Source organism: Anser cygnoides, chromosome 1 (assembly GCF_040182565.1).
Source record: "Anser cygnoides isolate HZ-2024a breed goose chromosome 1, Taihu_goose_T2T_genome, whole genome shotgun sequence".
NCBI lineage: Eukaryota > Metazoa > Chordata > Aves > Anseriformes > Anatidae > Anser > Anser cygnoides.
This window is the reverse complement of record NC_089873.1, coordinates 49,167,345-49,311,523: the sequence shown is the minus strand read 5'-3', so window position 1 is coordinate 49,311,523 and position 144,179 is coordinate 49,167,345. Positions and strand designations below refer to the sequence as shown.

Genomic DNA, 144,179 nt, shown 5'->3' with positions numbered 1-144,179 from the left:
AAGCATTTTCTGACCCTCTGTTGTGCAGAGTACCACAGCTGAAGTCACTTTTTTCTTCTTATTTATTTTGAACTCTCACCAGTGGCCTAGAATAGGGACTTTCAGCCTTGAACCTCCAGCCACTGTAAGCTGGTTGCCAGATCATTGCAACCTACGTGTCAAAACAGCCAAGCCGGCAGCTTGCCAGCAAAGGTCAAAGTGGTGACACTTTTTGTGGGATAGGGTTCCTCTAGGGAGGAGGCGGCACACACCTGTGACTATTCTGTGGCCATGACAAAGGGCTCTGCACAAGCTCTAGGAGTCTGGTTGCTGGGATTCTCATAACTCGAATACTGGAACCCACATCCATTAGGAGCAAGAGGTCTTTAGCAGCTAAGGTCTACAGTGGCACGGCACAGCTAAGGCAAGAAGGGATTATTCAGGCAGCAGCGGGCTACTGGACAGGGAAACATCTCTGAGTCATTGGAAGAATAAGGTACCTGCCAAAAGGACCTGACATTTTCCATACTTTCCTCTGTGGCTGAAGCCTGACTGCCCTCAGCAGAAGGTAATAGGTTTCTGGGTTGGCCACAGGAACTGGCAGAGAGGAGGAGAAGGCCAGAAAATGTGACCAGAGACAGGATAGAGGGCAAAAGGCAAATTGAGATGTTGGAGAATCTGGTACAATGAGGAAGGGAGTGTCCTGGCAGGCGATGAAGTAGAAAGTGAAAAATGGAAGAAGAAATACAATGGTCTAACAGCCTGCTGCTGCCAAGGGAGTGGTTCCTCTTCCCAGACCTCATCTCCTGGTAGTGTTTCTTCTTTTTCCCCCTTTCTACCTGCTCTGGCACTTGGGACTGTCTCAGTGAGGCAGTTCAGCTCACTAAACCATAGAAGGCAGTTCAGCTCATAAAACCCCCAGCTAAGTCTGTTTTCTGCTGGACCACCAGGCTCAGACGGGGCAAGATGACTTTATGAGAGCTGGGAGTCAGGGCTGAGGCAGTACTGACATTTTCTTGAGCATTCAGATTGACTCAGTCCCCTCCTGAAGCTTCACTCTGTGCAGGGACATCCTCAGACAGAAGCAGGCACATCTGCTGTGATGGCACATTGGATCTGTAATGAATTCCCGTCCAAGCTGAGGGAGGAATGATAGGTGCTTGCTGGCCTGAAGTATAAGAGAAGCTCTTAGGGAGGCAATATTGCATTTAATGGATCATTCTTTATTAAATCTCATGATTCAGAGGGTCTGAATCATTCTATTTGTTTGATGCTGCCATTGCTGTGACTTACCGTGCCTAAAGAAAATGCAATTACAGATTCTGAGAATTTATTTAATCCTTTCAATCAGATCATGCTTGAGCACAAAGTTATTTAACAAAAGAAAGCTGTTTAGTAAAAAGTGCTATTGCTACATTATTTGTGAATACATCCCTCATGTGCTGCTATTACAAGATTCTCCTCAGGTTCTGCCCCACAAACATTTATCTTAATCTCATCCGTGGAGCATTAACCAGCTTTTGTAAATATAGGGCAATGTCGTTACGGCAGAGTGACATACACAGGCATGTTCCAGCTGATACTATGTTACAAACTGTTCCGGCTGATATCAGGTTACAACCACTTCTAGCATTGCAAGGATTCACACACCCAAATCACACACACAAATAATAATAATGATAATAGTAATAGTAAAAGTAATAGTAATATAGTAGTACTAATAGTGATAGCAATAGTAATAATATAACTTTAATTGCTCAATCCTTTAGATACTGTTAATATGTTAAGTTCAGAAGAGAGCTGCAAAAACAGCTTCTCCAGAAAAATCTGTCTTACAGACAGGCTGGTAAGCAAAATGGATTGAACCTCTCTAAGGAAAAGGTCGGAGGGGATCTTGCCATGATAACTGAGTAACTGTAGGGGGAAGAGATTTCTGACAGACTGTCCTTTATGCCTGCAATGTCAGTGCACAATTCACTGGCTGTAAGCAAAAGCTAGAGAATGGCTATCACTCCCTCCTTCTGCCACATTTTCCCAGCAACTCCCACAAGCATCAATTTTTGGGGTGCATTTTCAATAATCCTCCCTGTACCATACCCAGAGTACCAAAGGGTGGCTACAGACAGGGAAGGAAAATGTCAGGAACTCCTGGTTCATGCAGTGCTACCAACAGCCCCTAAAGCCTGGATGCTGCCAGCCTTGCGATACTGCTTCTAGAGCACTCGAGGGCCCCCACATCTCCAGGAAACCATGGCATGGGTGTTCTCTTGTATTTTCATGTCATATTTTCATGTCATACCTCACAAAAATGATGTGCTCTTACACCTCACAATATGCTATTGTACCTGTTACCCTGCTTCTCTGGTCTCATAGCTCTGTAACTCTCATCTTCCCCCTTACCCCTTGTCTTTTCATACACTGCCCTGTGGTATTACCTTCCTCTGACTTACGCCTCTGGGAGAGAGGCATCTGTGCACATCTGTGTATGAGGCTGGTAGCACTTTACAGGAGGTGGGAGAAGAATTGCAATGGTAAAGTATGATTTTTCCCTCCACTGGTGACAGGAAACCAGGAAAACTTGTTTGCTTGTTTTCATGTAAAGGGCTCTTTATAGCATAGTAAGTCAGGGCCCTCTGTCATAGGCTGACTATCTGCTAACGACTGTAATGGCAAAGTAGGGAAGAGGCTGTCTCACAAGAGGAAGAGGGTTTAAGGAGGAGAGAAAGAAGTTATCTAAAAGGTGGGGAAACTAAAAAGGGGAGGGATGAGACAGGAGCTAAGAATTTCAAGGTGAAGCAGAGGCATTGTTGCTAAAAGCAGTAACACCTGCTGGGCCTTCCCCTTCGCCTTTCATGACCACTTGATGGATAAGGAATTGGCTGGATGGTTGCACTCAAAGAGTTGCAGTCAAACAGGTGGAGACCAGTGACAATTCCTCAGGCGTCAGTATTGGGACTGGTACTATTTAACACCTTTGCCGGTGACACTGACAGGGGGATGGAGTCCACCCTCAGCAAGTCTGTGGATGACACCAAACTGCATATTGTGGTTGCCACTCGGGCGGGAAGGGATGTCATCCAAAGGGACGTTGAGAGGTGGGACTGTGTGAACAATATGCTGCTCAACAAAGCCAAATCCAAGGCTCTGCAGCTGGGTTAGGGCAATCCTAAACATAAATACAGGCTGGTGTATCCTAGGGGTCAATACTGGGTCCAATCATCTCTTCATTTAAAAGATACTTTTTAATTCAGGGCCATGAATCCTAATTCACTAAAATACACCACAGTACACAGCTTCACTGTAGCTTGTCGATTTGTAATATGAACTTATTACAAAAAATATTTTGTAAATGCTGCTAAAAGTCTCCCACAACTTCCCAAGGAATAAAAGAAATTTTTCATAAAAATATGCATCAATCTAGCCGATCTACCTGTACCATATTCCATTAATAATATCCATCATAAAATGATTTCCTACTCAGCTCAACGGTGCTATCCTTGTGGTTTAATGCATGCAGCAGCAAGATAGACATTTGCATTTTATTTACATTTTAACATGAAAGCCTGATTCAAGGACTGTACTGCTTCCACTGTTTCGTCAGTATTGCATATTGCTCACTTGTCTTATCAGAAAACAAGAAGCACTTGAGCTGATAGCATGAAGTGCCTCATGTAACAGAGCATTTTTAAAACACTTTCTTTCATGTGCTTCTCTGCAGTACTTTTTATGCAAAGAACAAAAGCTGACCCTCTGTACTGTTGTTGCAGGAAGGAAAGGATGTTCTCACTTTCAGAGGTTTTAAGTTCTCACTGAAGATGTGATCATCTTTTCCTGGTACCTTCATACATCTAACATAACAGAAGGACGTTTTTAGACAAACACCTTCAGCAGTGATACAACATGATCATTTTTTTGGAGTGTGAGGTAGGCCTGCCAAAGTTAAGTCATTTACATTAGTTCATCCTCCTGTGAGTCTACAGAGAATTGGATCTCTAAGGGCTTCTGTTGATTGAAAGCACATTTTATTTTCTCCTCAACATAATTAATCAATCAGTAAACAAATAAATAAATAAATAAAAACATCCTACCAATATACCAGTAGATCCTACCTTCATTTTGTAAATTCATCTATGAGGGATGGATGCCTGATTCAGAGAATTAACCTCATTAATGCAAAGTATTAGACTGCAATAATAAATAATAAAGTAATAATAAAGTATTAGACTGCAATAATAAATAATGAGTTGGACTCGAAGATCCTTATGGGTCCCTTCCAACTTGGGATGTTCTATGATTCTATGATTCTATTCTATGCAATTTTCTTCCAAGTTCTGTTATTGACCTAGAACTTAATTCAGGAGATATCTCTGTAACTGTTACACTCCAGCTAAGGCAAGCATGTGCTTTTTTCTTCTTTCCTTGGTTAAGGGCAGGTACCAGCTCAATGCTATGGAGACACAGCAGCCATTAGGCCATCACTCTGGGACCTGCAGACAGCCAGCGCTCAGCTTGACCAGCACCCAGACGGTCAGAAGGGCTGACAGGGTTGACTGACACCCAGGAAGCCAAGCTAAAACCCCTGTGCCTATACAGTCAATTCAGATGTACAAGCTAGTTAATAGAACAGCTAGTGTTTAGACAGTGGGTCTCCACGGTGAATCTGGGACCCACAGTTCATTCTTCAGGTCCCCATTATAATATAGGGATAGCATTGGAGATCACAGACCCAGAAGCTCCCCTTCTGTGTAGTGAAATATGTAGAGGTAGGTAACTGGGAATGGCAGGTACTGGGGTCCCTCTGAACTCACACCCCTTATAATTTTGAAACTTGTACTTTAAAACTGGCACAGATACATTTTCTTTGTTTGTTTTTAACCTATCAGATGTGATAAATCAGTATTTTTAACTCATTACCCAGCAGGATGATTTCCCCAGGGAAGGCTTTTAACATCGCTTCCAGCCAAGAAAAAAGTGAACTTTTGAACCAGGGCTTCAAACTATTCAAAGTACTGACAACAAAACTACACATTCACAGAGCTCAATGAAGCCTACTACAGACCAGTTTTGTTGCAGTGACCCATCTAGAGCAATCACAAGGCCTCACATGGAGTTTCTGTGGTCTCTCTAGCGCCAATAATAACTGCAAAATTCTGTGTGCTACCACTACTGAAGTTTTAATAAGATCAAAAATCTCTGAAGCTTAAAGCTTCTGCTTTGGCCAGCTTTTTAATGTTTTTTGTTTATGTTTTTTTAACACTATTAACAAGCCAGAATTAAAGGTAAAGTTCTGGGGCACTGCTACCAGGGGAGACAAGAAATCCATACTGCTCTGTTCTCTAGCATGGACCTAACAACCACGAGTTTCTTGAAAACTTAACAGGTTGAGTGGGTGGATTGTTACAGGAGGCCTTAGTTCTTTCTCCCTGTTTTCTTGGTTTATTTAAACCCAAGACTTTCAACTTGTGGGCATGGTCTTCATGTAAAGCCAATAAAAACTCTTTAACAATAGTGTGATACAACAGAACAAACTTCGTGACCTCTTCCTACTAGAAAAATATAGATGAAAAATTGAATGGAGTAGACGATACATGGGCAGAAAACAAATTAATGACAGTCATTAATTCCTGGAGAAACAGCCAAATGTGGAAAAAGCTTACCTGAACATGTAATGAGCTGCTTAATGAACCAGAACATAGACTGATTTGTTCTGTGAGAACAGGGATTTTAGTCCTAGATTTGGGCATCTCATTAGAGCTCCATGTAAAATATCAATGGCAACCTCAGTCAAATCTAGCATTAATTTTCCTCCCCTGCCACAAATAAACTTTTATTCTTCTGTACCTGATTCTCTGCCAAAGAGTAAAAGGCAGGAAAAGCTGAGAAAATATAATCTCTTTACCTAGAGTCTCAAACCAAATCCCCAGTTTCTTCTGCCCTCCATGTCAAGCAAACTTTTTGATCTTTCAAGTAATGCAGGTGAAATCAAATATGAAGTTTCATTTTCTTGGCCTCAGGCAAACAAACATACTTTTTTTTTTTTTTTCTCAGAGCTCAGTAACATTTTCTTGCTTTCCTGTTTTTCAAAATAGAGATACTGAAGGCAGAACTATGCCTATGATCCAGACAAAAAAAAAAAAATTTACCTTGACATGAAGGAAAATGCCCTAGTCATTAGTCTTGTCATTCACATATTCTCTTCTCTCTCCTTTGCTTCTCACTCTTAGAGATCTATCTCTTAGGAATTCAGTAACACAGAAGTGACAGGGATAGGAGTCCATGTCCCCAGAGCAGTTTTGGAGTCTGATCCTTCCCTCAGAAGATTCAGCCTGGGCTTGCAAGTAGGTACCTAAATCTGTTAGCAAGACTAAGCATGCCAGTATCTCTAACTTCAACATTTCCTATGGTTACTTCAAGTATTTTCCTTTTCTCTCCTTTACTTCCTATGCTCATTCTAAATCCACTTGGAAATACCTAAAACATTTTATTTATTTATTTATTTATTTATTTCTGTATAGCAATTATAGGTTTCTAATCTAGAGGTGTCCTTGCCAGTCCAGGGACCAAGCAAGGGACAGAGATGCTGGAAATGCCACCATTGCATAAAGAAGCCTCATTAAGGAATCTTGCAAACCCGTTTTGTGGATTGAAATGGGTATTTGCCAGGTGGTGTTATCTACATATTCCTAGAAGAATATTTATGTAGTTAAGAATAAAAACAAATGTTTCATAGGGTAAAATACTGGATCTGAAATGCTTTCTCAACAAGTCTCCTTAAAATAGTTTACTCTAACAAACAAAGAAACAGGAATCTACTTCTATTACTTTTCAGCCAGAGCCACTGACAAGATATCACTGACAAGATGGAAATGGCACTCAGTGTGGGTCTAAGATTTTTCTCCTGTGAAATCAGAAGAAATCTATGTCTTAGTCTTGTCTGTTCTCAAACTGCAGAGGATGAACACTGCATAGAAAATGAGGAGTCCAGCTCTCAAGGATGAGAAATGAGCTTCAGAGCAACCTATCGTTTAAGAGGAGCATGCATTTCATAGCATGCTACATTTTTACAATTCAACTTCAAAGTCCCTTTTGTTATCCTGGGATAACAAACTCCAGGATCTGCATTGGTACAAAGTCCATGTCTTTCTCCACTTGTTTGAGGTTTATTTGGCTTCATGACCTACTGTAAGAACAAAAACTCATCACAATTCCTCCAGCTTTCAGTTAAGAAATACTTAGAATTATAATGTCTTCCTGCGCATGAAGGCATGGAGAACTTGTAAGTAAAACTTGAACCTGTAACTCAAGAGTACAGCTTTATAAAACAGAGTAGTGACTGCTTGCAAGAAGTGCCATCCCACTATTCAGCTGCTTGTTGGCCACAACCCTGACTTCCAAAAGAAAAGCCCCACCTCTGTGCAGGAGGTGAATGCCATGATAAGCATAACATGTTACAATAGTCCATACTTCATGCCACACCAAGATACAGACTTATAATTAGTTACTTAATTGGATACTCAGAAAAGAAAGAGGTATAATTGTTACTGGGTTCCAGAAATTGTTGGTGTTTAAGCCAGAAATCTTTTCAGACTGGTTTGCCTTAAGCTGCACAGCTACTCTTAATAACATGCTCAAGTCTGAACTCAGCTGTAACTAATGGTTGTAGTACCAGCTTTAATAAGTGTGGGAAAAGAGCTAGAAAATCATGAGTTCGCATGAAAATAGAAGTAACTGCGTGAATTAGAAACAGAAAGCAAGAAATGCTTCAGAACTAATAAACTGAATTTGTTTATGTAGACAAGTTATCTTGCTTTCATATTCCTCGAAGTATCTTTAACCATCATGTTATCCTGCTTCTCAGTGGAAATCACGTTGTCTGTATATCATGTGTGTACAAAACATGGCTTATTCTAGAAAATTGCTCACTGTGTGGAGAAACTTAAGAACAGGAAGCTGTGTGCTGTGCATGTGAAGACCACAAGCAAGTCTGCAAGAGGCATGGTACATCCATTCCAACAGAGCCTATCTTGACAGCTTGTCCTTGCTTTCTTATTAAAAAAAAAAAAAATCAAGAAAAAGAACCTTTTTGATGGATATCCACACCCATGAACAGATGTACAAGTGGAAAGCCAATAGAGCAGTTGGCCATGATAAAGCCTCAAGAGAGATTTTGTAACCCACAATTGGCCACGATTGTCCCAGCCACGTAGTTCGTCTCCCATGAAGACCATTTGACCTCCAATTTCTTTCTTGGAGCACGCAGCTGTTTTTGTTGTTGTTTTTTTTTTTTTTTCATGTCTCCCCTTGGGCATTCAGTGGAATAGCACTGTTTACTAGTGTTTCAGCCATTCCAACTATAATGTAAGAGTGTACAAAAATGTAATGTTATTTTAGGTTTACAAGCTTCAACAAATGGCTTGTTAAGTGGCACTATTAAAATAAAGACAAAGTAAAAACTTCAAAGGAATGTCAGCAGATGCTAGAATGGGAGACCTCACTATTTGCTGGAGATTTTCAGAGAAGGTTCCTTTATAGAAGAGCTCACATTTTACATTTCACAGTTCAATCTACTAATCACTTTTCAGTCTCAAATTTGTTGGAGTTCCATCCAAGACAACTGCAGACATATATCACAGCAGAAACCCTGATTCGCTGTGAATAATTATCACGTAGTAGCAAAATAATGTAGCATTTATCATCTTTATTTCTATAAAAAGGAGACATCTAGCTTGTTAGTTCAGCACCTCATGTTCTAATAATAACAATACTTAACATTTTACTGATTTTATGATGCACTCAGAATCATGAAACTGATTTTATGGTGCACTCAGAATCATGAAACTGACACAAAACATTTAGGACAACATTGTTCTTGGACAATAGCTAAAACCTAAGAAGATTTCCGGAAGAGTCCTTCTGAGCCATAATTGTATTATTATCTCAAGGAAGCATGCATATTTGATCGAGCTGATGAGTTTTACTGTATGCCCTTTTGTTACTTCACAGCATATGCTCGTACATGAATTACACATTAAGAACAATGTGAATACCAGTTTAAAAGTGTTTTGCAAGGACTATTATTTATGGTGGAAGTTAATATAAATTCATGATCATATAGTTGAGAATTTCCTTTCTGAAAACTATTATTTCAAAAGCCATTAATTCATCTCACAGTGGCAAGTATTCAGAGAGAAGTATAACAGGTAAGTAAAGGAAGAGGTAGGTCTACATTGTCGTCTAGCAGTCTTTTAACAACAGAAAACTACTATATCTTTGAAAGATTCTAAGGGATACTCATTCTAAGTTGTGTGTATGACTAATATGCACAGGAGCTCACGGTATCAATAGTGGCAATGTATTTTAGAAGCTATAAGTAAATCATTCTGAAGGAAAACAAAATAATAAGATTTCTGCCAACCAGTTCTTGGAAAATAAACCACATGTGTACAACTTGTGAAACAAGGAGGCAGAGTTTCCGTTAAATCAACTCATCTGAAACATCTATAATTTTTGTTTGGCTCTCAACAAGTATGTGAGTGTATAGAGAGGCTACAGAAAAACCAAGTGGCCACTGGGAGGTTACGGTCATCCTGCTGAAGCTCTATTTTAGGTGAACAGCCAGCCAAAATCAAGATGTATAAATGCTTTGTGGTATGCTTGTATGCTGGGAGTGAGATGGACCTAAAACACAATAAACCATCCCACAAGGATGAATTTTAATCACATTAACATGTTTGGTAATTCAGCCATGCTTTGAATCTACTTTGGGCTTGCCAGAATTATGAATATGAATACAAATAAAAGCAACAGCAGCTACATTTGCAACTCACTGGTGTGCACTTGAGATTGTTACCATATGATCTATATCTGCCCAGAACAAGAAAGATCCCTCTCCTAATAGCACTTCTCTCCTCATTCCTCCCTCCCCCTGCTTTTCAAAGGGAGTTCATCAGTGTAGTTACTATTCAATGCAGGGACACTGAGGGGTTTCTAGACAACAAAGAACTGAGGTAGAAAGCTTTCTCCTTTTCAAAATGCAGAATCTCAACAAATATTAGGAATATTGCTACATTAAAACTTTAAACCTGGTAAATTTCCCCCTTTGCCCTGAGAAGCCTTTATTTAATATGCAAATACAAAGGAAACAATAACAGGAAAAAACAGAGAGAAATACAGCATTTTGTGATACTGTCCACAATGTTATACAATGTGGCTTGCTATAATGTAATAAATTGTTTTGGATGCTAACTGGGATGTTTTCTTCATCTATGCATCTTTTCAAAATGTCTTATTACAAACTCTTTCGCTTTCAAAGTTCATTCATCAGGAGAGCTTTTGTTATCTGACTGCTAAGTAAACAGGAGGGAAAACATCAAGAAGCCCAAGCTATTGTATGTCACTGGGCAATGTCTTACTGCCACCTTGTGTTGAGCAAAAATATGAATAGCTCATATTTCATAGACTTCTCAACAAAACAAAACAGAAAAGATATTCAGAAAATAAGCACGAAGGAAAACCTCCAGAAAGGTATGCATGTCTATAAGAATACATATATAATACTGTAAAACTGGTTTTGAGATCATAAAAAGAGGAAAATGCTTGATTTTCATTTCAAATTTGTCTTCACAAACATGTGACAGATGTTCACTAATGAATGTCCACTGCTAAAGAGCCTTTTGGCTCTTATAAGCTGAAAAAGGGCAATTATTTTTTCCTGGGAAAATTAATGGACATTTATTATTTTGTTCCCTGTGCAGATTTTTTTTTACAGTTACATCATGAATAATGGGATTTCTTACAAGCTAGAGAGACTTTATGCTACTCTAAGGCTATTTTTCAAATATTGCAAACAAGTTTTCACACATCGGTACATCCAAGTAATGAAAAATTCCTACAGTGCTGCAGCTTTTTACAATTTGGAATAAATCCTTGGGCTGCAGACAACTTTCCCACCTACCAGATAAATCATACACAATGACAGGATTGGTCCTTGTACTTTAACAACTTTCAAAATCATCACTCAAAGAAAACCTCTCTTCTGGTAGCTCCACAGAGATCAGTTTTCATTGTGAAGCAATCACTACACAGCAACATGTATGTACACTCACACACGCATAGACATGTATAAAGCCAAGAGATGGCAAGCTCTTGTGCATCAAACATTTTACCTTGCAGAATTATGATCAAAGAACACTGTTAATCAAATATGTATTAAAGATGCTAGCATTACTACAGTTCTGTTCTCTGTCCACCACTAATAAACACTTCTGTCCCTGCTGATGGCTCACTGGACACTCTCCTTTATGCTTTAAATTAGTTGTTTGCAACTTGTCATTTACAGATCCACAAAGCCTGGGCTATTTCTAAGATGCCTACAAAATAAGAATTTTATGAAGGGCCTGTTATTATATTTTTTATAATTAACTATATATATACAGTTTTCAGAAATTTCTACATCTACATTCACTATTCACAAAGATCTACAAACTGGAAGGGGTTGGAAAGCACAGTATTAAAACCCTGACTTGACCTCAAAACATTGGGATCCACTCAAAAGCATAACATATTCTTTAGGATGCCACCTACTTTTATCTCCAAAATTTCTGAAACCACTAAAAATCCAATATCAGCTTTACTGCTTAGAATCACATCAGGCACCAGCTATAGACTGCTTGATTCTTTTCAAGGTGGCCATGCCACCATGGCCAGACTTTATTAGTACAGTGAATAGTGGTTATTAGACAAGTCTCCAGTAAATCAGAAAGTATCTTGGGGTGGTAATACTATTTAGTGAGAAGTGGTTCAACTACTTCCATCATCATCAAACAGTTCACATGTGTATCACCTCCTAGAAAGGCAATGCTATTGATGCCATGAATCCCAGCACAAAAGAACAGAAATTCTATGCCTTCATGTGGTATGACAAATGAATGAACTAGTTACTTAATTTTGTGTGGATGGTAAAGAACTTTTCAGATATTTATGACCAATGTTAACCCTAAGTCATAAAAACAGGGTTGTTTAATGTTTTTGACTCAGGCACAATGTTGCCTGTTGAGGGTTCACTGACTTCAGTCACTGCAATGTCTGTCCTCAAGGCATTATTTGAAGGGCTGATGAAAGTGCTTCTACAGCAATAAAAAATAAATAAATAAATAAAATAAAACTATAATAAATTAAGTGTGTATAGTATAAATTACCACTCATGTTTTGATGTCTGTGACTAGAGTGTCTCCTCACTTTCATATTGACTCCTCATAATAATAAATTTTTATCTGCAATTATTATTTCTAACTAGCAAAAGCTGTGCTTTAGGCAATCATGAGAACATATTAGCAAGATCTAGGTATAGTGAAGTACAGAAAATATTCTGGCACAGCTACAGAGGTCCAAATCAAGGGGTTGCTTTATATCAAAGTGAGCAACCTAAGTCACACTGCCTGTGATAGCTGAACAGAAAAGACTGAAAAAAAAAATAGAAAAAATAAATAGCTCAGAGACAGGAATATAGATAAGAGAATCAGAAAAAGGGAAAAAAAAATGTTATTTTTGCCACAGATCATCCTTCTTGCTAATAGCTATGCTAAGAGAGAAATTTTCAAATCAGACTCATAGTCTTGGGTGACTTCTTACAGGACCCATGCTGGGTTTCCATTAAGTTCCACAACAGCACTTCCACTGCCACAAACCCTCTTTTCTTCCTAGCCATCTCTGTTTTCTCAGGAGTCTTTCAAGATTTAGGGACAGAGACACATCCTCTTGTCTCACTTCTGTCGGTCAAGGAGACATTAGAAGGCTGCGCTCCTATTACCAGTGCTTTGTTACTATCCTTGCCATCATTTCATTTCCTTTTCTCATCTTCATCCTCTGCACTTTACCTCCTGTTTTTGATACAAAGGAAAAAGCAAGACACACTCCTTTTTTAGCCCCAAAAGGGCTCAAGATAGGTTAAATCAGAGACCCCTCCTGGCCACAGGCCATAAAGAGGGTAGTAATGGGCCAGTTTCTCAGACTTCATTATCGATGACAACTTCCATTCTGTTATTCTTTAAGTCTCAGCCATTTGCTGGGCTCCTAAATAGGTACTATGGCTACATATGTCTATGAGTCTCTCTCAGTTAGTGTGCCTTAGTCCCTGTATACATCAGCAGAAATGTCTCATGGTCTCATTCTAGATCCTGCAAAAAGTACATTTTTAGTTAGTGTGCCAGACTATAAACACAAATACCTCTGAGGCCAAATACAAGCAAAATATTGGAGGTTCATGTGTTGAAATCTCTTTAAGACCAAAAGAAAAGTAATTGCACCGGCCTCTTCTATCACAGTATTGTCAAGTTAACAGTGCTCATCTAGCTGCCATGATTTCCTCTGGTAAGATGTGGGTACAAATAAAACCTAGTGAAAAAATGGTGGCTTGAACCTGAAAATGTTCCTTCCTTCCACAGTACAGGAAGAAAAGTCATCCATGCCAGGGGTTAAATGTCCATCAATACCAAGGTTCTGTAGCATGTATTGGGATTACAAATCCACAGGAAATCTTACTGTTTGTGTCTGATCTCAGCAAACTTGACTGCCTTGAAAACGGTCCGTTAATTCCTCCTGCTGCTGCTCCCAGAAAAGTCTGGCTGCAAGCCCTAGCACATGAACTATGCTTTTGGAAGTCAGCCTTGTTTTATGGTAGCCATTGGTAACTTTTAACGGGCTAGTATTTTCTCCCAGTTCAGTCTGCACAACCAAAAGGTTAGAAGTCATTCATTTCATTATGAAAATGAGTTTCAGCTGCTTTTTCTTACAAGAGTTTGAAGGAATTCTTTGTTAAATTCTTATTCCTTGCCCAGGGTTTGTGGCTGAAATGGCTCTATATTGTTTTTAATTGCCCATGCTAAAGAAAACACAAAATGTATGCTCACACAGCAGCCCATTGTGCTGTGTAGATTTACCCACACTATCCTGGACAATGGCTGCTCAGCTGCCAGTATTTTACAATAAACAAACATCAACAAATGAGATTTTTTGACAATAAATGTAGTTGCTGTTGGGGGAGTTGGTTTGCTTTCTGCCTTATATAACACCAGGGAAGAACTTGTTCAGGAAGGACAGTTGGTACTTCAAGCAGAGGAACAGTGCAAAGTAAATCATCAGTGGAAGGAGAGCCCCCCCATCTGGGACAGAGGATAAAGGGGAGCCAAGCAGCCAGCAGGATGCAAAATGACAGCTGATTAAACCACATTTCTAACTGCTGTGGCCAAGGGTTTGATATCTCCAAGGAACAAGCAGTCAGCCACAGGAGGGTAGGACACAAAAAGACAGAAAAGATCAGCATATTATTATTTTATTGTGACCAGACTGCCACTTCCTGTCCAACTTCTATAATAACTTATTAGCAATTGCCCCATCCAAACATCTGGCTACCCAGGCTTTGCTTTCCTCTCTCAAGATCTAATGAATTTTAACATGTTTGAATAAGCATTTCCCTCTGGCTTACTGAGATAAAACAAGAGAGAAACAGTCCCTTTGGGCCTAGCACATCCTCTGCTCAGTAGTGTTCCTGAAATGGCTTATTCCCCTTTCCTCCCAGGCAATCTATTTGCCCATCAATTGCATAGCTCCTGACTTGTTGGTAAAAGCATCTGGTGAACGACATAAAAGTTCATTCATCCTCAGCCCTATGCCTAGGGGGGAATATAGATAGATTGCCATATAGCTCCTCTATCAATAGATCTTCTAAAGTTAATAGGAGGATGGACCATTCTCCCAGTCTGTCCAGGAGCAAGAACAAATCTGCTGAAGATGGTACTTCTTACTATCAAACTCTGTGGTGATGCTTTAGAGCAATGGAGGATCATATGTCCTGGCTCTGACACTTCTGCTCGCTACCTCCATACACGGCAGAGCACACCTCTCATTTGCAGAAGCTGGTCTATGAATGCCTCCAGCCTTTGAAGCTATTTTTATATTGCTTGCATAAACTAGACCTCCACTGTTATTTTTAGTAAGAGTCTTAATACACATGACTTGCCTTCTCTAAAACAAAGAGATGAGGATTTCATGTAAAATCTGCCTGTCTAACAGAAGGATGGTGGAAATACAGCTGACAGTCCAAGTAACTATTATCAGAACCAACCTTCTAGGAAAACATCAATGTTAAATGTTCAAAGTGGATGAAAATGACCTGCCTCTCCAGTAATTCCTGAAATTACTCCAAACAGGCTTCACAAGTGTCTAATTGAACCAGACACCTGTGCGCCTTCACATGATACATCAGTCCTTTTGTTCAACCAACTTCTTATTCCAAGCACCCAGAATACCTCGCAGGTAGGCAGACTGTGTATACACTGGTAATATTATACTGTCAGCAGCTGGAAGACAGGAAGAATTGTGCCAGTGAAAGCTTCCACCCAAATTTCAGTAAGGTACTTCTACACTGCTCTGGGAAGTCTTGCCCAGCTGTTCATTCACATTAGCTTACACTGAAATCAGTTGGATGAAGGAAAAGTCTGGCTGTGGTACCATATGCAGGGAATGATGGTAAACGATATATTATGTTTGACAAAGTGTCTGGTGAGAAGTCACAGGGTAATGGATTAAGCTGTGCATTTTTTTGTTGTTTGCACAGAACTACCACATCGGAGGAAGAGAAAGGTGATAGTCTTTCTTTACATACCCCTGTAAGACTGCTACTCTATCTATTGAATTCTCTCTATCAAAGACAGTCTGAAAATAAGGAAATTCAGAAAAGAAGAGAGAATGACTACAAGGCTGAAGGGTGGATTTTTCTGCAACCACATGCTTCAGGGCATGGATGATGACCACAGATACTGCTCCTACCAGTCCCTGGTAGGGACTTTTCACAGGAAAACTGTGACTTACACCAGTATGCATTAGGGGAGCTCCTTCCCTGTTCCAGATTTCACAACTAGAACTTCTCATTCTGGTCAGGTGAAAGTAGAAAGGATTTTCAGGAAGTTGCAGGTGAGAGATTCAGCTCAGTGAACCTTCTGCAGCCTGCCAAAATCAAACTGGCATAGAGGGAAGTAGCTTTGACTGATGCAAGAACAGATACAGAGACCTGTGTCAAGTGTGAACATCATGCGGAAATCTCATGTGTGGTCTCAGCTGGAGGCCACCTCCGAAGCCTCAGCTGCTGGTCTCTGAGGCAAGATCTCATTGTTGCGTGTCAGGTTAACTTCTGACTTCGATTTTCTAGGAAAAGCAACACATTAACTTGCAATCTGCAGAGACCTTTTCATACTCCTTCATGTTAATTTTAAGATTATATCCCAGATTTCACCTAGAAATCGCCTTACAGGCGAGGTGACAGAGTTTTAACTTTTATTTTATTGGACTTTGATTACTCTTAGTCATCATTTGAATACCTTCCTATCCTCTTATTTCACATTCACCAATTTGCCACTGGTTACTGACAAATCTATAATGAACACAGAACATATGCATAGGTTTGTATCTGTATGGGGCCATTCTATCTGATAGATTCTGTCTGAGGGACTTCAGACATCCATGTAATCAGCCTGTGAGTTAATGCACACAAAGCAGCAGTAGCAGCACAAATTACACAGCCAGACCAAACTGTGGCATTTCATGACGTTTAGTGGTTAACTCTGTAAACGTACTCTTGAGTTAATGTCAACTTTTGTATTTGATTCCACTTGGATTTGTTGTTTGTTTGTACTTTTCCTTTGAGGATAACATTTCAAAAGGCTAATCCCTACTGCTTAGAAGCTATGCTATTTAGACAATAATTACAGAGCAACCATGCAAAAGTCATTGGTGTTTGACTAGATGCTAGTCCAATCCTATCATTTTATTCCACTTCATGGAACCAAGCTGCCTTAAAAGTAACATATAATTGAATTTTGAATACTATCTTTCATTACTGTGGACTCCCATAATTTTTTTTTTAAATTATGTCCTATCTAGTTTGTAATTGTTTTAGAGTTCAGGGAGTTTGGTTTATACTATGCAAGCGCACGATACTTCTTTCAAAATAGCAACTAATTTTTTTCTAATAGCATGCTTTCCAAATGTTCATATTTTAGTCAATTAAAACCTGATTTTCTTTGCAAAAGCATAATGTCCTGCAGTCCAAGGGGGACAATTACCATACCAGTTCCAATATAAATTTTTAGATTTTGTTCTGCTTAAAAATAATATACCTTTTCAGTTGTAAATATGTGGGTTGGTTTGGGTTTTTTTTTGGTTGGTTGGTTGTTTTTTTTACTCCATCCAATATCACTAGCTGAGGCAATATTTCTAAACCTTTCAGAAGCAACTGCTTTTTCACAAAAAAAACTCCAGTGGGTATTAGATGGTAGAAAGTTTAGCTCTGTGCTCAGGTCTCTAAAAGTGAGAGGGTATTGATTTAAAAAAAAAAAAAAAAAAAAAAAGAAACTTATAAATGCATAAATCTCATGCTGGTTTGCATTTTTATATCGCTGACTGACAGAATAATGCCGGCTTTTTTCTTGCACACACCTAAATTCCTCAAGGATAAATACACCCATGAGCCAAGGTAAAAATAAGACACTGTCTTTCTTTACACGTGGATGATTTATAACATACTGAACATTGCTTCTTTCTAATATCTCAGAATTTGGGTCCTGGTGCAAATTGCCCTCTTTTTCCCATATGTTGGTTTCCTGCTCTAAAAACTGTACACTAACAAAACAAGTACAGATAAACAGGACTTGGGAACATTTCCAGAAGTCCTGGAAAATGCATGGGAATGGGGAAAAAGGACTGTGAATGTCATTACCCCCGAAACATCAGTGATTTAGCTATGGAATATATATATATACATATATACGTCCACTAGGCTGTTTACTATAACGGAACTTGGGTTTGGGTGCAGGGTTTTCTCATGTTTTTATTATTATGATAGCTTGGGGAGCTAAATACGCTTTGGACCCCTTCCTGGCTATTCAATGATCTCTAGCCATTGGTTTTGCTTGGGCAAGAATTAATACCACTGTCCATTCAGGCTACGAATGAAGTCTAAAATTCATGGTCATCATCCTAAAAAGCCTCAGTTTAAGCCAAAGCATGACAACTTTCTGTTTCCTGGCAATGCAAGCTGAGTTAATGAGTGAGCAAGAAGTTAGCTCAAAGCGTAGTCTTATTTGTTTAGGATAAATGCATCAAAGAAAAAAGATATCGTAAAACTGTAAACTCTGTATGAAAGCCAAGTTAGCAAAATAAAAGTAATGTCTACATACCAAGACAGCTACATGGCTCAGAAAACTTCTTCCTGCTGTAGGGTAGACTTTTAGGGATTATTCCCCAAACAAACTGTAGTCTTTCTGTAATCAATGGAGAGAGAGGGACATCCTCAAGGCACATCACTATGACATAAGTAGTATATGCAACAGACTTGGAAAAATAAATTTATTAAAATAAAAATTTTAACTCTTCTTTAACTGTGGAGATATAGCTAGCTTCTTCATTACTTATATTGCATAATATTCAGTTTTATGAGACACTGCTGATAAATTTTAAACATGAAGTCAGTGGAAACAGTGAGCCATAACTTGAAAAGTATATAGTGACAGAGCTAATTAGGACCACTGAATACAGGTTGATTACTGAAAGTGACACTCATATTACAATGTTAACGACATATTTCTGGCCAGAAAATTTCCCAAGTTTTCACAGTATGTATCCTTAGATACACAAAAATATACATACAGAGAAAACTTGTACAGTCATGTATGTGGGTATTGCTAGGTTGGGTTTTACCTCCAGAGCACTGACAAATCTTCAGTGTCATGCATATATGAAAGAGTTACATCCTGTAGACTAGTGCCTCTTGTGATTATTTGGCTCCGATGTTAATTCACCTGCATGCTTTATAAACTCACTGCTGTAATTACCTATATAGTCAAGCAATAGGAAATGAAGAAAAGGCTTGAGAGCCAATAAATACAAGTAAGAAGGAAAGAAAAAAAAAAAAAAGATTTTAACTGGACAGTAATACCTTCATCCACTGTAGTCAAAGCTACCATTTTCAGTAGACTGAATTTCACTGTGACGTTTTTGAAAAGAAGGTTTCAGACAGCATATCTACATATTACTCCATGATATATTTTATTCTAAAGTGCAGTTATTTTGATTGTGTGCTTTAGCCACTCCTTTCTCACAAGGAGTTGTCTCCCTCTGCTTTCTTCATGAGAAGAGAAAGAATTGTTCTTTTTTTGGGCCTCATGCTTTTTCCCCTTGAGTAGCTTTTCCATTATTTTTTTCATTAACATATATTTTTCGTATATTCACCAACACATGCATAGTCTCTGCACAGATTCTTTGAGTGAGTCAAGATATTTACCAGGTGTCATGGGAACAGTTGAATTGTCCATATCACAAGGCAGAATGAGTAATATGCATATGAGGAATGAAAAATATGTAATATTCCTTGATCAAAGTCAATTATTTCAATATTTAGTGAGGGCTTGAACCAGATGACTTCCAAGTGTTTCATTTAACTTAAATTATTCTTTGACTCTAAAAGTTTACAACGTTCCATCATTCCTCAAACAGAGTAATAGTTTTGGTACAAGAAAATTCATTTGTTTACAAAAGAAGCTACTCTCTTAGTGATAACTTCTTCCAGCCCTCTTAAAAGTTGACGGATGTTATGTGGAGGAGGACTGATGTCTGTACAGGGATGTACAGATCATGAGGCTCATCCAGATTATGAAGACGGCTCAGTGCAGACTCAAGCAGTCAGACCAAGAAAATTCCAATCTAAACTACTGACTACACCATGCATTAGAAGTTCTACTACTGCTCTGAGAAATGCTCTAAACCAGGAGAGAGGACTGACATGTGAGATGTTCCAACACTGTGTCCACATCAAAGCTATGACCCACAATCAACATAACCTAAATAGTAATACATGAGTGCTGCTATGGACTACTCATCCTGAGATCTGGCTGTGCTTCAGGTGCCACTATGGAACAGTGGGATCTCTGGAAGTGTGATGTTTTCTCCCATTTGTGATCTAATTCTATATATGATCTTTCCCATATATGATCATGTCTTTTTTCTTTCTGGCATACATGTCTTCTGGCTTGTTGTACCTGTATAGGTTCATAAAGCTGAATGTATTCCTCTGGTTTTAATCCTAAATAAACAGAACTTAATATTATTCTCCTCTTTAGGTTAAAAACAGTTTTTCTTTGATTTCATTGGCTTTCAAAAATTCCATCTGGCTTACAAGCATAATATCTTTTCACTGATTTTAAATAAATATAATGGTTTTAATGCAGTGGACTATCTAAATGACTTAATGTAAAATGTACTTAGACTAGTAGTTAGGCATTTTAATAATACGGCATTTTATTTATTATCATTTCCTATCAGTTCATATCAGTTGTTATTACAACTGATTGTTTTGGCAGTTTAAATAGATTTGTTTTTTTCTTTTACAGAGATGAACATGGTGCTGGCATGCTGCAGATGGCATCATCTGCCGACTGGAAAATTTATTCATGAGATGATCTAGAACTGAACTGTGCTTCAAACAGCTTTCAGATACAATTAGATAATTATTGAGTCTATTTTATGGAGATAATTTTGAGAGCTACTTAGGTAATACTTAAAGAAAGCTAAAGGGCTACTTAAAAAAAAATATCCTATTTAAGAAAATGTAAATAAAATATAGATTAAGTTATTAAAGACTTGCCACATTTTTTAATTGAAACACTTCTTAGTTTCTGCAAAAGAAAGGTTTTCTATGGAAGGAAAATTTCACAATAATCATTTTCAGCTATTATTCAGATTTCTTCAGAAAATTCTTCAGGGATTTCTTCAGAAATGACACACTCGTGAGATATTTCTGTTTCCTATATTGAAGTGTTCCTCATAACAGAGAAATAAAGAGTTATACAGGAAGAACTGTTTAACAAGACAGACTGTTTAACAATGCAGAAATATTTTGTGAAAATAATACTCATGTATCCCGTGGTTTTTTTAGTGACTGCTTCTGGTTTCTGAAAACTTAAGGCACTTAAAGATATTTCACAGAATTTGAAATTTCAGTCCTAAACATTAAAAAAAAACAACTTTTACCCAAAATTTTTATCAGCTCACTTTATGTGTTAAAAGCTAACATAATGAAAGAGCAAAGTATGAAATAAATATGGTAGAACCATATAGAACACGTTTGAACTAAATATGGTAGAACCAAAAGCTAAAGGACGCAGTGATCTGAAGACACAGCCATAGGAAATTCTAGTGACTGATATGTTCACAGTAATTCGAGCTAGGGAGCCTCCAGCCTGGCAGCTCCACAGACCCAGGATCATTCTCCCACAGAAACAGAGCAAAAGGTCTGTACTCTTTCAGATCATACAAATCCAACCAATGTGTGGTGCTGCATCTCAGGAAAAGCAGACAATACCAGACGTGAGTCATAAATAATCTCCCATTAGCTCCAGATTCAGTTTTCCAGCCCTGAAACAAAGCAAGGTGCCTTTCAGAGGCAAGGACTGATGGGGTCCCAGGAGGTCTTATTTAGCAAATGGGTGGAGTGAACACCAACTGGAACATATAGAAGTTATGTTACACTGGAAAGTTTCATTCTAGGCATTATTTTCAACCGAAAATGTCAGGGCTTACTGATTTTAATGGTGACACAACCGCCACCATCACTGAAATAAGGATTACAGCCCTTTCATATAGTGGAAAGCAATCACTTTTTTATGCAAGGGATGTGAAACTAGCCTATGAAACCACTGGTGACTTGACAGTATTCCAATGAAATAACTCAGTAACCACCCTATTAATTTATCTGAATATTTCAAATTTTCAAATTGAAAAATCTTATTCTTTTTTTTTTCAATAAAAAATCTATATACAGCAAGCTTGCCACTTTACACTTACCAATAAATAGTTCTGCTTTTTCTCTGTTTTGAACTTATATACAAAACTCCAACTCAAAATAAAGATAACCTTTCTTAGTATTACAGTTTTCTGCTTGAGGTATTATTCTTCTGAAAAATAACAACTTACATATTAAGGGTAAATATTTTGTAAGTATGGTTATCAACTGAGTTCTATTTACTTTTTTGATAATTAATTGTAAGCTTGTTTATTGACAGCGCTCATTATTTTTTATAAAACATTTTGTCTTCAGCACTGCCCAATATCTACCATCAGGGAACATACCCATCTGTATCTGCATTGTTTTTTTGCTGATCTCTTTGGACTTTTTCACCAAGTAGTTTTTTCTCAACCTGAGTCCACCTGGCAAACTCTGACTTTCACTAAAGGGTTGTGGAATACATTTTGTAACCATCACAGCTTTTGAAGAAAAGAAAATCCAGGGCAAAAGTAAACTCACTTGATGCACTTACTCTGTTCTTTTCCCATTTAGGAAATTATACTCTGAAATATTTCATTCTTTCAGCAAGGGAAGAGAATAGAATTGCAGCTGTACTAATCTTTACATTGTGACTATATTAATCCATCTGTTAGATTAACATGTGTGTGAGGGGGTGGGTGCAATTCTGGTCTAAGCAATACTGCTAAAATTCCACATCTTATTCCTAAAACGGATGTATAAGTCACTTAAATGTGTTGATTACCAAAACAGCTGACATCAAGTCCATGGAAATTGCTATTCATAGTAGTCTGTAGCTGTACCTATATGTTATCATAGTGTGCTATCAGTAATCTAAAATACAGAAATGCATATGAATATCCTATTGAAACAATGAATCTGTGTCTTTTTCCATTATAGTGGAAAATCAATAACTGTTTCTAACATATCAAAAACACAGCAACAAGGAAAAGACTTCCAGCTCTAGGGAAATTGTTGCCTTTTTCTGATTCTCTCAGATGGTCAGTAGAACCTCTGGATTTGTTCTGGAGGACACGTGGATGCAGATCAGAGATTTTTAGAGGTGGTCACACAATAATATTTTTATGTTGTATATGAACAAGGCTCTTTTAATAGGTTAGTCAAAGGGTGTTTTGCTTTATGTTGAGGATGAATGTAACAAAAAGCTGCCTTCTTTCGCCTGTCTTTGATCTTGCAGTCACTGGAGAACTAATAGCTGCCTACTGACTGTCAACTCCAAAATAACTCTAAAGTCGGTTGTACCGTAATAAATTCCAAGGTGCTTTTAGGTGGCTAAAGAGGATGGTAAGAAAATTGCCAGGTGGCAGAAAGACAAAATATCACAACTATTCTACATTTACCTATGTTTTCATTATAACAAATACCATCCCAATTCTATTCCATTATCTTGTCTCCTTAAATTAAACCTAAAAGAAATAGGCCATATGACTGGATGTAGTCTTGGTAATTCACAGGTGAAATATCTTATGAATTTTATGAGTTTATAGTGGAGATGAATTTTCTCTCATCTCCATGAACATCCATCAGGAGCAGTGATCTACACTTCCATCATTGAAAAAAAAAATGCCAATAACAAATTAAATTCATTTAAAATTCAAAGCAATGGTTCACAGTTTTGGGGATGGTAAGCCAAAATTGTACTTAGATAACACCACATATGGTTGAGTCAGACAAATAAACATGACAAATTCTCAGCCAGGATAGCACAAGATAATCACAGTGATTTTGCTGAACCGAACTGACTACATCACTTGAAAAACTTACAAGAGTTCAATGCTCAGTGCTGGTTTTGTACCTTATACTTTCTAACATAAAATCACATTCCACATTCATTTCTTTGATAACATGTGAACATCACCTTTTAATGTTTCAAATGCCACTATTAAAAAAGAATAATCCATCATCTGTATGTCCAAACAGCAGACTGATATGTCCTACAGAATCAAAAAGTTGTGAAGAGGATGAATTAACATTGTGTCCAACTAATAGCAGAGCAACATCTGGCAACCACCTAGGGAAGTGCAGCCAAAGTCCTCTTTACCTTGCCCTTCCATTGTGCTGGTACATTCTTCTGACAGAAAATAGGTGTATATATTGAATTTCTATAATAAATTTGAATTAGCTTCATGAGAATAGATACGAGTTTTTAGCTTTACAGAATGTGTTTTTTTATTGTTGTTGTTCTACAGTAATCTCCCCTCACAGCACATTAGGTCCTAAAAAGCATACAAAGAATGGGAAAATATCTGTAGATATTTGATTGGAATCCTGTCATTTTCATTACTATGATTATCATGTGGAAAGCCACTGATGAGTGAACAGAAACAGATGTCACTCTTTACAGTATGTCTCGTCTTGGCAGGACTACTGTATCCAGAAAAGCCAGCTATCTGGATAAACCGTTGCCAAAGTATAACAGTGCTGTGGGTTGGAGGTGGGGGGTGTTTCAAAACTTTTCTCTACAGTATTACATTTCCTGGTGGTATGCCGAAGACGGCTGCCCAGCAAAATAAAAATAAAAATCCATAAGGCTAGAATAAAAGCCAGTTAATGGATTGTTAATGGAAAGTTATGATTTTCACCTACAAATTTATCCTGTGATTTATCCCATAGCTGGCCAATCAATACCTGTTACAATAAGAGCCTTGTATAGAGCTTGTGGTGATAAGAGCGCTGGGTTCTTCTGATTCAGTGTTACTCTTCTGCCTATAGCTTTTACATTAAGATGCAGAAAAGATAGCTATGAGAGTCACTGGGAGAAAATGTCTGCAACTTTCAATTTTATGACAGCTGTCCTGGGAACCACATTAAAGCAAAAGAATCAGTCTCATTTATCAACACTCAAGCATACAGATTTCAGCTCTGTACTCCTGACTGATGATTTGCCAAGCGACTCCTTTCTCCGTTTCGATGCTGCTTTGCCTTCAGCCAGAAAACTACAGCTCTATTCATTCCAACTTTATTCCTGCAACAACGTGAACCTGTTCAACTCACAGCTGGCCAATTTGTCCAGAAGTTTACTCCAAGGGATGGTATCAAAGGCCTTACAAAAATCCAGAAAGGTTGCATTCACCACTGCCTTCTTTTCATCCACTTGGTGGGTGACCTTATTGTAGAAAGAGATCAAATTACTAAGACAGGACTTTCTCTTCACAGGAACCCATGTTGACTACGCCTGATAATAGCTTTGTTCCTTAAGTGCCTTTCAATAGCACTCAGAATAATCTTTTACATAACTTTTCCTGATACTGAGATTAGACTAGCAGGTCTGTGGTCTCCTGGATCTTCTTTCATGCCCTTCTTTTAGATCAGTATAACACTGGCTAGCTTCCAGTCAGCAGGGACCTCCCCACACTCGCAAGACCTTCAGTAAATTGTTGAGTGTTATCCAGCTATAACATCTGCTAACTCCTTCAGCAATCTGGGGCGAATCTAATCAGGTCCCGTGCACTTCACAGAATCACACAATGGTTAAGGTTGGTAGGGACCTCTGGAGGTCATCGGGTCCAGCCCCAAGGGACACCTAGAGCAGGTTGTTCAGGACCATGTCCAGACAGCTTTTGAAGATCTCCAAGGAAGAAGACTTCACAGCCTCTCTGGGCAGCCTGTTCCAGCGTTCTGTCACTCTCACAATAAATAAGTTTTTCCTGATGTTCAGACAGAATCTCCTGCGTTCCAGTTTGTGCCCACTGCCTCTTGTCCTGTCACTGGGCACTGAAAGAACCATGGCTGCATCCTCTTTTCACCCTCCCTTCAGGTATTTATAGACACTGATGAGATCCCCCCAAGCCTTCTTTTCTCCAGTCTGAACACCCCCAGCTCTCAGCCTCTCCTCATAGGAGAGAGGTGCTCCAGTCCCTTGGTCATCTTAGTGGTCCTCTATTGGACTCTCTCCAGTACATCCATGTCTCTCTTGTACTTGGGGGTGGGGGGGGGGGTTGGAGAGCAGAACTGGACACAGTAGACTCCAGGTGCAGCCTCACCTGAGTAGAGGGGGGAAGGATCACCTCTCTTGACCTGCTGGTGATACTTTGCCTAATGCAGCCACGAATACCATTGACCTTCTTAGTAGCAAAGGCACATTGCTGACTCCTATTCAATTTGGTGTCCACCAGGACTCCTAGGTCCTTTTCTGCAGACCTGCTTTCCAGCTGGGTGACCCCAGCATGTACTGGTACCTGGAATTATTCCTCCCCAGGGGCAGGACGCTGCACTTCTCCTTGTTGAACTTCATGAGTTTCTTGTCAGCCTACTTCTCGAGCCTCTCAAGTTCCCTTTGGATGGCTGCATGACCCTCTGGTGAGTAAACCACTCCTCCCAGTTCCTTCTCTTAATGCAACATTTCAGAGCTTATGAACATTCAACAGATAGAGCTGGCCCCTTAAAACTTCGGTGGCCACAAGTGGAAAGTCACTGCTCCACCAGTCACGGTCCACCAAATCAGAGGACTGGGCAGCCCAAGGTCTACCAATAATATTAAAAACTAATAACCACGTAAAAAATAAAATAATAGTATCATCTTCTTGGGACCCTAGAACAGATGCCTAACACAGGTCAGATGAATTATCCCATAAAGCACATTGTGTATATAATAGGCATTACCACTGCCACGAGAATGGCTGCTTTAGATGCTTGCCTGTCTAAACATAGATGAGATTAATTACTCTTCCAAATAACTTGGTGTGAAATCAAAGAAAGCAGGCCAAAAGCTCTCTGATCTGCCAGGTGAGATTCAGACCTGATCCTTTGGCCATTGTCTTCTACCTCTGTTTCGGTATTCTAATTTGCATGATATGATGAGTTTTTAGATTAGGTGCTGAGAGATGAAAACCAGGCAGAGTATCTGACAGGAAAGGCAATTACTTAGATTGCTAAGAGCTATTAATGCTGTGATTGAACAACTAAAGTTCAAGCTGATGCCCAAGGCGTTCATAAAGAAAATCTCAGGAGAGAAAAGGAAACATAAAAGGGAGTATAAATAAAGCTGGCTAAAGACTTCTTAAAAACAGTAGATTTGTTGAATTATATGGTTTGGAAGTAACTCATATTATGTGTAATTGTATTCAATAAATGCTTTCTTCTAAATATACTCTTAAGAAGAAACTCTTCAAATGGAAAGACTCTTTTGACTCTTGAAGTGACCTGTCTCTAAGGTCAAAAGCCTTACCCACCTGAAACAATGCTTCACTAGGCCCAGATCAAAATTAGGTAGAGTGAAATTTTGCTAAGACAGTCAAGTCATTTCTGTTTTACTTCAGCCCAAAACAAAGCTGTTCCTTCATTATTTGTTTACATATCATTAGCCTAATACAAATTTCTAGAGATGATTTCAAATCAAATAGAATGTTTCCTACAGAAAAGTGTTTAAGAAATTAACTATTCTGTGTCTCCCTCTGACTTTTATCCCTTTGGGCTATTAGTTATATTGTGGGTGTTGCTTATTTCTGAATTTCTATTTCAGAAGACAAAGAAGCTTTACTCCATTCGCTATTGGATACGCAGAAAAATTACCATTTAAGTTCCATATGGGTTCATTCTAAGAACAGAAAAGGCCTCTGCTTTTCATGGTATTTTAGAGAGCTTTTTTATGAATAATGTTTTTTATCTTTTGCTTCGTTTATTTTTTTATATGAATCGTATTTTCTTTTACTCCAAAGAAAGGTAAATAATAAATGCTTTATACAGAAATCATTGTGTATCAGTAGGAAGGTGTTGCCTCTCTTGTTAACTTCTCTAGAAGTATTACTGTCCACTGTCAGTATTTGTATTATAAAGGCAGAACTGGCAATGCATGTTAAATTGGTCCAGTACTTGCTCTCATGATTAAGTTCCCATTTGCTCTGTCAAATTTTAACCATTTGGCAGAGATTTCATATAATGGGTGTTTGCCATTAACTAAAGATTTTGAAACTTCTCAGGCATCATATTTTTTATTTTTTTTAGAGAAAATCTAGAGAAACAAAATGTTTATACCATAACAAAGTGGAAATTTCTTCTTTTATAAGTTTGGTTTTGGTTTAACCATTTGGAATTTTGCTGGAAAACAGGTTTCTTTGGTTTGTTTGTTTGTTTTTATGGATTTCATACTGGTCCAATGAAAGTCTGTCAAATTCTGGCTAAGGTAAAGCCTTGGAAAAATGGTGAACCCTGCACCTCTTGCTAAATTTCTAAAGGATTCTGTCCACACTTACGGAGATGTTCATCTAAATTTTCTTGTTCTGTACCTGCAGCTCAGAGAAAAGCCACAACTTTCCTCTCTAACTGAGAAAAGTAAGTTTCTTTTCTTTTGTCTTTAATAGAGATGGGAGAACGCTGTAGGAATTTAGAAGACCAATATTTTTATTGCAAACCTAAGTGCCAAGAAATGAGAAAGTACCAGAGCATAAATCCCCTTTAGTAGCCTTTTAGGCCTCCTTGGGGAAGAAATGGGAGGGGGTTCCAGTTCAGATGACAAAGTGTTGGTTACACCAGCTGCACAGTACCTGCATGCAGTACATTGGATGGGACCCTTCTTCAGGGTACAGGATGTCCTAGCTCTGGGAATGAATCAGCACTAAGGCACGTAGGAGACTGCTGTCTTTGGACCACTGTTCTTTATTTGTTCAAAAACTGAGAAGTGAAGGTGCTGGATGCTGGTGCTCATAGGGAGAGAAATGGGAGTTCTCATGTGAACATTTACCTAGAGAAGTGAATTCTGTCTTTCCATCTATTTCATGGTTTCTTGGTGGTACTGCCTAAACTGAACTTTTCACAAGGGGTCACTAAATGCAGTTTCCTTATTATCTGGGTCCTTGACTTCAGACCTGAAGTCTCAAGGAGTCCCAAGGGAGCTGAGTACTTACAGCTGCAGCTGAGGTCAATAGCATCTGTGCTCTGAGCCTGTTATGAGTTATTCAGAACTAAATATATTGAAAGTCGGATCTCAGATGTTTTGAGTTGGACAGCAAGAATGAGTTATTTTTTCCCAGTGACTTTCAATCAGCGCGACTACATCTACACTGCGTTCTGCTGAAACCACAACTGCTTTCTCCTCACAGAAACGTTCTCAGAAGAGTCTCACTGACAGACCAGAGGATAAGACTCCAAGTGTGTTCTAAAGTTTTAACCCCTCATTAGGATGTCCACACACACAGCATAGACTATGTGACCTTAGGACCAACTCTACTTGGCTTGCACTACAGCTCCCAGCGCTGACTTGAATTCTCACTGAATTGGTAATCTATCGTGCTTGGTCTGTTCCTTCAAGAGTGCAACAGACCACGGAGAACACACAGCCTGATTTTTAAGACCAGGTCTTACTGCAAAGCTGCCACAGCCCACAGGGCTACTGCTAGAATCACAAAAACATGCAATTTGCTTCTCTCACTTTGGAAGGGCTTTGAAGCACCTATAAACATGTCTTATGAATTCAGAAACATGCATCTATTCAAGGGACTAAAAGCAAAGCTGGGAGCAGTGCTCAGAGAGTATAATGGCTAGGTGAGTATGTTCAGCATACACCAAATTCTGGAAGTCATTTGAAAGAAAATATAGGAAGAAGAGTGGGGCACAGAAAGCTTTTTATCTTCATGTAGAGAACATGCAGGTTTTTGAGGACAAATGGCCAAAGGTTCTGCCCTTTTTACCATAGCGATCTTATGACAAAGCCATCATACCACATTTCATACATTTCTGTGGACTAAAGTCCATCTCTAACTCAAACCCAAATTCTAGCCTCTGCTTTGGCCCTCTCACTATGCAGTCCATCAGCCAGCACAGTGTTTCCTAAGCAATTCAAACGAATACTCCTCCGTTTAGCTCTGTCTTAATTCTGTCCCTGACAGTAGCAAAATACATATATATATATATATATCTGTAAAAACTCTTTGATGTTCTGTGAACTATTAGAAAGCAAGAGGTTAACCCTCTTCTACCAAGGAAGATGTTGAGAGGTGAGAAAACTAAACATGATGTTGAAAAAGGAACATTTGCAATACTTACTTTTCATTGTATCCCTTTCCAGCACCAGTCCATAATTTAGGCTTGTCATTTTCCTGAAACAGGCACAGTTTCCTAGGTACCAAATTGACTACTCAGTCCCACCAACAGCCTTCTTTCACACCTAACCATTTCTGTCATCCTCTGAATTGCATGTAGGCAAAATGAAAAGTAATATTTGAATGTTTAGGCATTTGGAACCTGGGGCTAGATTTAGATTTAGGAAGAGGTTTCCATGAGAAGGACTAAGGTCTGGTCTGGTAGACCATGTACTGATCTGGGGACTGGTGCTTGCAAAGGGCTACCTAAATACCTTCACATAAGAATGCATGGAAGTAAAATCATAGTATCAGCTTTAAAGTACATTCTGAAGATTCCAGTTAGGCAGTGGATGAGTCTGCTTATGCACTACACACAACTGTAAAGAGTGCCAGGCACAGGGGATATATGAATTATAGATGTTAAGATGAGTTCCTAAGTACTCCAATGCTAAAATGTCTCTGTGTTCAGAATTACTCAGACAGCACACTTGCTAAAATAAAAATCTGATTGTAAGTAATGTAACCGAGGGATTTATCACCACTATTCCTCCATGAAGGATGAACAATGCATAGTTAGATCCAGCTGAATGAATCAAGACAAGCAAAAAATGTGTCATTGGAGCGGTGGAGGCATTTCATCTGCCCTTTCTGTTTATTATGTACTTGACTGATATCTCTCTTGCCAAACTTATCAATATGAAAAGTAAAATAAGACTTATATAGGGAATTAAGTTTAATAAAATGTATGGATCATGTTACCATTTGTAAATGGGCATTGATCCTGAAGCCACTTCCGTCTGACCTGATAAACAAATCCCCTAGAAACAAATCTACAAGAAGAAAAACTAGTTCCCTATAACTGCATTCAGTAAGGAGGCTTTAAAAAAGAAAACACTGTCTCTGCTCCTAAGCCTAATATGCAGTTAATCAAGCACTCGTTGGAAATTTGACTTAATTGCACATGAAAAGGACATGACATTCTGGAAGCTGGTAAACCTTCACCTGGCTAGCTTGGTAAGTTTAATCATATACACTGATTTTTCTGCATGTGTGGGGGATATTTCTGCATTATTTACACTGTATTTTCTTTACAAATATTTTGCTGCTGAGACATTTAAGAACAATTCCTTGAGTTTCTACTTTAAAATTAATTTTTTTTTTACCTTTGGGATTTTTTTTTGTTTTTGTTTTTTTGTTAAGTTTAATATGAAACTTCCATGAAAATATGTCTTTAATCTTTTCTATTTCTACAACAGAGTTCTACATAAGTATCTGGAAACTCCATATCTGTCTATAAAATTGTGCAATCTTCTTTCCTTATTATATCTAGATGTAATTGCACTTCACAAAAAAGAAGTCTTAAAAGATCACATAGCAGTAATGTGTTCACAGCAATGGTATGAGATTGTATCTTTACTAAAAATTGGAATATAGTAATCATTACTCGTTACTGTAACTCATGATATATATTGAATGTGATTTTATGTCCATTTTAATGAGCATTATCATTAATTAACCTCTGTTTATTAAAGGAGAATGAGCAGATGCTAATGTATTTGTGACTATTCACTACACTTGTGAATGAAGCCATTTCCATCATAAATATATGCTTTTGCTTCCTGTAAGCATTTGAATGACTGTCTTCTACTGGCTGAAGAGTTTGTAGATAACAGTATTTTGAACTGGCAAACTTGATGAAAGCATTTTTTTCTTATCATTTGACAAATCAATCTTAGAGGTCTACAAAGTCACTTAAAATTAATATTCAACATTTGATACTCAATAGCTCAAGGAAAAAGCCAACGTATGTGTGAATAAACTCATTCTAATAAATTAATAAATAACAGTGCCCAACCAAGCCAGCAATCATGAACAGCTTTAAGATTCCTCCTAGCAAAAGAAGCAGATGAATTAAAGAAGCTGAAGAGGTTTAATAATCATCAGTTATAATTTGAAATGTCAGTCCAGTTTTAGAGAGACTAGTCATCAAAATACCTTAAAATAGCTTCATGAGTCATAGAACATATTTACTCATCAATCAAAAGATAATTTTCTTTGATAAATTGTTTTCTTCATTAGTTGATTACATATACACAATGTTTACTACAAAATACTTTTCCTGATGAAAAGAAAAGAATAATTGGACTCACCTTACATAAATGATAAATTGTATTTGCTTAATCTTTCAGCAAGTAATTAGTATTTGTATGTAAACCGTTTAGCAACCAGTAGGAGTCCTGAGAGTTAGCAACTTCATTTTTATCCCGTGTACAGCAGTGTTACAGCCTCATTTAGGGGGAGTAGCAACAGGAAATTAGGTGGCTGCAGCACCAGATGAGCACAGTTCCTAAATACACAGCTAGTCTTTACAATTTAATTAGTTCTGCTGACTGATGCTGACACTGCTTGCACACTCACAGTTCACTGAAATACAGTCCTGAAGCTGTTGAAACCTGCATTTAAGCAGGACTCAAATTGCAGGCAATAGTTTCTGTACTTGTCCACATATCTATGTTATTTTGTTTAGACTTGTTCAATTTATATATTCTCTCATTAAAAAAAAAAAATACAGCAAGTTTCTAAAAACCTTTTCTGATCATTTTTCCTTGGTGCACACAGCTATAAATCCTCACGCTACAAATAAAGATGCAACAACAAAGTTCCGATTATTCTCCAGACTTAGTTAAAGGAACCTGCATCAATATGGAACTTCTAAAAAGTGAAAAGGATCTTCGTAAAGAAAATACTGTTTTGTGTAGCAGCAGTCCAGAAGATGTCTTCAGTCCCTGTGAAACACAACCAGTATCAGCTTGTATGGACACCACTATGCCTACAGGTGACTACACTCGAAGACGTGGGTATACTGAGTCTTCACTTCTCCTGAAGCTTCCCACAGAGGAGTGCACTGGGAGCCATCATACACCTTTCCAGTTTGACCGGCATGCTCTGGCCAGAATTTCCACTTCTCCAACTTTAAGGCGTCTACGGATGGCCTCTGCCTCACAAGCATCAACATTTCAGGACTCCTCTAACACAGCTCAGCTAGGGAATCAAAAGGAATACACTAGCTCTCTCCACCACATTTGTAAAAGTCCACCCCGGTGCATTAAATCTTCCCCACTGTCTTTGCCTTCTTGTGTCCATGCAAAATTATTGTCTTCCAAAGCAAAGTCTGAAACAACCGTAGTAGATCCAGAGTCTGCCAGCCCCAGATTAAAGCTGTCAAGCCAAAAAGATCCTCTCAGTGATGGCAGTCCCAATGAGATGCTCCAAAACTCTTGGCAAGTCAACTCTGTCACGCTGCCTAGGAGACTTCCCCGCCCCAGCCATATGCCACAGGAGGCTATCCAGGTAAGAGGAATGGGATGATGCGACCTCCTTTGCAGTCTTGCATATTCAGTGTTGAGCCACTATGGCCTAATTCTTAACCTGAACTGCCACCCAGCCCATATTCCATTACTATAACAGACCAACTTCTACACTCATCAGTAAGGGAGATTTTTCTTTCCAAATCAAAAAGAGAGCACGGTTCCAGCCATTAGTGACCACGTTGGCCTAGTCTACTGCTAGTGGCACGGCCACTCCTTCCTACCTCTGTCCATTCACCCTGATGGGCCAGTATAACTGCTTGTGGGGCTAGGAAAGAACAAAACTAAGCAACTTATCCAGGACAGGCCTGAGTTTCAGAAGGTTATATTCTTTCCAGAGTCCTTCAGCAGGGTTCTCCATAAGCCCGGGCAGCTCTGTATTCTGTTTTACTAAATAGCATTATTTACCCTAGCACAACCGAGAATTAAGTCACTCAATACAGTTGAGCCTAATTTGAGGTTTTCTACTACTGAAGCAAACCTTAAGGTTTAAGAAAGGTCCCATTCCCTTTCTTTGCATCCTCTTACCTAGTTCTGCCATTCATTGCCCCCCTCCATTTGTATGCAGCCAAATGTGCAATCTTTTCTGAAAAAAAAGAAACTCTGGTGTAGTGAGTACCAGAGTCAGTAAACAAAAAGAAGCAAAAGAGGAGCTAGCCCTCCTCCTTTCCTTGTCAGCTTTTTCTGTTCAGCTTTACCCTATAACAGACCCTGAGGAGAAAAGAAGAGGCACTACACAAGCCAGCTTTGCTGCCAGATTCACTGTCAAAGACCTTGCAACAATTGCACAAGAAGTTATATTGAGACACATCTTGACTCCTTCCTCATGCAAAGCACAGACAGGTTTCACTGAACAAGGATGGTGTCAAATAGGTACTTGTCTCTTTAATAACTGGTCAGTGTTGTTCCACAAACCAAAGGTACTTTCTCCCCATCAAATATTGAAAACATTTTGGATATCAAATGAGTTCTGCTCCTTTCTCCACCATAATGGAAATTATTAGCCAGTGTCTCGGTGTATGTGGTATATTTTTCTTAACGAATCAGTACTTCTTTTTTTCACAACATTAGATTACTTGCTTGCTTTCTGACCAAGTAACAAGGATATCTTACTTTTTTTTTCAGAAGAGTGGACTGCCTCTACAAAGGTATGCATATATTTGTTTTACCTCATTCTAAGCTTCACTTCTGTATATTTTAATGAATCAACTTCACTAAGACAATCTGAACAATGAGGCATGTATGTGGAATTCTGTTTTAATTTGTAGATTTACTTTGTGATGTGCCTGTCACCAGCTTGTTATACTAAACTTTTTAATGAGATTTTCTTTTGAAGGTGGCCCTCTCCCTGACATATTTAGCTATATTTCACGCAGTATTTCAGCTGGATTGTCAGAGAGCTCTGCACTAGGAACTAACTGCCAAAAGGTCTGGCTGTTTGGATTAGTAGGGTCAAATTTCTGCCTGAAGAATGTGAAACATCTCATAATCTTGAGTGGCATTCTTCAAAACTTTGTGGGAGGGAAAAAAGAGCAAAGAAGCTAGCACAACAGCTGAATATTGTTCTCAGATGTAAGCAAAGCAGATCTAGGACTGCTGCTGATTGTTAATCCTACAAAACACCTCTTCCACTGATGGTGCAGTGTTCACTTTATTGCATGATTCCCTCTCAGATTTTAGGGGGGGCATGCAGGTGAGTTAGGTACGTTAAAAGCATTGATGAGCAAGGCTTGGAGAAGACAGAAGGAGCCTCACAACGAACAGCAGTACATTGGTTTTGTGACTCTACCTCTCTCCTGTGTTTCACTTCTTAAGGCAGCATATATCATTATTTGAGCTGTATCTCCTCTTCTTCCCCATATTTACACATTTTTGAGGTACGAGCTCTTTTATTACTAGCAGTTTGCCAACAGGTTTATGTATCAAGTATGTTTATGTTTGGGACTGGGGGGTGGAGAAGGCTGGAACAGTCCATGAATCAACATGCAACACAGTTCCCTAGACAACGCTTAACAAATATGTGCATGCACCTGAAATAACACGTTCACTGTAGAAGAGGCTTCCTAGATTTTCTGGATTGTTGCAATTTCCAATCCACTCTTTAACCTTTTGAATTTACAGTAGAAAAGGGGAGAAGGAGATGGGTGGCAGGGAGGGGTGAGAGATTTTTGTGTCTACTTGTTAAAAAAAAGTTTATCTGCAACTATTATGGGAACAGCCTGCTCTGATCCCATGCAGAACTATAAAGCATTAACATGGCTCACTGATAGGGTGAAGATTTGCGTGACTAGTAGCAAATCAGGTGAAAATTTGAAGAATACCACTTTCAAATGGCTAAAAACAGGAAAATATGAAACATTTAGTGCACACACCTTCTCTTGATGCCATTTGCCTGGCAGCTTCAGAGGGAATCCAATGTATACCAGCATGTCAGCTAGGATATTGCCTCCGGGCTTCCATCCAGACATTCAAAGAAAAAAATCAAGAAATCACACAGGGAACATTGCAAGCTTTATTCCTTGTATACCAGCAGGAAAGAAAGAGGGGAAAAAAAAAAAAAAAAAAAATAAAGGTTTAGATGATGGACTACAACTTTTATTTCTTGTTCTGACCAATGTTTGAATGTGCAGAAATGTAAAACAATAATCCCCATTTTCTGCTTTTAACTTTTTTGTCAAGTTGAATTTGATCCGTGGTCTGGGCAAGGACTCTATGCAGCTCCTCCCTTACCCAAACCATTAGTCTAACTTCTTAACAGCTAATCCCTTATTATCATAGCCAGAGAAAACTGCTGAAGTGTCAGATTATTCCCTCTGTCTAGAAGAACTTTGGGACAGCTGGCAACCCTCCTCCAACACTGCCTCATATGTTATCCAGGGTAAAAACATGCTGCTGTCTCTCAGTTTTAATGAACATCTCCCCACCCTCAGGTTGTACTTTCAAAAGCCTTTCTTTAAGCAGCAGCACTCATTTTAAGCAGCCTTCCCTCACGCAGCTCTCAGTAATGGCAGTACATTTCTGTTAACATGGCAACATGCTGAACTGATGTTGATTAAAAACAATCAACCAAAACAAACAAAGAGAAGAACCAGAGGTGCAGCAGAGGGAGAGGTGTATGTGGTGGAGACAGGGTAAGAAACTAAAGTGGAAGGAAATGTTGATTTTAAAAGTCTTAAATTTACTCTGAGCTCATTTTCTCTTTACCCTGTTCAGTATATCAGGGACTGGGTGCAAAACTGGATCGATTTCCTACAGACATACTGCTAGAGAAGAGTCTTTTCAGTACCTGCTAAGGCAGCTCATTTTCTGTGAGTTGAGACAGCTGGGCTCAGCCATCTTGAAGTACTCCTCTTCCTCTTTCAGTGTCTCATATACCCATAAGGTGTCTTGCAAACTCTTTAAAGCAGGGAGTCCAAATACCCCTCCTGAGCCATTTGGGTAATAGTGTCATCAACTGACAACTGCTTCAATACCGTGGCCACCCAAAAATGCTTCTATGTGGTATTCATTTAAATCACAGGCATGTGATTTAAGTATGGGCATTTATATAGATGTCTGTTCTCTGGGACATTTAAAGGTCTTTTTAGGCTAAGATTATGAACATATCGGGACACACACTCTAAAAAGCAGTCATCTGAAACTCTCCATGCCCTAGAAACAACTATACCCAGGGTGTTTATTTTTCCAGACCATGAGCTGCTTCAGCATCTTTAATAATTTTCCATATCTTTGTAACATGAACCCATGACATTATCTTGTTTCACAAAACAAGTAGATTTAAAGGAGGAATTATTGCACAGATGATATCTCCTCTTGTGATCAAATTCATCCCTAAAGTACAAGCATTCCTTCCACTCAAGCACTTCAGCACCCTGCCCTTAGTAAGAAAATCAAACACAAGCGAATGAAAAAAGGCAAAGCTACGGGGTCAGCAGGCAAGAAAAGATGGTAAAACATTGCATACTGACCCTAACACTGATAAATTGCATCACGCAGCACTTTAGTAGTTTCATTTCTCCAGTAAAAATCAACAAAAGCATTTAATATACCTAATATATCTACAGGCATCAGGCCAGATGATCACAGATACCTGTATCTCTACCTTAACCCATGAAGGATGAGTACATAATTTAGGCATGTAAGTCATTAATCACACCAGACATGTCAGAATGCAAGGGTATATTGTAGATACACATCCAAGTGACCTTAGCATGCTCCCACACACCACAGGCTTGCATTCCTACATTAAGAGCTTGTTTAGACTTATGTGTCTCTGAAGTTGAAGGCCTTTTTTATCTAGGGAAATAACAAGATTTAACTCTGTTACAATGAAACTGTGCCTCTCATTATTCATCTACATAAGTGGTCAACCTCCAAAATATATTATGAAATTGAAGTAGGCAAGATACTTTAAAGATCAGTAATACACTGAATTCACAATAAAATTTTGCCAAGTTGAAATAAATCTCCTGAATTATGCAGTACAGCAGTGACAACTTTTAGGATTATCCTTGTATTACATTGCAGCATCCAGTTTATATAATAATCCAGCTGACCAAGAGATTACATAGTGGAATCACAAGTGGTTTCAGAAGTATCTTAATACAACTGTTTCCAAAACATAAAATTGCACTGGGTAGTACTCAGAGCACCTCATCAGGAAGCAGTCTCCATTGCACTGCTGCAGGCTTGCAGACAACCAAGAAACAGACCCTATCCATAAAAGCTCTCAAACCATGGCTATGTTTAATTTCATGGGGAAACTCAGAGTTTCACTGCAAATCCCTCAAGATAAATAAAAAGATGTTATGTTCCCCATTCAGAAGGACTATCAGAAAACGAAAAGCTTTTAGAGAAGTCATACACTGCACATTCTAAACTCCTCAGCTCTTAGTTTTCAAGCCCTAATATACTTGTTTCAAGTGCTAAAGTCCCAGACCTGGCCCTCCTGACAGCCTGCAGCTGTCAGTTATTGGGAGTAGACCTTTCCTCTACAATGTACAATTTAGTTGGTTTATCTAAGGCAATTGCAAGCAGTGTCACCATCAAATGATAACAAAAAACGTAATCTCCCTTTCCTAGTATGCAAATAAAATACCAGTTCTCTACCTCAGAAATCACGTGCCAGATGATAAAGTGTTAAGTAGCTATTTGTGCACTTAAGGGGAAGAGGGGAAAAAAAGAGGGGAAAAAGAAAGGAGAAGGAAAGGAGAAGGAAAGGAGAGGGAAAGGATAGGAGAAAAAAAAAAAAAAAAACACGCATGCAAGGTTTCACATCAACTGTTGGAAAAGGGCTAAATATTCCCAGTAAGGTATCTGCCTAGGCAAAGAATACAAAGGAATGATACCTAAATAACTAAAATTACTACATACAATAAATGGAGACTAAAAAAAGATCATTTTTCTATGTGCACACACACTTCGCATCTCCTTCCTCAGCTACTTTGTTACCGACCCTTTGAAATCAGATGCAGTCTGCTTGCATCAGGCAATGGTAGACAGCTGAATAGCAGCTGCAGGCACCAGTCATTCAGCAACCATATGCTAACACCATCAATTAGGTATGGGTGTGAATTATTAGAAAAATTCAAGAAAGTATTTAATATGCACCAATAATTTCTGTATTTGAATGCAAGCAGCCTCTGGCACAAACACACCGTTGGATACAAAATGCCTGTGTCATTTCACTTGATGGATCTACATCCCTGACAATGCCCTCCATTAATAACAACAATAGTTGGAAAGAGTTGTTTGCTTCAGATCAGCAGGGCTGCTAATTCACATTATATTCAAAATACAACATATCTGAATTAGCAAAAAGAATCTTTAAAGATTTAGAAAGAGAATGACACAAACTAGCTACAAGGTTAAATATAATAAAACAACAACAACAAACACTAAACTGTAAGACTCTACTGTCTTTTCCTGATATCTCCTGAGTTGTACGAAGGTCAAAAGTACTGGCACATGTCAGCTAGAAGCATAGTATGTAACTACTCCTTTGAACTCCAATGCCAAAAATATCCTCAAATCTCACCTTGTTTTTTGTTTAATCTTAGAAGAACACAGGAATTTCTCATATTTAAATTCTCTGAGTACCCCTCTTCTGAGGCAGGCCGTGACTACAAACACCTTAATCTCAGCAGCACTGTGCACTTGGAAAGATAACGGGATATCTGCTGTTGATCACTGAAGTTTTCTTCTCATTTTTCCTATAATACCTTATGTCATAGCCACAGTGATTTAGATTTTAGCTCATTTCCTCCCACATCAGCAAGGAGCACTTCAGGAATTTCCTCTGCAGCCATGAGAGGAGGGAGATGACACGTGTTGTTGCCTCTTGCAGATCAGCCGAGCGCAGGCGTAGCTCTGTGGTAGTGAGTCTGCCGGGACTCGAGGTGTTCCCTGGAGACCTCCTGGTGTCAGACAGTGCCTTGGACTACCTGCCCCACGCAGCCCTGCTGCTAAATGCAGGTCAGATACAGGGTGGGGTTTGCTCGTCTGAGCCCTGAAAAAGCTGTGACAGGCATGTGTGTACGTGTGGGCTGGGAAGGGAGGGAGGATCGGTGCAGTGATGACACGCGAGACAGCAGAGCCAAAATGGGGGATTCTGTTAAGCAAAACCAAAGCGCCTACAGTGCTCATAAAAATTTCTCTTGATTTATTTTTTTTCTGCATTTTATTGTTGAATGCAAAATGTAAGAGGCAGTTGAGGGAGGCGGGACATATTACGTCCCTCCTCCACAGGAGAATCCAGTGCCCAAGTCAGGATTTCCATCTGCAAGCAGTTGAGTTACAAATGCTTATCTCATAGAATCATTAAGGTTGGAAAAGACCTCCAAGAACATCTGGTCAGACCATCCCCCTACTACCAGTGTCACCCACTAAACCATGTCCCTAAGCACCACGTCCAACCGTTCCTTGAACACCCCCAGGGACGGTGACGCCACCATCTCCCTGGGCAACCCGTCCCAATGCCTGACTGCTCTTTCTGAGAAGAAATGTCTCCTCATTTCCAACCTAAACCTCCCCTGGTGCAACTTAAGGCCATTCCCTCTAGCCCTATCACTGGTTATCTGCGAGAAGAGGCTGACCCCCAGCTCCCCACACCTTTCTTTCAGGTAGTTGCAGAGAGCAATAAGGTCTCCCCTGAGCCTCCTCTTCTCCAGACTAAACAACCCCAGTTCCCTCAGCTGCTCCTCACAGGACTTGTGTTCCAGGGCTTTCACCAGCTTCGTAACCCTTCTCTGGACACATTCCAGGGCCTTGATGTTTGAGCAGAGGAAAGAGAGAGCCCCATGTTACCCTTTCAATTAGTGCTCTAATCACAAAGGTAGCAAACCCAACTCATTGCTACATGTTGTTCATTAGACCTTCCAACACAGAAGTGTAGACCTGTGAGCAGTTTCTACAAATCTCTCTTGTGGAATACAGTATAGTGCACAGGTGATTGCCAAAGACTAGAATATGCTGGTGACCAGAGATCAAAATTTTCCACAAAAAAAATAAATAAATGAGGTTTATGAATATAAACTTATATTTATTTATTTGTATAAATATTTATTTATAAAAATAAATAACCAGCAGTTTCACAAAAGCAAATAATCCAGCCATATCCAGAAACAATGGCCAAGGCCTTCAAAATTCAAAAGGAGAAGGTTCCAACTGCAATTCCCAGTGACACACAGGCCTGAAGGTAGGTAACATAAATTTAGAAAATCCTTCCATATTTCTTGCTGTACAACCATAGCCATCTCTAGCCTCCCACCAGGGCATTCCTACATCTGGATTCCCCGCCTTCCCTGGGCCTCTCTGAGGACCATGAGTTACAGCCTGCACCACTGTGCTAGCCCCATGACAGCTCTGAGGCTTGGGGATTTTAGGACTGCTTATACATGGGCGCTTTACAGCTGTGACCCCATGGACACTACTTTCCACAAAGATATTCATTCCTACTGCTGTAGAGAGTACTCTGTACAGACAACGATACTTTTACAGTATAGCAAATTTAAAAGATTCGTACAAAGTACCATAAGTACCTGCATAATTCCAAGACACCACTAATGAGAAGATGTAGGCTAATTCTTCTTTCAAAACAATGGATATCTTTAAGAACTGGCCTGAGTTATGATGCATTTCCCCATGTCAAAAATTATCAGTCACAAACTGATCATCTGCAGCAAGCAGGAAAGTTCAGCATCAGCCAAGATCCCATCAAAGACAGACATCATCCCAACAGCCTTAATGGCTTTTAAGTCTGGTGCACGAACTGACAAAAAAAAAGTACTAAATTTGAGCCAAGTAAAGTATGGTATATTGGTCTTCATTAAGGGGAAAAAACATAAATAACAGTTTTATTTTTAGCTATTTGTTTCTTTACTGATAATACATTTGTTTTACCCATTAGAGTCCAAAAAGCCAAGGTGGCCGTTTGCCAAAAGAGGAGTTGTGAGTATTTCACCATGTTTTTCCCTTGCACTGACCTTGCTTTCTCACACAACTAACCTGAACCTGGGTAAAAAGAGTTTCTTCACTGTACTTCCCTTGAAGAAAGGCAGCCAGCAGGTGAGCTGAGCATGGCATTCTCAGCTACGTCTGGGACTGAGCACCTGCTTGGTCGTTCATCTGCAATGAAGGTAGGCTGACTCCAGCACAGCCCCCAGTGACACTGCACGTAACGTGTGAGAAGACAGCCAGCACCCTCATCCCCCAACCCCAACAGGGTGAGGTAGCACATGGTGGCTGTGGCAGGCTCTGCCATGGGTAATGTCACTAGGGTCATGGCCCTGCATCTTGCATCTCATCCTGCATCTCATCCACCTGAGCCGCACCCCTGAGAGGCTGCCCCAGGCAAAAGCCTTGGTAATTCTGGTAATTCAGTCACATTCTTGCTTCAGACTCATTGTGTCATGCATTTTCTGCATGCCAGCCCAAACTTTACTTGGCTGATATGGAAGGTATTTAAGCTTCACCTTTCCAGCTGGCTTTTTAGATGCATTCTTATGCCTTTCCTGTCCTCATGGGTGCTCTGATGCTCTCCAATGAAAGCACACACCAACACCCTTCAGTTAATTTCCTTTTCTAACACATTCCCTTGTCTTCTGTTATGAAAATTTTCATTTGCAATGGTATCTAAATTTCTTTTCAAAATCATTTGCAAGTGTCTTGATAACTTTCTAGCCCTGAAGATGTAATCATGAATCTTCCCTACCCATTTTTTTTTATATTTTATTTTCTAAATCTCTACTGTCAAAGAAAAGTTTATGCAAGTAAACCAAATACTTGGATTAGCACATATGAGTTCCGACTTCGTTTGACGGCATTTATATAGAATTTCAAGGAGCACAGCCTAAACCACAGTTTTGACTTTGAAATATTTGAAATTTGCAATAAAATACAGTTAATATTTAGTCAAGTGATTTCTGATATTATTACACAGCATAAAATTTAATATATATAAATGCATTTTCAGTGCATTGGTTAAGCGTGGTGCATCGCTTTTCAAGATATCTTGCAGAACTAAGAGTTCAGCTTAAATTGTGAATTTCAAATATTATGTAGCTAAATACATATTTCAAAGTTGGTTTAAGCTCAGTGCCTAAAATTCAGACAATAGAAATCCATAAAGTATGAATACATAGTTCCAGAGAGCAGATAAAACTTAGTGATATTCCTTATAAATCTAAGTTCACAGAACTAAATTTGGATTCTTAAACGTTGCTTAAACATTTTACATGGCACTGCTGGCCTGAAAAATAAAGCCAAACCAAAAGCAGTTGTTTTTCCTTCATGATCCCTTACATGGACAGAATCCGGTTGCTCTTTAAGTTTTCTAAAAGCTCATTTTACAGACACTGCTATGCAGCTGACCAAAGAAGTTATTTTTAATGCAAAACTCAAATTAAAATAAATAAATAAATAATCTCCCGAGACTTATATACCTAAGATGGCAGGAAGAAGATTTCAGATATGAGTTTGCTGTCCCATAATTCTGGCTGTGCTGGAGGAAAAAAAATATTTTATTTGTTTCATATTGTGGTGGTAGCCCATTGTCTGTTGCCATACCAATGATCTGCCCTGCCAAAGATCGTTGTGTTACATAAATAAGATCTTACACACCCACACCTCAAAGCCACTTACACATACCACCCATAAGTACAAATAAACCTGCCATCGCTGTCTCATCTCTGAGTAGGAGAGCATGGAAATATAAGAAAATCACGTGGTTAAGGGCAAGCTCCTTACAGATCAAAGCAAGGTTATTGAGCTGCGTAAACTCCTTATTGGTCTTCAAAACACTGTATGAATCAGGGGTGGTTTTTTGTTGTTGTTAAACAGGGTAAAGACAAACAGAAGCAAGATCTGGAAAACTGTCTTTCAACTCTTAAGATCATAGATTGCGGCACATATGATTTCTGCTGTTTCAAGGTATCAAAATACTCAGTATACTGTACCATGAAAGCTATCTGTTAAGCTCTAAAAGATGGAGATAAAACTTTTGTCTTACTTTCAAGTTACCATATTTTATTACGTTAATCTGGATATGAAATGCATTTTGAAAGTCCTTTGGTACCTTGATTTTACTATCTGAAAAACAGGAGGCTATCTTCCATCTCTGCTTTCCAGCAGCACCAGTACAACATATTACATTCATTAGCCTTTGCAAGCTGCCCACTATTTTTTGGTACAGCATCCTACAAACATAAGTTATCATTCTGTGCTACTTTCAAATTCGCTGTGTTTATGTTATGAACATTTTGGAGGAAAATGTCAGGTTTTTTAATATTTTTAATGAAAACTTCAAGCTTTCAGCAGAAGAATTGCTAATACTGTCAGCCAGACTATGTACATGGGTAAATAGATCATAGATTCTTTTCATACAGTCTGAAGGAGTTGATGTGACAGTCAATCATTTTTTCTTCTTCCTCAATCAATAGAGTAAATCTTGGCACGAGTTTATAAAGGCTCAACAGACTGAGCAGAAAGATGTCAACAGCCGGTTGGAAGTGAAAAAAGAAGAAGCGGTGTGGGAACTTTTCACAAGTGAATGCACTTACTTTCTGGATCATTTGCTGGTTCTCAAGATGGTAACTTAAGATTTCATTTCTCAAGAATGACGAAACATTATTTGCCCTGTTGCAGCACAGCAGACATAAAGCCATCTGTAACCTCTCATTTGGCATCTACAGGGGAATGATAGGCTCTTGCTTCCCAGCCCCTCCTTCACTTTCCACCCCCCCCCCCAAAAAAAAAAAAAAATCTCAGTTTTATTATTAGTTCAAGGAAAAACAGAGAAAATGTTTCACTAATCTTATCTGTTGCTGAGTAAGCAATCTAGACAGTACAATAAGTACTACAAAGTAAAGGGGATAAATAGGGAGTGGGTTGAATTCCTCCTTGGTGGAGCAGCACAGAAAGGGATGGGAAAGGGAGAAAGGGAACAACAGGTCCAAGGTAGGATGGAAGTGTCCTTACTTATAGACTTTTTGGTTAGCGATCTGAGAAGGTAAAAAAGGTGAATCCTGGGAAGGATGAGAATAACAGGAGACATGCAGCCCCCCTTCTGAGTCTTATACAGCACCTCAAAGACAAACCTTAGCCAGCCCCACATGACCTGTGTTCAGTCCACACCAGCTTCCCAAACTCTGCTGCCAAAGAAATACACTGAATTTAGGTGTCCAGTTTAGAGATACTTGCTATTCTAAGTATTTCCCAGCATTCAAGTATTTCACCGACTTCAGTGACTACCCATAGGGAACTTTATCGCCATAAGTCCCCTTTAAGTTCTCAGGTCAACCGTTTGTGGCAGCTAAAGAATTATGCAAGGCTAAGCAAACACTCTCGCTAGTTCTTCAGTCTTAGCACATAGGTGATGGGTTTTCTTACGTTAATGTTTTTCACAAGCATACTAAAAATTCCACTTAATAATCTACATTTCTTAAGCCTTTTTCAGCTTCAGGCCAGATTCAGCACAGCTCCAAGATCACTGTCAGAGCTTAGGTAATATAACATCTTAGCAGCCAATAAATACAAATGCAGTTTTCACTCAACACAGATTAATAGAACAATCCAAAGAGATGAAAGCCTTCACAAGTCCTTTGCTTATGCTATTCCAACATTTTTTTTCTTTTCCATAGTAACTCCAACTTGTGTAGCATGGGTTAAGAAGGAAAGCATTTAGAAAAGTCACAGAACTCTGTAATTCTACAATTCTGATGCTATTAACTCCTACACACTACAACTCTGATGCTATTAATTTCTTCACACAGACCTGCAGGGAGATCAGCAGCCCCTGTCAGACAGAGAACATGGCAGGGACGTTGCTACTTAAGTGGTAGCTGCAGAAGACCTCAGAGCCAACACTCATACCCTGCTCCTTACACAAAGCCCTGTTTAGCCTTCAGGCATGGCAGAAAAATTTTCTCACAGCATCATCTTCTGCTCTCTCCAAAATCAAAAGATCTTTTCAAAAGAGTTACATGTTCTTTTCATTAAAATAATTATATATATATACACATATATAAAATTACATATATATAATGGGCAAAACTGCTAAATAACATGCATTTGTTTTGTTTTTAAAGATATTTATGAACACTCTAAAATACCTCCAGAGTAAAGAATTTCTCTTGGATGTGGATTTATGGAAACTATTTGCAAACTTGGAGGAGTTAAACAAGGTGAGTGAAAAAAAAAAAAAAAAGAGTGGGGAATCTTACTGAGATTAGAAACCAATCAGTCCAATAAAAGGAGATGAGGATCCATCAGTAAGGTCTTTATTCAGATTCAATGCCCGTGATAGGAAATGAGTTCAAATAATTAGTCTTTCCATCATTTCTGTTTGGTATTTCTATGGGGGTCATTAGTACAAATTTCCACATGCCTCCAGCAAAAGATAAACAGGCATGGAGGAGAGTTCATTCAACAGTTGTTTCTGAAGTAAACAGGAGTTTGAGACAAGTTCTCAAAAGTAAAGTCCTTTTAAAAGGATTTGTGAAAGTAAACATCAACTACACAGTTCTTACTGCAAAACTAAGAATGATAAAATAACTCCAATAAAAAGTTTCCTTTCTCAAACATGTGGGCACAAAGATCTTGTTATCTACTAAGCCACTCTTGTAGAGCAAGGAAATAGAAAATGATGACCATCCCTCTCCAGCCAGGGTTTCCTCCGGCGTGGCTATCCCCAACACCGAGCTGATGCTCTGCATCCACGTACTACTCACCCTCCAGCTTCCAGGAGGAAGGAAGGGGAAGACAAGGCTTGGCTGTGATGTGCTCTCACTCTTTGCCACTTGTGGCCAGATGCTTGGAGATCATTTTCAGCTCCTGAAAGTTAAAGCAGCCGATAAGTCCAGAATTGCTTTTACAGAGCTTTATTAGCAATGTGGAAGTTTTTCTTGTCTTTAGAGCTCTTTTATGGGACAAAAATAAACCCAACAAACACCTCAACCATAGCAGCAAAGTGATTTTTGGAAGGGGCTCTTCAGCTGCAAAAGTTTAATGTCTGTTCATAATCATATCACATGTCTTAAACAAATTGGCTATTTCAAGTTCTTTCCCTTACTGTTACACCCTTGCCTTAACCACTAACATCTCACTTTTTAGGCAAAACAAAAAGAGCAGGAAAGCTCTTCAGAGCAGGGACAATTAACTAGAGATCAAATACATGAGTAAGTCACCTTTGCTCAGTAGCTGCCCACTCACCAGCTGAACATATTCAGAAGTAGAATGAAAGAGATTTTAGCTGATGTGTTTCACCTTGTGCTTGTCGTGGACAAAAATCGTACAAGCAGCCATCTACTAGAGTTCAGCTGATGTGTAGTTTCTGATCTATTTCATTCTTACTTAAAGGCGTGCCATTCTGGGAACACAAATGCTTTGAGCTTGGCTGGAGCTTGATCATGACTTGGGAGAATTATCTTCAATACATTTTCCGTTTTGTTTTTTCATTTTGTTGCCCATATTAATGAGGATGAGAAAGGATCATTTATTGTGCATAGTTATACGTAAAAGAGTGGTCTAATGTAGGAAAAAGTAGCTTCTCTCAATGCCTTTTATGCCTTTTTCATGCACTTTACAGCATGCATTTCTTCTTGAGAGCAGGCTGAATCCATGAAAAAAATGCATGCTGTAAAAGGTGCAAAATGAACCCTTGTTAAAATGAAAGAAGAACCCTTGTCCTATAAGCAACCTTGCCCCCATAAGTACACTAAACAAAGCAATGCATCTAGCTAAAACAACAACTCATAACAGTATCACAAAGGGTGTTGTTACCTTCCTGTCACAGGGAAATACCAGGTAATGCAACAAGGTAACATAAGAAAATTTTTCAGAACTATGCCTGAAGAAGATGACAAGGTTGATAAACACCTGGAAAATCCTTCAAACACATCTGAAGCCCCTTGTACATCCGAGGCTGCTATATGCTCTAACCATGGGCAGTGTAGAGTTTGGGTTCCTGCCAATGTGCTGAACGTATACAGCTCTGTCTTTGAGACTGACCAAAACTTTGGCCTAAAGCTCAGTCTGGTCATGAACATGAGTGCAAACAGTCTGGGAGGCAAGCAGGGGTTTAGTAGCAGGCTTTCACCCACTTCTGACTGACAGTGTGGGCACACAGAACGTTTGAATTTAACTTACAGGGAATATGGGGGTTTCATTTTATATCATTTTATAGAAATTTCCCACACCTCCCAGAGCATGAAACAAATTCAAAGTATGAAAGATGGCGTCCTCTTCAAAAGAATGTGGTCTCCTTCAGTTGTCACAGCTCTGTCACACACAATGTTTTCCAGTAGATACCATTCATCCATTGTAATTTACGATGTTGACTCCTATCAAATACACCTGCTACCGAAATAACCACAATCCTGTTTCAAAGCTTTTGTCATGTGCTATTATCATGACATAACTGGGTATTTGTATAGATTTACTTTATCTTCAGACTGATTAAAAAGCTCTGGGTGTAATTCTGATGCTAATTCTGGCAACATCAGGGAGACAAGCATAGGTGCCTCATGAGGTCTGAAGCCTTTGAAGAGACCAGGAATGAGAAATAAAGTTGTCTTAAACTTAGGCAGATCAGTCATACTAATTTCTCTTTTTTCCCCGTTGCTTAGATAAGTCTCAGTTTTGTGGAAAGGTTTTTTGAAATTGTGAAGGAACATGTCAGCGAGTCAGGGTCGCCTACGGATTTCATCTCCATACTCAGAAAGGTAACATAATCAGAAGCATTCTTGTTTAATCTCAGCAGATCCTTGCAATGGACCATTTGTCATAGCATGTAGGTTGCCTTAAAGCAGTCAAGTCAGTCAAGGACATGCCATCTGTCACAGGCAGTTTGGTCTTAGCCTCAAGCACCTCCTGTCAGTAGGACATTTTTATTTTTATTCATTGACATGTCTGAGGTGGTCAAGGAAAGCTGCCCTGTACGTGGAACAGAGCATGGAAAGATTTTCCTTTCCTGGGGAACCACAGCCCAGACCTTGTGGAGACATTGCCATCAACAGAGCCAAGCTTTTCACCCTGTGGGAGAGGTTTCCCTGAGGCCAGACCCTGGTCCTGTCTCCAGAAGTACCCTGCTTCCTTCCAATCATCGTGTGAATCCTTCCTTTACTTCATGGACCAGATCCACAGATGTATTTAAGTGATTAATTAAGATCTCAATGGGATATGCATTTTGGCCTGTGTCTGCTAAGTGAGAGGCGGGCACAGACCCTTTCCCTAGGTACAAGGAAATCTAAGGTAAAACCATGTTACAAAACCAAAAGGGTTGTTCCTGCCTTTGTCATGACGTTTTTCTTTCTTGACAAGATTCCAAGCCTCTTTTGCAGTTTTTCCAGGGTGAGCTCTGCCAGACGCACCAGATTTATTGCCTCAATTATACATCCGCTGTCTTCTACTTGGAAAACCTGAGACAGAGAGAAGATTTTGGCATCTACCTGAAAGTAAAGTGATGGTTTTGTTGTAGTTGTTGTTGTTGTTATCTTTAGGCTTTCTGCCTTATGAAAGGGTTTTAACAGCAGGCTAGAAAAGTTCACTGGAAGCAAAACTGTTTAAGTAGCATTTTACACAGATAATTAAACTGCAGGGAATAATCACGCATATGAAGTCCTTCAGAGTGTATGTTCTGCTGTGCATGTGAAAGTCCATATTTGTAATTTAAAACAGGCAAGAGTGGAAAGCTAGAAGGGAAAATCTGGCTGCATTTCTGCAGGCAGAGAATACATACTGCCAGCATCGAGCATGTGATGTTTTGCACATAATCCATTGACACAGTGACCTACACTTTAACAAAGTGAAACGGATACAAGAAAAAAAGTGAAAGGGATACAAGAAAAAAAAAAGCCACATTGTAATACAGTTCTAATGTATTTTCTTTTGATACATGTTCAGCGTATCAGATTGTTTTAAATGTTGAATGGGATCACAGTGTATAGGGTATTACGTGCTCTAGAAGATGACCGGGCTCAAGGGTATTCGCTAATCCACATCCCCTCATACGAAGCAGCATCCTGGACAGCACAGCAAGCAACCACTCTGCAATGGCAGTGATTTAGCTCTATGGTTTGGCTTGACTACAGATAAAACAAATGTAGAACTTGGTATCAAACCACTACCAGTAGATGAATGTTTATTTCCCTCATGTAAGGCTGAAAAGATCTATCAGGCAAGTCTTTGTAAAGTTAAAACAATAGCGCAGGCTCTGTCTCAGCTGACACTGTGTCTGCCTGAAAGCACTAACTGCATCCAGGGTAGCTGCAGGGCTCGTGGGGAGGAGGCTCTGCTATTTCTGACTTATCATAAGCAGACCAGTGTAAAAGCTTAAGACTGATCTTCAACGTTACAAGCTTAGCAAGAGAAACCTAAAGAAGAGGGCTTTTCTTTTCATAAAAGCCTCAAACGCTGCAGCTTCCAGGGACATCGCTCCCTCTGACAAGGGTTTCAGACGCTCATGCCTAGGAGAAAGGTCATCAGTGGAAAGTAGCAGTTGAACGTAAAAATTGGCCCTCAAGTGAGACTGAGGTTTTCCTGATGAAATTAAAATGGCAAACAAATAAGAACACAGCTTCATCCACCAGCGTGGCCACAGCATCTGAAATGGGAAGGTGCAGCGTGTTTCCCCCTGTAAAGAGGCGGAGCCTTTACACTGCCCTTGCTCTCACTGTGAAAGAAGTTGGTCTTTAATTAGCCCTTGTCTCATTACAGCTGATGATGCATAAAGCTGTTTGCTACCTACCTGCCAGAGAGCAAAAGGAGGCCTAAGAGCAGTGTTCTTTGTCTTCAGCAGTGGTGTGAACAAAACGAACAGTGCAAGAGACTGCACCTGCCGGAGCTGCTGGTCGCTCCTTTGCATCGACTGACCCGCTATCCCCTCCTCCTAAACAATATCTGGAAGAGGAGCACTGATGAAACGGAGAAAGGCTCTATCTGGTCAGTTAAAGAGAAGGTGGAAAAGTCCATACGTAAGTAGCTAAGGTTAAAAGTCAAGTATGCAATTAACAATTAGCAAGCTGTGTGTCTTTGTGTGCATGTGCTTTGAGTGTAAACGGGTCCGGTCTCCCTGCAGTAATGCAATGAGGACACGCATGCCTTTCTACAATCCTGAGTCCTTCCTCATTCTGTAGGAAATGATTGGTGCCGCCCCTGTGCTCTCTGAGCAAGGTCACAGGACTCCCAAATCAGTGAGTCACTTGTATTTGCTCAGAATCATCTGCAGTGACATGGAAACAATTAAAAGCAGATCACAAATTGGAACAAATAAAGAAAAATCTCAAACAAAGAATTCTTTGACTTGGATTTATGTCTAGGGAGGATTTGTTGGGACTAACCCTTAATAGGATGAAATACCACTCACAAGGGGGATATTATGCCAGTGACCTTTTGCTAAATGACAGGGTCCTACCACGTAAAGTAGCAGAAGAGCTATCGCAGCTGCAGATTTTTCCTACTTATTGTAGAAAAAGGAGGGATTGGTCCAGGCAGATTTTTCTTTCCTGGATTCTGTTTTAAGTAATTAAATTATTAATTCAGTCTTGTTCAGGAAGCCATAAACACAGCTGTAAGTGCCTTATGGTCTCCTATCAGGAGACAGGTTTATTCTCTAAAGTCATATCGCAGCCCACGCAAATCAAAGACAAGACAAGCATTTGGGAAAATGCCCATCCTGCCAATCTTGGCAGGAAGAGGCGCCTGGCAGACCGCATCCCCACCTGCAGAGCAGGGTGCTGCACGCCCCAAGGGACAGGGAGGTGCACAGCAAGGGGCCACTGTTGCCCAGTCTGGACCTCTCAGCTCCTCAGCATGACCTCCAAGTGCTGACCTTTGGGCGAGAGAAGGACCCTTTTTCCTGCTCTTGCTGAGTTTTGTGGAGGAAAAAGGGCAGGGGCTCTTTCCAGGTGTTTCCCCAGTACCCACCAGATTTAAGTGTGACATTGGAGCACGGATTAAAGCTCTGGTCCTCCTTGCAAATCAGGGTCCAGTCCAAAAAACAATGACAGCTCATGGAGCAGTGACCCTGTGAAGGACTGAATGCTGCTGTTCTTCTCCCCATCCTGGAGGCTGAAGGTTTAAACACCTCTTCGGGAGATGAGACAAAGCACGTGTCTTCCAGACATAGATAAACACAGAGCTCCTGCTTCCTGGATAAATACTCCAATGACAGAATGACCACCTACAAGAGAGACTTGAATCCTTTCTCTTATCGACAGATTTTGTGAGGAGCCTGGCCTTACAGCCACACAACAAACAGACCCAGCACAGAACAGGTCTCAGAAAAATAAAGCGTTTTTTCTCACTATATGGTGTGGCTCTTCTGGGAAACTCTGCTGACCGACGAAGAGTTTAGTCATTGTCTTCAGTGAGGCAAGGACTTCATCCAGGGTTTCATACATGAGGATCTTTGGCTTCCACTGAAGAAAATCAGTATTCAACATCTTCTAGAAACAGGCCTATTTTTGCCAGTACTGGCAGTAACTGATGCTTTACATATTTCAGGGGATCTGGAAGGCAAAGTCAAGTGGCTGGACAACTTTCAGAAGTTCCGGCAGCTGCATGAGGTCATAATTTGGCCTCAAATCTGGGATCGTGACAAGAGATTCTTTGTCCCAGAGGTAAGCAATTTAAGGGCATTTTTTCTTGTGGAAGGAAGGCATAGTTTCCTATCTTTACAGTGTTACCTAAAGACTTCTGGATGTCTATACTCTAGCTGTTGTGGGTGTCTCTGCTCTAGCAGGAGCAGCCTGAGCACTGCAAATGCTGAAGCTGAAGGTGCAGGCTGCGCACAGTCCCCTGGATGGCAGCATGGGTTGCTCTCTGCTAGCATCAGAGAGAGTACGACCAGGAGGACCTGCCAGGGTTTACTTTTAGAGGGCAGAATGAAATAGGATAAATATAACTATTAATACATTTTTATAAGCAACACAGCAAACAGAAATTATTTTCCTCTTCCACTCCTCAAGCTGACCCAAAGAAATTCCTACTTGAATACCATTACAAAAAATTACAGTGTCCCTGGGAACAGATGCACCTTTCTGCTGTGGTTGCTCCCTTACCCAGACAGACAGACAGACTTTAACCAGCATTATGGTAGCGTCATCAAGTGAGCCTCGCCTCAAGGATTACATCTATTCGTGTGCAGAGCTGCAAAACACATTAAACTCACTCCAGAAAAGAAAAATCCAGCTTAACATTTCAAAACCTTAAACATTTAAAAAGAAGCACTGCTGAAGAAACACGATCAGTTATTAGCTGTGCGGTGAGTTTAGTCTGATATAACAGTACATGTCGTCTCTGCTCAACTGCTGGGTGCCTCCCGGTTCATAATCAGATATGCAAGATTCCTCATTTTCTCTATCTCACTTTCTCTTTTTGTGGTCAAGTGCTTGAAACAAAACTTGAGAGAAAACAGCAGTGAAAACCTTTTGTCTTCAGCGAGCAGACTTCTCCTCCATGAAGGGAGGCTAACACTAGCAGGTAATGTCCCTAAATGTCTCTGTAGTGGGCACTGGCTTAACAGAATTATGCTTTGTTATGGCAGGGCCAGAATGAACCTCTATGATAGTATTTGGGCAGGTGCAGGGAAGAAAAAGCAAACATACAACTTGTCAGAGAGAGGCCAAGAATTAACCAAACTGTGAAAAGGATGAGTAATTTGCATGACTGTTTCTTGTCACATCTGGATATTCTATCTGCCAGATGCAGAGGAAATCAGACTGACTTGCCTATATCTGTCACTCAGAGGGAGAGTTTTACTCTCAAGCTCAAGAATGTGGCAAAAGGACGTCAGGAAGTTTAGACTGTCCCATACAAACTGCCCCATATACCGGGGACTGATGTCAACAAACCCCAGCTCTCTGGCACCGCATCTGTTACATGTTTTATTTAAAATTACTGGAAAGTCCAGACAGTTTTCCTTTTTTTATTTTGTATTTATCTCTGCTCAGACTGCTGTTGTGGCGGACAGCTTGGAATAAGAAGGTAATGTGTAAAGAAGATGATCAGCTTCCCTTTCATTACCAGCAGGCTCCCACGATGTGCCCCTAACTCCACGTGTAGCGCAGAGGTCCCGCTTGGGGGTGTTGATTCCTACAGCTGTTCTTGCAGCTATCTGTCACCCTGTTAGAGCCAGGGCTCACATCTCTGGACACACAGGCACCATTTTGTGGCAGGTCACAGGCCGCTCGCTGGGGAGCTGCTGCAGAATCACTAGAGAGGAGCCTTTCCTCCTTGCCTGAGCAGGAAGCAGAGCCCAGGCAGTTTGATTGCTTTCCCTGTTTGGAGAAGACCAGCGTCTGAAACGGCACTGGAAGCAGCAGGGCTGTAGCAGGGGCTTGGCAGAAACGAGCCCAGCTGCTGCCTTACAGTTCCTCCACTACCTCGACAGGAGCAGAGGTGAAGGGAGTGAGCACCCAATATTTTCCGCCCCCCACCATCACTGGCATAGAGGGAGCAGCCAAGGGGCACAGCCCATGCATCAGTGGATTTGGTTTTCTTCCCACGTGAGGAGAATTATAGTGGCAGAGGAGAAGATGCAACATCGGGCACATGGAAAGCAGAAGATAAGGTTGCTAGTGATGTTTAGGGGATGGTGGGCAGAGGAGGAAGAAAGCCACTGAGTCCTCTTCTGCCAGTGCTCCCCTCTGCACTCATTGCCCTTCTGATGAGACACCAGCACACGATGCAGTGAGGTAAGGGTAGCCTTCAGGGGGCTACATTTCTTCCTGCAGTCCATAATTAGAAAATGGAGAAGCAGGTATAAGCATAAATCTTACCCAACAAGACAGCCAGATGCCTGCAATCTGCAATATAAAAGTGCCTGACATTTGGCCGCTTGTCCAGATGAAATATCTTTCAAGACAAAAATGAAATCACGATTCAAACACAGTGCTGCGCAACAAAAAGAACTGTGCCCTAATGTCACACCTCTGAACAGATTCAGACAAATTTGTCTTTGAGGTGAACCATGTTTCTTCAAATGAAACTGCAATCTCTGAGACCACAATTGCATGGTTTTTCGGTAATCTTAGCATCAAGAAGATAACATAGGAAATGCTAGAAATCTTCTGTTTGAAGAAACACCGGTGCGTTGTCAGAATTTTCAGGGAGCAAGTGTTTCTGCTGTCAACTTATATTTAAAAATAGTGCAACCAAAAATTGATGTTTAGTGGTATTGGGAGTCAGAGAAGACAATCAGAAAGCTCCAGATCAGCATTCCACCAGATCAAGCTGTCATGTCACTCTGTGAAAAACAGGGAAAGTTTTTGAAAGTTTATAGAGTTGCTCAGTGAAAGGATGAGAAGTAACAATACAAGCTGCAGCATGGGGTATTCATGTTAGATATTTGGATAACCTTACTAAAATTAGGGTGGTCAAATATTGGTGCAGGGGACCAGAGTGGTTGCATAGTCTCCATCCTTGAACATATTCAGAACTTGACTGGATAAAACACTGAACGACCTGCTCTTGGAGCACTGGGTTCAATCAGGGACCTCCAGAAGTCTCTTTTGACTGCTGCCATTCATTGGTTTTCTGAGTACAGCATAGATCAAAGAAACAGAAAATTCGGTCTGCAGCAGTAGAGAGAGTTTGCAACAAATAATTCTTTCATGTGTAATGCCCACAAAAGCCTACTGCTGTACAATAGATGCTGTGGAAAACACCCTACCAAGTTTTTGACTTCACAGAAACTTACAGATGGGTATTTTTCAAAAGACTTCTAATACATGATAACTGGTCTTCTGAATCTCAATTAGCATGTAAGTACTTCAAGGTAGCTCCTTTTCATAGAAAATGTTTTAAACAACCTTAGTGAGATGAGTTTTCAAGCCAAAGCCTTTCAGAATCAAGCATGCAAGAAAACATTTTATCATCCTGCAGATTACCTGGAAGCAATAGCTCTGAGCATCCCTATTTGCAGTGAACAGTAGCTAGGCTTTTCATGCCCAGATGTGCTCTATCAGTACAGAGCAGTCAGAGGAGATATTACAAAGGATAAAGCCTGCAGCAGAGAGAGGAAGTGAATCTGGAAGTTACATAGCGCAGTAAGCTGAGACCAAACAGGGAGATGAAACATAGGTTCATGGAAAGGAGGAACTGTAAACAGGGAAGAGATCAAAGGACCAAATTCTGCAAATCCAGTTCAGGAGAGAACTTCCTCGTAACCCTAAAAGCCAGATTCCCTGCAGTAAGTTGCTTTAAAAAATTACTCTTTCTTCTGTTAAATTATTCCCTCTTATTTATACAATAACAATACCTGAATTTTCATCAAGGCATGGAAATCAACCTTAAAGACTTAGAAGCATTCTCACAGACATCTGTTGTTATATTCCTTGCATCCTCGTGACCTCCAAACTAGGAAGAAAAGATAAGCCAACTCTATTTTGTATAGTTTCTGGAAGGCCTTTGTGATATCATCAGTTAACATTTCATCAATGTGAAAGTCTGTGCAGAGGGCTGCAAACAAATGTCTGTAGGTACCAGTACTTCACTATTTCTTTCTCTCTGACATTTTCAGAAGTTTCACTGTTTACTGGTTAGGATTTGCTGATTTGTAGCATGCCAGCTGTTGTATTCATAGGTACTGCAGGTGATTCAGATCCCTTTTACTGGCAGGCAAGTAGTTATTTTTGCATAATGAAGTGGTAGCTGCTACAAAGTACAAATATTAAGAGCCAAATTCATCAAAAGGCATATATGACTTTCAAGCATTGTATTTGAGAGTGGATGGGGGGATGAGTAGTTGTGTACTATGCTGGAAGTCATGCTTCTTTTTTAAAAGACTATTGTAAGATGATTCATAGATGTGCCTCAATTTAGAAATTCCTTAGCATTCCTTAAAATAATCATACCATCAAACTGACTTTTTTGTCTTCCTCCTTAGAAAGCACAAGACTCCTTGATGTCTACCTCTTCCTATTTGACGATTTCCTATTAATTACCAAAATTAAACGTAACAAAAAGGTAATAATGGATAGAGATGCATGTGGTTGCAGACGTTATTATATTTTCCAGCTTGGTAAATATTTTGAATGTACTTTGGAAGACTGATCTTCAGCAAGAAAAATACAAGATGACTAATAGGCATGAAAGACAGGTGGTATTTCCTTATGCTAATAGCAAAATAACTTCCAAGAAAGGGAGAAGAGCTCTTGATATTGAAAGAATGGGGCTGGGGGGACCTTTGAACACCTTTGACTGTTTCCTGCCTGTGTACCTATACTGTGTTTCTATTGTGTTGTTTTAATACAGGCGATGACCTTGACAAAAGAGTTCCAGATACTGATAAGTTTTTCAGAGAAAAGATTTCTGGGGTTGCTTAGGCAAATAAGCTCTCTGAACACCTTTGATAAGACAAAGCATATAATTTAGGGCTGTTTATTGCCTATACTTCATGAGCAGATGGCAGACAACCCGCTAATCAAGTTCATTTTCTATTCCCAGAAATACGGGGGCTCAGATACAGGCTTAATCCCTGTCTGTCCTTCCCTCGCTCCCGAGCTGCAGTCACTCATAAGAGAAGGTGGGTTTTGCTCAGTCCTCGACCAGCCCATCCCACTGGACAGATTGATATTGAAAAACGTTGACCCTATCCACATAACAGGTACGTGACTGGGTGCTTCTGAATGTTTTCATAAATACCATCTTCACCCATTTGTGTATGTAGCGGTGAAAGGATTAGACACTGCTTGCCCACAAACCACCCCCAGAAGCATGGAGTGCCAATGTCTCTGCACTGGTTGGCTTCACAGATCGAATTGTACTGCAATTTCTGTAACAGTGACTTTCACGTGCATACTGGCCATTTTCAGATATGTACATTCACCACATATAAGGTATGAAGACTCCAATGACTTCTATCTCATGAGCCAAGTATTTTCTTACCCTAACCACCCTAACATGCTATATCAATCCCAGGAGCTATTTCCAAAGGACACCGTCAATCCCAAAGTAGTTATGAAACATTTTTCAGTTATCCCAATTCCCAACACTACAGTGCACTACTCTCCTTGGTGTCCTTATGTGTGCAGCAGCAAAATATGAGGAGGCTGGAGAGATGATTTACCTCCTGCTGCTGCACTGACTTACCTCCCTGCTGGCCCTTGAGAGGATGGAAATCACACACCCTAAGTCAACGCTTCCCTGCTCGTAGACTTCCAAACACATTGACATGGAAAACCACCTCTGGTAACATCTGGTGTGCCCTTGGGTGAGGTGGGAATGAGGACCAGCCTCCACAGAGTGTCCAGCTTTGCCCTGCCTAAGGAGCATCCGTGCTGTCACCAAATAAGAGGTTGGGTCAGGCCTCCAAGTCTGATCCGCTGGGACAAGCTCTCACACACCTCAGTGACACTGACCTGATACAGCCAAGACCCCAGGAGCCTCCTCCATCAGAGAGAAATAGAAATACAAAACTCTGGGCTCCAGGGCCTGCCAGCCATCCTAACCCCAAGGACAGGGAGGAAAAGCTCAAGAAGCTAGAGCACTCTGTAGGAAATCAATAGATGTGGAAAAGGAACCTAGAGCCCATAAAATTTATGATAACCTTGAGACATATTCACTCAGGGTAATTAGCATTCAGCAACAACGCTGACAGGAAATAAAGATAGGCAGTAAAAGGAAACTGAAGAAAGATGAGAAGTGGATGAACACAGAGGAGAATAACCTCGTTTTAAACGTCCTCCAGATGCCGTCTGCCTGCTTGAGGTGCCCCCTTGCCAGCTCAGCATGAATCCAGTGGCCGCACCTCACCTGCAGTGTGGTGGCCAGGGCAACCCCGGCAGCCCCACAGCTCTGCACAAGCCCAGGCCCAATGCAGGATCGGCAGCTTCTGGTTGCTGGGGGGCCAGGGCAGCAGCCCTCTGGCTTGCACGTACAACACTGGGCATAAAAGCCACACTGGATATTAGAATAAGATCTGAGGAATTTTTCCTAGCCGCCATTTGCTATATTCAGAGATTTCTAAACAGGTTCCCTGTGACCTAGCCACAACCAGCAGAACAGACAAAATCACCTGCTGCATCCCAGCCAGGCTCTAAACACTGGTTATGGCCTTCCCTGCACCTCATTGCTGGTTTTCTTCCCCATATGTTCCTACCAATTTTATTACAGGTTGTAGCCACACAAGTCTCCATTATTTACTTGTAGTCTTGTTACACCTTGGAAATCCCATCCTAATACAGCACATGTTGGAGTGGAATATAGTAAAAATATTGATAAAAATAACTACAGGGAGGCTGCAGTTCACATTTTCACCATTTTGTGTAAAGCAACAAGCAAAACTGCTAGCCCAAAGCCTTCCACATTTCAGTGAAGGGGTAAGAGGTAAAATGCTGTGCTCCTACTTACTATCTGTGAATGGCAGGACCTTGCACCAGAGATGCAACTTTACATGTAATAGCGAGGATCTATCTCTGAAGGCAGTAAACATACTTTCTGACTTGGAAATTATTTTTGTTTTGACATTCTGGTCTGGATTTAATCTTTGCAATTCATTATTATGGCTCCACTAAGAATGCTTTACTTTAAGTGTTACAGCACCAGACCCACCAGTCTGTCACTGTATATAAGACCAGTAATCATTACAGCCACAGAATCTCTTTTGACAAACATTGCTGAGTCTGATGATGAGCACTACCCAGAAAACTCATTTTTAGGACTTGTCCTAAACAAAATGTATTTTCATCTGTCCACAGGCTGACATAAGGCATGAGTTCTGAAACGTACCCCCTCTGCTGCTGCAAATTTCTGCTGCTAACTGATTTGCCGCAGTAATTTAAGCAGTCTATGGTTAAACATGGTCTATGTTCCACCTTTCTTTTTCTATAATACCTGGATTAGAGGACACTATATCCTCCAGAAATGTTTTGAGGTCTGAGATCTGCACTGTCTCCTGGCTGTGCGGGTTCAGGGCCGCCACTTGCAAGGGGGCAGTCCCTCACCTCGCTAACTGTTGTTTCATTTACAGCAGTGCATACTGGCCACAAAAAGCAAGGCCAAATCAATCTGCTGCACTGCAACAGGTAACCACACCCTGCACACACTCCAGGGAGAGACCAAGGCCAGCACCAGTGCGAGCACAACCACTTCCCTACAAAGAAGCTTTCAAATGGATATGTTTGAAAACAGATAAAATTTGTTGATACCTGTTCTTCTCTAGCTTCAGTTATGCTTTAGTCCACTCTGAATGGAAGCTTCTTTTAACAATCCTCAGCAAGACTTAAAAGCAGCTGAGCCACACAATGGTTGAGTAAAAATTGTATTAAAAATAAAACAAGTACAAGCAGAATTAATTTTTTGAAATAACAAAGCTTCCTACATAACAAAAAATTAACCCCAAAAGGGTGCCTTGCCCTATTAAGAATCAGGAAAGATGACCACACATATCATGCCTTCGGTCATTACTAGACTGTGATATGAAATTGGAGTGGCAGCTGCATGAGGAAATTTATACCATTTCTTCACATTTTTTCCAGTCTTCAGCCTGAGAAATGCTTTCCTAATACAGCATGAAAATAGGTATCGGCAGTGCATAGCAGTCTTCTTGCTACAAGCACAAACAGACACTGCCAAGGTAAGTAATACATCTTTTTTCTTCTGTAATTACACAGCTACGCTTGCCCTAGAGGAGGATCTCAGCCTGAAAGTGGCCATGCTGTGCTAAGAATCTATTAAAGTTGTGATATTTGACCAAAAACAAAACAAACATACCAAAAAAAAAAAAAGTGTGCTTGTTCACATATTTTATTTGCTACAGAATTTTTACTGTTGAACTTGTACCAACTTTCTATCAGGGTTGATAGCATGTCATATCTTTTTGAAAAACAACATGATTTCTGTTTGCTAAAAAAAAAAAAAAAAAAGACACTTCTTGCATAACAGAAATGAAGACTGTCGGCCCCTCCAGAGAAGTCAAAAACAAAACAGTCCCCCCATATCATATCTGTAGTATCCAGATCAGAAAATTGTGTTCATCTATGCGCAGCACACTCTTGCAGTTTCAGATTGAACAGATGGTATGATTAATTCTACTGTTATATAAATTTACCCCTCACTTTCACACCATATCACATTTCTACCAGCAGTGCTGTTTTTAACATCTGAAAGTGTGCTAGGCACTTCACAGCTTGGGTATTTTTTTTCCTGTAAGTTGAATTTCATTCTCTAGTCCCTAACGCACAAAAATCTGACTACCACTAATACTAATTCTTAAAAATAAATCACAGTAGACAGACTTTTTCAGGGAAAAACAATGAGTGAATTCTTTCCGTTTCCAAGCCACTGGTTCCTACTTGAAATAGGTATCTACTTAAGAAGTAGTTACCATCTCCTGCGACTGAAATATTAACATTCCCTTTTGAAGTCTTCATGCCAGGTCACAATCACCTCAGTGTCTCCCAGATTCATTTTATCAAAGCACTGAAAGACTCTTTTCACTTGGATGCAGTAACATTACAGCATTTTTACTTAGGTCTCTCTGATTCTTAGGAAAGGTAGACCCTATCCATCACTGTTTTGGATAAACTACTATATTTCAGCTCCTAAACCCAGTCCCAGCACAGTCAGCATGTTTTTTAAAACAAACGTAGCTAGCCAAGATGGTCCCGCAGTTTTAGCTGATAATGATCTGCAAGACAGAAAGGACGATGATCTTCCTAAAATGACTGATATTTGTGAGGACCATCAGACCAGGACCTTGAGGTAGACAGAATTATAGAATGGCTTGGGTTGGAAGGGACCTTAAAGACCGCCCAGTTCCAACCCCCTGCCATGGGCAGGGACACCTCCCACCAGACCAGGCTGCCCAAAGTCCTACCCAGCCTGGCCTTGAACACCTCCAGGGATGGGGCATCCACAGCTTCTCTGGGCAGCCTGTGCCAGTGCCTCACCACCCTCAGAGTGAAGAATTTCTTCCTAACATCTAATCTAAATTTATCCTTTTTCAGTTTAAGACCATTCCCCCTTTGTCCCACCATTATCTACCAGAGTAAACGTACCTGTAGAACCCCTTCTTGTTATTCTTTGCACCACTCGCCAAGTTTAGTTCAGTCATTGCCTTAGCTTTCCTGATCCCATCCCTGCACATCCAAGTGTTGCCAGCTCTGATCAGATCCTCTAATCAGATAAGCCAAATCACAAGGGAGATGGTAAGCTGAATGAAGGTGTAGGTGCCATATTCCCATTGAGCCATCCCAAGCAGAGGCCTGCTATGCTGCAGGTGACCCCCAAGTTTTCCCGGTGTTGTGAGGGGCCTGCCTGGGCTCCGGGCTCCCTCGCAAGGCCCATGTTCACCGGCTCACCAGAATACAGCTCTGCATTGACTGCACAGGGAGCACATGCTCCAGATTTTGCTGCCTGAGTTTCACCATGTACGTAATGGAGATGCATTGGACACCTGTCCCCACTCTCACCTCCCTCTCAGACACACGAAAACACAGAACTGAAATACGCTGCTTTTACTTAGCCCATCCATGCAGCTGCCCTGCCCTTCTTCCCCGTCCACCGTCCTCCTCTCTGAGCCACAAAAACCTAAACATTTGAAATCCTGACTCGTAAGGGACCACTCCTGCCCAGCCAACCGTGTGCAACTACCCATGCACCGCTCATCATCCCCTCCTCCGCTGGCAGTTCCAGAGGGGCCGGAGGAACCACCCATACTGAAGCCAGCATGCAATCTCTCTCCTCTGCTTTCTGTTTTTCAAAGTGATGCACTTGTCTTGTTCGGGGTTTAAACACAGGTAAGAAGCAATCAGATGGGTCGATAACAAAATTTGTGAATCCTAAAGTAGCATGAAGTAGAGCTGCCTCTCGTGCATTTCTGCTCCCTGCATCAAAGCCCAGTGACTCTTTGTGCCTTACAGCAGGGAGAGCAGCCACTGAATAGGCAAAACAAAAACCCTGGGGTGGCAGAAGCACAGCTAGACCTCCAGCTTGTATTGCTGCCAAACAATTTGCAATGTCTCATCACAGCAGTTCAGAGACAGCTCAGCTTCTGTGACCCAGACCATCTGGACTAGCACAGAGAGAAGTTACATTTATGTATTTAAACCCCTCTCTCCAGCCACTACCCCCTGCCTTCGTACCTGGATGATAGGGGATGTAGAGATGAATGCTGTCAGCATGGTGCAGGAAACTGAAATTCATGTGGCAGCACATGACAGATCTCAGAGGGGCCAACAACTTGCAATATTGATAGCACCGGAGCTGTCTTAATCAGGGTAGCAGGGAGCCCAAACTGCAGGGACAGCATTAAATTAATAAATGCTACACAAAAATGGGTGAAATAGCCTGCAGCAAGTTTCAAAATTTCAAGCAAACAGAGCATTAAAGTCCCATCTTCATATCAAAAAGTAAAGTCTCATTGGAAATCTCTGGCCCCAGACAGAGACTCTAATGATGTGCTGTGGCCTTAGCAATGGGGAGTGTTCGGGCTCAGGGAAAACTCACATTCGTTTCAGGAATTATGAGCAAGGGCCTGAAGAAACACCAAAGAAGCTGAAGGCTCATGGGTGTTCATCTGTCTGAATTACTAGAACTTTCCAGATTGCCTGCGTTTACAGATTATTTTTCTTGTTACAGAAAACATGGATGTCACAGATAGAAATGGCAATCTCCAATTACACTAAGCAAGACGAAACCAAGAAAAGCACTCTTTTCTGCTTCCCAGCTGAATCCTCTGAAATTTAATAATGCCAGCACAGCATGGACAGATCCAGTGGAAGACTATTGTGGTGATAACATAGTTATTTCTTCCAGCATGCCTTCACTTTCTGACACTAGCAAACTTTTGACTTGACTAGACAGAAGCAATGAGTTTTGACCACAGAACGTAGGAATGAATTGGAGGGGGAGAATGGGGAGAACGAGCCAGGCACCAAACCATCATTCTTAGATGCTCCTTTGCTTCAGCTAGGGGAAGGCTCTTGCCATCCAGGGAAGTGTTAACACAACTTGTTGTTTCCTATAAAGCAGGACAGGGAAAACACCTGTGTTGGTGAGGAGAAATCATTCACCAGAAGTCTAGAGGGGTTATTCTGAGCTCATTCAAATTGTATTAATAAATTTCACAAAAATTAAAATTGTAGGGAACTGTCTAGCCACAGCTCCCTGTACTTACTGCTTTTCTACCTACTAAACTATAACATCTCACACTCAGCTTGTGGGGGCAGATCAGTTAAAACATATTTTTTTGAGTAGCCATTAATTTTCAAAATGAAAAGGTTGCTTAGTGCCCTGTTTATTTGAAAATGGTCATCCTTACATCTAACATTCAGATAAACTACAGATGCTACAGAATATATAAAAAGAAAGAACAGAAGTGCAACAATGTCCCCCTTTTAATGGGGACTCTTTTTATCCAAAGTCTCTCACAGCTTTCTTATCAGCAGATCCGTCATTATGCATTATTTATGCTTGGTGCAGCCTTCAATTTTGCTATGTCTTGTCTTTTCAACTTTTCTTCAGAAACTTGAGCGTTCTTTTTACATTAAAACACTCAATACTTCATTGCAATCCCAGGTCTGTGGTCCATATAGTAGAAGTATGTGCCTGATCATTTTTTTTATTATTATAATTATTTTTGAGGTGCTGGTATAGCCCCACATAACTGGTAACTGGTTGACACAGCATTTGTGCAGGTTACTCCTGAGGAGGAAGGGTGCTCTCACCCCACTAGCATGGGCTAATCTGAGATTAGCAGAGTCACCAGAGGAAGAGAGACTTCTCTAAAGCCACTCTAAATGATCCTGCCACTTCTCCCACTTCTTGTGCCCAGTCAGTCTCTCCCTAAGCATGGAAGTAAACCTTTAGAATATCCCTTCAGTACCAGAAACGATTTTAGGATGAACTGAACAGAGAAGCCACACAGATGAAGACTACACTGAAGAATTTAGGAGCGCCATTCCAGTTTGCATTACTCACAGTTAAGTCAGCATACCTCCCTATCTTTCGCCTCTGCTCTGGCATCAAATTAGTCATGAGTTCAGATGTTGTGCCTAATCCAACTCCACCCATCAGGAAGTTACGGTATGTTTTCTCCACTTGAGTGGTTCACATCTACACACAAACTCTGGTCTGGAGGCTGTGTGTACTTACCTGGTCCATCGTCCTCCCGATGCCACTGCAGCACATGCTCCTGCTCTTCCCTTCTATGCCCACAATGGGCAAGTTTCTGTCACAGCCTAGTGAGAAAGGGACAGCTACCCAGGCTGCATACCCAGGGGTGACTGCGTACGGCAGAAGAGCAGAACAAAGCAGACACAGCAGAGCTGCTCCAAGAAGCCACGCAAGCTGCAGACACTTGACCACAGCTTGGCTTCAACAGCTGTGCTCCATCTCCACCGATGCCACGCTCAGCTGTGTGCTGTGTTGCACCCATCCATCCCCAGCACCTCTCCAGAATCTCACAGTATCTTGCAATCAGTGACGATACCAAAGAAAGGTTTTTAACCCCAGAGAAGTCACACCTGTCAGATTAAGCCCCGAGCTTTGTGCACTGGCAGAGGGGAAGGGGGTGTTTTGCACCTCTGCATATTTTTTTGCCAGAAAGACCTTTAAGACAGGTCTGCTCAGTTTACCAGGCAACTCTCCTGCCTGGAGATTCAGTATTTCCCAGAGGTCAGCACATTTCCAAAGGGGACACCCTAGGGGAAGGAGGTACTTACACACAGGCTGTCTTTAGGGAGACAAACTCAACAGGCTCTTCTGTGGTCTGGAGAGGAAGATGCCCCAGAAAACAAGCAAAGCAGAAATCAACTTCTCAACTTGAATCGCCTTTCAGAGAAAGCCTCTCTCAAACCTTTTCTACTGTCTACACCAAACCCCTAGGAAGATCTACTTCGGTTTTGAAATGTAGTTTTTTTGTAAATGGCCCCATAATTCAATACTGGCTTTATCATGGGGCACACGTTGATCACCTGGGTTCTCTCTGCACTGCAGTTCAGCTCTTTTAGAGGTTTTCATCCAATAAGTGAAACCTCCCATAATCTGAAGAACTAAAACGAACGCTAATTTTGAGCCTTCCAGTTATGCCAGTTGTTAGACTGCACCGAACACAATGTAGGAACATGGTCAGTGACAGAAAGAATAACTGAGCCCAGTATACCCAGCAGACTTGCGCAGTTGTTAGGAAAGGAAAAACCACTCTGAATTTAACTTGTGAAAACCAGTCATTATCACTGCCTCCTCATGAAAGTGAAAGCTTTTGTTGCAGCTTCCCACAGGTCTAAGAAACTGGAGCATTTAGTTGTTCCCAAATGTGTGGCTTCCCAAGAGTTCACTTATACGATGATATATTCCCCAATTCAAAGTAGCTTTACTGTCTGAAGTGAACGACAGAAAGATCTGTTAGAAAGGTCTAATTTTTTCTTTTATTGTCATTCATCATTCCTGTAACAGGTTAGAAAACAAAAATTACATTTCAATAACATTTCATCATAGTTTATACAGAACTGGTTGATGCATGGTGTCGTTTACTCATCCAAATCCACAGCCACCTTCCAAATCGCAGAGTTTAGGAATTACAGTGCACGCTGGACTAAATTTTTTTCACAATGTAAGGCACAACTACATGATCACAAGTAGTAAACACAAACACTGAAAGTGGAACTTAAGAATCAAACTCCAACGAAAAAGAAACAAAACCCAAACACACTCATGCAAAATTTATCTACACCTACCAAGATGGTATGATCCAGTTTAAAATAAGTGCAGTACTCTGTAGGTAAAATTGCATCATAAGGCTATTATAATACATTACCTCTAAATACTGGGTAAGAACTTAAAACTTCTTCCATTTATATTTTATACAATTCTACAGAAAATAAATTCTATGTGTGATATTCACATCTGCAATAATAAACTGATCATTAAAATGCTGAAAAGAGGCAAACAGCACAATGCTATTTGTGGCACACATCCATTACAGAAACCATTCATCAAGCTCACATCTTGCATATTGAAGGAAAAAAATGCTAAATTAATGGTACATTTGGTGAATGAGGCTATCCATAGCCAAATGACATAGCTGTATACAAAATTGTTTTTACCCAGCAGACCATGATTATGAAAGGTTGTGGTTATGATTTATTTCCTGTCCAGCAGCTAGAGTTTGCAAGATTGAAACTACAGAGGTTAAAAGAATTCAACAGAGTTTACAGTAACTTGAAACTACTGGATACTTCCAAATATATTAAAAAAAAAAAAAGACAACTTTTTTTTTTGGTGATAAACTTTTGCAATTTTGGCTTTCACTATAACTTTTACATAACGTGACAGTGAGCAAACCCTATTAAACTTACCTAATGTTTGAATTTCACACTGAGAGGTAGTTCAAATGAAATCTTATGTAACGGCATCAAATCGTGGGGTTTCATGATTTTTATTTTTTTTCTGATTTTTTTTTTTTTCCTTTTCTTACAAAAGTGACAAATCCTATACAAGCAGCATTTTGGACACATTACTATAAAAAGTTCTGGTATTTGCTAACTCAGCGAGACATTCTTCTAAACATCCCTCCTGTGCCCGGAATCAAGACTTAGCATGATACAGCAGAGCACTTCGCCATAAACCCAGCAGCAGGAGCCCGGACCTGCCAGTGCTGGCCTGTCGGCATTTAACAATGAACACTGTTCCCAGCCCTCTTTACCCTAAAAAGGCAGGAAACAGGGGTGAATTTGTTTTTCAGTTTAGGTCAGAGGGGGAGGCAAAGTTGGAAAACATGCCTACCAGGCTTCTGCTTTTATAGTAACGTTGATCTAAAGGGGTTAGCAGGGCTTCAGTAATCTGCACATGAGCAGGTACTCCTGTATCTGCTGCACAGCAAGTGCATAGTATATGGCACACTGCAGACAAAAGGCAGAGTTTATTACATTAACCAGTGCCTATTCTCTTTGTTATTGTGATTCTAAGTGGCATCTCGTGTTCTCTCTAAAGATACAAAGCTCTTTATTCAGTGCCACTTTAAAAAAAGAGAGAGAGAAACACAATTGAGTTTCTGTGGAGGGACTTTACTATCCAATTATTGCTGGTTTTTGAAAAGTAGACCACTTAGTGTTTTCGAAGAAAGGCTGTGGTTGGACAATAATTTTAAACTTATCCTAAAAGGGATGGTGAGGTCAATACTTCAAAAATGAAGGACTGGACAACTGGCAAGAACCTTGAAAATACATAAAATTAATGTATTCTCACTTTATAAGCTTAAAATGAAGCTCTACAAAGACAACATGTGAGTGACTACATGAATTTTCTTGTTACATGTGCTCCCGGATGATGACCTTATTTTTGGTACAAAGTAATTATGAGTGCAATTCTCCTTACATAGCAAGGGGCCAAATGTAATGCAGTGAAAGTCCAGCTGAAGATAAACCTTCTGCCCACTGGTTACAGCTAACACACGCAATGCCAGCAGTGCCATTCCGCTTCCTGTAGATTATATTCAGTTAGACAGCAAAAAGTGCATAGTGCAAATGACAGTGTTATTTCCTAGTCCCACAAGAATATGAGTGGAAGGGGTGGTACTTGGAGAAGTAATTTAACAGTTTTAGCATACTCAAACCATAGTATCATTCTTCCTGGCATAGTTCATGCTCTGTTTGAACTTCAGCTTCAGCAGTGTTCTGTCTGCCACTGAGTACTGGTCATAAATTTTTAAGTTTTGCAAAAAGCATTTGTTGCAACTTTCCATTTAACTGACATTGAACAATCTAGAAAAATACTTTTTTTTTTTCCAGTCCCTTCTTTAGGAATGCCACTTCTTTTACATCTAGCATATTAGAAACAATTATTCTTACTAATAAGTGATACAAAAAGCAAGGTTACTTCATGCTTCCGCTCCCAAATACCCTCTTGCTTCACTAAGAAAGGTTTTCTAGTGAGGATTCACAGATAAACCTAATGGCCCCAAAACCAACAAAAACATTCATTGCTCTTGCATGCCTAGCACTCCACACTCCACAACAACTTGGTTACTTAATACCTTCCAAAAACAGAGAAAAAAACTGCACTGTATTCTAGAGCATTGAACTCTTGTGCCAGAGCAAAGCCAGATGAAAAATGAGATCCCTCTAAACCTCTTGTCTCTGCTGGAAGCAGCAGCAGAAACTTCCCTTTGCCTCTTCATCTGCAGACAGCAATTTTTCCTACTGTGACTCAATTTTATAATCTTTGTTAAACCTTCGCAGAAAGGGGAAGGTTATTGGAGGGAAGGAATACATGGGGAGAAGAAATAACAGTGAAGCATATCAAGCTAAGATCAAAAGCTTGCCACTGAACCCTGCAATGCTCTCTGCCTCCATGGGGACTGCAGTATGAAAATATGAAGTATGCATTGTTGACATGAGGCCAGAATAAAACAGTGGGGATTTAGCATTTTGGAGACAACAGCCCAAGGGATCGTGGCTGTTTGACTGGGAAGAGATGCAGCGTCTCCAAAAAGTTAAAAGAACCTCTCCCCACCCTTAACAAGACCATCCTTTATGCTTCTCCAAATGACTCGGTAGATTGTCTCAGCCCATGCAGCAGTTGGTGTTTCAGATTATTCTTCACCAGAGATGCTGAATGTCCCTCTGAGGATGCTCTATCCACAGTCCCAGGAACAAGTCCCACACTTCACTGTCCCATTTCTGATGCCACAGTAATGGCTAGCAATCAAAGGCAGCTTGAGGATCCCACATACCTTCTGGTTCAAGCATTGGTTTCACCATTCTTCCCCTTGACATCTTACTCTACAATGGCCTCTCCTCAGTGAATCAGAGCTATGTGGTTCTTGCTAAAGGGTGCTAAAACACATCACCACAAGTTTTCACCTTCTTGTTCCCATGTTCTAGTCTCTTCTGCCATTTTTTTTTATGTTTCTATGTTTGTAGCCTGAAAAAATCAGTGCATTTAACTACTTTGTCCAGAGTCCTTTAACTCAGCATGGTAAAACCTATCAGACTTTTTACTAGGTTTCTCCTATTATTTATATTTTAAAGGAGTGCAACAAAAAACCCACATCTTACTGACAACATACCCTTCAAAGTAGTCAGAATCTACAAGCACATTTATAAATACAACACTTTTCACCTTCCAGTTTTCCTTACATATATAGTAATACTCATAGGTTGTTTTACTGAGCTTGAGCACAACTTCCAACATGGCAGCCAGCATTATGTGGTCTATCATACCAACGAATTGTCAATGAATACAGACCTGCAATAGGAATCATAAACACAAGAGTAGGAGCATAAGATGAAGCCACTAATTTATTCCAGTGAAAAGCTGTAGAGCTCCTAACATTGCTTCGGACTCAAACCTCAAAGCTTCTACCTCAGCACTGCTCCTCCTGATTTTAACAATCCCTCTTTCTTCAAATGTGTATTTGAAAAGCATTTCTGTCCCCTCAAGAAGTCAGTCACATGCATCAGCCAGCAAAAAGAAGCCTTCAGAAATTGAGACAGTTTCACCTTGAAGCTGGGGAGCTCCATCCTGAGTTAGAATCATAGAATATCCCAAGTTGGAAGGGACCCATAAGGATCATCGAGTCCAACTCCTGAGTTGTCTGGTGGTCAACCAAACACACTGCTTCAGCAGCCAGCTGAGCGAGATGACTTTGCTTGTCTTTACAGCAAAGCATCCCAAAATCAAGAACAACGATAGCAGAGCTTCTACCATTTCCTCTTTGCTGTAGAGCTCTCTCCTCAGCTTTCAGACATTCCCGTTCAAAAGTAAACATCTGAACACAAGCGGGTCTTTTAACCATTTCCCTAGCTCCCCCTGAGAAACTTCCATCTTCGTTCACCACATACGTTTTGTCCTTCATGAAGTTGTCGGAGGTTTCTCTTTTCCCTCTTAAAATCCCTTCTGCTCCACGTGGTTGTCCTTCACCCTGAAAGCAGTACACTCTGTGTGTTACACAACCGGACGGTGCGTACCTAGGCAGGAGCAAGACTGTGACATCTTTACCTTTGCCAGATTTCTGAAGCCATGTATCAGACAAAGAAAGGCTTGAAAGCAAACTCTCTGGATTCCCTCAGTAAATAAATGAACAGAAAAAAATCCCCAGAGGCAGAGATTCTGTTCATACTTTCCTTTCAAAGAATTCTTATTCCAAGCAGTTACCCTGACAAGGACAAGCAGCAAGCCCAGAGGATCTATTCACATGGAATCATTACAGCAATTGTTTCTTTCAAGCAAACAACCCTCAAAAGTTCAAACTAGAAAAGCTGGTAAGTGTTGCACATAACAATGCATGTATTTCAAGCATAAGGAATAATAGGAATTAAATTTTAAGATGACTCCTTGAAGAAGAATCCTTGAGGATGCAAATTTAGAACTAGACAGGTAAGCTAAGATGGGATATGAAACATATAGATCATTACTGGGGAATAGGGATTAAAAAGTCTTTTCACTTGAGAGTTAGTCAGGACTAGACATTTTTCATAAAAGAGGCTCCTCTTCATTCACATATAAAGCTGTCAATAGATAAAAGTAAATAAACCTGCCTAAAGATGGCTAAGCATCTATCATTGTAACAGAATTTGTTTCCTTACCTTGGAAGGCAAGAAGTAGAGGAATTGAGGACATAGTCCTTTTCTCTGAACAGCTGGCACAATTTTGTAAGACAGAGAAGGGCTTGGGTTCTAGGGAATTTAATAGGATAATTAAGACTAAGGGTCCCTAAGTATTGGAAGGCATAAACCCAGCTCAGAAGAAATAACCTTAATGGTTTTGAGGCCAGATACCAGATACTCCTTTCAAAGGGAGGAAAATTTAGACACAGGCAGGCAAGAAAAAACAGGTGTAAATAAAAGCACAACAAAAAGAGCAGTCTATATGAACTCAGCAGGAAACTTCTGTTGCAAGTACAGGAAAGGAAATAAGAACAAATCCAAGGTGATGAGACACTGGAGCAGGTTCCCCAGAGAAGTTGCGACTGTTCCATCAATTCAAAGTGTTCAAAGTTAGGCTGGATGGGACTTTGAACAAACTGATCTAGGGTCCTGTGCAGGAGGGTTGGAGTGGATGATCTTTAAGGTCCCTTTCAACCCAAGCCATTCTGTGCTTCTATGCTCTAGAATCATATATATTGGCCTGTTTATTTATAGAGTTGTTTGCTTATAACTAAGCCAGCACCAGGAGAGTTAAATCACCATCCTAAGCAAACTAAATCATAGAACTAACACACCATCTAAGAACAGAAGGAACAATGGAAAAATGATGTTTGTTAGGGGTAGCAGGAGTTCAGCTTGTTCCACCAAAAGCTGAAGGAAGGGATAGGAGCAAAGGTCAGCTAAACTGCACCCTCTAAAAATGAGCTTTTCTTAGTAGGATACCTAGTGTGGAATTTCTGGACATCCCTGAGAACCACAAGGACTTCTTGGGGCTTCCAGGGTATGGGCAGGGGGACAGATGGGCTATAGGCTACTATCTGCCTTGTTTGTTTACTGTTTAAAACCTGCATATAAAGGGTTTCTGGAATATTAACATCCATTCATCAAACATGTAAAAGTGAAATCGATTAATATGGGAGAGCTTTGTGTAGTACTCCTACAATGCCCACTACACTTGGTCACATCATTAGTTCACACGTACAGACACACAGACACACACACACACACAATGCAGTACAGAATGCGTAAAGATATTCCAGTATCCAAGTGCTGTAGTTGGGAAAGAACTCAGGTGCTGATACTACAAGTTCTAAGCGGGCGAATAAAACAGAGTTGAGTCCAGCCAATTACCCTCACTGCAGAGTTAGAATTTTAGAGAGAAAAGTTCAAGAACCAGAGAGAGAGAAAGCAAAACAATGGGGTTATAAAGAACATGAGATACGTAATCAAATGCAACAATTAGTTATGCTATTACAGCAACATTTGATACACAAAATCCTCACAAATTTTTGCATCTTCCTTTTCCATTGAAGGAAACAAGAATACACTGCAATATCACATAAACGCGTTTTCTCTTGAACAAAAAAAATAAAGATAAAAAAATACATTGTTACTCCTCTGTTTAAACTTTATTTACAAATAACTGGGTATTTCTAATCTAGACATAGAAGCTCTTTTCAGGATAAATGGCAATAAGCTATGGGTGATCTGAGCCCATATCTCACAAAAAATACAATAGTTTTACTTGGTATCAATAAACATTTTAAAATATACTAAATTTTGCCAAGTGTTACAATCATTGTCCAAACTGAATAGTAGTCTGAGTGCAGAATGAAGTGCATCAACAGAAATTATAAATTTTAGCGTAACATTTCTTTGTCTCCCACAATAGCCAGTTATCCTTGCAAGTCATTAAAGCAAGTATCACAGACCCGAACAGGCTTCTTAGAGGAAGGAGTTAAGGCATTCTTTGCTGAGCACTCAGCACAGAAGATATTTCCACACTGTCTACAGTGATGCTGTGAAAGAAAAAAAAAAAAACATATATGGTGAACATCAATTACAGGCTTATGGGTATAGATTACAAATGGAGATAATTACCATGTCAAATGAACACTCTCATGTTTCAGACTTTTAAAATAACAGTTACAAAGCACCTTACATGTACACTGAAGGGCAAAGGAGTACATCCTTTATAAAGGGTATAGGAATAAAATACTTACAAGTGCTGCTTCACTGAGAAGGAAGACCATACCAGTTTCAGATCTGAACTGGTTGAAATTCATTCTCCTTTTGAATTTTTCCTCTTGAACTTATTTTGGTTGCATAAAACATGTTCTTCCTATAGGTAACTAGCTGCTTTCACACTGGGAAGTACACCCTTGAATCAAAAGATCCAGCAGCCTTTGTTCAAAGACTACCCAAAGGACATCACAACAAATAATGCAGGACAGGGAGAGCCACCTAACACCAAGCCAGGAAGCAAAGTGAACCTCATCAACATCCCTCACCGACTTCATTGGCAAGTCACTTGGTGGATAATCTCTGGATGAAGGGCAGGCCCTGCCAATGAAGGGATGCTAACATCTTAACTGACCGCAGCTGTTTTTACAAAGAAGGTCTGAAGGTCAGACCTAAAACATACCCAGTTGTTTCTTCCGTTCTTTATCTGCTTAGCATTTACGATCACAAGCTCCAGATCTTGTTGATGCCTTATATTTTCACATATATGTGGTTTCAACAAATTTACCTTCCTTTTTCTCTTCGAAATTCAGTCCAGGATGGTTTTAAGTAAGTTTACTGTAAATACCCTTACAACAGTACCATTTTGCTTGCTTAGGGGACTGAACCATTTAACAACATTTATAAAATGCTATCATTAAAATGACAAAAGCAGCATGAATAAAGTAAGGCCCACAAACTTTATTTTTAGTATTTAAGGCACCGTAAGCAGTATTTGTATTCTGAGATGTCCCAAGTATCACAGCACTTTTAAAGCCATTTTCTAAAGTCTGAATCCCATGAAAAATAGTTTGAAAACAATGGAAAAAGAAAATCCCCACAGATACAGTAAAACACACCTACCCTTCTCACTGTCACTGAAAAGCCTTTTCCACAGGCCATACAATTCTGTACCTCATTGTCTTCTGCCCATTTCCTGTTGAGAGCTTGGGTGTGTTTGATCTATTTAATTAAAAAAAAAAAAAAAGCATATGTAATTCTTACTAATTTGCTGTATTACATTGCATATACTACCCAATGCTGTATAAAAACACCAATTCTGCCATGACACTGAGAGCTTATAATTCAGAGAGAAACCTAAAAGCAGAGTTAACCTACAGACAGCAATACGGTCCTTGTGCACCACAGGAACATCTTAATCACTGTGGAAAGGTAACCCACCACAAATATGATGCAAACCTGAAATTCTGACAAGACCCCCAGAGAGAATCGACAGGTTTGGTTCAAATCAAATGATACCTGTAATGACTGGTTTTCTCGGCCTAGCTCCTGCATTGCAGCAGTAGTGTTGTCCAGCTTTTTCTTCATTTCTACAAGTTTGGTTTGAAGCTTTTCAATTTCTCCCTCACTTTTTATACACCTGAGGATAAATAGTGAATAGTCAGTCCAAAGGCAATGTACTCTGCCTCCTCCGGGCAGGTTGTCATGACTGAGAAGAGTTACCCTCATAAAATCCATCTGAAAATACACTTGCTGTGAAAAGTTCTTGGATGCCTTGGCTGGAAAAATGTTCTAACAACCAATTTAAGATTATCTGGCATTTGTCCCAAATATCTGGGGCTTTTTAATACCTGGAGTTACTCCCAACACCAGGGACAGTACTGAATGCAGCCCATTAATCAGCACGCCCTGATGAGCATCACTGTGCAACAGAACACTCTCACAAAGCATCTGCAGCAAATCACTTCAAACAACAAAGCAGAAAAGTAATCTTTTTCTTTTAGCAAGGCTACCTCCCATCAGCTGAAATTCAGTTAACTTGAAACACAGATTTTAAAAGGCGTTTTTCTACTAAGCTGTAAAAGGGTTACTGGATGAGTTCAGCATAGTATGACAAGGGATAGCCAAAGAGAAAGAATCTCATTTGAATTGATCCCATCCTCTCCCAAGGCTTACTGCTTAAAAGCCAATCAGCAAGCTTGACAGGACGGAATAAAGTTTTCCATTCTGCCTTCACCAAACATCTCAGGAAATAAGGATGGAAGAAGTTTCCAGTCTCACAGATGTTGTAAACCTTATAATCTCTACATTCAAGCAACTCCTGCTGGCTTGCATGTGCCTCTTGCTGCCTGAAGGAAAGCAGCTCTGCTTACTTAAGTCTTAATAAATATGTTGTAAAGACAACAAAAGAACTGGAGAAAGGAAGATACTACGTTTTTAGGAGGAAGAAAATGCCTCATGTGAACCTTAGAAAGCCTGTCTAAGCCAATTACATGTTCAATACTCTAACGATGAGCAGTGGACACACCTAGAAGTCCATAAGCAAATTCTGTGTTATTGGAGGCACTAGGCAGGTTTCTGGATGACAAGTGCATCTATTCTGATTCATTCAAATGAATCGAGTTCCAAGGAGAGTCAGAGGGACAGAGAAGATAAGTTTACTCAGGTAACAGAGCCAGGCCTTGCATGGTTCACGCAACAGATGACATGAAAAGCCACAACCTACACACCTTAAAATTCCGAGGCGCCCAATGGATTTAGAAGGCTCTTAGGGATGGACATAAATCTTTAAGCACAGGCACAGATATGTGGCTTTGGTGACAAAGTAAGGTTCTGATAAGCCTGCCTGATTTCCTACAATATGGTCACCCTGTCAAAGCCCACAGAGTACAGTTCGTTCACAACACCGCTTGCTGTGCTTTGGCAGGGACAACAGAAGGTTCCAGTTTGGAAGCCACAGCCCAGACAAACATGGATTTAAGGACAGCATGAATGCAGATCCTGAATCAATTGAAAGTGGTTTTCAGTGCAAGGCTACCCATTTCCCAAACTACACTTTCACAACATCATGACCACTGCTTACCTCTCCAGCAATGCTCTTCTCTCATCCTGATTATTCTGCACTGTCGCTTCTAAGACAGCAATGTCCCCACGTAAATCGTCCGTCTGTTTCTCCAGCTCGCTCACTCGCCTCTGACTACTTTGCCACTCTTTCTTCATGGTAGCCAGGTTTTCATTCAGAGCTGTGACCTGCATGGTGAGCTTGGCCTCCTTTTCCTCATGTTTCCGGTTTTCTTCTTCTTTCTCTTTTACCTCAGTGTGCTAAGAACACCACAAAATAGAGAAAAACAACCAAGTATTCTTTCTGTATTCCTTATATTTAAATGAGGCAAAGAATCTTTACAATACCAGAATCATTACTTTTATCCAGTGAACCCTACTACACAAGACTGTCATCCTACTGAAACTTCCTATGCTATTAAATGCCTCAAAGATTTCTGACCTTGTCATTTAAAAATGAATATGATGTAAAACTTAAGACAACTCTATGCTTCCTCTCTGCCCCTGAAAGAATCCAAAGGCACGTTCACAAAACAGTCTTACAGTCTCTAACATACTAACCAGTTTATCTTGAATTTCAACACATTCTTTCTTCAGTTCTTCTTCTCTCTTTTTCAGCTGATCTTTGACAGCTTGTTGGTTTTTTTTCTCCTGTTCCAGAGCTGAATTCATATGATCTATTTTGCCCTGAAGCTCTAATTTCTGTTGAATCAATAGCTGTTTTGCATCCTTGAGATTTGCTACCTCCTGTTAGGATACAGAGCTCAAAGTTAAAGTGGCAACATTGAAAGTTTTGCTGACAAATTCAAAACTAATGTAATTGCTTTCCAGGGAGAGCACAGCAATAATTTTTCATTTTATCATTGGAAAAAAGGATGATTTTACAGCACAGATTATCAGTGATTTTCATGATCAAAGACTTTAAACTTATACAATTTTTATGAACAATGCTCAATTTTAAAAATAAACTTAAATTTACTGTATTTTTCTACTAAAATAGCAGAAGCTGTGTTGGATTATTTTTTACTGTTCTTTGAAAATAAATGACCATTGTCATTTTCTAGAGTTGGTTCTAAAATTTACTTCACTTTGTTCTTTAGTTGTAAAAATCAGGTTAAAAGCATAATAATGACCAAGTGAAAAACAAACACTGATGGAAAAAAGCTGGCTTCTCTTAGTCTTAGAGGTATAAATATATACACTAAATTTTAAGCAAGCAGGATGATACATTTGATTTTAAACATTTGTTTGTTTTTCTGGAATAAAAAAAATGAAAAAAAATCTTGAAGTAGAATACTCAGTTAAATTTATAGGAATCCTTTTCCTTAAAATTACACAGCCAAACATACAGGGACTAACAGCGTAACAGGGGTTGCCAGTTTTCCAGAAATCAAAGTTTTCGACACAAACTAAACCAAAGATAGAGAGAGAATATAACCTGAGGACAAGGGGATGTCCTATAAGAGTGTATCTATCCACTTCCTGACAGGAAATGGGAATTAGAGTATAGGCCTGTAGGAGACAATTTCTGTTTTAGTCTGACTCCTTGTATGTAGATCAAAAGATGAACATATTAAGCCGCTGTTGGTGTGCACACATTTCATAGTGTGAAATAGCTTGTTTTACTGAAGACTTAAAGCTATTTAAGCTAAATACTCAATATTAACTAAATATTCATGACACTGCTAAATATCGCAAGTCAGGCAGGCGGGGCAGGAGGCCGGCGTGGCTGACCAGGAACATTCTAATGGAGATTAGGCGGAAACAGAGAGTGTTTCGCTACTGGAAGGAGGGCCAGGTGTCATGGAAAGAATACAGGGATGCCGTTCGTGTTTGTAGGCAGAAAATTCGTGTGGCCAAAGCACACCTTGAGTTGAAGCTGGCTGTGTCTGTGAGAGAAAATAAAAAGGGCTTTTTCAGATATGTGAATGGAAAAAGGAGAACTAAAGAATACATAGGGCCGCTCCTTGATAGGGAAGGTCTCCTCACAGACAATGACATAGGCAAAGCAGAGACGCTTAACGCCTTCTTCGCCTCTGTCTTCAATGCCGATGATGGGCTTCGGGACCCAGGGTGCCCTGAGCTAGAGGACTGGGACGGTGGGGATGACAAACTCCCAACCGACCCTGAACGTGTGCGGGATTTGCTACTCCACCTGGATCCCTACAAGTCCATGGGTCCGGATGGGATTCATCCCCGGGTGCTGAAAGAGCTGGCAGACGTCATCGCGGAACCTCTCTCAATTATTTTTCAACAATCCTGGGAATTTGGAGAGGTCCCGGTAGACTGGAAGCTGGCAAATGTTGTGCCGATTTACAAGAAGGGTCAGAAAGAAGACCCTAGCAATTACAGGCCTGTCAGTCTCACGTCAGTGCCTGGTAAAATCATGGAGAAGATGGTTCTCGAACTTATTGAGGCTCACCTGGGGGACAAAGCAGTCATTGGTCCCAGCCAGCATGGGTTTGTGAAGGGCAGGTCCTGCCTAACTAACCTGATTTCCTTTTATGATAAGATCACCCGTATGATGGACCAAGGGAAACCAGCTAATGTGATTTTTTTGGACTTCAGCAAGGCTTTTGACACGGTTTCCCATAGGATCCTACTGGACAAAATGTCCACCATACAGCTAAATAAAAACATCATACGATGGGTGAGCAATTGGCTAACGGGCAGGGCCCAAAGGGTTATGGTAAATGGGGCTGCGTCAGGCTGGTGGGCGGTCACCAGTGGTGTCCCTCAAGGCTCCATTTTAGGGCCGGTACTTTTCAATATTTTTATAAACGATCTGGATGTAGGAATAGAAGGTATTTTGAGCAAGTTTGCTGATGACACCAAACTTGGAGGAGTTGTTGACTCGAATGAGGGTGGAAAGGCCTTGCAGAGGGATCTGGATAGGTTGGAGAGCTGGGCGATCACCAACCGCATGAAGTTCAATAAGAGCAAGTGCCGGGTCCTGCACCTGGGACGGGGAAACCCTGGCTGCACGTACAGACTGGGCGATGTGACGCTAGAGAGCAGCCTAGAAGAGAGGGATCTGGGGGTTGTGGTTGACAGCAAGTTGAATATGAGCCAGCAGTGTGCCCTGGCGGCCAGGAGGGCCAACCGTGTCCTGGGGTGCATCAAGCACGGCATCGCTAGTAGGTCAAGGGAGGTGATTGTCCCGCTCTACTCTGCGCTGGTGCGGCCTCACCTCGAGTACTGTGTGCAGTTCTGGGCACCACAGTATAAAAAGGACATGAAACTGTTGGAGAGTGTCCAGAGGAGGGCTACAAAGATGGTGAAAGGCCTGGAGGGGAAGACGTATGAGGAACGGCTGAGGTCACTGGGCCTGTTCAGCCTGGAGAAGAGGAGGCTGAGGGGAGACCTCATCACAGTCTACAACTTCCTCGTAAGGGGGTGTCGAGAGGCAGGAGACCTTTTCTCCATTAACACCAGTGACAGGACCCGCGGGAATGGGGTTAAGCTGAGGCAGGGGAAATTTAGGCTCAACATCAGGAGGGGGTTCTTCACAGAGAGGGTGGTTGCACACTGGAACAGGCTCCCCAGGGAAGTGGTCACTGCACCGAGCCTGTCTGAATTTAAGAAGAGATTGGACTGTGCACCTATTTAATTGAAGTCTACAGATTTTTACCCTCTAGACATCTCATTTGATTGTTATGATTTTGGAAAACGGTCTTTTATGAGGCTCCCGATGTTGTGTCCCTCCCCCCGCCCCAAGTGTGACTTTTTAAGACATTTTAAAAACCACAGCACATCAAGGGAGTTTCAAACTCTACGACACATATTTGAGAAGTACCAGATGTTCCTAGAATATCTGGAAAACTTCATATTCATGACACTTCGGCACATCTTTTCTATACTTCAGAATTGTCAAGCAAGGGTATGCAGTGAATCTACAGTAAACCAGAAAAAAAACCCTGAAACTAAGACAAGTTATGTGGTCTACCTGGCCAAGCACACTGGGAACTGGAGCTTCAGGACTACCACTAATCAGGTCAGCATTACTCAGGAACCTCAGTGAAATCTGTGCTTTGGTTCTCCTATCTGTAATACTGATATTTACAGCAATCACCTTTGCAAAGCCATTCCAGATAATGTCTACTGAATAAAACACATATTTCTGATCAGATAACCAAGCACATGAAGATTCACTTTGTTTCAGTATACCTTCTCATATTCTTGCTTGCAGACTCTGAGCTCTTCACCCAGCTTGGCACTTTCTTTTTCAAGTCTACTCTTTATTTCCTGGAGCTCTGTTGTTTTACATTTTTCATTAGCCAAGTCTTTTTCTTTCAAAATCTTGAAGAGAAATATATATATATTTATTTATTTTTAAAGGTGCTAGAAAAGTAACTTCTTTCAATTTCACAAAAAAAAAAAAAAAAACCATCTAGGACCCCAAATCCTTAATTACAAAAGCTCTAAGTAGGAAAACAACCACCCAACCACCATATATCTATATCTCTATCCACAGTTAGCAGGGTAAATAATTAGCAGCATGTTTACAGTTTTATATTTAAAATTAATACTGTTTTCCTGCATGTCTAACCACTTAGTACAAATTATCAGTCTATTTTAAAGCAAATTCACTTCAGCTGTCTGTTAACAGTCTTCGAGCAGGAGGTTCAATAAAATTGCTGTTGCTATGCTCTACAACAGTGCTATGCCCCAATAACAACCCCTGTTTAGAGATGTACCAGGAATTAATGGGGCTGGGAGAGGGTGAGAGAGGCTGTGTGTGTCTGTGGGATGATTTCAAAAGACAGAGATATTTACCCTATCATTCTGAAGATCCTGTAGCATTTTGGTCTTCTCACCCAGCTGCTGTTCCTTCTTTGATGCATCCTGTTCCAGCGCAGACTTTGCTTTCTTCAGTTCCTGGATCTGCTGATTATTATTAGCAATTCGATTTCTGCTGGAAACTACCTCTTCTTGAGCAAGAGCAAGCTTTTCTTCTGTGGACTAATTACAAACACAACTCTGCAAATTATCTGTCAGTATAAGAGCTCCAGATACTTGACAATCATTTAGTCATTTTCCACAGAAAAACTGTCACATAGCATGCAACATTTTACTTCAAACGTTGACAAAGCATAATTACAGGAACTTCTGGGTCTCGAGGTTATGCCTAGCAAAAACAAAGTCCCCAGAAACATTTCCAGCAGCAGTACCTACTGCATCCTTCCACAGACAAAACGTGAAAACATCCAGAGGGCAAAGAAGGAAAAGTGATTGTTTGACAAAAAGAAAATGAACTTGAATTTGCTTACACAAGCTGATTTTATTCTCAAGGTAAATGTACTACCTTGCAACTCTATACAGCTGTTACATAAGCAGCAGTGAAGCTACACTGTGAAGTTTCCAGGAGTGATTCGTTATTACTATTTTTTTTCCAGTGACTTAATGAAGCTAGCACTAGCGCAGTCAAGAAATTTTTGAAAATCCTGAAGTGGAATGTACAACCTAATAATGCTAGAATCAGAACAAAATGTTTCACAGTCTCATGTGTATCAGCATTTCAATCAAATCTTAAACTTCCATTCAAAATCTATTACATACTGCAATTTAACTGGCCTCCAACTCTCCTTATTTCTGGGGTGACCTCATTGCAGCTTTTCAATACTTAAAGAAGTCTTATAAAAAGGATGGAGAGGGACTCCTTAGTTGGGTGGATAGTGATACGACAAAGAAGGTATGGTCTTAGATTAAAAGAGGATAGATTTAGATTAGACATTAGGAAGAAATTCTTCACTCTGAGGGTGGAGAGGCACCAGCACAGGTTGCCCAGAGAAGCTGTGGATGCCCCATCCCTGGAGGTGTTCAAGGCCAGCTTGGATGGGGCACCCACCTGATCTAGAGGGTGGCATCCCTGCCCATGGCAGGGGGGTTGGAACTAGGTGATCTTTAAGGTCCATTACAATACAAGCTCTTCTATGATTTTGTTCCACAGAAAAATATGTCTCTCTACAATAGGTCACAGAAACCCAAGTAACAATCTCAAACTCACACCCAAGACTCATTCTATTTACTCACAGCAAAGTCAAACTTTGAGGCTCTTCTTAATTTAGTATTCTGGAAGGCAGGGTGTTGTGATTTTTTTAAAGCCTTTGGCTTAGCCATTGACCAGCTACATTTAGAAGCATGTCATTTCACAAAGAACCAAAAAGAAAAAAATAAACAACTCATCCTCTAAGTCACCAAAATCATGGTACTTGATGGAAACATTTTACGCTAAGATACACAGTGTGAAGTGGGGAGATTTATTATTACCGATTAATTTATTACCTTCAGGGCACCAATAAGGATTTAAATTCTTTCAGAATAAACTACATTCTTTTAGCTGTTACTCCTCTTACTTAAACCCTAATTAAACCTCTTGTACTTGTTGTTCCTTTAAAAAAAAAATCACTAAACTTCAACAACCTTGACTGCACTTGATTATACATCTGTTTTAAGCCGCTCCTGTCTTCATTTAAAAACAAACCAATTTCTGTTTCCTAACCCTTACTTGTAGAGTCTAAAGTGTTTTACTGGTAGAATGAGATTTAGTTTGAAGTACAACTGATGCAACACTGCTGATTCAATAGCATTTTCTACAGCTTCAGTCTCTTAAAAAATTCAAACTGCCTTTTTGAATTAATTTGCAGGCCAAACATCTTCTGATCTATAACAGTTTATTATTTAAAACTCCACAAGGTGTTAGCTCAAGAAAAAATTGAAGCAAAATAGGAGGTGCTTTTGCAATTTCAAGTTTGTAGCAGAGTGGGTCCTTCAGAAAAGAAAATAAGCCCTCTCTATTTCACTGTGGGCGGTGGAGTACAGTAATTTCCTACAGCTGAGAAAGGATGGGAAGTGTAGCATCATCATAGAACACCTTCACGGGAAAACACAATAGTTTTTGCAAATTTAGAATGAGGCATACTGAAGGCATGGCTTTTATTCAGATTTGTTTCTTGCAGGAGTATGATTGTAGCCAATTTACTAGTACAGGATGATAAAATTTGGCTATGAAGTGGGTAGCCCAACAAAAAGCTTCACCTAGCAGATATTATTCCCTCAACCACCCCCAACATGTCCATACAGGACAGGTGATCCGACTGTGCCTATGCCCAAACTAAGACAAGGTAGATGTTCTTAAAAGAAGAGCCAGTATTCAGCCTGCTCTGCAATGTATAAACATTTGCAATATAAGGGACTCTGAATTTTGAGCACAATTTATCTTACTACAGCTAATGCACAGCAAGTGGCTCTTAACTGTGTTGTGATTAATAATAATGCTACTGGCCTTAACTGGGAAACCATTCAATATAACTTTAGCAGTAAATCCACCTTCTATTTATCTGTGCCTTTCTTTCTGCCTTCCTCAAAAGTCCCTCACAGCACCCTTTGGAAATCAGCAGAAATCCGGCACATGGCTAAAACATTCCAGTTATTGTCCTTGCTCCTGGCTCAGTCTCCAACAAGACTAGTTCAGACAGATTCTTTTGGACTCCTGAGGAGCTCACATCTTTAACATAAAATCATCTCTCCAAAATCTGATGCCATTCACCTTAGTTATTATTGTTCAATTTTGACATCACTCTCCGAAAATGGTAATATAACCCCAGTCATGAGATTACGCTTTAGGATGACAGAGAAAACCAAATGTAAGGAAAACATACAGAACAAAAGAAGTCATTCTGGACTAACTGTAAATAAAACCAGATGTTAGGTTGACTGGCATAACTAATTAGCCAAATAAATGGAAATCTCAGCCCTGTCCAGTACAATTGGGTTGTTGCACTGCAAATAGGCTACATGGAGCCACCAGCAGAACTAGCCGGGTGCTAGGTCCTGGATTCAATCCATCTAAGTGAGGTGCACAAATGAGCCGTGGTAGTCTGTGTGCCCCTCTCCCCCGACCCAGTTCACAGAAGGGGCATGCAGTTATTCACAGATGCTAACCTAATGTCGCTTCACTTCCTCAGTGGTAGGATTAGACTGACTGTAGGCAACTTAGGCTCCTAACTTAGAGACCTGAGGTTTGGCAGCGCAAATACCATCCAGAACATCCACTGAAGATGCACAGACAGTGGTGCCAATACCGGAGGCAAAGAAACATTCTTTTGAGAACACAGAAAAAAAACAGGACTGACTACAAAAAGCACAAATGCCAAGACTGAAGAGTATTTGGCAGAGTTCAGAAGAGCAAGATGCACAAGTTGTTTGCACTACCTCAAAATCAAGGCAGAAATAACAGCTTTTCATTTTCATTAAGTCTTGTAAATAAAAATAGGCTTTTCCACAAAAAAAAAATCCCATTTATAGATATAAATGATCTATATATATATATAAATATAGCTTTTACAAGCACTCAAATCTTGCCCAATTTCTTTTGTTCTGTCAGAGACAAAAACATATGAGTTTATTCACTGTTACAGAAGGCAGGTTTTTTAAGTTAAACTAAATGTGCAGCATATAGTATCCCTAAGATTCTATGTTCTCACTTTAAAATTTGCTACAACGCTTCTCACTTTTGCTCTGGGAGACTTACAGCTTCACAGTTTGCATCTGGCTAACACTACATAACTTGGACCTTCTGTTATTGAACCAGAAACTGAAGTGTTAAGGGGGCGTTCAATTTTTCAGCCTGTGCTGCTGGCGCACCAGGCAGCTGCCCGCTTGCTCTGCCTCTAGCTAGGCATGGCTAGCTCTCACGCAGTGCTGCATCCCCAACTGCAAAACTTCGTGTAAGCATTACTCACTTTTTATCACACGCCAGTCTCGCAGTTCCCTCAGCCCGAGGTGACCAGCAGCCAGGCAGCCTGGCAGTGATATTCCAGCCAGAAGCCAGCAGATGGTGCTCTGCGTACAGCCCCGCTCACTGGGCGTCAAACCACGCTCACTAAACACAGCTGTGCAGGGACATTCCACTAGAAACCCTGCAGTAAGACATCTAAGCTTATCTTATACACAAGTTCTAAAAACTTCTTCTACTGTCTACCAATAATAAATATCAAGACCATTCTGGACCCCAGCCCTCCTACCAACCTTGGTTCCAAACCATCCAAAATTTGTAGCTCTGGCTCAAATCATCTGCCTTAATTAAATAACTCCCCTAAGGACAAACATACTGCGCAGAACTTGCTTGACTATGAAACTTTGCCACAGAGTTCTTCTGATTTGAGTGGTACTTTTATGTTCACCTCTCCAAACTAGCGTTAGTCTTCCTTGACACTTTTTATAACTAATCTGAGAAAGCAGCGAAGAAAATCATTACTATTTTAGTTTAACATTGCAATGAGACGGCACGCTTGTGATTAAACATGTATTGGTCTTGTCCTTTTTCCTCTCCTGGATTTTACATCAAAAAAGCAAAGCGGTGCCAAGCAGACCTCACTATCCCTAACTATCATAAATAACTATAAACAAATAAACAACCATGCAAACAGCCTCCAAACTGGTACATCACCTCAGTACTGAGGACACCAATCTTTCACAGGTTCTCTAGGCTCCACAGATATTTACATAATAAATCCAGTTACCTGTTCATATTAACAATCTTATTCTCCTGTTGCTAGTCACCTTATTTATATATTACAGGTGTTGCTAGTCACCTGTTCCTATCACCTTGTTTTACCTTTTTGCACTGATGTCCCATCTCTCTCCCTTGTTACCATCCCAATTCAGGTTTAAAAGCACGTGGGAAGCCTACTGTCCTATTTTATATTTGTCAGAACTAGAAGTCATCCAGCTGATTTAATAATACTTATTCAGAGCTATCTTTGCAACAAGCAATATTTAAATGAACATCCAATGCTTTTACAGGTCACTGCTATTACCAATCTAAATTATACCATAATTACCAATGTGTTGATCTAAACACATTCTGGGAAATTAACTCAGAAAGGAGGTTAGCAAGCTATAGTAACTAACTGTATGTTTAAACCACCTTTGCTTGTTAAGCAGGCCAAAGTTCTTTATACCCTAGCACAGCAATTCAATCAAGCAGCACCAAAAATAAAGCTGCTCTGACTTGCAGGAGAATGTGGCAAGTAATCTAATGTCACAGAGGAGGAGTATGATTAAGAGGAATCCAATGATGTACACATAAAGGAGCTACTTTTCTTTTTCTTAAAGGAACTCAAAACACTGAGTTTGGCTAGGACTCCACGGCTCACATGGAGCTATCTGAAATAGCCACAAAACCTTTAATATTTCAAGGATGGGACTGAAAAGACTACACTGGAAGAAGTGGAAGGGACATATTAAACCTAACCAGTCACTAAAAGCTCCCTTTATATATAGTGAAGCAAACAGAAGCCAGCATCTAAAACGGATTGGATGACCAGTTCTCCAGAAGCACCTATTTCTCTCCAAGAACTTCAGAAAAGCTTAAAACAACAATGTCAGACACAGACGATGACTCCCACTCCAGCTTTGCAAGTGAAAAGAGCCAAAGCCACACATCTCTGCAGCATAGTATGTCCTGGTACAAACTTGAGCATTTGTTTAGCATGACATGAGGGAAGGGGGGGAAAAAGGAAAAAGGATAAAGAAACACCTTTTCTTATCGACTCAATTCCCAGAAACATATTTTTGAAGGCATTACTCCTGAATATCAGATCAGGTACATTCTGCTTAGGAATAGCAAAAACTTGGAGGATTACATTCAGACATCTGCACTCCAGGCAGGTCCCTAAACCTACTGTTTCTATCAGTATGACATCTCTCAAAGTCTGTAACGAGACAGGAAGAAGCAGAACGGGCAAGGGCATAGGAGCAGACTGACAACTACAATTCTAGTTAAATCGTCTAGAAGGCAGTGGTTACTCACATGCCATCAGTGACTTTGCCCTAATTAGCTACATTATTTAAATTAGTTGAAAGCTACAATATATACCACCAAAAAAATTTAAAAAGAATATGAAAATAAATCATCTTTCACTTTGCTTCCATAGGTCAGATTGCCATTGCAGAAACGGAAGGGTAGTTCAGGTAAGCTGGCAAATACACTTGGCTTTCAATTAGTGTCAGTATATCCTTTGTCCCAGGGGAAGGGAGTGAACAGCACTATATTCTATATATAGCAAAGAGCCTTTTTATTTTTTTCTTTCCCCATACAGTTTTTGCACTGTTTCTGTGTCTTCAGAATGGATACAGACAGATCTATTAAGTCACAAATAACATTAAAGTGTCTGTAAGTACCTTAAGGTCTTGCCTGGTCGCCAGCAGCTCAGACTCTTTCCCGTAAAGATCCAGTTGCAGCTTTTCCATGTTTTCCTTATATTTTTCATAGGTCTTCTGTAAGTCTGCTAGTTTTCCTTTCTCTGTTTTAAGCTCCTGAGCTGACAAAATTGTCTGCTGTTGCAGCTTATTCTCCAGTTCTGCCTGAAACATAGGCATAAGAAGTGTCAGTTAAAGTTACAGACAGTATGCTTTATGATTTCAATGAATCATATTTTTACTGCAAAACTAGATTCGTTTCCACTTATGAAATAGCAATTCAGTAACCTAACATATACAGTTTTTATAGCAATATTTTGTAGCTAATTTAGCAACAAAATTAAATTCACATCATGAGACTTAGTTAAACGCAGCGAGACCAAACATTTAAAATTTAAATTATATATATATTTATTTAAAAAAAAAAAAAAAACTTTACAGTTTCCCTAGACTGGCTAAAGCAAAAGTATGATCATACAGTACAGGGCAGCCAAAGCTGGCACAACATTTACCAGCAACACAACATTCGCGAATGTAAGACATTTGAACTATTTCCACTACGGTTTATTAGTTTCATTCTGTCACTCAGATAAATTCTTTTGCTATAATAAAAGAGTTAGTTTAAAACTGCCATGGACATTCCAAAACACTGCAGAGTTTGTCTAAACTGCTCTCACAAAACTGTCTACTGCTTTACAAGAAAATAGCAGCTCTTACTTCACAGTATCCTCCTGAGTCAAAATAAAGACATACAATCTAGCCATTTTTACCATTTTATTGAAACTCAGCTCCTAGAGAATCTGTATATTTCAGCACTGCCTGTTGAAGACTTTGTTTCCACATCCTGACCTTACCCTTTCCAGCAAGACCACAGTAAATAGCTGTTTATTCCAAAAACATAAGCATAAAAGCCACAGCATATATCAAAGAAATTTACATTAATTTTCTTACAGGAGTGAGAGGCCAGCCTTACCTTTTCTAAAAGGGCAGTTTTTAACTCAGATTGTAGTGTTTCACTGTGTTTTTTCTTCTGCTCAAAAGATTCCTTTAGGTCTCTCAGCTTTCCCTGAAGATGCTGCTCACTTTTTTCTTTGTCTTTCAGAAGACCCTGAACTTCCAGTACTTGTGCACGTGCTGAATCAAGTTCTATCGACAACTGCTTAGAGATCTATATTCAAAAATATTAAATAACTGTATATAATTTTAATTTCAATCATTATTTGTACATGCTGTAGTATGTAAACTGTGTGTATGACAAATTGCAAAGCTCAAGGAGCAAACAGACAAGTTCACAAATGAAAAAACTGTTAAAGCTGAAGATATGGTCTCTGGTCCAACCCCCAAAGGACTGCTAGAAGTCGGGGAGTGTCCGCTGGTCGCAGTAACCAAAAAGGCTTGCCCTCGGCCTGCTCTGCTCTGGGCTGAACAAACCAAGGGGCCTCAGCTGCTCCTCATACGTCTTCACCTCTAGACCCTGCACCATCTTTGTAGCCCTCCTTTTGGCACTCTCTAATAGCTTTTTCCTTTTTTATACTTTGGTGCCCAAAATTGCACGCAGTGCTCGAGGTGAGGTCGCACCAGTGCATAGTGGAGTGGGACGATCACTTCCCTTGACCAAGCTAGCAATGCTATGCTTGATGCACCCCAGAGTACAGTTGGCTCTCCTGGCTGCCAGGGCATATTGTTGACTTATTTTCAACTTGGCAAAATTATGCAGAAAACACCCAGACCCCTTTCTGTGGGGCTGCTCTCCAGCCTCTCGTCCCTCAGTCTGTACATATACCCAGGGTTGCCCCTTCCCAGGTGCAGAATCCAGCACTTGCTCTTGTTAAACTTCATATAGCTGGTCATTGCCCAGCTCTCTAATTTGCCAAGATCTCTCTGCAAGGCCTCTCTACCCTTACTAGGGTCAACTGCTCCTCCCAATTTAGTATCGTCTGCAAATTTCCTCAAAACATTTTCTAGTCCCACATCCAAGTCATTTATGAAAATATTGAAGAGACTGGCCCTAAAATGGAGCCCTGGGACACTCCACTAGTGACTGGCCACCAGCCTGATATAATCCTGTTTGCTATAACCCTTTGAACCCGATCCCTCAAGCCAGTTGTTCACCCATTGTATTATGCATTTATCTAACTCTATGCTGGACATTTTGTCCAGAAAGTTACTGTGAGAAACTGTATTGAAAGCTTTACTGAAATCCAAAAAAGATTACATCAACTGTCTTCCCTTCATAAACTAGGTGGGTGGAAATTAAGTTCGTTAAGCAGGACATTCCCCTCATGAACCCATGTTAGCTGTGACCAATGACCACATTGTCCTTGAGGTGTTTTTCAGTAACTCCCAAAATAATTTTCTACATAATTTTATACAGCATTTACCTTTTACCAGGCAATTTTGTATCACCTAATTTCAGTGTCCCAGATGGGTTACAATTTGAGAACTGCAACCTCTTTTTTCCCTCATTAATCCCAGCATATGAGAATGAAAATGAATCTTCTAAGCATTTGTTATTATTCTTTTCTTGATTTTTGAAACCATGTGGATGGCTTACCCCCTCCTTTTTTTCCAGTGAGTTTTTCAATTCGTTCCTCTCTTTAGCTACAGACTCTGTTTGTACCTGGAGCTGTTGTTTTACTTCTTGGTAAGATTTTTCCTAAAAAAACAGAAGACAAGCAAGTATTTATGTGAGCTTCTAAGACCAAGTGACAAGTACTTTCACAGAAGCTACAAAGCATTCAAAAAGAATGCTTTTCTTTCTAATGAAAATGCCTTTCTTCTCAGTTGCAGACATTTTCAGCTAAAAACGTCTCTAGCCATTAACAGTGATAAATCTAAGCTGAACTCAGCTGATATTCTGTACTTCAAGGCAGCCATGTGCCAAGAAGTTTTTCTGATTAGGGATAGTGTCCTTGGCTGAGGCTGCTGTTGCCAGCCCCTCTTCGTATGGCAAGCAGTAGGCACATTGCTCTCCTCAGGATCCAAAATTTCTTGATGTTCTAAAACTCATGAGTAAACAGATTTGCAGGATTAATATGCAAACATAATATTTGCGTATAAATTGGGGAGAAAATCCTTCAAGCTTTTAGGAAAAATGCAAATATTTAAACAACCATAACTAAAGCAAGCAAAAAGGCTTATCTTAAGGTGAAGTAGGAAAGGAAAGTGTTATTTTTAAGTATGAGGGGATTTTTTTTTATTGTTTTGTTGTTTTGTTTTTGGTTTTGTTTGTTTTAAGAGCAGAATAAAAGCAGCTACACATGGGTTCTGGGAAATACTCAAATACTGACATGCAAGACGGGAAGGGAATGAGAAAGATACTTCTACCACGTTCTGAGGGTAGGGCTGTCAGTAAACCTGCATAAGAAAATTTATAAAATATATACCTGTATAGTAGTCAGTCATGTTACCAACAAAGCAAAAGGGGAAAGAAAAAAAGGTGCATTCTAAGGCTACCAGGAGTACACTTTTCTTACCATAACAGGTTGCCCTGGTCAAGTATTTGTTACTATACCATCATGTGAGAGACCTCTCTGAAACTCAAATAGTGCTCTTGTAAAACCTCAAGCTAGGCATCTCCCAAAATAACAGCCAGTTGGATCTTGTTGTGTGATATGAACAGATGTTTACCACAGTAAACATCCAGACAAAAATTCAAGTTAGGACACATGTATAAACAACTAAAATCAAAATTTGTTTTTCCTTAAGAAAATTAACTTTCATGCACTTATCATATGTGCACTGTTTTCAGAACAAAAATAAAATCTTAATATCACATTGTAAATACCTCAAACTTAAGGTCCAATCAAAAAAGCCTACTAACCATTTCTGCTACAGCTGCTTTTTCTTGTTGTATTTCTTTTTCTAATTCTTCCTTCTTTTTTTTGAAGGATTCAGAACTTTTTGAGAGCTTCTCTTTGGTAGCTGTAAGGTCCTTTAATAGAGCATCTTTCTCTAATTTCACCTGTTGCAACTCCGATGTTGCTACTTTTATTTTACAGTCTAACTCCTTGAGTTGTTTACTTGTATCTTGACTTGATTTCTCAAGGTTTTGTTTGAGGCTGGCATTTTCCTCTTCCTGCTTTGAGATTTGCTGTTTTGCTTGTTCAAGGGCCTCAGATTTCTTCTGTAAATCCAATTTAGCACTAGACGTCCTGCAAATACAAAGCAAAATAAAGAAAAATAAAAGATTTTTTTTAAAATTCTTCTTCACAGTTTTCTTTGTATCATTAAACATCTCTACTTAAAGATATTATCTGTAGAATTAATTCAACGAATACCTTTTCCTTCCAGAATACAGGCATTTGTCTCTCCAGTGAAGACATATAAGCAACTATAAATGCTATTTTGAGATGGATTTTCCTTCCTCAAATATTGTGAACAGAAACTACCCCTTTGCTGCTTATGCATAAATTGCAAATTAATCTTTGAAAGTTACAGAGCTATGGATAGTTAGAGACAGACCTTAGTGCGTCAGCCTACTTAGATATTTAGCTGACAAGCACAGTGAATAAACCAAAGTGTGTTAAATCACATCAGCCAATGATTCACAGAAGATGATGTGGCAGATGGAGTCTGCATGGCAGGTAAAGTGCAAGAAAATAGATGAGATATAACTCAGTTCTCATAGCAGAGGGAATACATCACTTTTATCTATGATTTTAAGAAGTAGAACAAAATTTCAACTGTAGTCCAAACCACTCTAATTTAGCTTAGCTTTATATCTAACTTTGAAAAGTATTATAACACAGGGTATGCATACACTTCTCTTTCCGCTTCAAGTTGTTTACTCAGTTCTGCTGTTCGGAGGTCTAATTCCGTAGATTGCTGTCGCTGCTGCTGTAATTCCTGAAGAGCTTGTTCTTTGCTTGTTTTAGCATCAAGAATGTCAGCTTCAAGTTTCTGAGACAGAAAAACAAAAAAGTTAGAGCCATCAGAACACAGACAATAAAACAAAAAACAATAAAATGCAGAAGTCGTCCAGTAGTATTTACTGTAAAAAGTGTTTACTGTAAAAAGCAGTCACAGTTCTCACACACTATCTATTTCATTAGCTGACCACTTGCCTTTCACTGTTTAGTTCCTGCAATTCTTTTGCTCCCCCAGAAGTGATTCATTTTGGTAAAACATTCTGAAATCACCTTTAAGTTAAATGCCAAGCAGCCATTTTACTGCAAAGTAGTAAATAAAATGCAGAAATCTTTAAAAGGACATACACAGCGTTCAGCTTTGGGGCCCTGTTCTCAGCTACCAACAAGTAGTTTCAGCAGTTTCAAATGACTGGTGATTTACATACCCCCCAACTCTGCCATTCTTTATAACAACAAAGACATGAACTACAGCTATAAAGAAACCCTGTGCTTGTTTGGCAGAAGGTTTCTTTTGTTTTGTTTATAGAAGATACTTGTTCATTTGCATGAAATATAAAGAACACAGGAGTCCTCAGCAACCGGGCACTGCTTAGACTCTTCAACACATTGGCTGTTTTATAGATACTTCTGCTTTCACGCAGTGGCCATAAAACACCATGGTCAAGTTTCTCAAAGAACATTCCTGAGGGTTTCAGGATTTCCTTTTTTTTTTTTCCCCCTCCTCTCTCTCTCGTTTTTAATACCATGCATTCAACTGGAATAATCCTAAAGAATGGTGATGACACCAAGACTTTTACACAGAATTGCACTCCTGTTGATAACATCAACAACCCTGCTCAGTTTCACACTTCATCTAATACGGACCTCATAAAATCTTGTGGAAGCAAACAGCATATTCCTGCATTTGAGCGTTTAAGCATTTGAGTACACTGGTTACCTGTGATACACTAGTAAAAGAATGAAAAATAAAAGCACAAATGAAACCAGGCAGAAAAGCATATAAACTAGAAAAAGCACACCTCACTCACTCTAGATGGCTGATCTCCTTCAGAACAGATACACAACACTGCAAAACTAATTCTGCATTGCTCCCAAGACCTATATATTACATGATTTTATATACCATGATTTTGACCACTAAGAATGCTTAACAAATATTGAACAAAATGTAAAGCCCAAATTTAAAAACAATGAAGTAATTCATCCTTAATGGAAAACATTAGTGTAGCAAAATAACAAAAGGTTCTGCAAACTCGTCAGAATTATGTGCAATTTAAGAGAAAATCCAAATCCAGAAATGGAATACAAAACTCATGATCAAATTTGTGGAAAAATATTTCTCATACATAAAAATCATGATAAAACCCCCCAGAAAGGCCTACTGAAGGGCTTCAGAATTAAATCAAAACAGACAGGTAGTATTAACTTGGGCTAACCAATGTAACACATATTTGCTGGTACCACTTGTAAAATGTATACACTTGGAGACTCTAATTTCAAGAAGTATTCATGGTCCTTCTCATAGCACTTTCCAGGTAGCACAGAGGTTGGTAAAAGCACACGTAGTGGAAAGTGACAGTATAAGGGCAACATCCCAAATCTTATATGATATTCTAGCACAGAAGAAGACAATAGGATTAAAGGGCAGATCAGGAAACACCGGTGAAAAAGAAAACCTACAGAAGTCATATTGATAAAATCCTTTCACTGTAATTTGAGCACAGCTTTTATGAAATACTACCAAGCAGTGGAGAACATCAGTTGCAGTAAGCTCATACGCTGTGCTCAATACAAACCTTAAGCTGTCCCTCCAGCTCTTCAGTTTTCTGTTCTAAATAAAGACATTGCTCTTTGTACTCTTTGAGATTGGCTTCCAGCTGAGCACAGTATTCCTGCTTATCATTCAGCTTAGCGGTAACTTGATCCAACTGACTGCTGACCTTGTTTAACTCCTGGGGTAAAATAAAAATAAGAGGTTTGTTAGCTTTTAAATAGCTTCCAAAAATGACTAATGTCCTCTGAATAAATGCTTTAAATGATCTAATGTGTTGAAATTAAAAAGGAAAATAATGTTTTTTATTCTGAGAGGCAGGAAATTGAGTGGGAAAAGCAGAAACAAATTCTCTATGTTAAACATATCCCCAAACTCTATCGGCTGTGAGTTAAATCTTAAGAAATGTGGTTTTTCCTTATAAACAGAAGAGAAATTGTATGCAATAAATGCTCAAGATCCTGAAGTTAATACAGCAATAACTAGAAAGTAACACTACAAGACATTATAGAAAATTTTGCGGTCTTCCTGAAATCAATGAATCACTGGAGAAGAAAGCCAGTATCATGGGAAGAGTATGCTCTTCACATACTAAAGATGATTACAAAGCATTTTGTTCAACAAATAACAACATAATTCCTGCAAGAGACACAAACTCATTCACTTAGTAACCACTAAGATGACAGTTACATCCAACCTCCTTGCTCTCCAAGCAAGTTGATTTGTTTAATTGTTAGGTAATTATGTATTTAATTAATAGTTACAAAAAGAGGTCCTCTGTTTATAGCAATTAATTACCTAAATTAATTACCACCCTAAAAACCAGTGCTCTTCGGAATTGCTGGACATTTCCACTAAGATAGGAACAGCACTAATCCTAACAATACAAATATTTGATTCAGTACCTGGTAGCATGCTTCACTGGGATTAATGTAAACTAAAACATGCAGTTTTAACAAGCACCTTCTAGCTTTTGTGTCAGTTGGCATGCAGATAATTATTTCTGAATAAAGACATCTGATTTTGAATTTATCTGGATATGCAATACAAGTTAAGAGTTTTCACTTGTACCCACTTCATTCTATAAACTCTTTTTTTCATAACATATGGATTGGAATTGAGTTGTACTCCAATATGGAAACTTAGATCCCAAACTATAGCCAAAAATACAGCAAGGACTGGATTCTTAATTAAGTTCTTTACACTATAAAATGTATCTGGTCCAGATTACAGCAGAAAGAACTGAATACCTATCACATGGTTAAAATACCCTACATGATTATTTTCAAATGCATAGTCACGTTTAGTTTGTAAACACATTATTCTTAGGTTTGTAAGTAGATTTTTAGGTAAGGTAGAAACTTTACGTTTGTATGTTGCTCCTAACCTGTTGTTTATCTTGCAACGCATGTTGGGCAGTGTCCAGATGATTCTGAAGGTCGGCTCTTTGAGCTGCTTTTGATGCTTCTGCTGAAAGCAGCAATTCAGTTTTTGCTTTTACCTGAAAGACAAGTCATACTTCACTAAAACATCTATTTTACTGTAGCTGATTTTTTTCATATCCTAATTAAGTTTAATAGTAAAATCAGCATTTTTCATGTGCTAATTAAAAAAGAATTGTTTTCAAGTTTTAGCAAATAATCAGGATGTTAAGCCACAGTTCGTTCTTTGAGATAAAAACACAAATTTAAAAAAAAAAAAAAACAAAAAACAGTCCCACTCATTCTCCTTTAGGAAAGTGTTTTTATTCACAAGCAAGGAACAATGGGAGAGAGTTACTGCATTCACACTCATGCATACTTTGGTAACCTCAGACTACATGAACATAAAATCGTTAAAAGAGAAAGAAATTAGTAAAACATGCTTCCACATGTATATTTTTCTCTGTGCCTATCTGCAGGGAGCAACTTCCTACTCTTCCAAAAATACCTAACTAGCTAAAAATCTATAGGGCAGGTGTGTAGCCTGAGATATACAGCCCAGATATTGTAGCGAAGCCCAGCAAAAACATCAGAGCTACATCACAAGAATGTACTTAGTAACACTAATTAAAAAGACATCCCAGTGTATTAATCCAACAACAGCAGTACTATGTGCACCAAGTGTATCTATCTAGGAACATAATTGCTAAACTTCTGAACAAGTGTTGTTTATTCTTTATGATATCTGAACATAATTCACAGAATCACAGAATTGTAGGGGTTGGAAGGGACCTCGAGAGATCATTTGGTCCAAGCCCCCTGCCAAAGCAGGTTCCCTAGAGCAGGCTGCCCAGGTAGGCGTCCAGACGGGCCTTGAATATCTCCAGAGAAGGAGACTCCACAACCTCCCTGGGCAGCCTGTCCCAGTGCTCCGTCACCCTCACCGTGAAGAAGTTCTTTTGCATGTTAGCGCGGAATTTCCTGTGCTCCATTTTGTGGCCATTGCCCCTTGTCCTGTCCCCACAAACCACTGAAAAGAGGTTGGCCATATCCCTCTGTCTCCCACACCTCAGGTATTTATAAACATTGATGAGATCCCCTCTCAGTCTTCTCTTCTCCAGGCTGAACAGACCCAGGTCTCTCAGCCTTTCCCCATAGGGAAGATGCTCCAGGCCCCGTATCATATTTGTGGCCCTCCGCTGGACTCTTTCCAGGAGATCCCTGTCTTTTTTGTACCGGTGAGCCCAGAACTGGACACAGTACTCCAGGTGAGATCTGACCAGGGCAGAGTAGAGGGGGAGGATCACCTCCCTTGACCTGCTGGCCACGTTCCTTTTAATGCAAGCCAGGATCCCACTGGCCCTCTTGGCCACCCGGGCACACTGCTGGCTCATGGTCAACCTATTGTCCACCAGGACCCCCAGGTCCTTCTCCTCAGAGCGCCTCTCCAGCAGGTCGCCCCCCTCCCTGTACTGATAATTAGCTGATTTTAGCTTAAGCAGCACTTAGAAGGAGAGTCCACCTTGACTCTATACTGTGGGTTTTACTTGTTTAGTTCAATTAAATTGACAAAAAGGCAGCCTGCAATTTTTTGTTTGCTTGTTTTTGATAAAAGCCACCAGCATAGGAAATTTCTAGGCAACAGCAAGATCTTAATGACTTTGACTCTGGTGCACAGAATCCAGAACAGGTAGAAGAAGTTTTGTGGATGTCTGAATATTATGAAAAATTATGAATACATAAATGAATTATGAATACACCATTATGAATACAAAAAAGATGCTCTAGGACAAGTTTGCACAACTTGATTATAAACTCCGACCATCACCACCACAGAACTCCCCCCCAGAAAAGAAAAAAAAAATCACACCAACCTTGCCATCTATTCCTATTCTGAATCCACTTACATCCTCAAGTTTATCTGCCTTATTCTACTTCATTCTACTTCATTTGTCTGTTAGTAGAAACATGCAATTTTTCCCAAATTGTTTGTACATTCTCTGGAGAGAATACAGAAATCACAGACAGGATTTATCATCACCAGGCAGAACAGAGTTCCATTACCTGTACATCAAGTTGTGATACTTTCTCTTTACTTTCATTTAGCTGGCTGCTCAGCTCAGTGATATTTGCTTCCAGGGAAAGCACACGGTCTTGAGCAGCTCTTAGATGCGCCTTCTGCTCCTGCACTTGCTCATGCAAATTTTCTTGGGCTTGTTTATGACTTTCTGACTGATTCTTCAGCTTCTCTGTCAGCTGAGTTACCTGCAGAGAAAAAAGGAGGTAAATAGAAAACTGGAACAGGATGACCAAAAATGTCATAAACCTGCTGAATTCTAGGGCATCTTATCATGGCTTTGAAGTCCCAACTTTAACTATTACAATGAAGCTATATTGCACGCAATATCAGTTTGAATAGGGTACCAGTTGAAAACTGAAGCAAAGTGACTGGTCAATTTGGCCATACAGTAACAAAAACAACACGCTGAAGAAACAACAGACTGAATTTTGGTGTTGAAAGCAGGAATTACACCTATTTTTAAAATAAGAGAAACAAACGTGTATGTATCCATTTTTTTTAAGCATATATTGCCAGCATGTTTACATAGGAAACATCTAGGAATTCCTTCCTCTTTGCTGATAGCAAGGAGGTCACCAAAGCACACATACTGTGAAATTTAAGCAGTAAAAACTTCACAGTATCAAAGAAACAGCAAACAATGTATAGAAAAGACCAATGCCATATTTAATGAAACAGAAAGAAAACAAAAAGAAAGAAAAAAAGATGCAATAATGAGAGAAAAAAGAAAGAGGTCTCTGAGTTCTTACCTGTATCTGCAATGCATGATTTTTCTCTTGTAGCTGGTTAAGAACTGCAGTTTCTCCTTCACCAGCCTGAATTTTTGCATACAAGTCCTCTCTTTCCTTTTCAAGTAGAGAGATATTTTCCTTACTCTTTTGAAGCAAGGCCTCAAGATTTTGAATTTTTTGGTCCTTATCTCCAATTTGCCGTAGTACTTGCTCCAAATCATTCTAGAAAATCACATATTAGTTTCCTTAGTTATAGCAACCTTAGAAGTTATTCCTAACGCATAAAATGTTGGATAAATTTATTAAACATCCTCTGTATATTCTGTTCAAAAATTTACATATGAAATTATTGAAACTACTATGAAGTCATGCAAGCCACTTTTACAGAGAAAATGCATTGAAAATAATGAAATTCTGAAATACACTTTCACATGAGGATATATAACTATGTTACCTGGGCTTCTCGTAGCTTTGATGTTGTGTTTTGTTGAAGTGTCTGGTGTTCCTGGTGCTGTTGTTTTGCCTTATCTAACTGATGTTGCAATTCCGTGGAATTTGCCACTTTTTCCTTCAGCTGGGAAAAAAAGAGGCTAATGAATGATCAAGCACCATTCAGTTTTTCATAGCATTCAATGTTTACTCTAGTGTCAGAAGAGTCTACTCTAAACATAAATATTTGAAAACTGGTATAAAAACAGAACTATGTGATGCTGAGTTATAGAATCAAAACCTAACTGACGCATTCCTTATTATTAATAGGTAAGATCCGATATCATAAGCAAGAACTATGACACTATCAGACATATACGTATTTTAGTTCTCAAAAATATAAAAGATAAATAGAGAATTTAGCATGTTTTTTTTTTTTTCCAACAGTTAAGGTAAAACATGACTAACAATATAGGTACCCATAAAACAAACAGCATTATTATTATTATTAGCAGTTTTAGTAGAAACTTCAGTTTAGTAGCATTTCCACTTTTATACTGTTCAAGGCTTTACGAATTAGCTACAGAAAAGCTTTAAAGCTTTGACAACATACCACTCACATATTTGGCCAATCCCCATAGAGGTAGCAGAAAATCAGCAACATATACAAGATGTTCGTTAAAATAAATGAAAATTAATAAAACAAGCAAGTTCTACCCATCCACCCCACACAGTTTATTAACTATCAACGGTTATCATTTAGTTTTGGGTTTCATCCCACAGCATCTATACAGAAAACATTACTCATATGGGCTTCGGTGCACCTACGTCTTTCATAGAATCCTTACACAAAGCTCATAAATGCAAAAGAAAAATCTTTCATTCCCCTCCAAAGCACCATGAAAATACATGCATGAGACGAGCATTTAGCCTTACAAAATCTGTAATACAAACGATATTTAGGCAGATATTCACAATTTCACTGTAAGTAAATTTCAACAATATTAGTCGAATGAAATTCTCATAAGGACACATTTTATAAACTGCAACAAAATAACGTGAGTATATAAAGGCTATTATCAGAAACAGTATAAATCAGAGCCTGCAGAAAATGTCCTACCTGCTCTTCAGCACGAGAAAGCTTTAATTGCAGATCAGCCACCTGCTGTTCTTTGTCCATTAACTTTTCACTGGAGAGCTGCCTCTGTTCCTTAAGCCGCCCATGTGCCTCCCCTAGCTGGCGCTCAGTTTCTAGAAGTTTACTGTGCAACTGCAAAAAAAAAAATCCATTTTTTCAGTCATTCTTTGGCACAAAGTCAGTCTAAAATACAGGACTGTTGGCTGTTTGAAATAAATTTTCATTACTCAGATTAAAATAACTACATGAACTCCTGAATTCATGCATGTACGTCATATTCGTCAGAAGCATAAGTCACATTATAGAACAGCATCAACTACACAAGCATAAACAAATATTGAAAGCAGTAGGTAAGGGGGACCCAGAAAAATCCTTTTATCTACAAAAGCCCTTCCATATGAGCTACAGAGATTTAACAGAAAAACAAATAGGGTAATCCTTCTAATACTATCAAGGAAAATAGTAATGCTTAGAGCGATCTCACCTTACATTTCAGTCATGTAGATCCAGTGGCAGAAACACTGTGTCTTTACCTGCTGCACTGGCTCCAACAACACACAGTTCTGCATTACTAGACTAGTAAGAGTTGTTAGGCACATCAATGGCATTCATTCTCTGCTGAGAAGACATGCGTGAACCTTCACTGTAGGGTACACAGTAACTTGGGTGGTTTATATTCCAGCAATTCCCAGCAGCAGAGAGTAAGAAGGAGAAGTGCTCTTCCAGCTGAAAATAATCTCCCTTGTAATTTTGGGGGTCACCAAAAGCAGTACTGCACCATCTTTAAAATGCAAGAATGGCCTTATACAATTTACTGTTATAAAAAGCTTGCTCCATAAAATCAATTTTTGTTCCCTTTGGGTTATCTCCTACCTACTTTCACATTAACAAATTTATGGGTACACAAATGAATTTTCAACTTAATGCAAAAACAAGGAGTGAATCAGACCCTACAGCACAGCAAGAAGTTTCTACAAGCTGTCAGGATTAATGAAGCTTGTTTTCCTATTAATTTATGTCCAAGACCTTTGTACCATTCACCTTGTACCTCCAGGCCCTCCCTCTGATATTCCTAAGCCCTTTTCATGCCTACCTCAAATTCTTACTAGTACCTAGGCAAAAGGCAGCACGACCTTGTTGCTCGCTGCAAGCTACCACTTGTTGACTGGCTGGCCATATATGCACACCAGCTGGCTGCCTGGTGGGACAGAAAAAAGGAACAGGGCTTTTGGTAACATTAAATCTCCCCCCAGGCATGGAGGGGGTGAGACACAAACATAAGTCTCCCTCCTTCACTCAGCTGTTTGTTTCCACAAAGATTTAACACTGAAGAACCTAATGCTGAAGACCTTTGCACCATCTGTCAAAATTGGCCGAAGTTATCAAACAGTGCAAAAGTTGCAGGCGATGGAGACAGAGAAACAAATTTGTTTATAGGTCCACTATCACCAACACTGCAGATGAAAAGCTGCTTGGCATGTGGCTGAGATACTGATTCCCCACTGTGACTGCACAGTTATGAGAGGCAGAAAAAGAGAGAGGACAGGGCATGGAAAGAGACCATACCGGTAATCAAGAACATTTGTCTTTTTCTGCAGGAATTGCTGAATTATCGATACTTCCTCACTAAAAGTATGAAAAAGAGCAAAGGAAAAAACATCTATCAAAGAAAAGGTGCAATGAGATGGCTACAGAGTTCACGGTTATGCTGATACTGAGAGAGAAAATATTTGGAAAGGAGGAAATCAGCAAACAACATTCTACAAAAGTCACTTTTACTGTAGGTACACTGAGAAATAACTTGCAATCAGTCAATAAGTTAACAGATGAATGTTAAGTTACAGATGCTACTGTGTGTTTTAAATTGTTACTGGCCATATATGCAAGTTATGACCTCAAAAAAAGATAACAGCCATTAACCACTGATAACTTCTCTAGCAGGTCATTTATGAAACATAAGAGTACCCATAAAGTCTTGTCATTTTTCCCCTTTGTGAAACACTTGAGCAAAATACTTATGCTATATGACATTCTGGTTTAGTTTAACAAAAAAATAAATTTGCAAAAGCCAAGTATGTTACATGTTTGTAACGACAATAAAATTCATGAGGATCTGAAGTCTTTGTAGTGACATTAAGTAAACAGAAGCACAAAACCCAGAATTAACTTGTATTACAGAATGCAAAAATCAGATTTAGCTATAAAGAAGGAAATATTTCGACTTTAAAAGATACAATCTTGAAAAGATTAAAATTTGCCTCAACAATGGTAACTGTATTTATTAGTAGCTAGCATCTCTTCTAGATCAAAGGAGTTCCTATTTCCCTGTGCGAGCCTCTTCCCATCCCAGTGCTGGAACCAACGCCATCATCAGAGCTTCCTTCCATTGTGAAGATCGCTTCCATCAGGTCACCCAAATTCTAAAATCAGCACTCAGAAAGGGGCACATAAAACTGAAAAACTATTCCGTCTTTCCAGAACAAAAAAAAAATGCATCTCACCTCTTCCTGTTACTCAAAGAATCAAAATACAAGTCTGCTTTTCTTGAATATGTATCAGCTTTCTTACTATTACTTAAGACAGAAAGCCTGTGAGCAATGACAATTGCTCAATGAAGACTGTGGGATAAAAATTGGTAACATTTAGAGAATCCCAGCTGCTGGCTAGAACAGCAGTTAGGCGGGTTAGCACTTTGCAGAAGTACATCGGTACCAGGACCTGCATCTATCTAATGGATTTTTGAGAAGACAGCAGATTCTTTGAAAGCGTGGTTTGAGTAAATACCTCTGTATCTGTCCTCATAAAAAGCATTTCACTGTGACAACATAAGCTATTAGACTACGTCTGTAAAAAAGTAATTCCACTGAAGTAATATGTGAACAAATAAGAAAAATTTATTTTCTCCATGATAGTAGTTACTTTGTTTGGAGGGACAGAGAAAAAAAAATTTTGCTTGGTTTCAATCCTGATTTTACACTATGTAAAATGAATGTGTGAATGGCTTCTTTCCTCAACTGTTCTTTTACAGCACAGTTCTAAAACACACCCTGAGATCCAGCAGCTTGTTAAGGTTTTCATTCTTACACTGACTTCCTTCCCAGTGGTATCCCCAGAGAATGTGTGAGGCCTGCATTTCCTTTCAGAGGAATTCATTCAGCCATGCATCATGCACAATCTTCCTTCATCTGCCCACCTCAAAAATCCCTCTCCAAATGCCCTAACAATCTGAAGCCAAATTTCAACACTAATTTTTTTATTTGCTTCTGAAGCTTGCATATGTGTTGCCTAGACAGACTGAGGCATTTTTACCAACGAAGATTCCTAAGCAGATGACTAAGCAGAATACAGCTCTCTCTTCCTTCTCCCACCAAAAAAAGACTGATGGGAGAAGGAAAGACATTTTGGGGATGTCATAAATAGATAAATGAAGTTCTGTACGGTTTATTTTCTTGAAAAATAAACTACACGTGCAGAGCTTGCAACTTTGACAAAGGATTGAAAACTAAGAAACACTCACTTGAAAGTAATAAATTTATAGCAAAAGTTTAAAATGAAGTGCTTCATCCTAAAAAAAAAAAAAATAATAATTCTATCTTAGAACTGAACATGACTCCTGATGTGCAAATTTTCTTCAGTCTAATGTACTACTCCTCAAGACACTAGAAAAAACAGAGTGAAGGCAGCCTCAAAAGTCAGCATGCTCAATGTTGTATGAAAGTCTTGCTTCCGTAACTCATCGTACACAGCAGAATAATATGCAGATAGTGGAGGCATGACTGTTCTGGGTGTTCTCATAGCCACAGACAACACAAAGAGAATGTGTTGGTGGATAGGTGCAAGGGAAGCAACATTAAGACCTTATTATCCCTGCTCTTCACCCTAAGTATTCTCTACAACATTCGCTATTCAATTTTAAAACAAATCAAGCAATTGTTCAGTTCTAATGTAAAAAGAGGACTTTCACTTTTTTCACACTTCCTATGGAGTAGTTTGACTTCAAGTAGTAATCTTACTACTTCTGATACTCTACCTGATTTTTTTTTTCATAGCCTCAACTCCTTAGAGATTCAGCTATATTACTGAACCAAAATAAATAATCTTGCTGACTTCTTAGGAGTTGCCCATTACCATATTTTCCACGGAAACTCAGTATTCTGGGCTGCATTCTCATTTGACAATACACCCCTTATTTCAGGGAATTTTATGCCCTTTTCATCAACAAAAAAAAAGCAGAGGGAAAAAGATGGAGGATGAAGAAAGAGTTCATTTAACACCATAAGAGAAGGAGAATGAACAAGAAATCTGTTTCACTAAATAAATAAAATCTTATTTATTCATATGCAAGAGAGTCCTGTAAATTCTCAGAACACAAGAATTAAGCTACATCTTCAAAATTGAAAGCTATTTGTGTAAAGACAGGTAACTAGAACAGAACTAGAACAGAAATCTAGTTTCCCCTTCAGAAAAAGGTGAATTATACTACAGATATCTAGATGTTATATTAGTATTCCCAGAAGTAAAAATGTAGAAACACAGTTGGAATTGTAGATCTCATTGAGTTTGACTGTGCCACAGGGGCTACAACTGTGTTCATTTGCCCTTGATGAGCATTTGGGCCTATGAAAAGGATTCGTATGACATAAAAACAGCAAAGGCTTTCAGCACTCATATCACAGACTATTCTTTTTGCTTGTTTTCTTAATTCTCTAAGAAGAAGTGATTTACTGAAATACCAGTTAGCTACTTGTGTACTCCCCTTCAACAAGGAAAAGCACAGCTAATAAAACCTAATGGTATGGTTTAAGGAACAGTCCTAATAGGATGATGGTCTGGGAGGTTTAATGACCTTACCTGACTGAGCTCGCTCTGGAGCTGCAGGCCATACTGTTCTTTTTCTTCCCTCTGCTGCTGGAGCTGTTTGCATTCTGCCTTGAGATGCTGGTACTTTGTCTCTACTTCGGACAATTCTTCTTTAAGCTTCTGGCTTGCCTCTCCCTTCTCACCTAGCTCTGTCTGTAATCTCTGTATCGAGGCTTCAGATGCAGACAGCTTTGCCTGAAGCTGTTGGCAGTCCAGGTCCTTCTGGTGAAAGCTTGCCTGCACATTCTTTTTACTCACAGATATCTCATCATGTTTTTCTTCTAGCTGGCTGTATTCCTGCTCTTTCTTCAGCAGCTTCTCGCTCAGGCTCTACAAACAAAGTTACACAGCAGTTCAATTGCAATTTTGCTTACACCCGTTCAATACATTATACAAATGTCTTCTCAAGTGCCGATGCAAAACAGCAAAGAACTCTCTCAAAAATCTTATTAAAGGAAATTCTGATCTCTATTTCATATTAGAGAAGTTAATTCTGGAGCCCATAATGCCTAGAATTTCACCTGGTTGTATTGGTTTTCAAATTCTCACATAAATCCACCTCCTCTTACTGAGAACACCATACATGCTCTGTTCATGTATCCTGAAAAATAATTTGCTTTCCCAGAAAATTCAAATTGCAGACTATTACAACTGTATTTGCTTGGAGAAAATACACATTGACACACGCCAAATATATACATATATATATATTTATTTATTTATAGATAACTTTCAGCTATTACATTGTTTTTTTAACCAATTTTTCATGACCTAATCAAAACTATATTCAGATAGAAATTAAGTATCTTAATGGACAATATATAATTCAAGAAAGTTTATGTTTTCTCCCAAGCTTAGGTTAAGCATTAACTTCAATTTCAGAGATCTCCAAGCATGACAAAGAAGCCATGAGAATCTTTTCAATCTTTCCACTGGAATTTTCTGAAGCACAGAAATGCAATTGCAAGGAGGCCCTGGTCACCACCCAGCTTGGGTAATTCATTCTGTCTTCTTGGAATGTGTTAGCAAGTTCCATTTAGATATTAGTAAGATACTGCAGTATCTCAGTGGAGCATTACTATGCACACCTTTCAAATGCTTGTGTTCTTCCTGCAGTTTCAATGACTACTACATTCTCTAGTGACCCTTTCAATTAAAGCACAGAAAAAGAAAGAATATTTCTAACAAGTCAGCTTGAAAAAATGCCAACACTGAGGTCAATCTTATGCATGAAAACTTCAGGCAGTTCTGCAACTCTGGAGCGACACTGTTCCAAGAGAAGACAGACAGAGCTGTAATTCTGGCTATGCTGAACATCTTAAAAGCACACTTCCACATGGTATCCAGGGACGAAATCTGTTTTGCCAAAAAAAAAACGCATTATCCAAATAAGTTGAATCTGTTCTTTACAGATTCTGACAAATGGCAGCTACATTAGCCATTAGAAACCACATATCGGTACTTTTATTTTACACTAGTGATAAAAGGGAGTATCTTTTTTAAAAGAAACGTTAGAAAACAGCACTAAATCTTTAAAATGACAACTCTAGCAGTCTAGCAACCCATGTGAGAACAAATATATTTAATACCTTAAGTGTCCATTTAAAAATATATACTTTCTAAAGCATATGGTTCATCCAAAAATTCTGTCTTGAGACTAAAGTTTATCCACTATGCTGTATCCCTGAAGTAGTGTATTTTAAAGTGTTTCTTGAAAAACAAAACAAGTTGTTGCTGTTACAGGTATGCAGAAGTTTTTGTACAGGCATATATAAATGTATAAAACAAGAAGTAATAGAAAACTTCAAGGACATAATGAGGTCATTTGTCACTTTACCCTCCTGAAGTCAGTGACAAGGCTCCTACTGCTTTCACACTCTGAATCTAAAATAAAGTTGCAATTCCCTTTTCATTAACAAGAAATGGCCAGCCAGGATCATTAACGTTTATGCTGAATCATGTTCCCAAAATACTAACACGCCACAGTAGCTTCTTCATCAGAACTGGACAAGTTAGAAAAAAGATATTAGTATTACTAATACTTTATAACTAGATCCACATGTCAAATGTAGAACTGCTGTGAGCGACTTCATCACGAGTCAGTACAGAGCACACAAATTTTCAAGTAAAGTTGGGAGGTAAATAATAAAAAAAAAAAAAAAAGGAACAACCAACATTGTCTTGAAGCAGTATGAGACTTTGGGAAGCTTTCATGGACATTACTTAAAACAAAAGAGAAGCAAAGCTTCTTCATCATCTCATTACAAGTTATTCAAAGGACAGCCAAGAGCAGCAGCTACACATGGTTCAAGATGATGCCCTGTATTTGGCGCTTCCCTTCTCCACCCTGCTCTGTTGAGCAACACAACAGTGAATATTCATGTTTAAAGCTGCAAGGTTGAGTCAACAGGCTGCAACTCAGAGCCTCTGCCCCTGAAAGCTGAACACCTTCTGCAGTCACAAATAGCCTGACAAAGCCACAAACAGTTACTGCTGCTTTCTCAAGAGAAGAGCTGCGTTTGTCTGACAGTCTTCTACCTCTGTTCGTGTCTGGAGCCCACAAGTAAACTCGAGGCCACAGAGCTGACAATGTATGTATCATCATTCAGGTTTTATCAGGGAACCCAGTAGCATTTCCTGTTTGGATGCATGTCCCAGCTGCATCCCAGATTTTAAAAAAGGCATGTATCACATTCTCTTCCCCATGGCTTGGGTTTCATTTCCACAGAAAAGAAAAAGGGATTGTCAGTGTGTTCCAGCCTGCAACAAAGCCCTGAACCTTCGAAGCTCACAAGATATAAGCTGAAACACAACTCTGATCCCTTCTTTTATATTGCTCCATGGAAACATGCAAGAAGAATGTAACACAAACTGTGTAGTCACAATGGTTAGGCATTAAAGAATGAACACTGTGGTAACCAGCCGAATTTCAGAACAGTTATGTCAGTAGAAGGTTGGAAACTAAGCATTTTTCCATGTAGATAATGCACCAAAAATTTCCTAAAAGAAAACAAAAAAACCCACATGCAATGGGTTGGAAATTATAGCAAGTCTTATACTTAGGGGAGATGCTGTTTTTTCACGTTAGGTCTCCTCTGGGCTACAGGCCATTACTGGCCTCCAAAGCATTGCCTGGCAGTGCAAAGCAGGCCAAGCCCCATAATTACAGACTTTTATAAATGAAGGGAAGTCAATTCCTACTGGTCTCAGAAAACTGATCTTCTGTACTTGTCATCTGCTCTTCTCAGTATAGCTCCCGGAAATACAAGAAACAGCTTGCTTACTTGAGTTGTACATGATCTTGGAAAACTCTGAATCAATGCACAGAAATATCTTCCTGCACTACAATGAAATTATACGAGGATACACACAGCAAAATGTCATGTATGCATGCAACTAATAGCATGTCTTGCCTTTCTGACAGCTTCTTCAAGGAGCACACACTGAAGGTGGGGCAATTTCTGTTGTTTGGGAAGCTAGTCTTACCTTTTCCAACTCTAGGTCCAAGTCCTCCAAGGCCAAGATTCCTTGGCTAACATACCATAAGCTGCATAAAGAGGTGGCTGTAAACTGCTTTAAGTCACTGAAACAAGAAAAGTAGCTCACTGCCACTTCTGCTCTTTCTGTTCCTCAAGTTCCTCAAGTGGTGTTTGGAGTTAACCTGACATGGCAGAGGAAACTCTCTTAAAGTATGGTAATCTTATTCATCAATCTGTTTTACTTCATGCTGTAAGTACAACAGCAATACATTCAGGCAAGTGCCCTGTGCTTTATAGCAATAATTTTGCCAAAAGCTTTATTCAGTGTTGCTGGTCTGTGGAAAGAACAGCATGATAATTCTCACCATCTCAGTTCTGCACTTTATTTTATAAGCCAAAACAAGAGTCATACTACCAAAGGCAAGTTTAATTTACCAAATTGCACCCTATTATTGCTTTGTAAATGCTTTTTAAATATTAAATTACTTTAAGTATATACTGCTTGGTCCCTGTCCTTTCCATTTTTTCCCCAAGATTGACAATGTTGCTGCTAAATACAAATGTAACGTTCACAGTACACATACAGTGTATATATACATGCACAACAATAACCAATATACATCTTTCTCATTGTCTCCTTTCTTTCCTTACCTCTATGTATTACCTAACAACACATGCTTTCTTAATGCAAATACAAAATGCAGCAAGCTCACAGGGCTTTGATAAAAGCTCTCAAGAAGTACTTATCAGCTAAGAAGCTTCAGGGTTTATTTCAATTTTCCACCATTCATGACTCTAATAAAAGGTCAGAAAATACAACACTGGTACAACACTGGTATAAAAGCAAAGAAAGTGTAAGACAAACAACGAGATCTCAAAATGCCTTCTGAATTTTGATTTTTAGGGAAACATCGCAGTATTTTGATGGGTATAGCTTTATTCTTCTAATGTGTGAGATGGCAATGCTGTGTAAACTACAGCAGTTAGAAACCTGCAAACACAACAACCCTGAGGAGCTAAGTTGAAATGTACTGATGATCATTAAAAAAACATTGTTTGCTTGTACATTACAGTATTCTTCATATGTTAAGCAAAATGGTAAAGGAATTCTCAACTTCTGCAACACCAAGAAGTGTTTTGTTACAGTCTTCAACACTTCCCAAGGCAATGTGTGGTATGTTTCCATTTTAATGTGAACTGACAAGTATAGGAAATAACAGTGTTCTCACCTGGTTTTTCTGTTCTAGCTCCTTGACTGAACTTTGAAGTTTTTGCAGCTCCTGAACATACACAGCTACCTCCTGCGGTCCTTTGGCAAGTTCAGCTCTTAACTGATTAATGGTAGCCTGAACAGACAAATAGAAAATCCACATTTAAAGCAAAGTCATGCATAACCCAAACTGAAGCAATATGTCTGGTAGTAAAATAAAAAGCATTTTGTATACACATAAACAGGAAAAGGGAAGGGGGGGAAAAACAACTGCAAACTCATCTCAGAGCACCATCAGCTATAGAAGTACCAATGAGCATAATTTCCCAGTAAAGATTAATTCATATCCTATTTCAGACGACAAAAATTTGCCCCAATAGAAAACACCATGTTGGGCCCACAAGCATTGAAAATCACAACAGATTATCCATTAATCATTATCACAGTTCTAGCTCGAGGTGAAGCCCCCCACCCAAGTCATTGGGGTTATACTACCAAAACCTTTGTCTGCCTCATAAGGATAAAGCATTGGAAAAGGCACTAGAAACTTCGAGTCTGGCATCTGATGCAAACTTGGTGTATGACTTTTGGATACATCGACCTTGCAGGTCAGCATAATCGGGATAACAAATACTACCCTATCAAACAGGATTGGTACAAAACAGAATATATCAATGACCACATGGTATTTGTATACAGTAAGGAAAACAAACAAAAAAGCACTTTAGATAAGTAACAAAAGCTGCCCTAAAGCATGTTGTACTCGATTTAATGGGAAATAATATCGTGTATTTCAGTCACCCTGTGACCATTCCTTCTGCAGATATCAGAGAACTTGTAAAAAATAGTAAAAGAAAAAAAAAAAAAGGATTCTTTCAAAAGTGGGATCTCTCCATATATAATTTTAATAAGTAAAATCTGATCCTTATGCTGGACAGAATAGGTGATTGTTTTTACAGAAGGTTAACAAATACTGAGTTACCTAATTAAAACATATTTGTAGCACACTACCAGAAGCTAGCAGTTGACATGTACTTGCTATTAATGCTCAGCTTCTTTTTGACAAACACATCAATGAAGTTTCCTTGAAGATTTGTAATACAGAAAATGAAATGTTTTGTATGAATCCACTCACTTTAAATACATTATTTCAATGACCTTCATTTTTTTCCTACTGTTCTCACAACCACAGATTAAGCACAAAGGTATAAATGCTGAATTCACAAATGAACTAAAGTAGAAAATCAGAGGTAGTAGACAACAAACATATCACAACCTTCCTACATGAAAAAGAAGACCAAAGAGAAAATATGAACACATTTATTGTGTGGCTACATATCATTATTAATACTGAGTTTCTGTAATCCTGTGCTTTACAAGGCTGTTTCATTAAACAGCTGTTAGTTAAAATATATCCTGGGCAGACAAATATCTTAGACAAATATCTCAGACAAATACCTCAAATATCAAATATCTCAGACAAATATCTTAGGCAGACAAACATTCCGGGATGTTCTTAGAAAACAGTTTTCACTACTGAGAGAAGATGGTGCAGAAAATATGCAGAAGCTTGCTAAGGTTACCACTGCAACCATTCAAACTAATATATTAATGCATATATTTATGCATAATTTATATGCATTAAGATACATTTCTCTCAAGTATAAATCAAAGAGCTGTCCCATATTTCATTCTTAAAATGGGAATATATCATGGATGAGTATTCATTCCAGATACTGTCTGGTTGATGTGTCTATATGATTAATGAACAAATAAGCAATAGAACAATAAGCAAATAGGAACTCACCTCTTTAACAACCTCCTAAAATTATCTTGGTAAGACAGAAAACTAACGTAACAATAAGAAGTTTTCAAAAAAAGTTACCTCAAATTTAAGTGTCTCCATTAGAAAGCAGAAAAAAAAATAAAATGGATGGATGAAAGATGGAAATAAGCAGTGACAAAAGCTGTTAGCAGATAAGCTTCCTCAAATTTGTTGTCAAATATTGCTGGGTTTAATGCCTATGCTTAGTTTAAAAACGAAAGAAAGAAGAAAAAAAAAAACAGTCTTGGCTTTATCAAATTTTTCCATAGCTTAATCTACTAATCTTGTTTAATAACCTAGACATTCAACATAACAATCTGTAGGAACATTTATCAGATATTGAAACAAATCCCAATCTGCAGAGATTCATAAAAATGCTTAGCCCTGCAGCAGTGCAGTTGTTTTCATAATATGTTCATTATACAGGATTCCCTATAGTGAATCTATACATGGAAGGAGTATCTCAGAATGAACGTTCTTCTGAGATAGATAATCAGACACCAGAGTTTCAGGTGCAACTCTGAAATAAGGGTGTAACACCCAACAAAAGGAAAGGACAATAATGAAAACTTCTAGGTGACTACTGCAGAGCTACACTATTCTTCATGTTCTCCTTTTCCTGTAGCATTTATGATGCTGATATAGAGTTGGGAAGACCTCTGTTACTCTCTTCACCCAGACTATAAATCTATCTTATTTTAAAGAAGCGTCACTTTGGAAACCAATATTAATATACATTGCCTCAGCCATCCCAGCAAAATGGCCAAGGATGACCCAAGAACCATTTTACTCTTTAAGCCTTGAAGTTGACTTAAAGAGCAAAGCTGAGGTGTAACACAGCCAAACTTTTATGGACAGAACAGAACTAATTCTGACCAACAAAGAATTTCCACTTCTTGTTTTCTTATGGCTAATACTTTTCAAAGATGTGTTTTTTGTTTGTTTGTTTAAAATAGAGAAGTTTTCACCACTATGACCTCTGTTTTGTTTTGTTTTTTAAAGTGTAACCTACTGACACTTTGCATTGACAGAAAAGCTTTTATTTTGAATATGTCTTGCTACCTATGCCTCAGGCTATTGTTGTCATATGTTGAATTAAGCAGAGAAGACAGTAACTTTTCTGAGAAGAAACAGACTGCCCCTGCATACCATATTCTTTCATGTAGCAACTCATACTGATGATACTACATAGGTACCCAATTTATAATTACTGCACTGTAGTTTATAAACCTTCCATAACATCTAAGACTTCTTAGGCTGTTCTGCGAGCAGCCAGGGTTCTCATGCAGCCTTCTCCTCCATTTGCCATTACTCCCATCAGGACTGAAAAGCCTTCTTTGTTTGCCTTTTTTCCCGTTAAAAGCTGCATGTTAAAGCTAAATTTTAAAATGGCTAGTTATGTCAGAAAAACATACCTAATTTGAGGAAACAGGAACAATTCATGTTGCTGTGAGTGTTTCAAGATGATAGATTTTCATTACGCCTATGTCACTATGTCATTTTATCTTCACATGAAAACTAACTACAATATCCAAAACCACAAGAGACTACAAAGACTGTATTTTGAAAAGAAATTTAAATTCTGCAGCATAGTTGTGGGATCTCACAGTTAAAACCAAATTACAATTATGCAGCAACTTACAAGGCCACATAACCACATCATATTCATAACTCCAACTGTGATACTCCTTTTTTCATGTATGATGAAGCTCTTGGCACACATAATTTTAAATTGAAAACAATGGTAGATTCATATTTAGTTCTATACTGTACACTTGTACAATTCTTGGAGCTCCACATATATGTTGGAGTGCTCAGGGGAAGGCAGGATGGAAAGCCCTAAGGAGTTTAAAATAATACAGGGCAGAGCTTTTCTGAAGTTCTTCAGTGAAAATTAAGAACTAGAAATTCAAAATTGCATTTCTGAAATCTAGGACACGTGAAACCCCAGGATAACAAGATGTCAGGAATTCTTCATGTTCAGAAGTCTCAACAGGATGGAGGATACTAGAAGTCCTACAGCAACTCTACTCATTTCCTCATGTAAGCTGCAGAATTCTGCAGTGAACCCGTTTAACCAGGGACCATAATTCTGCATTGTTTTGCCGGCCTTGTTGCAGTGGTGGGGGAACAACAGTTAGTAAAGCTATACCAACCGACCCACTAGTGAGATGCAACACCTAGCATGAGAATTCTTCTGCAGAATAAATAAATAATGTTAGACAAAGCCTTCTTCGTGACAGTGTATTTTTATTAGGATTTCTTGCCAACAACTCTATCAGAGATTTCCCTTACTGTTTATGGTAAACAATATCAAACAGGCCTTAGCTAGTACAGATGTGAGATGGTTCTATCTCAGGACAGTTCGAGGAGTAAGATTCCACCTAAAAGATCCAAGTCAGAGCTCTTGCATTGCTTTTACTCTAGCCTGCATGGAAATGGAAGCATTCAGTACTGGAAAAGCAGAGGAACCAAAACCAAGAAAAAACAAGCATACAAACAACAATAAAAAACACACATACACACACACAAAAAAAAACACAAACATTTGCTATAGGAAAGCTACGTAGTTTTGCATCCTACACAGAGTTATCATCAGTTGTATATACATGAATAACAGAAGTGGACAAATGCTTTCAAATCTCCCATCAGCAATTTAAGACTTCTTCCACTGACTCAGCCAAAACAGAAGCAAGCCTTCAGAAAGTAATTCTGAGAAGAAACCAGCATATTCCACAACTCAAATAAACAGTGAGGTTCCGATTTACAGATGGGATGTAAAAGCTTTAAACCCAAGGAACTATGGAGAAAAAAATGTTAACAAAAAAGTAACTAACTAAAAGTAACTAACAAGATATTTTCTACTTTAGACTGCAGCAAAGAGGGAAGAAAACTACAGTGCTGTTGCCTGAAACAGCCCATGAGTGACATACTGCCATCTTGACTTTAAGCCATGGTGAGGCCTGGGAATCACTCACTTTCTCGTCTAGTAAATAACAAGCAACGTTTGGAGGCTATTATGTAGTAGATTTTGGCAAGGAGGGGGAAGAGATTTCTATCTTACACACAAAATATATCTACAATAAATACTATCAGTAGAAAGGTTTCCGAATTCAATAGTAAAAGGCAGATAAAGAAGAATGAAAACCATATACCATATATATACATATCTATTGAGATTTTTAAAATCTTCAGTAAGCTTAAGAGTTACGTCCTATAATTACATGTCCTCAAATTATCTGCTTTGTATTAATAATTCTTCTCATATATTTTAACACTCTAGCATCCATTTTCAAACACATCAACTCTAATATTAAACTAAAGCCATCATTTTCAATAACTGTTTTATCTACGTGTAGCTCACTATCAGAAACACGTCTCTGAATCACACAAGTACTGCTCTATTTCGCTCTCCAAGCAGAAAGAACACAGCTCTACCAGAAGGTCTTTTGCTCTGCTATTAGGCTCTTGTAGTAACTTTTCTGCCAATAAAAGGTTTTGCAACAAAAAGCATGGGGGTGTTTTGAGGGTAAATACAGTAAATGGCATAATTCTGTCAATATTGAATAAACATGTCTCTCAGATAAGTTAGAAGAGATCCTATTAAGAAAGAAGATTTTTCATTACTATAATTATTTTCCATTTTCATATGAAAAAATAACAGCAAAGTTAACACACATATCTTTTGGTATGACTATTACCTCTGAGTTCGCCTGCTCTGCCTGTAAGTGCTTGCACTCATCTTTCAACTTTTCAGATTCTCTCTCACGCTCCAAAGTCATTTTGTCCATCAGCGTCTGAACTTGGACCAGCTCCTTTTTCAGGACAGCCACATCTTCCACACCAGGCCTTTGTAGCTGGAAAGTAGAAAAGTAGGAATGAGCAATATGATGTTGGCAGACATGCTTCCAGCATCAAATTTCATCTCTCAAAATCTTTCAAACCAAGATATAGACAAGGTGACATACACAGTACTACAGCTAGAATGAAAAAAGAAAAAGGAAAGCATGTATCATTCCCAAAGGAAACAGGATTTCATGGCTGCTTGTCAGTTCTTGCCTTCTAGATTTTGAACTTGTTTTCTGATATCAAGCAAATCTGACAAAAAGGGAGAAGGACCCAAAGATTGAATTCCTATAATTTTCAAGTAGGTAAATGGCTAAGTATGGGAGGGAGACCTTCACTGGGAGAAAACACTGAAGTGACAAGCAATCTATGCAATAAATTTATCTGAAGTCATAATTCCATGAGAAGTAGGTTATATTGATTCCACCACTCTATGGAACAAATTACTGTATATGCTATACCGCTGTAAAACACAGAAGCCCCTCTCATGACTGAGACATCTAACAATCCACTACAACCCAGACTTCTAGAATGATACTGTTTCTGTCTTCAAGAACTTCTATTTCAGAAAACATCAAGAACAGACAAAAAAAAAAAGGCAACTGAAGGAGATGTTTGAAGGAACTATCAGACACACTTCACTCTAGACCCATATGTAAAATCTGCTGGTAATTACATCTAAAGCACCATAAAGTCCTTCCAAGAGAAGACTGATAGAGTGAAGGAAGAGGGAAGACAATACTGGGCACTGAAGAAAGAGAAAAGTGCTGCCAGTTCATAGAGAATGGGTACAGGAAAAAGGGTAGGAATGTAGAATCATAGAATGGTTTGGGTTGGAAAGGACCCTTAAGGATCCCCTAGTTCCAACCCCCTGCCATGGGCAGGGACACCTCCCACCAGAGCAGGCTGCCCAAGGCCCCATCCAGCCTGGCCTTGAACATCTCCAGGGATGGGGCATCCACAGCTTCTCTGGGCAACCTGTGCCAGTGCCTCACCACCCTCTGAGTGAAGAATTTCTTCCTTACATCTGACCTGAATTTACCCTCTTTTAGTTTAGAAGGAGAAAGGAAGATAAAACTAAACAGGTAGAGAGGAATGGATAGGTCCAGTGGCTGGTCAGGGCCAAGAGGAACCAGTAGACACTTGAGGACAGCTGACTACAGGGAAGAAGGGTAATAAACGCCACCCTACTGTCCTCCAGAGTCTTTGCAGTGGTTGAGTGGAAGACAAGCAAGAAGTTATGAAGTCCCTTAGCCACTGCTTTGGAAGCAGCACAGCTGCTGAGTCACGAAGATCACTTCCAGAAGCCATGGCTATCTATAAAAGTCACCATGAGCCAAAATCTTGGAATACACACATAGCAGTATCATCAGCCAAAAGCAAGAGGGAAAACATTAACAGATGACAGCTGCCAGACTTTTAGCCACCATGTCACAGAGCACGTCTGTGAACACTCCTTATGAATGCAGCTGTCCAGGGACAGTCATAGCGTAACACCTCATGGAAAAAGGGTGATCTAAAGACAGCTCCTGAAGTCAACAATGGCATTCACCAAGTGCAAGGCTGTGTAACGTATCTAGAGCTGTAATACTCTGCAAAATTATTGAAATGTGGAGCATCACACAAGCAGACTACAACATAACATATGGTAAATTTTAATATACACTGGAAAAATGTTGAAAATTTAAGTCACTGAAAAAAAAGCAGAAACAATGGTGTTCTGAACTTCCTTTTAACCCACAATCAGATGTCTGCAATTTCAACAGACTTTGTCTATTTTAAAGCTGTGTTTATAAGGTAGGTTATCCCACAATCAGATGTCTGCAATTTCAACAGAGTTTGTCTACTTTAAAGCTGTCTTTATACGGTAGGTATATTCCCCCTTGACTTGAAAGTTATAAAAACATTAATAGTGTGATATGAATACCAGCTCTGTCTTTAAGTCTTCTACTGTACTTCTCTCCTTCAGCAGTTCTTGTGTTAGGTTTGTCAATTTCTGTTCTGCACCTTCCCGAAGGCTGATTTCTTCATCATACTTTGCTTTAAGATCTAATTAAGAAGGAAGTTGAATAAATGATCACTTGCACAAGCTACATAAAAAGAGAACAGAATCAGATGTCATTACTCACCCACAATTTCAGTGGCCAGTTGTGCTGCTTTTTGCTCAAATAAGTCTTTCATTTGCTTAATATTAAAATTTTCTACTTGGATCTCTTCTAGTTGTCGCTCTAATGATTCTATTTCCATAAAAAGAACAGTATTACTTTCCAGAATTGCTAGGACAAGGTTATACAGTTACTCACATCAATATCAAACCACAGCAGATAAAAAATTAAACTAAGTTCACTTTGCTAATCCAATTACCTTAATAAAGTGTATGACTTCACTCAAGTTAAATATCTATGAGCATGACAGTGGAACCTGTTACTAGGGGAGTACTATGCAAAATTAAGTACATATTGGTTTTCACCAGTCACAAATAGCCCTTCAGATCACTGTAACATGGTGCTGAAGTCAGAGCCCTGAACTGTGATTAAAAGCTCTTTAATGAGGATCAGATACTTCATGGGTACATTAGAAAAAACCTTATTCCATGAGTACCTCATGGAAAAGAAACATGGCGCAAAAATTATTGGCCTGGAAAACAACTAAAACAACAAAATTCATTGTTCTCTTTGCTAGCAATAAGTACAGAAGAACACTGAATAAACCAGCACTGACAAATGATACAGTTTAAATGTATACAGCCATGGTCTTTCTCAGCAAAAGACTTGAATTGAATGCTTGAATACATGAAACAATTTAAAACAAGTTTAAAACTATTAATACACAACTGCTTTTACAGTCAGGAAAATCGTCTCACTTCTACAAATCACAGACCCCAAGCCTCTGTAACATTTCCCTACTCTATAGCTGTCTTAAGCACTTGCTTGTGTTACTTGTTTTCAGTAATTGAACTATTTCAGCATGTTATGTCTTTAGCTTACCAAAACTGCTTTTTCATCAACCCAAAAGCTACACTGAACAAAACTTTAGAAAACCCAAAACAATTCAGAAATTAATACAATAAAATGTTAGCCACCTGTAGATGTAGATGTTGTCAATCCATCAGACTTAGAATCCTTAAGAAAACAGAAGGATAAATGCTTCATTAGACAGAAGGAATAAAAACTACTACTTCAAAAGTTCATCCCACTTTTGGAAAAGACAAAAATTAAGATTTCTATGGTCATATACTGCAGTATAATTGTTTGAAATCAGGTATTTTTATATCTGAAAGACTGGAAAAGGACAAGATCTTCTATTTCTTGTATTGCTATCAAACTTCCAGACTTGCAAGACTCACAACCCCCTCCCCTTTCCTTTCCTTAATAATGAAATCTGACCTAAAACACAGGTTACAGACACTATTAAATACATCTGAGAAGGCATTCTGTCAGAATATAATTTCTGAGGTTTATAACTATCCGTTATCTAAGTAGCTTATAGTAACTAAGTGAGTTTCCTTAGGGCACAACACAAATTTTTTTTCAATTGTTTGTTCAGTTCATACAGACTTCTGTGAAATCACACTACTATTCTTCCTCATGTTTTTTGTTTTTACAAGAAAGACCCCATTGACTTTTCTCGTTACAGGTGAAACACTACATTCAATTTATTGTCTTTAATTAACTGAGTTCTGAAGAAGCCCAACAGAAAGAAAAGTCTGAATTGAACTTGTTGGAAGCAGTATGGAAGAATCATTACCTACTCTTAGCTTTTTTCTTCATATTTATATATAGTTAACACTGTGGAGAGATAACTAGCTTTATTTCCAAGAACATGTCAATATTCAAGTTATGGAACTAACTAAATCAGGCCACGTGCCTTACAAAAAAGGTATTAATCTTCAATGTCAATGCTGATGATAAACCTGCTTCAAGTATTTTAAAGCAATTACTTGCTGCCGCTGCCCCTGCAATTTTTCTAGTTCTTTCTTCAACTCTTCTGAATACCACCTCTCCTCCTAGAAAGAAAAAAAAAAAAAAAGAGATGGGGGAAAGAGAACTGTAAATTTGGTTAATTAAGATACTGGAACATCTTAATTTGTAATTTGAAACAGAGAAACACATGCAAGTAAAATATCTTTCCAACCTTCAGTGAAGCTTGCAAGTCTTGTACTTCTTGTCGGAGCAGTGATACTTCATCTCTGAATAAATATATCCATGGAGTGGAGAAAATTAATATGCAGCCATTATATTTTTGTCAATTATGTACAGGTTATAATGTATATTAAATAACTGCAAGACAGTTATAGACATACACTACATAAATATAACTTATATAAATATTTTTTTGAAATTTGGAACAAAGTGGATAACAGATACTTATTAGTTCATTTTGCACATCACCCAAAAAATGCTGAAACATTCATTGGATAAGCAAAGGAATAGATTTGCAAAAAAATCTCATGAAAACAAAAACAAAACGCAAATCTAATTCAGTGCATCAGGTTGACCATGAGTTCAGAACTGCAAAGCTGTGCACTGGGACGTTTAACTGTTTTACATGCCATGTCACGAAAAGGACAGGTCTATTCTCCTTCGCTTCCCATATCACATAAGGAACAATGCTAAGAGACAGCATGCTATTTTACTCCTTTTGAAATATGTAGTTACATAATTTTTCATTCACACAACAATTCAGATACACTCACTTAATAGTTCGAATGCCTAAAGCGATGGGATTTAAAATTCTCAAATTTAATGTTCAAGCCTCCAGCCATGCAAGAACACAAGATGCAAGGCTAAATTGTTACTAATTAGTTTAGACAGCACCCTTATAAATCTCAGGTCTCCTTACAGAAGGAGATAGCTACACATACAGTGATAATGTTGCATCACTGAGATTTAGCCACTTCAAATGTAGATATACAGGTCATTAAAATCATGCAAACATATCCTTTCCTATTGCTTGTACAGTGGCATCACTGAGGGGCACACAGAATATGTATGTGTGGGTGTCAATACCAACATATTCTGTTTTACACTGTACAGTTTTATTGTTCATGTGCTGCATTATCCCATCCTCCACAGGCATTCTTTTAAATTGTCTCATACTTTGGAGAAAAACAAAACAAAGTAAGCTATTTCTTAGCTAAACTGAGAAGGAATAGACTCAACCTACAGTTCACATTAGCAACAGGTCAGGGTCACCAAGAAGCAAGCAAAATACGTTCACTTGAATGAACAAAAAAGAAACTCCAAGAATGACCAATTTTAATGGTGAAATGAAGACGTGATATTGGGAGGGTTGTTTTTTTTTCAGAAGATTTTCTGCTATTTATACATTATGTGGCCTGCACAACATAAATTGGAGGTTCACAAATGTAATTTTAATGAGACAGGTATAACTGCAACTCAAAACCTATACATTGCTTGGGGGTGGAGAAGCAGGAGCAGCTTTCTCACCAGTATTAAGTAAATCGGCTAATAGTCACACAGCAGATTAGAAATGAAATCTCAGGCAGGTGAAACAGTTAATTATGTTAAAGCCTGGACTGAACACATACCAGACCTGCAATACTAAACCATTTAATATGCTCTGTTCTTCGTAAGTTTTTGAACTGTACAAAAAATAGCTTATAATATATGGGAAGAAGAAGGGGAGGAAAGGGGAAAAACAGGAAACACCCTTCTACCATGGTTGCCTCCATATTCCCAACACTGTCTTGCTTGACATTTATAAGACAAAACCTAAATTTGGCTTAACTGCCCAGCAGAAAATGAACAGGAAAGAAGAAAAAAATTGTAACGGATCACTCTAGAACTGTAACTTTGTTTTTCTTACTGCCATCCAAATCCTCACCAAATCTCCCTTTCCGCTAGTGCTGTTAGTTCTGTCTTCTTCTCAGCACATCTGTGCCTCACCATCCAGCAAACCCCTGTCGCCTTTTCCTTACACTGCTCTCTGCTCCCAAACGGCAACGCTGGTGCCTCCGTCCAGTGGCCTAGCTCAGCAGCTCTGGGGAGTTACATGATTTATTCTTGGCCCTAGTTACAGTACTTAACTGAAGGTGGGCCGGGAGGACACAGTGTAGTTCATCATACCTGTCTCTCTCTTGACTAAATAAGGAACTTCACAGACCAAACTTAGTTTATGAATCATGTGCAGACTTTGGTGCTAGACCACTAGCAGAGTGGCCCCCTGCTGCAGGTTGGAATACTTTTTTAATGCAGTATTCTGAGTATTGAAAAAATATGTTTATGTTGAATGAGAGCTTTCTCAAGCAGGCATGCAACTGAGAAACATTAAAAAATGCCACTCTAACAGGAAGAAATAGCTCGTGTTACACAACAGCTCTCAGACTCCCTTCATTCCATCCAAGCTCCCTGACCTTGTCCACTTTTTCAATTATATGAGAGAAAACAAAACCACTTGTTCTTAAACTGTCAAGAGTCAGAAAAAAAAGATTATATTTCGCCAGCCAACATCTGGTTGACATTGGAAACTTGCAGGCATAAAAATAAATCTTTCATAAACTATATAAACAATATAGTTATGACCAATAATTCCCCCATGTGAATGCTATTATTCTACTACAAGTATTATTTTGGGTCCAAGTTATATCACTTTGAAAAGATTTAAATCAAAGAAGAAATACTCATTCTTGAGTAAATGTGCACACAGGAAACCCAAAATAGCTCTGCTAGTACCATACCATTTCCTCATATATAAAGCCTGAATTTCGATTTCTTTTGTTCTCCCCAAGCTATACAATTCCTTTTATTTCAAACTATCCTCCACATCTTATAACTTCTTGTTGGCTTTTCATACATTTGGAGAACAGAGTGGATAAAAGCGATCATAAAAACAGCACCACTGCAAAAAAAATAAAAAAATAAGAAAATTCTACTCCCCTCTAACAGTTAGGCTGCAGCATGCTCACTTTAAAAAGCATAGCAATTTACTTTTTCAGGGAGTACAGCCAGAAACCTACAGCAGCTGGAAAAGAACAGAGCTCGTGAGGAAGGGCCCATCCGTGCATGAAGACAAGACCTCTCTGATAACACTGGGTCTAGCTGGCTTGGTCTGCACAACGCTGGGGAGACAAGGATCTTCACTTGGGTAGTAACTGAAATACATTGCCTTCCACACACTTTTCTCACCAAAGTATCAACCTTTCACGAGTTACATAAATGCATGTATTTTTCAGCGTGATCATTTATCATTTTGGGTCACGTTTCTACTAGTCACAAACACTTGAACGGTTTACTTCCCAGCAGCAGCGGAAGCCAGCTCCATTAGTAGGGGATACCTTGCAGGGTTTTGAAGTGGGTACCCCCGTTTGCTGAATGAGGCCAGTCAGCTGCTCACCGTGACACTGCTGCATACAGACCAAAAGAGAGAGTTTGGCCAGGGGAGAAGGGGGGACCAAACAGCAATGTGGACTGTCATTTACAACCATCCACGATAAATCTCAAATAGAAAAAGAACCAGCAGGAAGCAAAATGAACCATGTGTAAACTTTACCCATAAGAAAAAGTTCTCCATACCAACATGAGGGATTACTCAAACACGGGCAGACTACTCTAAACTGTTCTACTAAGAGTAAATTTCATCTCATCAGTGTCTGCTGGTCTCAGAAATAAAACAGTCTGATATGTTTCCTAGGAATACATTCAACAGCTTGCTTTTGACCAAAGAGTTAAACAAAATAAACTAGAGAAAATTTCTGCAAATGAGGATGGAGTTTCTGGAACGTGAAAGGGGACTGAGTGACACAGAGACTTCTCAGATTTGCAGGTAGCTAGGTAATATGGGAAGCTATTCACGCAGAAACTGATGTTATTTTTACCCAGTAAGTACTCTAACCACTAAGGGACAAAATCACGTTTCTCCTGTATAGTCAGGGTTGTCCTCCCCCCAGGCTCAAAAGATGAAATTTCAGCTCTATGATGCAAATAAGGATAAACCAGTATTTTTCTGCCACACTCCTAAAAATCATTCCAGTTTGTTACACTACATTCTCAGATGCATGAAAAACAGATGACTGAATTAACAATTTAAACCTAAACAACTGGTTTTCATTTATTGTCAGATTAATATCAACCAATGGAAGTTTCAAGCTGCTTTTTAATTATAGTTGGAAATAGAGGACACGAACATTTAAATACTTCAGTACGTAATTAAGTGTTCAAATTAATACTGCCTTCAGTGTAATTAGAAGCAGCTCAACACTGACACAAAAGCACATGCACAAATGAGTAGTGTTCCACCTTTCCGGTGACAGATGACCTTCTCCTCCATGAGTTGAATCAATGCCAGAATTATGAACCGCTTCATAGTGCTTGAACAGCTCCTCAGCTGATCCATGAGACTTCATACAGAGAGGACAGATAAAGCCCTATTATAAAAAGGGGGGAAAAGGAAAAAAAAGGAGATGAGAAGTAGTATTTTTTTTCATCACCTGCCCAAATTTAAGTGCTTTTTATGCATCTAAAAGGTAGCAGATACAATTGTTATTTTAAAAAGATTCATACTATTTCTTTCCTGCTCTGATAGCAGCTTTGGCAATTAAAAATTTAGAAAATGCCTAAATAATTCATGTTTCATTATTCAGTGCTTTCTTTTCCAGTAGCATTACATACTAGTAATGAGGCCTTTATTTAGCAAAATAAGGAGTTAGAAGGACTGCACTGCAACTTCCACCATGTTTAGGCTACTGATTTCAGTAAAGACCAGGAGATTAAGAACCACTTTTTACATCACAAATAATTAATTAGTAAGTGCAATTCAGAAAAATACTATCTCAAGGAAATCACATCTCAGCAGCCTAAAGAAGCTGAAGTCATCCACTTTCATTCCAAAATACCTACTACAAGCTGACCAAGGCAAAAACTTATCAGAGTAATACCGTCATTCCACCCATTAAATGACAGCCAAGTGAAAACAGTTATTATTATACACCCCTAAATATTTGTGGAGTGTCCAGACTGACACTTACCATAAGTCTCATCCATCTCATTTTATCTAGCAACCTCCTACACCTGCTTTTAAGGGCTGGATTTTGTTTTGGTTCTTCACTCATTTGGTTATCATGCCCACTCCCAAGACTAATTCTCACTTATACCATAGCCAATATACACCATGGTGACAAAACAAAGAAATTTCAGAGTGCAAGCCAATAATTTAATCTCCCATTTAAGGCTCCTTATGATTCCAAACTGTGTAAAGAGAACTTCATGCAAGTGAAATTAAGGTCCCCTGGTTGCTAAGTCTTAAATAACCAAACATTGGCATGGATTTATTGCAAGAGAACTGTCAAGTTCAGGAATTCAAACATGGCTGAAGCTCCAGAGCACTGAGCAGGGACCTCACAACTGCTATTATTTATTTACTGCTTCAGAAATTAATAATTAAATATAGCTGCTTGTCAAATCCAGCACATTATTTTAAAGACTAATTTTAGCACAACTCTGTTAAAGAGAACAGTATACTCCATCAGCAGACAACAAGCATTTACCTTGAACAAACATTTATTTATTTCCAGAACTGATCCGCATTGTTTCACTCCGGATTAAACAAGTAACTTACATATAGGCATACATACCAACACGGGTACAGAAAGATGGTTAAAGTACTAAGTTCCCAATAACATTTATCTGACGGCAGTGAAAGTACCACAGGGAAATTCTAGGAAATTCCTGGCAAATAGCAGTGGCAGTGAACCATAGGAGCGGTCAAAAAGAGCAAGGAATGTATTTTAACTAGCAGGTGAAAGCAGACAGTCTCATACAGCGACCCTGCAACAGAATCCTTCTGGATGAAAGGCTACCGAGCAATTTTCAGCATTCAGTTTAGTCTCCCAGTGACAGGAATGCCTGCAGTTCTGAGAGAAAAGCAGACTCCTTGTTGCACAATTAAGAGCATCTGGAAAGAACGAGAGTAGAAAACTGCTCTGTCCTCTCCTTCATTTTGCCCTTTATTTCTTTCCACTTAAACAGCAAGTTCATTTCTTTGTTTGGTTTTGGGGTGGATGGTGGGTTTTTTTTTTGGTGTGTGGTCGGGTTTTATTCTGTGGAAAGAGGGGCCCTGGAGAAGAGCAAAGAATAGGTTATGTTCGCAATTAGCCCAATGGGACAGCAATCGATCATTTGTCTGGTTATTAAGCAAAGCCAGCCCCAGATTTTCCAGAAAAGCAGGCAGAACTGACTGCAGCCACTGCAGGGCCGAGGGGCCAGAGGCAGAGGAAAGCTGCTGCTGTCCAGGGACTGGGCTGCGAGTGAGAGCCCCCGGGGTGGACGGGAGCTCCTGCTCTGCAGAGCCAGGCTTGCTGGCACCAGATAATAACAGAACCTTCTAATACCAGGAGCCACCTTCCCCCTCCATGGGCAGAGCGTGTCACCCACCCGCCCCGGCCTCTCCACCGGCACTGCCATACCCGGGGTTGGCCTCGCTTTTGAGGGGCCTGGCACTGCTGGGGTCGGCGCTGGCTACGGCTCGCATACATGCCCTTACGCCAACACAGCGTTTCCTAAAGGTGTGAATCACGAGCTCTGAGAACGATGTTACCCTTCTGCAAAAGGGCAGCCTTGGGGAAGGATGGAAGACATCAACCTTCCCCCTGCTTCCAGAGCTGGAGTGGGCAAGACCACCAGCTCCTACCGCTGCGCGCGCCCCAGCTCCCACAGAAAAGCCTTACGCCTACATACTCGGGCCTGGATTGCTTCTTGCAGGCTGGTCATGCTGCTGAAGCCAGAGCTGATATCTGAATGTTAATTCAGTTCTCTTTACAGTAAGAAAGCCAGAATCATCAGGACCTCCCTGGGCACCTGCCAGTAACAGGCAGCAGCATACAGCTTTCCTGGGCCTGCAACTGTTAGCCCCAGGTGAGCATCTTGTCTGGGGTGGTGGGTCTCTCTTTTTCTTTTTTTTTTCAGTGCAACCATAACAAAGCTCTTTCTCAGCATTGTCTTGAAATGTATCTTGAAAACATGCAAAAGTATACTGCACTAAATTAAAGATGAATGAGTGAGAAGGAAGAGGAAGGGAAGAAAAACTGATGGTCCGAAATGCTTAAATCTTGTATGCACTTTTGTTAGTTTCCAGGAATTTATATCAAGTTGTGAGGTCTTGTCTTGGATAAAGAGCAGATTGCACAGTTACAACCATGAGGTGTACCCTGGTCACCACTGCTGGGGAGGGGAGGGCAGGGAGGTCTCCATTTCAGTAAGTCTCCACTTGGCTTCCTTAACTAACAGGCTCCTTTGCGGAACAAGCAAGTACCAGAGCACTCTTTTCCAATTTGAAGAAGATAGCTGCCACACATAACATGCACAATTACAGTTTTCAGAAGGTTGTATTTGCCAACAGATATTTGGTAGATTTCATTTAGAAACGCATTTACAAGTTACTTTGCATAAGGCACAGTCACAGAGAAGCGGAAGGCGTTTAATATTCCTCATTTAATAAAAGTAAAGATATCACTTATAACCCCTGCAGTGCTGCACCGTAAGTTTTAAATCCCTAACTGATGTTTCAAATTGGGCTTTATCTTTTGCTTTATGTAGGGAGAAAAGAGCCCGAAAGAAGTTAAAGGATGATTAGTTGCTTTTTGTTTTTATAAATAGATAAAACATAAATCTAGGTGACAATTTTTTGAATCCAATATGTTTTGCAGATACCTGTCGGTTAAGGAAGAAGAAAAAATAAAACCAAAACCACCACATTCACAAGCTTTCATCAGGACAGAGTTCTCAGGATCACTGCAGACCTTCTGAAGCAAGATAGAGCAAGAATATTGAAAAGAGAAGAAGTCCAAACGAAAACACCATATACATGCATGAACAGCCCACTAGGAATCAGCACACAACTTAGAGCTCAAAGTAGCGTCTGACCTAGTGGTCAAGGCACTACAATGAGAATGCGACAGGCACTGAATTTCAAATCCCAATTTTCTGATTCAGAGGGAAAAGCTTCTCTTCCAGGCAGATGCTTCTGAGCCATGCATAGCACCAAGCACCTCCACAGCATCACTCTGTTCTCTGCAGGACAGGTCTTCCTTAGCGTGGACTTCAAAACAGACGAGCTCATTCAGAGCGGAACAGTAGAAATGCATAGCAACGTAGAAATTGCATAGGAAGGTGTCTTGTCTCAGCTTGGGTTATAATGCCAAATTTTACCAATGATCTTGAAATCCATGGAAGTACCAGATGCTCGTTTATTTGCCTTTGTCAAAAAAGACTAATAGCCAAGCCTGTAGAGGGGAAAAATAGCTACAAACATCTTCTAATAGTTAAGATTTACTTTCAGACCTGATAAAGTTAAGCTTCTCTCTCCTAAAAGACATACGAGGCAAACAATTTCTTGCAGGTAATATTAATATTTTTACAAATCATTAATAGAGCACTTCTGGGGAACTAAGCCAGAATGCTCAAAGTGACACTAGAAGGGAACTCTTGCAACAAGAGCTACCATATTTATTTTTTTTGTACCAATATAACTTACAGGGCAATTAGCTGTTCGAAGAACTTTGGCCTCCCACACAGAAACACTCCCCTGCAAGAGCTGGGGCACAGACTCGTAGGCACACTGAACATGGCCAGAGTGACTCCAGACAGCCAAGGAGTCCTCCTAACCCTCAGCCTTGTTAGAACTGATTCAGAAGTAGTTTACATAACAGAAAACAGCACGCATAGGACTGAACGGATTCTGCTCCTCTGGCTTCTTGTATCACTCTGTAGGACTGAGTAGAGAGGGAAGTGAAAGTATATAATTGAAAATTTCAACCTTTTCAGAATATGACCTTGTAAATGTTTTTCCTCACCATTCTGCACAAACCTGATCTAAACATGAAGTTATGTTCTGTGACAACACATTTAGATAAGCAATATTTTCCCTACTCAGGAGCAAAGAAAACTGAAGATATGCAAAAATATTTTTCAACAAACTGAAGGTTTCAGCGTGCAATTTAAAAAAAAAGCAACACATCTACACAGAGGTGTCCAACTCTCTGATCACCATCAACGGAGAGCTATTCAACACAGTTAATGGATCAAGAAACTCATCAGCTGACCTAACAAATGTGTACATTGGAAGTAGGGTCAGCATAACAGCTTCCCAGACTCCATCGCTGATAACTGGAGCTTGAAACAGCTACATATATATGCCTTAAATCTAAATCTAAACTTCTACCAACTGCTCTTTTCTCCCAGAGTTTTACTGAAGTAGTCTTTGTAAAGCTAATATGAAATCTGTAATCAATGAGTGAAAACACAGCAAACTTTACTCTAGGCTCCTTTATCACAAATTAAAATTGGAGCTATCTGGCAAAAAGAAGCCACCTCTTCTTGAGGGACAGTCCCATGGGCAAAAACAGCTTTTACAGAATGGAATTCAGATTTGCTTAAAGAGTTGGAGTACAAGAGAGAAGGCACTCTAGCTAAGTTTGGAAGTCACAGACATAGCTACCCTGCTCCCTCAGCATTTTCTTTAAAATTGGGGTAACTTTCTGTTCTCCAACACATTTTAATACTGCAAAGAACTAAACAAATGGCTGCTGTAATTACTGCTGATCTACAGCTGCCTGTGGTAGAGAGCCATATAAAAGGAATTGTGCACGTGGAGCTCTATTTGTTAATGTAAACACAACTTCTGCAACATCTTGCATTTTTATCCCAGCAATTACGTCATGAGTCAAGCTTAAAGAACCAAGGAACTTTGCTATTTTCCACTGAGAAGTCAATTTTGTTCCATAAACACCCTTCTTGGAAAATATTTAAGTACTGTGGTGAACAAAAAATAAGCAATAACAACCAAAAAAAAAACCACCATAGAATTGCAGTATAATTGCTACTTTTACCAATTTGGAAAAGGTGAGTGGATAGTCCACTACATACGCACTATGGAACAGCTCGGTCCAGTACATATTTTAGCATGTTTGTCGTTTACATGACCAGGTTCTGGTTTACATAAACTTGAGTTTTCTGGGCTTCATCTTTGACCTTCCAGAAATACTGGGCCAGCACTCAAGCCTACAGCCTATTTACAGTGAGCCACATGAACAAAAAGTGATAGCTGTGATTCAAGTCCAAAGTTGTAATACCTCCCAGTCATGGTCTATGTTTGCCAACGTCTCAGAACTCAGACTTACATTAACAACTTTCAGAACTGTATTGGTATGACAAGCCGATGCTGTGAATAATGTTCAGCAGGTTTAAAAACTTTTTCAGCACATTCAAGAACCTGTTCTTGTACTCAGAGGCATAAACACCTTTCTGGAGCTGATTTTAGTTTTTAAGTGTGCCAATTATTTGGAAAGATTCCAAATTCACTATTCATGTTTTTCCACTGAAGCTGAACCTCCACAACCTTCCCTGATACTACTTAAATGCTAAGTGAAAACATGTAACTCTCAACTAAAATTCAGATATTCTCCAGTTACACAGTGATTTAAAGGCTGAAACATTTTACAGGACAGAAGGTTAGGAACTGTGTACACTCAGGGCCAGAGGACAAAAATGCTTCAGAGCTGAAAGCTGTATCATGTAGTTTCTAGGTTTTGTTTCCTGAATACACATTGAAGCAATTAACTGAATCCTCAGGAAGTTCTCAGAGGCAATCTAAACTGCCTGCCTAGAGAGTAAGGGCAAGACCACACCTGTAATGTATTTCAGAAGTCTGACGTACTGACAAAAAATAAAGTATTTTAAGTTAAAGAATAAATAAATAAGGTCATTCTTTTTATATATTCTTAAAAGGAAGATAAAACTGACAGATTTTTTCCCGTCTTCTACCAGAAAAAGCTCTTTCCACTGTTTACATACACACTAAGATGACATCTCTCTCTAATTATTAGAAAAGTGGGTTAAAAGGTCACATTCCATAAAATTAAGATCCATCCATTTCAACTTTATAACCAGGTATTTAACTTTCTGATCAAAAAGAAAAAGGGTGCCTTGCTACAGTTTATTTTATAACATACTGTAGACTCAATGTCTTTCCTGAAAAGAGTCTGTATCCTTCTTGACATGAAAAGAAACAATCTCTAGTTCTGTTCGCTTCTGTTTTTATTACTATTGATGAGTAGGATTACAGTTCTGTCACAACATACGAAACTACAATTTTGTCATGAATTAGAAATTCAAATTCAGTGGATTATCTATTTCTTAAAATAAAGTCGTATGAAATGGCCAAGCCAAATCAAATCAGTATCTCTGATTCTTCATTCTCTTAGTATTCTTCAGATGTTGCAGCAAATTAATGTAGTAACGCAGCTCAGCCAATTATTTTTGTTCCTGTGCGAAACAGACAAGTACCAGCAAGGTGAAAACTGCAACCTAATTGGAGAAGCAGCTGAAAGAGCAGCCAAAGAGGATAAAATATAACATCAGCATGAAAGCACTGATATGATGCTCTGTGGAAAAAAAAAAAAAAGAGGAAAAGGAAAAAAAAAAGCAACATTCCAAGGGCATCCATAAAAAAAGAATATGTAATCAATTGAGATAAGAGACAAGCAGAAAAAAACACCAAGAAGAATGAGGTATTTTCAAAGACAGAAAACATATTCTTGCACAACTAGTTTTCCAATTTACACTCCAGGCAAATGAGCTATAAAAAGCCTTTTCTGAAAACAGTGTCATATTTTGCTTGTATTAGCCAAGAAATGTGTATTTACTAAGCATCTGGAAAGTCATGAAAACAACCTAAGAACAGTTAAAAACTGACTTAGATTTAGCTGCATTGTAGCTGAGACAATAGACATTAACAGCCAGCATATCCTAAACACTGCAAAAGTGCCACACAGCGGTTTTCTGGATGCCCCTGGAGAAACCGGGAAGTCTGAAATCAAGCTTCACTGGTTTACTGTTTAAACATCATGAACATCCAACATAGACAGTCAGGAAATGGTGGAAACAGTTTAGAAATGTATCATTCCTTTAGGAAAAAGAAAACAAAACAGAACGAACCACACGGCTTTTGTTAGTGGCTCCAGTGTATACATAAAAGTTGGGGAACAATGTCCCTGTTTGGGAACGTGGCGATGTGTTTCACTTCCGTAAGGAATTTGTTTGGCCAAGCTGACTATATATGGACAAATACACTTGCCAACGTTATGGTGCCTGTTCCTGCAGCTGCGTAGGCCTTACCTTTTAGGGTAAGGCTTCATCAGGGCTTGAGGAGTGGGGAAAAGTATTTCGCTGCTATTTTCACCAGTTATCATATGGAGCAATCCCTAGTTTGAAAAATGAGGGCTGCACAGAGAGCTATTTAAGGGAAAGACCATAAATCACGCTGCAGGTGAGCAGTGAGGATCCTTTCCCGCAGCAGGCCATCAGACACGTTCAGAAGGTCCAGGGGAGGACACCTCTGCCTGAAGAATGGCACCAACTCTCCTTGCACGGAGGATGGAGGGGAGGGAAGGGCAAGGAGAACAGAGTGGCAAGCGGCCTGACTTACTAAAATTTTGATCAGCAGGGAGGCTGAATCAGCAAAAGACAGGTTAGCGAAGAAAGCAATAGGCAAACTTAAAAGTAAGGTACTAATTAATGCTTTTGTCAACCAACTAGCCATTTTTCAGGTCACGCAACGTGAGACTAAACACTGGCATTCTGATGCTTCCTGTCTCCATATTCGAGGACAATGCACTGGCAAAAAATAATAATAATAATAATAATAATAATAATAATAATAATAATAATAATAAAAAATCAGGAGCTTCTTCAGCACTGTTTCCAGCAAAATGTACCTGAGCTTTTCACAGGAGTATCAACAAGCCACACAAAGCCATACATCAGTCTGAGTAAGCCAAAGTCAGCAATGTTTCATAGGTCTGATACAAAAGATGACTCTGATAGCAGATTATACTCTTCTTATGATGCTGCCTCAGGAATGGCAAAGATGCAATGAAGGATGACAGCTTGGTTGTGTTCCTGTTTCAGGATCAGAATGTGCTTGTTGCAAATACAAGCTATCATTTTCCATCAACAAATACAAACCACCAGCTTCTCAGTAGTCAAGTATTTACAATTTTACATTCTAGCATTGATGATGATTAACAAATGCCCCAATTTTTCAATGTTTCTACGAACACTGATATAATAAAGGTGAAACTGATAAATAACTCCCTACATATTAGCATTCTTTGTTTCTCACCTCTCCCAGATATTTATCAAATCACTGAACTAATACAGCTTTAGCAACAGCAAACAGCAAAAGTTAGCAACAACTGAATTTGCCTTTCGCATGCTACACTTAACACACAAATGTTATCAGGTTAAAAAGTTGTAATGTGACAAGTAACTGATGGTGGCAAAACAAAAACTCTTATTGGGCAAGAACCCACAGTCGACTCCCAAAACTATCTTAAACACAGCCCAGATTAAATGAAAGAATGATTTCTTCAGATAACCAAGACATCTCTAATGGCTCACATCCCGTTATCTATTGATACCATTGCATCAGGAACGCCACAGTCTGCCACTGTAAGTGACAGCTTATTCAACTAAGGCACTAGCATAGTGACCAGAAACTTGACAAAATAAAAGCAATGTGACCGCAAACACAGCACTACAGAGGGTCCTTGCTTCAACAGGTGGCGGTGATGAGTTAATCAGAAGCCAGTTCCCAGTTCTGCTGGCTATGAGGAAGTCCCTCTGTGCACCTGGAGAGCAGCAGCTGCCAGTTTTACCACAGCTCCTGTTCACTTTAACAGGTGACAGTTCGTCCTTTAAAAGGGATCTCAGGTGACTTTGAGATAATCTCTGTAATGAGGGTGTTCAGCATGTTTGGGAATAAAGTCCCACACTTTTAAGTCTTCCCTTTAAAAATAAAGCAGAAATACGCATTAGGTTCTAGGTTGGAAAAAAAATGCACTACTTAGCATATGCATATAGCAACAAACAGAATAAAATCACCTAGCTTATACAACTACGAGTAAACACTTACTCCAAAACTCAGAAGTAAGATCATCAGAAGGAATGCGAAACAATTTTTATGTCCTTTCAGGCTCATTTGGTGCATGGAAAGTTGCCTGCCCTTAGAAGTCAAATCTACTCTCTGAAGGTTCCCAAGGCGGGGAGATCAGATAGCTGAAGGCTTTAGGCTGTTATTTTACATTCTACGACCTACAAGTGGAAGAATTTAGAAACACACTACTACTTACAGTCTATTAACAGAAACAGCCTTTGCATTTTGTTGGAGATATAGAACAATTCCAGTATGATGTGGGTGTTTTGTTGTTGTTGTTGTACCTATAAGGATCTAAAAATGTTCAAGAAGAGAAGCTTCTAAACTATTTTTGAAATTCCTATCTTCAGTTCCATCCTTTATGCAACGTATCTGTCTCCCTCTAGAAATCTGCTTTAAAATGTTAGCTAATAAAAGCTTAAAACATGTATTTTCACAAAGGATTTACAAGATCTAATACTATATCATGAAACTGACTCTAGTATATCAAATGAAGTATATCAAATAATGCAAGCCTTATTTACAAGAAAGACAAGTAAAAGCTGTTTGAAAGGAACACATTAGTGAATGTGAGTCTCCCAATACTGAAATGTTTCATGTGAGACAAAACTGTAAACCAGAGGGCTAAACATAAATGAATTCTTCTGCTGAATGTATACTTTTGAGTCCTGCAAAGAGATCAACTATTTTTCTGTGAAGAATCAAACAAAACACACTTAAAAAAAAAAAAAAAAAAGCTGACATCCAAGCCATGAGAAAAGATGTATGTTCATTTAAAATAGTCCATTACCAAAGCTATTGAAACAAAATAAACAAGACCCACAGTAACAGCTGGAAGGTCACGAAGCTCCTGTCTTCCTTCTGTCCCAGTGTGTTCATTCTGGTAATGTTCAGCCAGATCAGTAGGAGTTACACACACTTTCATACAGAGTGGACAGATGAAGCCCTGTGAAATGTATATTGGTCTTTAAGAAACTAATAAAGACACAAAAAGATCTGGAATCAAATGATGTTCAAATTCTTATGCTGAAAGTTCTTAAAATCACTAAAAGCAAAGTCTGCAGCTACTTCCCGTTGGAAGGTTAATTTTTGCAAACTGCGTATCAATACCACGGAAAAAAAAAACAAGAAAGAGCAGTTATTAAGAACATGAAAATAAATCTAGAACACACTTTAAAAGCTAGTACCATGCTGCATATTATTAAGTGTTTTCCAGACACCCTTGGGACCCCCTTCATGTGGCAGAGGAACATGCAGTGTGACGAATCATGAATGGACCATTACAGGCATCAGATCAGATCCATCATGCAGTTTCCCACAGGCATTTTCAGATGCGTGACAGAAAGAGACCAGGATGGTCCATCAAGACTGCAGAAATACCTCTGTAAATTAATAAGCAAATTTACAGCAGAAGAGGCATAGGTGCTAGTGCAACCGCGTGCCCAACTGGCATTCCCACTTAGGGAAAAAGAAGCATCTTTCTTGGTAGAATTAAAAAAAAAAAAAAAAAGAGGGGGGTGGAGATTAAGCATACTCAACCAGGGATTCACCAAAGCCAGAAGTTAAATGAGATTCTGAAGAACAGCAGCTTTAGATCCTCAAGAAACATCCTTAACCACCTGGAAAAAGCTGGGTGTAGCATAACATGCTCTGGGTCTGTGTCCACACTGCTGGCTGCAGGATGCCTGCACCTCCTCGGCAGACCACTGCAGGGGCAGACAGAATGGCCTGAACACAGCCCCTGCAGAGGTGCACGTCCACAAAGGAGGTCTGTGACAGATCTGTCTAACCAATGCAGCCATGGTATCTACTAACAAAAGCGTACACCACAGGTGGACTGCAAACATGCAATATTTAGCAACCCTTCACTGCAGATGGAGTTGCGCTGGGACCTAAGGTACAAAGAAAGAAGAGGCTCAAACTTTTCCTTCTTAGACTGCATAGTGAATAAAATACATATCCAGAGCTAATTACAGGTCCAGGTGTGACATAATAGCCCCAGAAGGGACTAAAATGAGCTTTCCTCTCTTGTTGAGCAATAAACAGTTTGAATTTAACCAACCTTCCTCACTCCTTTTGTTTTGTACTACAACTCTCAAAAGTCAGGATTGATTTCAACCAGGTTTGAAGGGAGTAGGAAGCCTGAGAATCTACCCAGATTTAATAATTATTCTCCCTTTGAATCTTACAGAAATACAAATCAGAAAATCTAGTTAAGAAATTGGAATGAAAACAAGTCAACTAGATTTCCGGTTTTATGTAATACTGGAGAACCAGGTGGGATTGTAACTATATGAAGGACAGAAAACATTCTGCAAAGCCTGGCTAAGGTGCTTTTGGAGAGAAAGTTCTCTGAAAGAGAACATCCTAGGCCAGCTGCACAGGAAAAGGAAGGCCAAGAGAAAGGCTCAAGTTGCATGCCAAAATGCATGAATCTCAGGAGAATAAGAAACCATCACCAGCTTCGGAATTCAGCTTCAAACAGATTTTGAAATTGTGTGCTAAAGAGAACACCCTACTTGTAACTAATGCAGCAGATGGTGGAAGTATTGACAACTAAAAAATACTTTTTAATATGTTATGTAGTATCAACCAAAAGTGACACGGCAGCCTTTGGCCTGACTTGAGTTTCAGCTCAGTAGCAAGAAAAACTAATGGTGTAGTAGTGCAGGCACAACAACACTTTTAAAGCACGTCCTACGTCAAGAAGATAACCCCACATTAGTACTGAGGTACCTTGTGACACCCACCAGCTGTACAGCCAGTGATATTGCATTCATGTTAACAGAACTGTGCAATTTTAGTCAAACTTTGGAAAGAAACAGTCATCTCATTGCATATTTTTATGCCATAGTTAACTATGAAAGTAATGAGATTTTAGTCTGTAAATTAAGAAGATTTATTTGCTTCAGGGACAGTGTAAATATGCATACAAACTAGAATTGAACTCGCAAATGCACTACATGTATAACATGCAGCAAGAAATTAATGAACGTCTGATTATACTGACTGTAATACGGCTTTGAGAACTAAGAAATAAGCAGATGCACAGATGGAAGGCAATTAGGATTTTAAACAGTACAGTGAAAAGTTCTCTTATCACTTATCGTAACAGACATAGGAGTATTTGAATCATCACACACTTCATTCGGTGTAAGAAAGAGCACTTTGCTCCCTTTAATGCTGTAATAGGAGTAATTAACCTTGCACTGCATTTGTATGCCAAGCTTGATACACATTTGCAAGCCAGGTAATCAAGCTGTGTTAGCACAAAATAGCTTCAACAGCCAGTGAAGTCAGCTTGCATTTTTAAAAGTTAATATTTGACAACACTGTAAATCTAAAGACATCGTAATATCGGATTGAAGCAAGAAGAACAACTTATTCTGCTGGCTAAGCGTGGCATACAACACATTAAAAAATAGACTGGACTTGCAACTGGTAGCTTTTTGAAATGAAAACCAGACAAAAATCAACACATTTGATATTTCATATGGAGAAGGAAATTTCCAATATACATTACAGCTAGCACAAGCAAGGTGAAAAGGAATTATAAGTGTGTAAAAATGTTGAGCCTTGTTTTTCCAAACTCATAAAACATTTATAAATGAGGAGTGTTAAGCTGATGTCTCCTTGCTTTTAATTTTAATAATTCATCTCTATGATTACAGGAAAGATTGCTTGTGACCATTTAGATAAATTTAATCAAAAGTCACACATTTATGTCATCTATCCTCACTTTTTATTTAAACAAGGACCTATTCTTAGGCAATGACACGTGCTAGTATTTACTTCGTACAGCTGTTATTGAGGTATGGCATCAAAAGGAATGCCCAGCAACTTTGTGGACCCGAGAAACAAGGTTTACAACTCCAATTCCACGTCAGCGCACAGTACCTCAGAGGAGCCTTCATTGTTCACATCCACAGCATTTCCTGGTGCGGCAGATGAATCAGAATCAGAGCTCTGAGACCCAACTCTGCCTGGAGTCTGGAAGAGAAAGGGGAGGGGAAGATGAATGTCTGCCGACTGCGTTTAACAAAGCATGGTATGCAACTTGTGGAAAAGCCTCTCTTCTATTTACTAAAACAGAGAAGTATTTTCCCTCCACAAAAGTAATGAAATGAACAAGCTGACAAACCAATTAGCTAATTTTCAGTGCAACACTTCAACAAAGCTTTTATCCAAGACTCTCAATATATCATACAACAAGAAGACACCAAATGCAAAGGCCAGGATTTTAACTCACTTCCTCTTATGAACGCTCAACACAAAACAAAGAATTAAGCTAAAGTCTGCCCTTACATCACTCATTCTGATGTTAAATTAGGTCTCTCTATCGAACAGAACACCAGAAATTACAAACTAAACATTTTCAGAAGCGGCAATACCATACTGCCTTCTTCACAACTTATCTACAACCTCAAAGACAAAAAAATTGAAGAAAATTAAAGAGCAAGGACCCTGCTGGTACGATAAATAGACATGAAGGTACACTAGTGCTGTAATTTGAAGTAGAAAAAAAAAAAATCAAGCATCAAGCTTATGGTTAAGTTAAACCAAATTATCAGTAAGACAACCTACAAAAATAAATTCCCGTGAATATGCTGGAAATTAAAACATTACTGATTGAAACCATGGACTTAGAGAAAATAAATTCCAGATAAATTTGAAATACTACTTGATTCAAAAATTGGATGGATGGATCACTGCTTATAAACCTTATTTAAATCTAACTTTGTTTTAAATTAAGTTTAACTTCTCTTACTCATCTCCACAACTCCACCGCTTGACCAATGACAGAAGATTTAGCATTCGTAAAGCAAACATTGGCAAATAAATTATCTTAATACTGATACTCAATCCTAGTTTCTACAAAGAACAAAAGTTCATTATCTAATTCCACGATGACAACTGAAAATGGGATGAAGTAATGCCACTTCAGCATTTCCAGCCCATCTGGAAATACATGTAATGTTATAAAGGAACTTCTAATTTAATGTAGGGGGATTAAAGACATAGAATTTTAAATATTGAGATTGATATCCACAGACAGAGGAACAGAATTTGATAAATAGTTTTAGTTTCTAAATCTTGGTGTCTCCAAAATTTTGTTTTAGGATTTTCTTTCTTGAATATATCCCTTCTTTTCAGACAAATCAGTCTGATTTACAACATACGTACAACACGAAAGCTTTTCCGTACTTGGAAACTGAGGTACATTTTCCTGTTGTGTTTTGTAAAGAAGGTTCTATTTTTCAACTCTTATAAAGACTACAGCCTTGTAATCAAACAAACATAATAAAAAGGTCAAGTTTGCTGATTATGGACTTCATACCCAGTGAGATACTGTTAGATTTTAGAACGGCTCCATAGACTGACTAAAGGGAAGTGAGCAGGGGTGACAAAAGCAAGCTATCGGGAGCTAGTGACAGTAACGATGAGAACATCTCTCCTCATTCTGGTCTTTCCTGGGGTCATCGCTGAAATGGGAGGTTCCCACTCAAGGTAAGAAAAAGTTTCTTCACAGTGAGGACAGGCCTTAGCGGCCCGCTCTGACCTCGTGGCCAAGCCTGCCCACAGCAGGAGGTTGGACCGCATTTGTGAACCCATGTTGTGCGAGGACAACGAATCCAAAGAGGATGTATATACACGTCTACATAAAGGAACATGACTAAGTCAGGTGCCACAGCTTTCCTCCATAAGGGAGCTGAAATTTCAAGACATCAGAAGCAGTTTCTTATTGATAGGAATTTTTCAAAAGGCTTTAAAAACCCGAGCATGATAAAAAGGATTTTGTATGGCAATTAGCTACAAAGGATCCTCAGTCCCCCAGAAAGCTGAGAAATTGAACCCCTATCTGTCCCAATATCTACATCCACAAGTAGAAATGGGATGAGAAAGCGTCAGCATTAACAGCTATGCACTTCTGCAATAATCCTTTACAACAAATGGAAGCCTTTAGCTCCACTCTTCAGTTCCAAAAACTGAAGAATATACCTTCACATACCTAGCCTCGGACAGCAGAAGAGGGAAACTGAACAAAAGTTTCCCTGGACAATGAGAGTAACAGATGGTCTGACCGTCTATTGAGGCAGGCAGAATATATCTCTGCTTTTGCAATACCTGACAGCACGCTTTCAGTACAGTGAATGAATCATTTCTTCCCAAAACCAAGAACCTTCCATGACAACTAAGACAGAAGAACAACATTTTCTTCGCTTTATATTGTAACTTCTTATACAACACTATAGCACGTAGTTCATCAGCTATCGCGTGACAGAACTGCGTTTCACAATGAGATTTGCATATTAAGTTCTGCTAGTTTTAGCACTACAAATTAGAGATTATTACAACCTTCAGGATGAAAGATGTTATATTACAGTATTATTACTACAAGGTTGATTAAAATACTTGCTTTATGAAACACCTCAGACATGCTATAATCACACTAAAAGGCGCAGCATGGTTTGTCTGATTAGATGTAGTATGAGAGACAGAAATTACTAAACAGTACCTAGTAAAATCCTTTTAACGCTTAAAAAAAAACACAACATGCTCATTTTAAAACAGAAAGAATGATTCAAAGCTAGATTTAGAAAGGTTAGTACACTTCTCTTGAGTGGCATGCACAAGAAAGAAGGGTGGGAAGGAAAAAGGTCATTAAGTACCTTTCCGCATCAGGAGAAAGGCACCACAGCATCCATCTGATAAGTAATACAAACTGTCAAGAAAAATTTAATACAAATTTGGAAGGATGTTATGGAGACCAAGACCATAAATGCAACTAACTTATCCTTTAAAGCTGTACTGTAATTTAAACGTCCTTCAACAGACAAATAAAGAATGGGAGGATTGAAACATCGGGACTGATTTTCCTTCTATTGAGCACCCCATGACTAAATACGTTCAGAAACGTGTTTAAGCTTGGCTCCCACACCACTGCCATACCACGTTCCATTAAAAAAATAAATAACACATTGAACAACATACCAAATGGGGCGCCGACTTTGTGAACTAGGGAAACACTCAGGATGGTGCTCTCTGTTTTCAGTTACCTTTCTTATTCTTTACTTAATAAAGCTCTGGGCTATATAGGGGAGCAGAAAAATGAGTTATGAATTACACAGGCTTCTGTATATGTATTTTAACATAACTAACATTTGATCCCTAAAGCCACGCATGGAGTTGAAAGACTGACACAAAATTAGTCTCTAACCCAACACATTTCTTTCCTAGTTGTCCAAGTTCTGTTTATTTTGCTGAGAAGCATGCATTTCTACTGGTAGTGCTATAGCTGTGGAAATGACATGCTAAACTTCATAATGTTGTTCTCTGTGTTTTCTCCAAACTGCAAGCTAATATAAAGAAACATCATTAACAACAGAAAGCAAGACGAGTGCAGCTTGTTTTCTGTAAAGGAATAGAAAATTATATAATGAATGAGTTGAGTTAATACATTAAAATGACAGAGTATAAATATGGATCTCTACCATCTCATTTTTGCACAGTCATTTATCTGTCTATAGCTACGCTCCATTCACTTGTGAAGCTCTTTCAGCAGTTTTAAATTCAGAATAAATTAAACCTTTGAAAAATATGTTAAGCCTCAAGAATGCCTTAACAAATATAGATTTATACAGTTTTTCCAACACAGGTTTAGATACTACATAAGGGTATTACTGCCCAAACTTATTAAGGTCTTGAAGCAACTAGCAAGATGCAAGAACAAAAAGATAAGACAGCCAAAGCCTTTGGTATTAAACAACTTTCAGTGCATTTTTCATCCCTTTTTCATCCCTCTGTTTTGCTCGTCTGTCCTTAAAGACATTTTAGCCCAAACAAACTCAAAATATTTTTTTTCTCTGCAGAAGCTTCCCAGTAATTTTTTTTTTTTTATTTGGATAGATTCTACTTCACACTTCAAAATAATGTTCTGCAGTCAACATCTTTTCAAGGCCTCCCTACGAGATTTTCAGCTCTGGCAACACTGTAAATCTAATTAAGCACACCTGATAACACCATCACTTAGAAGTAATTAGCACACGTGCCAGAGTCAGAGTACACTGTGGTACAGAACAGTAGTAGTGTTTACTTCTTCGGAAGCGTGACAGCTGTTTTTCGGCTGCGTTAAAGGCAAGGCCTCCCACGCTCGGGGGGCACGAAGCCTTCCCCTCGCCACCGCCTGACCCGTCTCACGGAGCAGGCCTCACGCCCAGGGGAGGCACAGGCCTCCCCGCCACCCTGCGCGAGGGCACCGGCACAGCCACGGCTCAGCGCCCACCCAAGGAAACACGCCAGCCCTGTAATTATAAACGTAACAAAGAGAATTATAGGCACTGTATGAGATTCAGTGCACCCCGGACACGTCAATATCTCCAGTCCTGAGGATGGAGCAAGAGAAAAGGCAACCGTGCTACTTGAGATACGGAAATGCCTGCAAAACCCGCCTAGAACCTAAGCGTACCAAGCAGTGTTACAAACAGAACAAAAGCATCTTACCACCCAAACACAGCACAGTGGCTAACAGGTACAGATAGCCTGCTAAACACAAAGAATTAAGGCAAAAACTAACACAAACAGTAGTCACGTTGCTGGCCCAACAGAGGCATACTTCACCACAAAATGAGAGCTGGGAGGACAGCTGAGAAGAAGGCCAAAGTAATTAGTTTTCCACCAACTGAAAATAAATGCACCCTCCCTATAGAAATGCTCGCCCCCATCCAAGTTTTGGTTATCTGGTGAATTTAAGAAGTGGGCTCTGCTCTCTGCTTCAGCAGACCAGAGGCAGCAGTCACCAGCTCCACCAGTAAACAAACAACTGGGAGGGGAAGCACTGGCCACACAGGGCCTTTGGAGCTGAGCATAATCAGACAGCTCTCCAGGGAATACATGTAAGTAGGGCTGATAAAAATCAAAATATCTGGACAGGAAAGTTGTCTGTCAGTCATTCCACACAGATCTCTTTCAGGAAAGACTACCTTTTTCCTAGACATTTTTTTACAGTGCAAACACACAGAACAGATGGATCTTTAAGATATTACATTGAAAACACATAAAATGTAGGAAGAGCCTGCAGGGAAAGGACCTAAAAGGAGGACCTGGTTCAAGAGAGCATTGAGATACTAACTTCAAAAAGAAACTGAGTGATGTTCAGTAGTAACAAGTACATAATACTTTCTGTTTTAGAAATATGCCCAAGTTACTGAGGTTATTCTTCTAAAAACAAAAATTACAACTGTGGAGGAAATAAAAAGGTCAGCAGGCAACAGGAAGAATGTAAAAAGAAGTATATGATGTTTCAAAACATCAGGAACCAGAATGTCAAGTAAGTGACTGAAACTACAAACAGCATCTTATTAGTTTTTGTCTTCCTCCTTTCCAGCTTGATGCCAATCTCTGAACTATAAAAAGAGAAACGTAAGGGAGAAGTTTACCTGTTGCCTACAAGCAAATAATAAACCAAAGACTTATATACGACACTATGTTTCAGTGACTGCAAGGATTGGTTTTTCAAGGATTTGTTTTTTCTCTTTCAGCCAGTTACATTAATGACACACAAGTGAGGACCAAGAGGAGGATCCTCTGGCTTTCAAATCACTGCCTCTGAGATGGGAAAGATTTCAATACTTATTTACTCTGTGTGCAAATCTGACAGCAACCAAAGGCTCACTTTTAGCACCAAAGCACATCAAAAGTTATTCTCCCACTTTGCCAACTGCAGACTGTGGGTCAAAAAGGTACGTATGAGGTTATGTGTACAATCACTACTTCTACTGAAAGGGCATTAGGCGTTTTATGAAAGAGCGATTTTTTAAAAGCATAGTTATTTGCACCAATCAAAACACCTTTACAAATTTTGCCATTTCCCTATTTATTTTGGTACATCTTTGTTTCACCTTTGTTAGCAACTGGCTCTACTATAATCCTGTAATTTTGGGAACCACTGGGGAACGGTTATTTGTTTAAGATTTTCAGTGAAAATAGCTGTTCCTAATCACTGAAAACTTTTATACCGACTTTAGGTTTTTAGCTAAACTTACACTTAGAGGCAAATTTCCCTTGTACCCAGGTGTTCTGTACATCACATAATCTTTCCTCAAAGGTCCGTTATGCCTCAGAACCAACAAACACCTGGTTAAACGCCAACAGTATTTAATTAGATTGATACGGAGGTTTCCCTGCTCGCTGGTACGTCTTCCCACCGGGTTTCAGGAAGTTCCTCCTTGTAACACTAAGCTCCCAACACACCAAGGGCAACCTTCACCCACTGAGGCTGAAGAGAGCAGACAGCTCGGGACACGTGCTTCACGCCAGGAGCCAGCGGTGCGCGCAGCGATGCACTTTCCTCCCCTCCGTAACAAAGCAGCACCCTCGCATCCTTGCAGCAGGCGAGGAAAGCACGCCAGCCTTCCCCAGCAGACGCCCGGGGAGCCTTTCGGCCCAGGGGCACGCCGTGCGGCCAGCGGGGCTCCCCGGGAGAAGCCGGCTCCGAGGATCGCGGAGGGCGGACGGGCAGCTGCAAGATGGACGCGGGCGGCTCGGGAGCCTCCGGCGGAGCCGCGGCCTCTGCCCAGGGCCGGGCGGGGACCCCGCAGCCCCCGCCCGGCGGGCAGGCCCCGACCCGGCACGGCTCGGCACGGGGCCGTCCCCGCGGCGCCGCCAGGCCGGCAGGAGAGGGAGCGGCGGCGGCCAAGCAGGCCGGGCCGGTGTCCCCCGCCCCGAGCCCGGCCGGCAGCAGGAAGCGGAGGAGCCGAGCCGAGCCGATCCTCTCCCCGCCTCTCCCCGCCGGGCGCCTTACCCGCTGCAGGATCCGCCTGAACATGGTGGCGGGGCCCGGGTGCCGCCGGGCGGTCGCGGTGGCGGCCACGCCGAGGGGAAGCCGCGGGGCCCCGCGCAGCGCCGCCCCCGCCCCGCAGGAGCCCGGCGCGGCCCCGAGCCCCGTGACAGCCGCCGCGGCCCGGGAGGCGGAGCAGCCGGCGGGGCGGGACCGCGCCGCGCCGGGCAGGGCACGGCACAGCCCGCCTCGGGGACGGGGGGAGCCGAGGAGAGACGGAGGGAGAGCCCGGCCGGTGGGGCGCTGCCCCACGGGGACCGGGAACCGCGCCCGGGGCCCTGCGCCGCCGCCCCGCCGGGAGAGCGGGTGCCCGGCACGGTGCCGCCCTGCCCGGCCTGGCCTGGCCGGGCCTTCCCCGCCGCCCCGGGGAGCTCCCCGCCGCCCCGGCCCTCCCGGCAGGG

The 144,179-nt window shown here is 39.6% G+C and overlaps 2 protein-coding genes across 4 annotated transcripts; one reads left to right on the top strand and one right to left on the bottom strand.

Moving 5' to 3' along the window:
- The first annotated feature begins 32,094 nt into the window (after positions 1-32,094).
- Positions 32,095-64,247, top strand: PLEKHG7 (pleckstrin homology and RhoGEF domain containing G7). The gene is made up of 16 exons (XM_048061060.2): positions 32,095-33,219; positions 34,362-34,384; positions 39,583-39,710; positions 41,644-41,684; positions 43,575-43,664; positions 44,174-44,323; positions 45,821-45,916; positions 48,359-48,454; positions 49,073-49,186; positions 50,530-50,704; positions 52,236-52,351; positions 53,120-53,213; positions 56,620-56,699; positions 57,180-57,339; positions 60,212-60,309; positions 63,315-64,247. The coding sequence occupies exons 1-16, from the start codon at positions 32,515-32,517 to the stop codon at positions 63,420-63,422; spliced, it is 2,274 nt and encodes a 757-aa protein (XP_047917017.2). The 5' UTR covers positions 32,095-32,514; the 3' UTR covers positions 63,423-64,247.
- A 1,833-nt stretch (positions 64,248-66,080) lies between these two features.
- EEA1 (early endosome antigen 1) lies at positions 66,081-143,901 on the bottom strand. 3 transcript variants are annotated; one of them, XM_066995096.1, is made up of 30 exons: positions 143,743-143,901; positions 136,839-136,931; positions 133,765-133,887; positions 123,251-123,378; positions 119,127-119,181; positions 118,933-118,998; positions 118,075-118,114; positions 117,122-117,229; positions 116,920-117,041; positions 114,848-115,003; positions 109,341-109,457; positions 104,624-104,962; positions 99,755-99,904; positions 98,660-98,779; positions 98,224-98,427; positions 97,459-97,659; positions 95,361-95,474; positions 93,999-94,154; positions 92,094-92,233; positions 91,155-91,485; positions 89,886-89,987; positions 88,305-88,499; positions 87,314-87,496; positions 80,903-81,088; positions 80,294-80,425; positions 76,688-76,873; positions 76,149-76,387; positions 74,585-74,705; positions 74,189-74,287; positions 66,081-73,122 (listed from the first exon to the last, which is right to left on the bottom strand). In XM_066995096.1, exons 1-30 carry the CDS (start codon positions 143,764-143,766, stop codon positions 73,000-73,002), a joined length of 4,353 nt encoding a protein of 1,450 aa, XP_066851197.1. In that variant the 5' UTR covers positions 143,767-143,901; the 3' UTR covers positions 66,081-72,999. The 3 variants fall into 3 exon arrangements, with proteins under 3 accessions (XP_066851197.1, XP_066851202.1, XP_047917016.1); XM_066995101.1 differs by lacking the exon at positions 133,765-133,887; XM_048061059.2 differs by lacking the exons at positions 119,127-119,181; positions 123,251-123,378; positions 133,765-133,887; positions 136,839-136,931; positions 143,743-143,901 and having other exon boundaries at positions 118,860-118,976.
- Positions 143,902-144,179: the final 278 nt, after the last annotated feature.

What these genes read in the sequence shown, in the direction of transcription:
- PLEKHG7 (XM_048061060.2), top strand. Translation starts at nt 32,515, where the DNA reads ATGCAACAACAAAGTTCCGATTATTCTCCAGACTTAGTTAAAGGAACC. An exon ending in AGCCCTGCTGCTAAATGCAG is followed by an intron (nt 39,711 to 41,643) that starts GTCAGATACAGG and finishes TTTACCCATTAG; the next exon opens with AGTCCAAAAAGCCAAGGTGG. An exon ending in AGAGATTCTTTGTCCCAGAG is followed by an intron (nt 52,352 to 53,119) that starts GTAAGCAATTTA and finishes TTTGTGGTCAAG; the next exon opens with TGCTTGAAACAAAACTTGAG.
- EEA1 (XM_066995096.1), bottom strand. Translation starts at nt 143,766, where the DNA reads ATGTTCAGGCGGATCCTGCAGCGG. An exon ending in ACTGGCCACTGAAATTGTGG is followed by an intron (nt 117,042 to 117,121) that starts GTGAGTAATGAC and finishes CTTCTTAATTAG; the next exon opens with ATCTTAAAGCAAAGTATGAT. An exon ending in TTTCAGTGACAGTGAGAAGG is followed by an intron (nt 73,123 to 74,188) that starts GTAGGTGTGTTT and finishes TTTCTTTCACAG; the next exon opens with CATCACTGTAGACAGTGTGG.